General features: G+C 46.6%; 1 long non-coding RNA gene across 1 annotated transcript; it reads right to left on the bottom strand.

Annotated features, from left to right (window-relative positions):
- Positions 1–135937: 135937 nt before the first annotated feature.
- Positions 135938–138400, bottom strand: LOC109771970 (uncharacterized). Its single transcript, XR_002234998.4, has 4 exons — positions 137812–138400; positions 136858–136929; positions 136684–136775; positions 135938–136204 (listed from the first exon to the last, which is right to left on the bottom strand). It is a non-coding gene; the product is annotated as an uncharacterized lncRNA (long non-coding RNA).
- Positions 138401–144179: the final 5779 nt, after the last annotated feature.

The following is a 144179-nucleotide window of genomic DNA, read 5'->3' as shown; positions in this document are numbered from 1 at the left end:
GCTTGAAGTTGCTTGTAGTAGGAGGACGACTTGAGCTTGTCGAAGTTTTCTTATAACTTGACTTGTCGCTGTTGCTTGTAGATGGCTTCGTTGAAGTAGAAGTTGTTGGAGTCGGTGAAGCTTGGGTATTGGAGAGGCCATAGGACTTGGATGAAAACTTGGCATACTTGAAGTCATCTTGCACTTGACGTTCCGCTTTGGTAGCTTGATGCACGAGCTCGATGAGGTTTGAGTATGGTTGGAAGTCGGCGATCTTCTTGATAGGATGATTGAGTCCATTCAAGAAACGTGCCATAGTTTGCTCATCATCTTCCGTGACATTGGCTCGTATAATGGCAATCTCCATTTCCTTGTAGTACTATTCAACGCTCATGGTTCCTTGCTTGAGGAGTTGGAGTTTCTTGAAGAGGTTGCGGTTGTAGTAGGTTGGCACAAACCATGCTCTCATGACATCTTTCATTTGTGCCCAAGTGGTGATGGGTGGTTCACCTTTGGCTTCTCGCCTCTCAACAATTTGTTCCCACCAAATGAGGACGTAATCTTGGAACTCAAGGGATGCCATTGCGATCTTCTTGTCTTCTTCATAGTTGCGCAAGCGAAAGATTGTGTCAACCTTCAATGCCCATGAGAGATACTCCTCGGGATCATTGCTTCTGGTGAACTTGGGCATGGTGAACTTTAGCTTGCCGTATCGTTGCTCTTCGTTGTGTTGGGGACGGGGATGATGACGCCCATGTCGTTGAGGATTGACAAACTCATGTTGCTCTTGGCGAGCAGGGTTGTCGACCTCATGTAGCTCTTGTCGTGGGGGGTTTCCATTGTCATCATGCACCTGTTGAACTTGAGGTGCTTGTCGAGCTTGTGGAGGAGCTTGCCGAGCTTGACGAGGAACTTGCGGAACTTGACGATGCACACGGGCTTCATAGAGTCGTTCTTGAACTTCATCGCGAAGTGCTTCTTCATGATCATGAGCTTGTCGGCCTCGGTTCGCTACGGCTCGACTTGAATCTCGAAGGGAATGTTGGGCCTCAAGTGCTTGAGCTTCACGTAGTTGTTGTTCTTGATGTTGCGCCTCGGCATCTTGTGCATCTTGATGTTGTCACGCTCGCTCCTCTTGTTATTGTTGTCGTTGGCGTTGTCATTCTTGTGCTTGCGCGAATGCCGCTTGGGTTTGATGTTGTCGGTGCTCTTGAGAGTCGGTGTCGTGTAGAGGATTGCGGTTGGCATGACGATCTTGACGCGCGGCACGACGAAGAGTGTTCGATGTCGGGGTACTTGAGCCGGAGATAGTGTCGTCGGAGTGTCGACTCGAGTGGCTCCTTCTTGAGTAGGACGAAGTGGTAGAAGAGCGGTTGACCAACAAGGTGCGAATCTCATCCATTCTTACGTCATTCTCGTGCTTGTGTTCGTCGAGCTTGTTGTCGAAGTAGTCTCTTGTACGTTGCTTGGAGAGTCACAAGTCGGTGGCGAGGTTGTCGATGCGGTCGCTCATTGCTTGTTGCTCTTGATGCAAAGCTCCTTGTGCACCAAAGAGGTGGCTCTTGGTGACATAGGATGACATGTTGTCGTCTTGCTCCAAGAAGAGTGGGTTGGTAGAAGTACTTGGACTATCCATCATTCCAAACAAAGATATGTGAGTGGGAGAAAGAGAAGAACCAATACCAAATGTACCTTGACTGATGTTGAAGATGGATCAATGATCAGTCAATGTGTAACAAGGAAATAGCACAATTGGTACCAATTCTTGTCGGTTTCTCACACCTACACAAGTAAAAGCTTATGGTGGAGCTTGGTTAGGATGGTGGCACAAAATTTGATGCAATTGTAAGTGAGCTTCAATAATGTTGGAAAAGATTCACAAATTTGCAAATGCAACAAGTAGACCAATAGCAAGATATGGTACACGGAAACACACACACAAATAGATAATGTGGGGTTGTGCAACCAAGGGTGAGCCAAAATGTGAAATCCACCAAGATGCTCGTGTTGCACAACACTAGAGAGACGCTAGCACGATTGCACAATAGGCGGATACAAACTTGTGCACAACCTACTAAGCAAAAATGCAACGACTTCTATCCCAAGTATGCTATATGTATGATGTTCTGATGATATGATCCAAGATGATTGAGTATGACAATCTTAATGTTGTATGATGCTATGGTTCTTGCTTATAAGCTCTTTGCTTATCTTTCCCTTTTTGCTTAAAAGCTTGTTTGGCTCTTTGTGGTTTGAGCTCTTTTCTAATGCAATGCTTCACGAACCAAGATAGCAATTGAGTATATGCGATGGCCACTTTGTGACACAAGAGATGATACCAAGATATGCACCACGATGATATGGTATGTATGCTATGGGAAGTATGATCACTAATGTGCACAAGTCACGTTTTCGGCAATACTCAAAGGCTAGTCTCGATGGGTAAGCTACGCAAAAGTAAGGCTATGGGGTTATCAAATGCAATTGCAAGAAAGTATGAGGATATCACGATACCAAGATGATACCAAGGTGAGGTTGATACCACAATGGTGTAGCCGCTCGTAGTAGTCCGTGGCAAATATGAGCGGTCGTGATGTCGATGTCGAACTGTACCTAGATAGCCGAAACACAAAAGGATACAGTTACCACAACTCAAATTCTCCAAGACCAAAATGTCAAAATCATTGAAGGTGGGTAGCGGACAACTATGGAGGTGGTATGCGGAAGTGGTGGTGGTATAGGAATGTGTATGCAGAAGTGGATGTGGTGGTTGAAAACTTTTGGGGAGAAATTCAGTTTCGTCAGGCTTTGACGGACGTCCGGAAGTTGCGGTCGTCCGGTCGTTCCAGGGGCTCCGGACGTCCGGTAAACGGACGGTCGTCCGGTGGGTCGGGGTCAACGCGATGTGCGAGATGCGGGGTGCAAATTTGGGCGGAACGTTGGGATTTTGGGGGCAAAATTCGAGCGATTTCGTGGACGGAAAGTGGAGAAAATTGGGGAAAAGCTAGATCCACTCAAGGCAAAGTAAATCCATGGATCAAATCCAACAAAACATCATCACACCAACAAATCACAAAAAAATTTGGGGCTATTTTTGGTGAGGATTTTCGGATTAGGGGCAAAATCAACAAAACTAGGCTAGAAAACACAACGGGGAGGCTCCGAAATCATGATCAACCTGGCTCTTGATACTAAGATGATGTAGGGTGGAACCCTATATGGCCGATCTTTCACGAAAGGAGCGGATCCCAACTAAGAACATGAAGAACACGAGGAAAAACACGAGGGAAAACACAAGAGGAACTCTCAAACCAACAAGATATAGTCACACATGTGCTAGATCCATGAACACAAAGGGAGATACACGATCCAAAGTCAACAAGGGACGATACATAGGTAACCGGTTCTTCTCCGTGAGGAGGTCTTGATGGGGCCACCCAAGAGGGGGTCTTGAATCCGCTTGGAAGGATCTTCTCCGAGGAGGCGCGATCTCCGAGGAGAAGGTAACCAAGTGGACGAGCAAAGCTCTCACACAAACATGAGCTAATCCTTTGCTAACCCTAACTAGGAGGAGGGAGAGGTCTATTTATAGTCTTAGTGCAAAAGAGGGGCGAAGTGAAAGGGTACATGGGCTTCGGCCCGAAACTGTGCGCAGACAGGTGCCGGACGTCCGCTGGGGACCGGTCGTCCGGTGGCTCATGGGGGACCGGACGTCCGGAGTCGTCGGACTTCCGCTAAATCTGTTGTGTGAAGGATGCGCCGAACGTCCGGTGGTTTCGGACTTCCGTTAATTTTGGTTCGAATGCGGAGACGCCGGACGTACGGCCCTTGTCGGTCGTCCACTCGCTGGAGAGTGTGGTCAGTCATCCGGAACTGGCCGGACATCCGCTCACTGTAGCCTGGGACTTGGGCAGATGTGGCTTCAGGCGCCGGACGTCCGGTCCAGACCGATCGTCCGGTGGCTGGAGCTTCTTCGGCAGCTCTTCTTCTTCTCCTTCTTCGCGTCCATCTTGTCCTTCCGATCCGCCTTGCTCCTTAGCTTCTCCAAGGTACCTGAGTATGCAAAGTGTCTCCGTTTGAGGTAGCAACCATGTCTCGTGTATAGAAAGTGGAAGTTCAAAAAGGAGAGATGTCACCTCGGTTTCGAGAGCTCTTGCACGTGCTCGAGTCATGGGTCCACTAGGCACTTGGTGAGACAATGATAGGTCCATGGGGATGACCTTGGGATGCTCCGCATCACCCCTTAATCTATAAAAGGAGGCCCATGGCAACCGTAGAAGGGGTTAGAAGATTGGACACCCACACACCCATATGCGCGTAGCCACTGTCGTCCCTGCCAGGCAAGTGTACTAGGCTCCACCACCATTCTTCCACCATCAATCGACCAAAGCACGAGTATGGTTTTACGCCTCGCGGCGGCCTGAACCTAGGTAAAATTGCCTGCGTGATCTCTGTCGTGCCGCCCCACGTTCTTCTGCTCTTTATGCAACATGACATCCCCCCTGCCGAACCAGCAAGGGGCCCTTGGTCCCATAGGTGGCCATGGTTTCCCACGACACAATCCAATTGTAGAAACACAATTATCTTATTATAATAATTTCTATTTCATTCTGAAAACCTTTTGGAACACTTCAAGAGATCCAGATTTATTCCTCAGTTAGTAAATATAAATATCTACTTGAGTCATCTTGAAGATAGATAAATCCACTGCTTGCAACAACACTTATTGGATTACATACATCAATATGCACATCTCCAATTATTTTTGTTGCTTGTTCTTTATGGCCCATGAACAGTGTTTTATTTTACTTCACTAATTGGAGGAAACTTGAATTTTCAAATGATTCTCAATCAGATGACTTCAAAATTCATCACTATGTAATTTCTCCATGTTGGTTTCTCCAATGTGACTAAATGCAGTGCCACACAGATGTGGTATTATTTTAGTCTTGTGATATTTAGCGTCAGTATTATGGATGTTCAATTTTATTACCAATATTCATAATATACATCTTATTCACAATAAGAGTACGCCCTTTTGTTCATAACATCGAACAACTATTGTTCTGTCATGAACAACCTCCTTCATAACATCGAACAACTATTGTTCTGTCGTGAAGAACCTCCTTGCAACTTCTATGCAATGGGCTAGAGTGTACAAAACCTCTAAACTGAATTATGATCACAAATACATAGGAAATATACTGATAGAAATACTGTAACCTTTTACAATACATCAAAATATTTTAACCTCATTATTTGTTGGTCATTTAGGCCGTTCGAAGTTTCTTGCAATGATTTGGAATAATATGCAATCAAGTCGATATATTTTTCAGGGTTTTGGAGTATTCTGGAAGGTCTCTTTTATGTATTCCTCCAGTGTCATGGTTTGGATAATGTTAGTTTCAACATTAATATGCGTACCTGAAATATAGTGTTTAATTCTTTGTCCATTGACCACCTTCAGACTGGTACCTTCAGCATTATTAATCTTGATAGCTCCAGAGCGATAAACTTCTTTGGTGATGTATGGTCCTTCCCATTTAGAAAGAAGTTTTCCTGCAAAAAATCTAAAACGAGAATTCTACAATAGAACATATTCACCAACTTTGAATTCCTGCTTTTGGATTCTTTTGTCATGCCATCTTTTAACTTTTTCTTTGAATAGTCTAGCATTTTCATAAGCTTGGGTTCTCCATTCATCTAGTGAGCTAATACCAAATAACCTCTTTTCATCGGTAAGTTTGAAGTGATAATTGAGTTCTTTAATTGCCCAATATGCTTTATGTTCTAACTCAAGAGGCAAATGACAATCTTTTCCATAAGCCATTTTATATGGAGACATACCCATAGGATTTTTGTAAGCTGTTCTATAGACCCAAAATACATCATCAAGTTTCTTAGACCAATTATTTCCGGACCTATCGACAGCTTTTGTAATATTAATTTTATTTCTCTACTGCCAAGTTCAACTTGACCACTAGATTGAGGATGATAGGGTGATGCTATTCTATGGTTAACATCATATTTTGCAAGCATTTTATGGAAAGCACCATGAATAAAGTGTGAACCACCATCAGTCATTAAGTATCTAGGGACTCCAAACCTTAGGAAAATAAATTCTTTAAGCATTTTAATGGAGGTGTTATGATCAGCACTACTAGTTGGAATAGCTTCTACCCACTTAGTGACGTAATCAATAGCAACCAAAATATGTGTATACCCATCAGAGGAAGGAAAAGGTCCCATATAATCAAATACCCAAACATCAAATGGTTCAAGAACAAGTGAATAATTCATAGGCATTTCCTGACACTTACCAATATTACCAATTCTTTGGCATTCATCACAAGATATAAGGCAAACTTATGGGCGTCTTTGAAAAGAGTAGGCCAATAAAAACCAGATTGTAATACCTTGTGTGCAGTTCTATCTCCTGCATGATGTCCTCCATAAGCTTCAGAGTGACATTTCTAAAGGATTTGTTCCTGTTTATGCTCAGGTACACAACATCTAATAATATCATCTACTACTTATTTATAAAGATGTGGGTCATCCCAAAAGTAATGTTTTAAGTCATAGAAGAATTTTTCTTTTGTTGGTATGTGAAACTAGGTGGTATAAATTTAGCAACAATGTAATTAGCATAGTTAGCATACCAAGGAGTATTATGAGAAGCATTTATGACAGCTATTTGTTCATCAGGAAAGCTATCATCAATAGGTAGTGGGTCATCAACAATATTTTCTAACCTAGACAAGTTATCAGCTACGGGGTTCTCAGCTCCTTTCCTATCAGTAATATGCAAACCAAATTCTTGTAGCAAGAGAACCCACCTAATGACTCTAGGTTTAGCATCTTTCTTTTCCGAAAGATATTTAATAGCAGCATGGTCGGTGTGAACAATTACTTCGGAATCAACAATGTAAGATCTGAATTTATCACAAGCAAACACAACTGCTAAAAATTCTTTCTGAGTAGTAGCATAATTTCTTTGGGCACTGTCTAGAGTTTTACTAGCATAATGGATAACATTTAATTTCTTATCAACTCTTTGTCCTAGAACATCACTAACAACATAATCACTAGCATCACACATAATTTCAAAAGGCAAGTTCCAGTCAGGTGGTTGAACAATAGGTGGAGAAGTTAAGGCTTTCTTAAGTGATTCAAAGGCTTCTACACAATCATCATGAAAAACAAATGAAACATCCTTTTGTAAAAGATTAGTCAGAGGCCTAGAAATCTTAGAGAAATCTTTAATAAACCTCCTATAGAAACCATCATGACCAAGGAAACTACGAATACCTTTAATGTCTTTAGGACATGGCATTTTCTCAATTGCATCAACTTTAGCTTTATCCACCTCAATACCTTGCTCAGAAATTTTATGCCCCAGGACAATACCTTAATTCACCATAATGTGGCACTTCTCCCAATTCAAGAGAAGATTAGTTTGTTCACATCTCTGCAAAACTCGATCAAGGTTGCTTAAGCAATCATCAAAAGAAGTTCCGCAAACGGAGAAATCATCCATGAAAACCTCAACAATCTTTTCAGAGAAGTCAGAGAATATAGTAGTCATACATCTTTGAAAGGTAGTAGGTGCATTTCAAAACCAAAAGGCATACATCTATAAGCGTAAGTTCCAAAAGGGCAAGTAAAGGTGGTTTTCTTTTGATCAGGTTGTGAAACAGGTATTTGAGAGAAACCAGAATATCCATCAACAAAACAAAAGTGTGTGTGCCTTGACAATCTTTCTAGCATTTGATCAATGAAAGGCAGAGGGTAATGATCTTTTCTAGTAGCTTTGTTTAATTTTCTAAAATCAATTACCATTCTATACCGAGTCACCATTCTTTGTGGGATAAGTTCATTTTTATCATTAGGAACAACACTAATACCTCCTTTCTTAGGGACACAATGAATAGGACTTACCCATCTACGATTAGCTATGGGATAGATTATACCTGCTTCCAGAAGTTTTAGTATTCCAGTTCTTACTACTTCTTTCCTTTTAGGATTTAAACGTCGTTGGTGATCGACAATGGGTTTAATCTTGTGTTCACAAAGAGTGGGACTAATGCCCTTAAGATCATTGATGAGGACATCAATACCGTTGTTACACCCACGTCCCCTGCTTCTATACACACTGGACCTATTACTAGAGCTCGCGCACGCCCATTAAATTACCAGGTACTTACTTTTCTTGGTAATGATTCTAATGTTCATCAGAATATGATGATGCCTAAATTGGATACATTTTCTTGCTTAGAAATGAAGGGCCTAGCTTGGACAAGAAGGATGAATACTGGAGCAAGATAAAGCATGGAGATGATGGCATGCACAAGGGGAACAAGAACGGAGTTATAAGTGACAATTTCAGGACTTTGAAGCCACCATAATGAGTGTGTGAAGCATTGGACAAAATATATAAGTTGCCACTTCATAAATTTCGTCCAGAGGCTATTATAGGTGTTGCGTCACCTTATTTTTGGGCCAGGCCCATGTAATTTCTAAATACTAAAGTATAGGCTATTTATAGAGCCCGTATGTGTGGGGAAAACTGAGTTAGGGTTGGTTTCGAACCCCTCCTCCAAGGGACCACGAAATTCCCCCCTCTTCCTCCATATATACAGAGCTTAGGGCATCGTTTAGAGTTTGGAGTTTTGTTTAGATTAAAGTTCGCCATAGCTGCAACTTCGCGTACTTCATTTCTGTTCAACGACCAGACCAAGACATCACAGAACCCCACCTTGATCAATAAAGATTTCCTCTTATATTCGCAATATCCAGATTGTAGTCTCAGTTTCTTGCTTGTTTTTCATTTTCTTGCAGGAAATAGACCCTCGTGGTCAGGTTGATCGTGCTCCGGCGTGGTCAATAACCTCTCGGAGTTGGTTTAGTGATTGCTAAGGCGCGACGTCCTTGCACGTTCGTAGTCAGATCGTCAAAGTCTACTCCACAATAAACGATAGCCATCATCTCATCGAAAGACGGGACACCTTTGCCTCTATCAAGTGGTACCAGATTTCCAGGTTGCTTAGTGAGATTTTCCAGTTTTTCGTAGTTTAAATCGCATATGTTCTTTATACCTATAGTCCATGAAAAATCCACAAAAAAATTAGGGTTAGATCATCATATCTGAACCAATCTGAGCCTTTTGCAATTTTCAATTCGGTGTTTTGCTTTGTTGAATTTGCGGTTGCATCATCGTGTCGAGTTGCTGGTCTTAGCATCTAGTTCCTTAGAGTTTCGAGTTCTGTTCACCGGTTATCACGCCGCCGCTTCACCATCATTATCACCGCTGCCATATACCACCATCGTCACCAGCGCTGCCATATACCACCATCGTCGTCACCGCTGCCACATACCACCATCGTCATCACCACTACCATATACCACATATCTGCCACCATCACGCTAATCCAAGTCCACCTCCATCACAGATTTGCCACCAGTCCGTGTTCCACCGCCCTACATATATCCGCCACCAGTCCTAGTCCGAGTCTAGTATTTGTTTCTTTGTTTTGGATTCCAGATCACGCCTTACTCCTAGTCATGACCAAGTTAGACTTCCCAACTTTCGTACTAGCCACAAAAGAAAAATAGTTCCAAATAAAAAAACTAAGTCTGGAAAAAATTCCGGTTAGGCAGTTTTTAGACCATTTGTAGACTTTTTTGAATATTTTTTGTTGCGGAGCAAAAAAAAGAGAGGAAGAAAGTGCAAAAAAGTGAAAAAAGAGATTCAGAGTGTGCTCCTCCCTTGTTTACGTGCAGCATCGTGATTTTGTTAGTGTTCTAGGCTCGCATCTCTAGAACGGTCTAGCCTAGGACCAGCACAGTATCGTTGTTGAGCATTTATTCAACTTTGCATTTCTGAACTGATTATTGTTGACATTTTTGCTACCATATCATAAGCCTTCCCAGCTCGACATTCATCTACATCGTGCGTTTGACACCACCTGGCAATCGCTCTATCCAAGCTTTGGGAGTTTTGACAACAATGGTTGCCGATCACCACCTGCTGCTAGGTAAGAACTGGTAAGAATTTGAGATTTGCTTGACCAATTTGTGACACCCCACCACCACCACTTTCTAGTAGTTTGTAGGATCGTATTCTTGTGTGTTTCTATTGCTGCTAACCATAGCAGGATCACAAGTCGACGAGATTGACTAGGAGAACATGATGAAGAAGGAGCTTCATGATAAATTTCAGCAAATGTTGGGTCAACAGAAGGAAGACGTGATGGCCAGCTTTGGAAAGGCACTGGAGAGGATTGATGACATTGAGAAGACAATTGACACCAAGTTGGACGCCAAGTTCGATGAAGTACTTGTGCATCTACCACAACCACCAGCCGCCTCTGCTCCACCATTGCAACAACATCAACAATCAACTCCACATCGTGATCCAACAGGACGAGTGCAGTGTGTTCCTCTTAAGCCAGGAGAAACTGCTCGTGCCGCTGCTACTGCCATTGATGCTTCTGTAGCTCCTCCTGCTACTCCAGAGGAGGAGGAAAACTACGAGGATGAGGTTGATCAAAATCGGAACTACGTGCAACCACCAGCACCACCACCACCAGGTCGTCCTCATGCATGTAATCACAACGGTAGGGCTGCACCACCCCCTCAGGTACGAGATCAAGACCACATCCCTAAACTAAAGTTGAATATCTCACCATTCGAGGGTAGATACACTCCTGATACTTATCTTACTTGTAAGTTAGAAACCGAACAACGCTTTACATGCTTACAATATCATGAGGATAGACGTGTTGCTGCTGCTGTTTGTGCTTTCACTAGTTTTGCATGTGTTTGGTGGTCTGAACATTGTAGATTATATCCTATTCCACCTACATAGGCTACTTTGAAAACTGCTATGCATACTCGTTGCGTTCCACCATATTATCAACATGAATTACGTCAAAAATTGCAGCGCTTAAGACAAGGAAAAAATTATGTAGAAGAATATTATCAGGAATTACAAACCGACATGATTAGATGTGGTATTGTTGAGGATAATGAAGCTATGCTTGCACATTTTATGGCTGGATTAAATAGAGAGATTCAGACCATTCTAGAGTATAAGGAGTATAATATCACTTGTTTATTCCATCTTGCTTGCAAAGCTGAACGTGAAGTGCAGGATTGACAGGCATTGGCGTGAACTAATTTTCTGCAGGTCGATCTTCATCATGGACACACGTACATCCTCTACTTCCACATGTCCTACTGCAGCACCGCTGACTTCGGCCACCAATTCCAACCAAGATACAAGAAAACAGGCATCACCACCACCATCTACCAGGAGCACACCTTCTGGTCCCGCACTGAGCTCTTCTTCACCCATGGCATCAACAGGGCAAACACATGAGGTTATATGCCATCGTTGCAAGGGTGGAGGTCACTATGCGAGCAAATGTCCATCTCAGCATGTGATGATTGCTACCGAGGATGGTGTATATGAGTCCGCTAGTGACTATGATGAGGAGACTTTGGCTCTTATTGCAAGTGAAGAACACAGTGAAGATGATTCTGAACATGAGACACAATACATGGCTGCTAAAGATGCCGACAAGTATGAGAGTTTAGTTGCTCAACGTGTTTTGAGTGTGCAGGTAACACAAGCTGTCATGTAGGGTGGAACCCTATACGGCGGATCTTTCACGAAAGGAGCGAATCCCAACTAAGAACACGAAGAACACGAGGGGAAAACGAGGGAAAACACAAGAGGAATCACTCAAATAGACAAGAAACAATCACACATGTGCTAGATCCATGAACACAAAGAGATACATGATCCAAAGTCAACAAGGGATGATACATAGGGTAACCGGTTCTTCTCCATGAGGAGGTCTTGAATCCAACGTGGATCTTCTTCGTAGAGGGGCCGCGGTCTCTCTCATGGAGTAGATCCGTATGGATGAGCAAAGCTCTATCTCACATATGAGCTAAACCAATGCTAACCCTAGAAAGGATGAGGGGGAGGTCTATTTATAGTCTAGAGCCACGAAGGGGTAAGTGAGGGGCGAAGGGGTACATGGGCCTCGGGCCCGATCTTTGTGCGCACACAGGCGTCGGATGTCCGGTGGGTGTCGGACGTCCGGAGGTTCGGGATGGTCCGGACGTCCGGAAGTCTTCGGACTTCTGTAAATAGCGTTCTGTCGCCGTGGCACCGGTCGTCCGGTGGCGCTCAGTCGTTCGGGGCCTGGAGTGTGTCAGACGTCCGGTACTTGCCGGTCATCCGGCCGCTGTAGCTTTCGTCGGCTGGCCCTTCTGGCTGGCTGAGTGTACATGCATCGGACGTCCGGCGTTGTCCGGTTGTCCGGTGGCTGAAGCTTCCGAGCAGCTCCTTCTCTTGGTCCTTGTACTTGGCGTCCTCGCTAGCTCTTTCATCGAATGTGGTGCCTCCGTGGCTTTCCTCTAAGTACCTGATCATGCATAGCACACACGTTGGAGATAGTAGCCATGTCTCACATGTAGAAAGTGAAGGTTCGGAGAGGAGCGAGTTCACCTTGTGTCCAATGGCGTATGTTCGAGGTCTCTTCATATGTATCCTTGGGGCTTGGAGAGTAGTCGGAGTGTACATGGGGATGAACATGGGATGCTCCGCATCATCTCCTCCCCCTTGGGAAAGATCCGACCTCGGATCGTGATCCTCATCACCATGGAAACGGTTGTCGTGGACGAACTTGTAGTTGGACGGAGTTGAAAACATGGTGCAATCCAAGTACTCCAAGGTGTCTCCGGTATGTGGTACGTGCAAAATGAGCAAACCCAAAGTACACTTGAAAATATGATGGTTAGCGCACACAAAGTGTCCATCATAGAAGAATGAGTCCGTGAGGCAAGATTGTTCATGACAAAGCGAATGAAGCTTATCAAGATGATCTAGAATGATATGCAAAGCATTCATGGAAGCAAAATCATTCATTGTGCACACAAATGTATTGTGAATGTGATCAATGCAGCCATGGTGCAAAATGATGTCATAATGGGACGGTTTATCAAAAGCATGAACATGGTAATTGTTGCTCAATGTGACTATGTGATCATGCAATTGATGGTGGGCAATATGATCATTATGTATGAATATGCCATCAAGGAAGATCACAACAAATTTGCTAAGGAAATGTACAAGCTCATATATCATGGATGACATGGAAATAGATGCAACAAGACAAGCATAATGTGAGTCAATCCATGCATAAGATGCAAACTTGTGGTGAGTATGATATGTCCATCGAGCATGACATGTGTGAGCACAATCAACAAATATGGAGGTGTTGGTGTACCAATGCTCGATGTCATGGCATGAGTGGAGGTTCGAAGGTGCATCCAATAAGTCCGAGCGCTCCTCAATTTGAAGGTCCAAAGAGCCAATCTCCAATGTCGCTCCTCCGTTCGCGAGATGTATCATGTAGACAACAAGAAGGAAACAACAATGAAAGAATGACCCATCCAATATGCATATTTGAGGATGGCTCAAATCGAAGGAGTTCACCTTTATAAGAATGTCGAAAATGTTGGTGTCGCGCATCGTGTACGCCTTGACATGACTAAGTTGTCTCGTGATGGTACCACCTTGTGAATCCTTCAAAACGAAAGAACATGACAAACACTCGGAAAAACAAATGAGGTTAGTGCAAATGCAACACCTACCATTCGTGTGGTAAAATACCCAACAAGTTTATGCATCATGCTCATCATAACAAAGGACAAGGGAGCATTTCATAGTATGGAGGCATATGATGCGAGAGCAACCAAATACAATAGACGCAATCAAGCAAGCATGCATCAGAAGTAAAGTGTCAAAGTCTCCAAGATCAATAAGCATAGCATGGTTGCACTCACTATAAGTGGATATGAGAGATGCAACTAATGGAGACAAGAGACAACGATCAAGACAAATCAAGTGAGAGGCATGAATATATATGTCATCAACCCAAGAAAGCGAGTAAGAATGGAACATGGGTGATGCAACCAAGCAAGTAATCAAAGTGATCAAGTCAAGAAAGCTAGTAGTGCGAAGATGCAACATACTAGAAGGAATCATGTCAAGCATGTCATGTATGCAAATAGTGGGCATGAATAATTCACATGTCATAGCACAAGCATGAAAGCAAGATATGAGGAAAATATCATCATTGTATTGGCGAGAGGCCATTTGTAAAGAGCAATGGGACATCATGACTCTCCCAACACAACAAGCAACAATAGCATGAGGCACATGGTAAACATGGTAATAGAAACAAGGATCTTCGCCAAGCATGCAAATACACATAGGAGTAGTAAAATGGTTAATCATGGGCAGATGCAAGCAAGGGTCACAATTTCATGGCAAAGTCATGGAAATAGGCCTAACATGCAAAGTGAACATGATAGTATGGGCATAAGGTAACAAGTGATATATAGCCATAGCCATGTGAGAGCCAAGTAAAAGAGATGCGCGTAGTCCTTGCGCGAAGGGAATGGTGGTAAGGATAGTCAACGGGATCCCAAATCATCGTTGCTCTCAAGAGCTCGTTTCGTCAACTCTTGGGATTGAGAGGTCGACGAGTATACATGAGTACCTACACAAAACAAAGACAACGGGAAAATTGTGTGTGCATCATATATGTACACATCATCCATCATGATGTGCACGTGCTTGTGTTGGTTAGCACAAAATATCCAATGCTCAAATAAATGAGATGCGTGATATAGAAACATGTCATCCATCATGAGAGGTTTGTTGTTATGTATAGCATAATGGAGACTGAAATTGTGTAATGCATCATGAGAAATATGTAGAGCATTGTTATTCATGGAATGCATATGGTGCAAGCAATTATGGGGATCATGCAAAGTATGGAATGCATCAAAATCTCCTAATATGTATGAGGAAACTATGGGGGTCTCCTCATGAGCATTAATGGAAACATCACACGGAGAATATTGACAACATCCAAAACAAAGCATATTTGTTTCGATGTGATCATGGCATGGCATAGTAGATGAATTGCTCAAATCATGTAAAGGAAGTATGGCAATATCATCACATGAAAAACAAAAGCCAATGACCATCATCTCGTCATCTATGCCATAAGTGCAAATGGGATTTATTTTAATGGGGCATGCATAGTTACTATGTTGAGATTGAAATGATGCAATATGGGAGATCTCACTCATAGCATATGACAAGTTCAACGGATTGTCAAACATAATGTGACCAATAGAATTTTCACAAGATATCCTATGGAGCATAGCATCACAACTAGGCAATTCAACATGCTCATCATCATATTCATCATAAATTGGTAAGTCATGACATGAGGAAGTCACACTAACATGAAGCATGGTAATAGGTGGGTCGACATCATGCGAGCAATCATTGTTGGGATAGTCCGCTAGTGGGACAAGAGAAGCACCATCACCTATGTTACCTTTAGAGCACCGCTTATGTGTTGGAGGTGAGGTGTCGAAGACCAAGTCGTGGTCATCTTCATCTTGATGCCATGTGGGGGTGCGTCATCGTCCACCATGGCCATCGTCGTCATTGGAGGTATGGACTCGTCGAGGATAGGCATTTCGTCATGTAGGAGACCTAGCACCATAAGGGAAAACACACTCGGAGTATAGGGTAAGTCGTTAGAAAACATAGTGGCCTCACGTGCCGTGTCAACTACCTCACTCACTAAGTGTTGTGGCTCACTCACTCCCTCTTGGATGCTCTCACCCGTATGGTTGGTGGAGTCACTCAAATGGCTCTCAACCTCACATAGGATGTGTGGCATGCTCTCATGTGTGGGGCTAGTGGTGGTCACACTCTTCCTCTCATAGGAAATGCACTCAATGTCATATATGGTGGAGGCACTCATGTCACTCATGTGGTAGTGGCTCTCCTCACATGGCAACTGGGACATCTCGTCAAATGTGTGTGTCGGAGAGGTGTAGGTGCAAACGTCTACATGCTCAATCATGTCGTAGTCGTAGACGTGGATGAAGGCCGAAGATGGCACATCATCACTCTCCTCTAAGACCAAAGATAAGGTCTCATGTGCGCTCGCGTAGCTTGCCTTGGAGTATGAGTCCAATATGGGCGCCGTCTTCGTGTTGTTGAAGAGGTTCGTGCTTGTCGTCGTGGTCGAAGGGGATGGCCCATGCTCAACCTTCTTGTCAGTGTCTTGTTGTTGGAGGCCCATATGATGTGGCACCTCGTAGCTCGTCTCCATGACCGAAGGGAAATTCCCATGCTCGGCCATCTTCCTTGAGGGGCTTCCGAAGATGGAAGTGTCTCCCTCACTCGTAGGTGGTCGCCTTGTTGTTGAAGATGTCGATGTAGGCGAACTCACGGGAAGTAGGCGAAGATGCCGTACGTCCAAAGGTGAAGATGCCTTGAGAACACTTGGCGAAGATGCCGAAGTGGTTGGTGTAGCAGTAGCTCCGTCTTGGTGGTGCTCGTCTTGCGGTCTTCTCTTTTGCTCTTGAAGCTTGGCTTTGGCGTGAAGTAGGGCTTGTTGGGACTTGTAGGTAGGCGCTTGTGGAGCATCTTCATGATGATGGTGTCGTTGTCGCACTTGAGCTCATAGTAGATGTCGTTCGTCGTCGTCGTGCACATGATGCTTGGAGGTGGCTTGCTCTTCATGACGATGTTGACGATGGTCGCCATGGAGATGTGGACGTGGACGACTTGCGCTTCCATCATTTTTGCGCTCCGAAGACTTGTGACTTGAACATCGCCGCCTTGAGGACGATGAAGGGGAAGAACGGTTGAGCAACAAGGTCCGAATCTCCTCCATCCTTGCATCTTGCTCCTCTTTTTGTGCGGAAAGCTTATTGTCGATGTAGTCCCTTTTCCGTGCTTCGGAGTGACGAATGTCGATGGAGAGGTTCTCGATGCGCTCTCGCAAGGTAGAATGTGCGCCTTGCGTTTGTCGTTGTAGATCGAAGATGGACGCTTTGGTGATGTAGTTGTTCGCGCCATCGTTGTTGTGGAAGACCGGAGATGAAATGCCTTGCCTATCCATCACAAGACTCGAGCAAATATGTGTGGGAGAAAGAGAAGAACTATGCCAAATGTACCTTGACCGATGTTGAAGATGGATCAATGGTCACTCAATGATGTAATAGCACAATTGGTACCGATCTCGTCAATTTCTCACACCTACACAAATAAGGCTTATGGTGGAGCTTGGTGAGGATAGTGGCACAAAAATTTGATGCAAAATGTTAGCAAGAGTCAATAATGTTGAAAGAGATTCACAAATTCGCAAGTGTAACAAGTAGACCAATAGCTACGAATGGCACACGGAAACACACACACACGGATAGATAAATGGGGTCATGCAACCAAGGAATGAGCACAAAATGTGGAATCCACGGAAAACACTCGTGTTGCACAACTCAAGAGAGACGCTAGCACGATTGCTCAATAGGCGGACACGACACTTGTGCACAACCTATAAGATGCAAAATGTATCAACTTTCAATCCCAAGTATGCTATATATGTATGGTTCCCGGTGTTTCTCACACGATGATCAAGTATGATACCATATGATATATTGTAATGCACTATGATGTGATGCAATGGCTCTTGCTTACAAGCTCTTTTCTCACTCTTTTTCTTTGCTTAAAAGATTATTCTTCTTCTTTTTTGTATGGCCACTTTTGCACAATGCACAAACCAAGATAGCAATTGTATATATGCGGGAACAATCTTGTGACACAAGCGATGATATGATGATACCAAGATGATATGGTATGTATGCAATGGAAGGTGTAGATCACTAATGTGCACAAGTAACATTGCCGGCAATACTCAAATGGCTAGTCTCGATAGGCAAGTGACGCAAAATGGGCTAGGGGTTAACAGTGCAATGGCAAGGGAATATACAATGGAGGGATACCACGATACCAAGATGATATGGAGGTTACTATTGAAGGTTTCTCGTTAGTAAGCCACGGACGGATGATGGTGAAGTGGTCAAAGTCGATGATGACCTCGTGGCGATGATGAGTGGAGGTGCTCTTGATGTAGATACTAAGATGATGGAGACTCGTCCCTAAGTAGCCGAAACACCTTAGGAAACGGAAAAAAACCACGAACTCAAAATCTCAAATGACAAATGTCAAATGGTGGTAGCGGAATGCGGCGGTGGTGTTGCACTAGGCAATGCGGAAGTGGAATGATGGGTTATGGATCAAAGTTGAAGGTCACCGTCCCTAAGTAGCCGAAACACCTTAGGAGACACAACTCACAACTCCAACAAAATTGGGTTAAGTTGGGGTGGCGGAAGTCTATGGTGGGCAAGCCTATGCGGAAGTGGTGGTGGTGGTTGATGAAGAAGCAACCGTCCCTAAGTAGCCGAAACACCTTAGGAGACTCGAATCACTACTCAAGCAACCACATATGCAATGGGGATCAATATGGGTTATGTTGCGGAAGTCGGTGATGGTGTAGCGGATGATGTGGTGGAAGCCCTGGGCAAAGATGCCAAAGTTGTCAAAATTTGATGGATTCAAATGATGTTGCTGGTATTTTTGTGGGATGGGGGATGTCAATAGCTTCAAAACAAGCTAAAGAACGTCAAAATCGGAGTTCGGATGAATTAGTTATGGGCGAAACAAGAATCAGCCGAAGTCAATATCTACAGGTTACGGACGTCCGTAAAAGGACGGATGTCCGGTCGTCGGACATCCGGTCGGGCTCGGAAATCCGCTAATTTGGTTCTGTTGGGTGGTTCCGGTCGTCCGGTGGATGACGGACGTCCGGTGCTTTGTGGGGGTCCGGATGTCCGTAAAAACGCCGGTCGTCCGATGGGTCGGGGTCAACGCGAGATGCGAGTTTCGGGACGCGATTTTGGGCGGAAACTGGGGATTTTGGGGGCAAAATTGATGAGATTTCGTGGATGAAAGATGGGGAAACTTGGGGAAATGCTAGATCCACTTGAAACCAAGCAAATCCATGGATCAAAATCAACAAAACTTCATCAAACCAACAAATCACAAAAAAATTTGGGGCTATATTTGGTGGGGGATTTTTGAATTTGGGGAAGAACACAACAAAATCAAGCTAGAAAACACAACGGGGAGGCTCCGAAATCGTGATAAACGTGGCTCATGATACCAAGATGATGTAGGGTGGACCCTATACGGCCGATCTTTCACGAAAGGAGCGAATCCCAACTAAGAACACGAAGAACACGAGGGGAAAATGAGGGGAAACACAAGAGGAATCACTCAAATAGACAAGAAACAATCACACATGTGCTAGATCCATGAACACAAAAAGATACATGATCCAAAGTCAACAAGGGACGATACATAGGGTAACCAGTTCTTCTCCATGAGGAGGTCTTGATGGGGCCACCCAAGAGGGGGTCTTTAATCCAACGGTCTCCGTAGAGGGACGGTGATCTCTCTCGTGGAGTAGATCCATATGGATGAGCAAAGCTCTATCTCACATATGAGCTAAACCAATGCTAACCCTAGAAAGGATGAGGGCGAGGTCTATTTATAGTCTAGAGCCACGAAGGGGTAAGTGAGGGGCGAAGGGGTACATGGGCCTCGGGCCCGATCTCTGTGCGGACACAGGCGTCGGACGTCCGGTGGGTGTCGGACGTCCGGAGGCTCGGGACGGTCCGGACGTCCGGAAGTCTTCGGACTTCCATAAATAGCGTTCTGTCGCCGTGGCATATGTCATCCGGTGGCGCTCGCCCGTCCGGGGCCTGGAGTGTGTCGGACGTCCGGTACATGTCGGTCGTCCGGCCGCTGTAGCTTTCGTCGGCTGGCCCTTCTGGCTGGCTGAGTGTACATGCGTCGGACGTCCGGCGTTGTCCGGTCGTCCGGTGGCTGAAGCTTCCGAGCAGCTCCTTCTCTTGGTCCTTGTACTTGGCGTCCTCGCTAGCTCGTCCATTGGATATGGTGGCTCCGTGGTTTTCCTCTAAGTACCTGATCATGCGTAGCACACAGGTTGGAGGTAGTAGCCATGTCTCACATGTAGAAAGTGAAGGTTCGGAGAGGAGCGAGTTCACCTTGTGTCCAATGGCGTATGTTCGAGGTCTCGTCATATGTATCCTTGGGGCTGGGAGAGTAGTCGCAGTGTACATGGGGATGAACGTTGGATGCTCCGCATCAAGCTGAGCAAAATCAGAGGCATAATTTGTTCCATACAAAGGGAGTTGTAAAGGAACGTTCTATCTGCGTCATCATTGATGGAGGGAGTTGCAACAACTTGGCTAGCATGGAGATGATGGAGAAGCTGTCTCTCACCAGAAAACCCCATCTGCATCCTTACTACATCCAATGGTTCAACAACAACGACAAGGTTAAGTTAACACATACTGTTCGTGTGCATTTTAGTATCGCTACATATGCTGACTATGTTGATTGTGATCGGGTACCCATGCAAGCATGTTCCTTATTACTTGGTAGACCATTGCAATTCAACAAAAATTATGTACACCATGGTAGAAGCAATCAATATACTCTTGTTCATAAGGATGAACATATTACTTTGGTTCCTATGTCTCCTGATTCCATTTTGAAAGATGGTATTAATAGATCTAGTAAAGCAAAACTTGAGCTAATGCCACGTGCTGATGGTCCTTTTAAGGTGTTAGAGAAATGATGACATCAATAATGGGTCGAACTCTTCGAGAAGATCAACCAACACCGAGAAGACCCGTTAGAATTTCGTAACCCGAACCTTCCACCTTTACTCCCCTCTTAAATCTCGGGATGAGATTTCTTGTAGTGGAGGAGAATTGTGACGCCCGGATGATTAAGCTACAGTAATCCCCTGCTAATGATGCCACGCCACCTCGGTTACTCTTGCTAATCTCGCGTTAGTTCAAAACCGATCCAACTTTAAATTTGAGTTAATGGCAAACATCAAAAGTTTTCAGGACATTAAAACTAAAATGTTCGGTTTGCGACAAATAATCCATACATTATTTTGGTGAAGAAACCACATTTTTATAAAGTAACTAAATGTTCTAAGATAAGTAAAACAGTAGCTGAAACAATTATTTAAACATCTCTTAAATGATTAAATTATTGAAAAACCTATTTTTATAACTACAAAAAATAATTGTGGCAGTGGTATAACTACTATTACTAATTTGGGTGCTAACTATATGATTTACAAAACTAAAACAATTTGAAAGATTAAATAAACAGAAAAGAAATTGAAAAATAAAAAGAAAAGAACACCAAAAAATAAAATAAGGAGAAAGACCCCCTGGCCAACTGGGCCAAACAGCCCAGCCGGCCAGCCCACTAACCTAGCCGGCCCACCGCACTCCCTTAACCCCCCTGGGCGACCAAACCCTAACCTAACCGCACACTTCCCCCCACTCCCCACGTCTCCCTCTCCCCCCCGATCTAGATCGGATCGGGGCTCGCCCTGTGGCCGTCGCCTGGAGCCGCCTCGCCGGCCCCCGCCCTCATCCTCCCGCCCCGTCCACTCTTCCTCGACGGCGCCCCTCGCCTCGCCGACCGTGACCGCGCCAGGACGCCCCCACGACGCCGCCCCACGCTCGGCTTCATCCTCGGGCCTCCGCACGCCGCCGCCGCCGCCGCCGTCCTCCCCACAGGTCGCCTTCGAGCACGCTGCCATGCCCCTCCCGCTCCCCTGTGAGCCGACACCTCCCTTCTTCTCCCCCTACTCCTCTATGTGCGCGCGCCGTCGTCACCGCGCTCGGCCGCACCCCGCTCCGCCCTGCATGGCCACCATGCCCTACTCGCGTCGCGCGCCCTGCACCGCACACACACACCACCTCGCCCCGGAGCCCATGCCTCCAGCGCCTCTGCTCGCACTCTGTCCCGCAGCCTGCCTCACGCACCGGCCTGTGCGCCCCCACCCAGCTCACCTGCGGCGCTGCTCGCCCGCGCCAAACGCCGCTGCCGGCCGCGCCCTCCGCACGGCGTTGCTCCGGCCGCCGCACCTGCTACTGCGGCCTTGTGCGCCTCCAGTCGCCGCGCCCATGGTCCCCTCGCGCACCCCGCGCCCGCGTCGCCTTCTCCGCCCTCTTCCAGGCCACCTCCGCCTGGCCGCGTCGGACCGCGCCCGTCGCGCCCCGACCTCCCGCCGCGGCTCCCGCCGCTGCACTACCTCCCCTGCTGCTGCCGCTATCCCTGCGCCGCCCCTGCCGTTGCCTCGCCGACGCCACCGCCCCCCCCCCCCCGTTCCGCTGCTGACCCTGGCTGCCATGCCCGCGGCCACCTCCGGCGCTCGGCCCCGGTGCCCAGCCATGCCCGTGCGGCTTCTGGACGGGTCGGGCGCCCGTGAGCCCCTGCGGCCGTAACCGCCCAGCGCCCGTTTGGCCCTTGGGGCCTATGACAAGGGGCCCCACCCCAGAATGTTAAAAAACACATATAAAAATATATTAATTTATTAATTAATTAACCTAATTAGTTAATTAACACACTAATCTATCACTGACTAATGGGGCCCACACTTAACTAATCCTAATTAGTTTAAAACAAACCCTATTTCACCTCTGACTCAATGACAGGTGGGTCCCACTGGACCCACAGGCCAGGTTTGATTCTGGTCAGCTGGGTTTGACCTGCTGACGTCATGGTGATGTCATGCTGACATCACCATGAACTGTTCTGGATAATGTTCGTTTTAAATAATTAAATAAATTACAAAAAATGCTTAAAGCTTTAGAAAATCATAGAAAATAAACCGTAGCTCAGATGAAAATGTTTTCTACATGAAAGTTGCTCAGAACGACAAGACGAATCCGGATACTTAGCACGTTCGTCCGCCACACATACCTAGCATGGTAAACATGCAACTTTCCCCCTCCGGTTCATCTGTCCGAAAACGAGAAACACCGGGAATACTTTCTCGGATGTTTCCCCCTATGTCGGTATCACCTCCTACCGCATTAGGGCACACCTAACACCGCTCATTGTCATGTCATGCATCGTCATGCAAATATTTGCATTATATTTATTGTTTCTTCCCCCACTTCTCTCGCTAGACACCGAGACCGACGCCGCTGCTACCCAGTACGACTACGGTGTTGACGACCCCTCCTTCTCGGCTGAGCTTCCAGGCAAGGCCCCCCCTTGATCACCAGATATCGCCTATTCCTTCTCTCTACTACTTGCATTAGAGTAGTGTAGCATGTTACTGCATTCGGTTAGTCCTATTCTGCTGCATAGCCTATCATTGTTGCTACAATTGTTGATACCTATACCAGCTATCCTAATGCTTAGTATAGGATGCTAGTGTTCCATCAACGGCCCTACACTCTTGTCCATCTGCCATGCTATACTACTAGGCCGTGATCACTTCGGGAGGTGATCACGGGCATATGCTATATGCTTTATATTGTTACATTACTTATGATACTGTTCGGAGATGGGGCCTGAAGGGGCAGGTGGCTCCATCCCGGTAGAGGTGGGCCTGGGTTCCCAACGGCCCCCGACTGTTACTTTGTGGCGGAGTGACAGGGCAGGTTGAGACCACCTAGGAGAGAGGTGGGCCTGGCCATGGTCGGCGTTCGCGGATACTTCAATTAACACGCTTAACGAGATCTTGGTATTTGATATGAGTCTGGCCACTGGCCTATACGCACTAACCAACTACGTGGGAACAGTTATGGGCACTCGACGTCGTGGTATCAGCCGAAGCCTTCTTGACGTCAGCGACTGAGCGGCGCGCGCCGGATTGGACCGTAAGCCTGTGCTTGTATGAAGGGGGCTAGGTCTGCTTCTGGCCGCGTTCGCAACATGCAGGTGAGCACCGGGCGATGGGCCCAGACCCCTGCGCGCATAGGATTTAGACCGGCGTGCTGACCTCTCTGTTGTGCCTAGGTAGGGCTGCGACATGTTGATCTTCCAAGGCCGGGCATGACCCAGGAAAGTGTGTCAGGCCAAAGGGGATCGAGCATGTTGGGTAATGTGGTGCACCCCTGCAGGGAAGTTTATCTGTTCGAATAGCCGTGATCCTCGGTAATAGGATGACCCGGAGTTGTACCTTGACCTTATGACAACTAGAACCAGATACTTGATAAAACACACCCTTCCAAGTGCCAGATATAACCTGGTGATCGCTCTCACACAGGGCGATGAGGGGAGGATCGCCGGGTAGGATTATGCTATGCGATGATACTTGGTGAACTTACCATCTACTCTCTTCTACATGCTGCAAGATGGAGGCTGCCAGAAGCGTAGTCTTCGACAGGACTAGCTATCCCCTCTTATTTTGGCATTCTGCAGTTTAGTCCACCGATATTGCCCCTTTACATAGATACCCATGCATATGTAGTGTAGATCCTTGCTTGCGAGTACTTTGGATGAGTACTCACAGTTGCTTTTCTCCCCCTTTCCCCCGCTTTCCTTTCTTATTGGTTGTCGCAACCAGATGTTGGAGCCCAGGAGCCAGACGACATAGTCGACGATGACTCCTAGTACACCGGAGGTGCCTACTACTATGTGCAGGCCGCTGACGACCAGGAGTAGTTTAGGAGGATCCCAGGCAGGAGGCATGCGCCTCTTTCGATCTGTGTCCCAGTTTGTGCTAGCCTTCTTAAGGCAAACTTGTTTAACTTATGTCTGTACTCAGATATTGTTGCTTCCGCTGACTCGTCTATGATCGAGCACTTGTATTCGAGCCCTCGAGGCCCCTGGCTTGTATTATGATGCTTGTATGACTTATTTTATTTTAGAGTTGTGTTGTGATATCTTCCCGTGAGTCCCTGATCTTGATCGTACACGTTTGCGTGTATGATTAGTTTACGATTGAATCGGGGGCGTCACAAACATATAGGGCTAGTCGAAATCAAATAAAGCACCCATTTGGATGTTCCCGATGTCTATATTACGGCTCAATAGGCAACCCAAGTTTTCTATCTACCGTGGGCCTGCCAAAGTGATCCAAATCTCAGTGGTTGGGACGTTGTTTATGTAGTGCCGCCATGTGTTAGACCACCTCCCCCCAATGAAAAGGATTATGAATCTCACATTAACCAGGACACATATGACGAAGGAGAATTCTTCCAAGAAACACGTCTTTCCAAAAAACGTTTCAAGAACCGCTCTACTCCACCATAGAACATTGAAGTAGACAATGATAGTGAATCCGACTTCACCCCTGAGCCGGAACAACAAGAGCCGGAAGAAGAAGAAGTTACTGCTGTAGATGACCTGTCAATGCTTGAACGATTATGTAAAGGTGGCCTTCCACATGATGATGCATTTATTAATGATGATGATGAGCACGTCATTACCGATAGTGATGATGATGATGCTTTTATTAATGATGATGACGAGCACGTCATTACCGATAATGATTATTAGGTATTAAAATTTTTATGTTGTACTTGATTTATATAGTTATTTGTATGATTGTATGATTTATATAGTTGGTATTTATAAATTTCTTACTTTGTATGATTGTTTCTTATACATAGTGTCATGTTCTTGATTTCCGTCCCGGTCGGCCCTCGCCCGCTTTATGATTCGAATGTGGTAAATTCTCTTTCATAACTTTTTGTTGCATTTCGCATTTATGCAAATTATGGCCATCAAGTTGACATAGAGATATTTTAATCTGGGAGGTATGTGAACCGGAATTTGAAACGGACCCTCTTGTCGAGAAGTTAAATTTAGTTGAAAAAGAAAATGAGTATTTGAAAGAAAAAATTAAAAGCATTGAAGAAGAGAAGATGACAGTGGAGTTGTATGTTGTCGATGCCATCGATGATCACAAGATGAAGATGAATGCAATGCGCTTGAAGATGGATGCAATGCGCCTGAAGCTTAAGAAGTTTAGAAAATATGCCATTGATAATGAGGCTTGGTATCATTATGCAGTTGGATCAATTGTTACCTTAGTTGCGATCTTCATCACATTTGTTGTGATGAGGGTAAGTTTTCTCTAGTGTTTTTCTTTACAAATGGATACTTAGCTTATTTTCCTCCTAAATGGCATAATTACCTAAGTTAGATAAAAAATAAGCTATACTTAGCTTATTCGGTTCATTTATGACATACTTAGCATACTTAGGTAAAAAATAGCATGATAATCTTTGTTAGCTCCAAAATGATATAGACTTAGCTTATTTTCCTCGAAAATGACATAATAACCTTACTAAGCTCCAAAATGACCTATTTACCTACCTTAGCTCTAAAATGACCTACACTTAGCATTTTTACCTAGCTTAGCAATAAAATTACATTTTTACCTACTTTATTTAGAAGAAGAAGAAGATAAAGAAGAGGAGAGGAGAAAAAGAAAGAGAAGAAAAAAAATCTTCTTCTTCTTCTAACTACTCTTCTTCTTCTTCTTCTAACTAGTCTGCTTCTTCTTCTTCTTCTTCTAACTTTCATCTTTCCAATTTGCAGATTTGCTTTACATGAGGAGCTTGGATTCATTGAGTGTACTATTCTGATTATGTTCAATATGTATGCATGAATATGTTGTTGGAAACTAGTTTCTGGTTATGCATGTATATATGGATATGTTGGACTTTGTTGAACTATGTTGGATTTGATGAAATATGATGTTGGATATATGTTGTTGGATTTGATGAAATATGATGTTGGACTTGCTGTTATATGTTGTTGGATATGTTCCATATGTATGCATGTATATCTGTGTTTGAAACCCTGTCAAATTAAATGGATTAAAATAAAATCAGGGGATATGTAGCCTCTTTGCCGTCTGCTAGCGGATGGCAAAGAGCTTTACCGTCCGCTAGCAGACGGCAAAGAGGACACGTGGCAGTCACCTGTGCAAACTGGGAACACTGGCTGCCTATTTGGTCATTTTGCCGTCTGCTGGTAGACGGCAAACTGACCAGCTATGCCGTCAGCCAGCAAACGGCAAAGTTTCATACCTCTTTGCCGTCTGCCGGTGGACGGCATAGCTACACACGTGGCAGCTTCCCAGTTCTGCCTAGCTGAGCTCTTTGTCGTCCGTTGGCAGACGGCAAAGAGCGTTGTTAAACCCCTAACGGCTCTCACGCCACCGCACTACCGTCCGTAGTCTTTGTTGTCTGCTGGCCTCGGATGGCGGACGGCGTAATCCTTTGCCGTCCGTTTCTGGGAAGCGGACGACAAAGAAGGCCTTTGCTGGCATGCGTTCATCCGGACAGTTTGCCGTCCGCGAACCATGCCTTTGCCGTCCGCCATGGCGGACGGCAAAGAAGCTGATTCCAGTAGTGGTTGCTCCCGTTACCGGTTTTCACTACTAGGGAAAAGCCTAGCAGTAGCACGGGTATTAGGTATATTAGTAGCACAGGCACCCGCACTACTGATATGACGCTACAGCTAACCTGTAGCAGTAGCGCGTATTGGCCCACGCTACTGCTATACATTTCTAGCCGTAGCGAGCTTTACAGCAGCGCGCTATTGCTAATAGTTGTAGCGCTTTGTATTAAGCCGCACTACTAGTAAGGGCGCACTGTTGCTAACTTTACTCCCCTCACTACTCCTAATTTTATTAGTTTCTGATTTTTTTCTGCATATTTGTTTTGTATTTGAACAGGCTTTATACAATTATCTTTATCACATACGAATGGCATCATCATACACATACAAATGGCTGCGAGACCACAAATGTAATCATAGCATATACATACAAATAGTCTCATCAAATCATGTCATGATCATAATCATCATCCAACACAAAGTGGTCTCTCGTCATCCTCTCGAAAATAGCGATACAAGTCTCGAATACTTGCAACTACATCGTCATCCATCTAAACAATGATATACGCGAGAAGAGCTATCACTATGAGTGAGAGCGGAACTATGCAGTACATGAGGCAGCGGTTATGAGTCCTCTCTCGCGCTAGCGTGAACCTCAAGTAACTAGTTTCTGCTTCTTGTCTGCTTTTGAAGCCTTTATGGCTGGCACCCGAGCCCCCTCCACTTGCGCCTGACACCCAGGCCACTCGTCGTACATTCCTGGAACCTTCCCTTTGTACACGACATAGCACTGCTTCTTCGCCATTAAGAATCTAGGTACCTGTTAGAGATGCATCTTCATTAAGAGAATGTGCAATCATATGCAACAAAATATACTTGAGCAACACGGAAAAGAAAGGGTTAGCAACTAGATGCAACATATAGTAAACATACAAATAATCAACGCAGTTTCATCGTACGCAAACTAATTAACTGGAGGTACACGTGTCATCGTACCCAAACTAACAAAGTAGCATTACGCAAGTTTCACAGGGACCATGGACATCACAAAGTTTCATCGCTACAGAAACTATACAAGTTCAACTGACACATATCATCATCATCGGCATTGTAAATCACTAGAAGTTCCATCCTTCCATATCATCGAGGATGGACCCTAGTTTTTTGAATGGTGTGAGGTCCTGATGTTGCATGCCTATGCGAGTTCGGACGTCAACTCACGATATAGGGTCGTGGTGGAACATCCCCTTCTCTTCGACGACTTCTTCCATGATGATCGTCGCAATGTGTCGCGGGATATCCGCGGCCACCTGTGGGACCGGGTGGTCCCTTGCTGGTTCGGCGGGGGGACATCACGTTGCGCAAAGAGCATATCAGCGCACGGTAGCATGACAGAGAGCACACAAGCAATTTACCCAGGTTCGGGCTGCCGCGAGGCGTAAGACCCTACTCCTTCTTTTGTGGATTGATGGTGGAACGAGTGTGGTGATGCATAGTACACTTGCCCGGCAGCGTTTGCCTCGGGGCTGCAGCGACTACGCGCGTATGGTGGCCTGGGTTTGTCAACTTTTCAACCCTCTAACCCCTCCTACGAGTGCCATGGGCCTCCTTTTATAGATTAAGGGGTCACCACAGTGGCAAAGTGGTCATTATCCATTGATATGATAGCGCACAGTGCTGTCATACCTAACTCTGCGGGCTGACAGGGCGCATTAAATGCGCCGCTTAGTGTCACATCACTGGTTGCCCGAAAAGGCCTGCTGGGCTATCTTTCCAGCTCCGCACCTGTTCTCTTGACACGTCGTATGACGGGTGTCATCTGCGGGTTTCTTCTGTAGGAAATGGCTTCCATGTGGCGAATGGCTGCCACTTAATCATCTCGCGGCTTGACATCACACTGATTGACGACGTGAGTCGTGGTTGAGTGGATGGTGGGGTGGTTCAACCTCCGTGAGCCCCGGCAGGCTCTGCCGGGGAGTCTTGGTTGCTTGCTTCTGGTGGTGGCCTTGCCCCTTGCCGAGCTCGCCTGCCTGGCAAGGGAGGCTCTTCTTTTGCTGATATCTTGCTCCTCTGGCTCGATCTTGGTTCTCTTTGAGCTGCATGTTGGTTCTTCAGATCTCTTGGTTCTTCACCACTCTAGTTTGTCCTTGGCTTGTCCATGCACGAGTTAGGGGAAAATGCCTGCCCCTATATATTTTCCCCGACATAAGCCCCCGGGCCTGAGCCACACGTGTCGCGTGGCACGTTGGGTTAGGCCCCAAACAATGCACGGACACGTGGCAGGAGAGGGCTAGGAACGGGAGCTCTTCCCAGGGCGGTAGCAGGGCGCAAGCCATGGAGGATACTGCCGAGGAAGGGCTTGCCGAGGATAACTTCGCCGGGCTAGATGCTCTAGCCACGGCGGCAAAGGAGCTCCAGGAGGGGGAGGAGGCGGAGAGGGAGGGGAGCGCGACAGCGGCCCCTAAAGAGGAATGGCTCGCGGCAGGACCGCAAGCCCCCGCGCCAGACCCAGATCAGCGTACCCGTAGGCGTGCTGGAGCTCGGGGAGCGGCGACCTCCACCCCAGCGCCACCCACCAAGAAGGTGAAGAAGACCGCCACCAAGACAACCAAGGCCAAGGGGGTGTGTCGCCAATCCCCTTGACTTGCTTGGGCCAGGGCATCTTCTGCCAAGCGGTCGGTGGTCTCAGAGGAGGAGTCCAGCCCTCGCAAAGCACGCCCTCCCCACAGCTCTTGATGTCGCGGCAGGCACCGAAGCTGCTGAGGAGTTTCACCCTTCCGTCTCTGAAGAGAGGATGGGAGTCCCCTCCTCCCACGGAGTTCAATTTGAACTCCATGCTTATTGTGGAAGAGTAAGGAGTATTTCTCTCTGTGGTAGATATCTTCCTAAGTAGATTTTCAATGCTTACGCCGACTAACCTCTTGTTCTTGTTGTTGCCGGCAGGGAAGTGGAGGAGGACGCGCAGACCCTTGTCCACCACTCCCGGAAGAGACTCCGACGCCTCGGGTCGCTGAATGGCGTAGAGGGCTTGGCTTCTACAGGGAAGGATGCAAAAGATCCCGCGCTGAGCCCCCAGCTCAGCCCCCGGTCTGAGAGCGGAGACATGACCCCTCCCGCCGGAGATGATGGCGACAACCTTTCCGCCCCTTCACACCATGGGTCCACTCCCTTCCCCTGGGGGCGCTGCTGATGCCCCGCCGTCTTTGTCGAACACGCTAGCCGTGGTGCCATTGTTGGCTGATATTAGAGCCCCCGGGCTGTCGTTGACCGACGCAGAGCTTGATGAAGAGCTTCAGCGTCTTCTGGCACCGCTGCGTCTGGAAGGTGGGGAGGCCGACCACTCAGCTACCATCACCATGGATTTGTCTTTCATCAGGTCCATGGCGGTGGGCTTGATGGAAATGCAGACCCGACACAACCAGAAGTGGCAGGAGCTCAAGGAGTAGCGTGAATCCACCGACAAAGTGGATCAGAAGCTGAAGGACAAGTGCCTGGAGTTGCGTGGATGGCATGACAAGCAGTTCAAGGCGCTCATGAAGCAGCAAGAGATCCTTCAGATGATGAGGGAAGACGTCGTGGCTCGGGAGGGGCGCTTGGCAGATCACAAAGCATCTTTGGATGCCAGGGAGCAAGAGATCTCCCTTCGGGAGGAGAATCTTGAAGCCACCCTCCATGCCAGGGATGAGAGTTTGGAGACCTTGGTGCAGCAACGCACCAAAGAACTAAAGGACGAGCATGGGGCTGGTCTGGACACCCTTGCTACTGATCACGCTGCCCAGCTGAAGAAGCTTGTTGAAGACCTGGATGCCGCATCCTCTGCTAAGGCTGAGCTCGACCGGCAGGTGGCCAAACTGAATGAAGACTTTGCCGGGAGTGCCAAGGAGGTGGAGGCACTCAAAGAAGAGGCACGACAAGCAGAGCTTCACCTGGCTGATGTGCAGTCGCAGCTCTCCTCCAAGATCCAAAGCCTTGAGGCCGCTAATAGCAATATCATTGATATGAAGGCAAGGATTGGCTCGCTGGAGCAGTCAGCAGAGTCCCTTGAATCCCGGTAGCAGCTGCTATCTAAGGACTTGGAAAACGCCAAGCATCTCTAGCAAGATGCAGAGGATAGGTGATGTCTACTACACAAGCTTCTTCTTTTAGACGTTGTTGGGCCTCCAAGTGCAGAGTTTGTAGGACAGTAGCAAATTTCCCTCAAGTGGATGACCTCAGGTTTATCAATCCGTGGGAGGCGTAGGATGAAGATGGTCTCTCTCAAACAACCCTGCAACCAAATAACAAAGAGTCTCTTGTGTCCCCAACACACCCAATACAATGGTAAATTGTATAGGTACACTAGTTCGGCGAAGAGATGGTGATACAAGTGCAATATGGATGGTAGATATAGGTTTTTGTAATCTGAAAATATAAAAACAACAAGGTAGCAAGAGATAAAAGTGAGCACAAACGGTATTGCAATGCTTTAAAACAAGGCCTAGGGTTCATACTTTCACTAGTGCAAGTTCTCTCAACAATAATAACATAACTGGATCATATAACTATCCCTCAACATGCAACAAAGAGTCACTCCAAAGTCACTAATGGCGGAGAACAAACGAAGAGATTATTGTAGGGTACGAAACCCTCAAAGTTATCCTTTCCGTCGTGGTTTTGTCACGGCAGATGTCCATGAGAAAGGACTTAGTCGTGGAGCCATCGCGACGGGTTAGCTTAAAGGGGTTAAAGCGAACAAGGGACGCAGAGAGTTTATACTGGTTCGGCCCCTTGCGGTGAAGGTAAAGGCCTAATCTAGTTGTTGTGGAATTGCTAGGGTTTCGATGACCAGGGAGCGAATACGCTTTGCCTGGGTCTTGAGTTGTTGTCTGTTGTCTCAAACCGCCACCGGGTCGTTCCCTTATATACATGGGTTGACGCCCATTGGTTTACAGGGTTCCGAGGCCGGCTCATAAACGTGTCCGGCCCGGTCTCTACTTATTTCTTCCTTATAATACAAGCTTACATATCAAGGTCGGTTTATGACTACAGGCTTTAATCCGCCTTTGGGCCCTGGGTCTTCATAAAGCGTCATCATCCTTGTCTTCATGGGCTTCAAACATAATAACTCACTATAGGGATAAAGCGGCCTTTCCTGGCCGGTTTACGCCCAATAGTAATATCCCCAACATTAGGCCCGAGCTTGATTTGAACTGGTTCATGTCAATCTCCAACACTTTGAGAAAATTTCTTCACATAAGTCTTGTAAACCGCCATGACGTCACTTTCCAGGATCATGATAACTCGCCATGACGTCATCTATTATTAAAAATTGCACATAACCCCCTTTAATAATGAGCCTCCGACAATCGAGGCGACGGCTCCGCCTCATATCTAAATTTTGGGCTCCTAGATTTTCGCGCCTATCACTTATCCCTTTGCCTTTATAAATAGGGCCAGGGGGTCCTTTCCATTCCCGCCCCCCGTGCCTCTTCGCATCGTCTTCTTCCTCGCGCCGACCGAACCTTCGAGCTCTGTCGCTGTCGTTGTTCTTCGCATCTGCCTCAACAATGGCCGCTGCATCAACCTGTTGGTAGCAGAAAGCCGCGACGTCTCTCCGTTGTTCCTCTGTCATTGGTAAGCCTTCTCTCCTTCCACCCTAGATCTTTCCATTAGGGTTTGTACTCATCAGAGTTCTTCGAAGTTCTCGGAGCTGTTCTTCCTTGTTCCTCTTCAGTAGTACCAATGGCGAGTTAGATCTGATATTTTTCAGTGCCCTTGTAGTTTAAACTCCTTTTTCCTCATTAGGGCATCTGCTTTATACAAAACTCATCTGAACTTGCTGAACTGTTCGAGCACTTGAAATTAGGTCAAAATATATTTTGATTTTCCAACGCACCACATATCTGAAATTACTATGCCAGGCTGTGAAACTTGTTTTTCCTTCACTTACACATCTTAGATCTGTATTTTCAGTACCAGATTAGGCGGTTCAATCTCATAGAAAAATGATGATCCGGTAGGTACCATTAGTCCCCTGTTGAACCGCCGATGCTTTTATCTTTGCACTTTCTCCATTGCCAGAATCCGGTTTACCAATAATAAACTCCTGTTTAACAACATGCATATATCCTTGCACCGCTTTATAGTTATCCCTTGTGAATCCTAAACCGGCAATAATCATGTTTCAGCTTCCCATTGAAATGGCCAAGCAAGTCTATGAATGCAACTGGGTTCCTTCTCGGGTCACTGAAGATCAGTTAAACAGATGTGTCGCAACTAGCGCTTTAGCCAAGAAAGAGGTCATTCACTAGAGGGCCCCTGGTACGGAAAATCCTCCTGAACCCAAAGAGGGAGAAGTAGTCGTTTTTGTTGACCACCTGGGTCGAGGCTTTAGCCCTCCCGGTTCAAAATTCTTCCGAGATGTGCTTGCCAGTTTCCAACTTCACCCTCAGGACATCGGTCCAAACTCTGTGTCCAACATCTGCCATTTCCAAGTCTTTTGTGAGGCTTATCTTCAAGAGGAACCCACAGTTGAATTGTTTAGGGATTTCTTCCACTTAAACCGTCGCACAGAGTTCACAGATGGACCCAATACTAAACTTGGCAGAATGGCGTTTCAGAAAAGGAAGGAAGTCAGCTTCCCTCACGCCAAGCTTCATAGTCACCCCAAGGAATGGAACCAGACTTGGTTTTATTGCAAAGACACATCTCCAACTGATGAAAACCCTTTGCCGGGTTACCGCCCTCACTGTCTTAGCAATACACATCCCTTTCCTCAGAGGTTAACTGCAAAGGAAAGGGCCAACTATGCCCCACAACTGTCAAAGCTTAGAGCCTTCATGGCGAACAGTTTAACAAGTGTTGACTTTGCTTGTTGTTGGATAAGCTGGAGCATTCTGCCCTTAAGCCGGCGCCTCGGTTTGATGTGTGAATACACAGGGAGCTTGACCGATCCTCAACGACATATCAATATTCAGCTAACAGAGGCTGAAGTTACAGAGGCTGTCAAGAAAATGTTGAATGAACCGGAGGCCGTCTGCGGCCAGACCGGATTAAGTCCTTTCTGCACCTCCAACAAACCGCCAGTTGTAAGAATCATATGACTTCTTTGTTTTCAGCTAAATCCTTTAAAACATTCTCTCAAAATGTTGTTTATCTTTGCCAGGGTGATGATCCGTTCTGGAAGAAAAAGCCACAGGATAAACCGGCAAAACCACAAGACAAACCGGCAAAGCCGCTTCGCCCGAAGACCAAGGTTATCAAAAAACCTGCCAAGAAGAGGACGACTGCGTCTTTTGAACCAAACGCTGATGCTGACTTGGATAATCCGGACTCAGAGGTAGAACTTGACTCCCTTGGTTCATTTTTCATACACCTCATTGACAATGACTATTATCAGGACGACGCTGAAGGCAGCCAAGCTGAGCATGCAGAGGTAATTATTCTTTCCTCCGGTTCAGATCCTCTGCCAACTCAGACAATCCGTCAAGCAAACAGGAAAGTAAAATTTTCTCACCCCCTTGCTCATTTGGACCCAAACTTTCTTTTGAAGAAGCAGCAGCACGAAGCCTGCCGCACAACCCGGCACAGTGGCCAGGTAGTTACCTCGGCCGGTTTACCGAACACTCCGGTTCGGAAACGTCGATCAGAGGTCTCTCATACTCTTGACACTTTTTGCCCCAAGGAGGGTTGTTTCCGACAGCCTCTTAATCCGTCTGATTCAAATTATCAGGGCACTTCCCACTCATCTTCTGGCGATTCATCGGCCACAAAGCTTCCACCCCTCAAGACAGTTCCTGGGTGAGCTACACACTTGATTTTATCCTTGATGTGTTATTTTTGGATATTGTACTAACCTTTATGCTTATTTTTCACAATGCCAAGCCTAGACCCAGCAAGAAGGCTCGGTTGAATAAACCGATTGACGATAATGTGGTTGTTGAACCGGAAAAGACTCCAGATCCGTAAGAAACCGATGCTGATGCCATGCTTAATGATCCGCCGCTTCAAGATCATGACTTGTTTGCTGAACAAGTAGACATTGACACCACAAGCCATGCTGACAAACCAACAAGCCCGGTCCGACCTGATGATAAATCGGCTAGTCCAGCTAAGGCTACTGACAAACCGCCAACTCCCGTAAAGGCTACTGATGATAAAGAGGATGATGTTATGATTACCAGCATCAGCCACACCATTCCTGGTAATCCGGTCACTTTATCTAAACATAGCGCCAAAGACGAGCTTTCTGCTATCGGCAAAGGCAAATGGAATGCCGACTTGTCAAGCTATGCCCATCTCAATGCTCAAGATATTCACCTTCGCTTCTTGAACCGTCTGTACACCAGCCGCGACTATGAAGCCGGGTTGGTAAACTTGATGAGAGAGCGATACGAGGTAACTAATACTCCACTCTACATCTGTTTCACTTTTTAATTCCAAATATCAAAGTAGCCCCCAAGTGACGGTTTATGATATCAATCCAAACCGGGACTTAGTAATAACTTAACTTTTCATGCTTAGCCTCCATGGACCGGGTTATCTCTTTAAGATGAACCGGTATTGTAGAATTGCAATACTGTATCTTTCACTGGTATAGCCCCCAAGGGCCGGTTTAATTTTGTAAAGATGAACCAGGACTTTTTAAAAGACTTCCCCTATCAGTACTTTGAGCAAACATACATTAGCCCCCAAGTGCCAAGAGTAATACTTGTATTGTGCTTGGGACTTGTAGAAATTTCGAGGAACAAACAAATATGCATTAGCCCCCAAGTATCAGGTGCATAACTTGTTATGCGCTTGGTACTTCAAACATGTATTACGAACTCATTATACTTCTGTCTGCTATAGGCTGAGCTGAGCAAAAAGGAAGCTTAAACCGCTGATCTGCAAGAGAACATCAAATCCCAGCAAGCCGAAACCTCCAAGGCCAAGGAAGAGTTGACCAGCGCTTTAGACGCTATGGAGAAACTAAAAGAGAGCTTCAACAAGGAGCGGGCGGATTGGGAAACAGAAAAATCCGCTTTGAGAAAAAGAGCCGAGGACGCAGAAGCAGCTCTTAAACTGGTGGTAGATGAGCTGACTGGCGTAAAGCGGCAGATACATGCCATGACTGCTGCTGTGTTCGGTAAACATCCTTGCTTTACACTTTCAACATATCTTCCCATGCGTTGCCGGTTTACTGATGTTTGTAATGATGCAGGAACTCGCATTAGTCATCTGGGCTCTGATGTACAGAAGAAGCTGAAGGCTGCCTATACTCTGATAGAGCAGTTGTATACCGGCGTGCAACGAATCATCTGCACCGCTTCTCACAATAAACCGCCCCAACGTTAATCAAGGATACTTTAGAAAGGCTATCTATGCTGCCTGCCCGGGTAGAATAATTAAAAAGATCTGCTGCAAGGGCTAGTGCTCTGACCGCACTAACCCGGGCAAAGGCATGGGTGCCTGACCTTGATCCGGAGGATGTCAGCAAAGGCTATCCGAGCTTAAAAGAAGACGGATCAGAATTCGGGAATGATGACCTCCGAGCAATAAACCGGGAAGTACGTCCGCTGGCTTGCCAATTAGCTGAAGAAGCTGATCTTTCTCATTATCAGGCGAGTTATGACGTCCATAACAAAGGGGTTGCCGCCCCGACTCCTGAGGTTCAAAATCTCATCCCGCAAATTCGTAAGCACACTTATGCCCCTGACATTGAACCGTCCACCCTTATAAGCGACGAAGCTGTGTTCCAAGCGCTAACTGGGATCGACTGGACAACTATTGACTTCCAGCCGCTGGGTAGAGACGAAGAGGATGAACTAGTGCAAGATGATCCGCAGCCATCGGGTCAAGCTGGAGACGAATCATGATCCGGAGGCCGGTTTAGTCTTCCACGTGCTGCAATGCTTATTGAGAAACAATTATCCTTTTGGGCACTGAAACGCCTTGTAATAGGCTAGTTAAAGCACTTGGTCTGTTATGCCTTCGTGCATATTTATTTGTGCCTGATACTTGTTAATCCGCCATGGTGAAGACATATTATGTTCATAATCCATAGCGATCTATTCCTGCACACAAGAAGTTGATAGTGTCCCGGCGGTTTACCGCCGGACGGGTCATGATGCCCAGATATATAGCCAGGGTTTATAACCAAGGCTGTAAAAAGATAATCAAATATGAAAATAATTGATACCTGTGACCTTGAATCACAACGTTGGCTGACCAACGTTGGTAGTCAGGGTGATAACCCCAATCTTGAGTAATGATAACTCCTTTCATACCGTGCCAGTTTATGATAAAACCGTGCCAGGTTGTGGTAAACACCAGTTTATTCAATGCTGGCGACTTAGAGTCGAAACCAGACCGGGTTAAGAAACTCCGAGTTATAAGTGATTACGTACTGAAAATTTGTAGTTGACAGCCTAGCCGGGTAGATGAACACCAGTTTATCAAAAACATCATAAGCCTTGTCAAAAGAGAGAAAAACTTGGCAAAAAGCAAATGAAAATTTGTAGTCGAGGCTTTTCACAGGCTGCCAGGCCCCAAATTCGAGGCTTTTCATGGGCTGCCAGGCCACTGAGTTAAATCATTTTACAAAGCCTTTTAAGATTGTCCTCGACCCTTAACCAATCATCGTTTTAACTTGACAAGTTCAGGGTCTTATCAGAGTAACTTATCAAAGTTCGACGGGTCATACCAGGTTTACTTGAGCGGAGTGACTTACTTAATAAGGCAGGCTAACCCGGGGTTTTAGGTGTATACACTAGGCTTCCAAGCCATGGCTTGATAGCCTATTACAAGTGTGGATTCTTTGTTCATTGCGACAGCAAAGAATCCCCAAGTAACATTTTGAGCTGTGCTCAGTGGGTGCCTATGTTTGAGTTGTTGTTTTTGCAACACTCTCTTTGGCCTTGTAGTAATTTGGCTTTGAGGCGATCAAGAGGTGTGACTATGGTTCGAATACGACCAAGCCCCCAAATGATATTGTGGCATTGCGCCGATCAAGAGGTGTAGCTATGGTTCAAATACAACCATGCCCCCAAGTGATTTTTATATAAAGCTTTAATAAGTTGAATCAAGGGGTAAACCAGACGCCGCTTTATGAACAGAAGCCCCCATGTAACCACACATGATATAAGAAAAAAACAACAGATACCCCGCTTTAGGTGAGGCTCCAGTTTATTATATTAATCATAATATATACATTGTCATAACTATGTACATGAGCAGAGCCTGTGGCTCAAGTATAGTAAGGCCGAAGATGAGCAATATTCCACGGCCGGTGGGTCTCCTCCTCCGATTTACGTGAGTCTTTGCGCTCTCGAACATCTATAAGGTAGTATGACCCGTTGTGCAGATTCTTGCTGACCACAAAAGGTCCTTCCCAATGTGGGGATAACTTGTGCATATCCGTCTGATCCTGGATGAGTCGGAGCACGAGATCGCCATCTTGAAAAGTTCTGGTTCTAACCCGGTGGCTGTGATAACGCCGTAGATCTTGCTGATAAATCGCCGAATGGGCTGCTGCAATGTCACGCTCCTCATCTAACAGATCAAGTGCTTCTTGTCGTGCCTTCTCATTGTCAGCTTCAACATAAGCCGCTACACGAGGTGAGTCATGACGGATGTCACTAGGAAGAACCGCCTCCGCTCCATAAACCATGAAAAAAGGCGTGTAACCCGTCGATCTGTTGGGTGTGGTATTGATGCTCCATAACGCAGAAGGTAACTCCTCTACCCAACAACCCGGCGTCCGTTGCAAAGGAACCATAAGTCGAGGTTTGATGCCTCTCAAGATCTCTTGATTGGCCCTCTCCGCTTGACCATTGGACCGGGGGTGAGCCACTGATGATACATCAAGCCGGATGTGCTCACATTGACAGAACTCCTTCATGGCACCTTTTGACAGATTGGTACCATTATCTGTTATAATGCTGTGTCGAATGCCAAACCGGAAAATCACCTTTTTGATGAATTGAACCGCCATGGCCGCATCACACTTACTGACTGGCTCTGCCTCCACCCACTTCGTGAACTTATCAATCGCCACCAAAAGGTGGGTCTTCTTGTCCTTGGATCTCTTAAAGGGCCCAACCATATCCAGCCCCCAAGTTGCAAACGGCCAAGTGATTGGAATCATACTCAATCCCTGAGCGGGTACATGAGCGCGTCGTGAGAATTTTTGACATCCATCACACCTTTTGACCAAGTCCTTGGCATCAGCATGAGTCGTCAACCAATAGAAACCGTGACGAAACGCCTTGGCTACCAGAGATTTTGAACCGGCGTGGTGACCACAATCTCCTTCGTGGATCTCACGCATAATTTCGCGGCCTTCTTCAGGAGACACGCATCGTTGAAACACCCCTGTCACACTGCAATGATGTAACTCTCCATTGATAATAGTCATGGACTTGGACCGCCGGATTATCTGCCTGGCCAAAGTTTCATCTTCTGGTAACTCGCCCCGGTTCATATACGCCAAATATGGAACCGTCCAATCCGGGATAACATGAAGAGCCGCCACCAACTGAGCTTCCGGATCAGGAACAGCCAAACCTCTTCACCAGGGAGCTTGACGGACGGATTATGCAGCACATCCAGGAAAACATTGGGTGGACGCTGGGAACCCAAGCGGCTTAAAGCGTCCGCCGCTTCATTCTTCCGCCGGTCCACATGATCGACCTGATAACCTTTGAAGTGACCTGCAACAATATCCACCTCTCGACGATACGCTGCCATGAGTGGGTCCTTGGAATCCCAAGTACCGGACACTTGTTGAGCCACCAGGTTCGAGTCACCGAAGCACTTAACTTGGCTTAGATTCATCTCTTTAGCCATCCGAAGACCATGGAGTAGAGCCTCATATTCAGCTGCATTGTTAGTGCAAGGGAACATTAAACGGAAAACATAACAAAACTTATCACCTCATGGGGAAGTTAATACGACTCCAGCCCCCGAGCCCTCCAATTGCCTGGACCCATCAAAATGAATAGTCCAATAAGTATGATCCGGCTTCTCTTCTGGCGCCTGTAGTTCTGTCCAATCATTGATGAAATCCACAAGTGCCTGAGATTTGATCGTCGTCCTGGGCATATATTTTAATCCGTGAGGCCCAAGCTCAATAGCCCACTTAGCAATCCGGCCAGTTGCTTCCCTGTTCTGGATTATATCCCCCAAAGGAGCAGAGCTGACCACCGTGATGGGATGACCTTGGAAATATTGCTTAAGCTTCCGGCTTGCCATGAAAACTCCATACACCAGTTTTTGCCAATGCGGGTACCTTTGCTTGGACTCCATAAGTACCTCACTAATATAATAAACTGGCCATTGAACCGGATACTCCTTTCCGGCCTGCTTGCGCTCCACCACAATAGCCACGCTAACAGCCCGGGCGTTAGCTGCCACATATAGCAACAATGGCTCTTTATCAACAGGAGCAGCAAGAACCGGCGGATTAGCCATCTGCTGCTTTAAGTCCTCAAATGCTTCATTGGCGGCATCACTCCAGACGAAGTTAACTGTTTCCTTCAGCATCTGATATAAAGGGATGGCCTTCTCCCCAAGGCGACTGATAAACCGGCTCAACGCGGCAATCCAGCCTGCCAGGCGTTGAACATCATTAATACACTTCGGTTTAGCCAAAGAAGTTATAGCCTTGATTTTCTCCGGATTAGCTTCGATGCCTCTGTTAGACACCAGAAAACCCAAGAGCTTGCCTGCCGGCACATCGAAAACACACTTGGCTGGATTAAGCATCATTTTATAAACCCGCAGGTTATCAAAGGTCTCCTTCAAGTCATCTATCAACGTCTCTTCCTTTCTGGATTTCACCACAATATCATCCACATAAGCATGAACATTGCGGCCGATCTGATCATGAAGACAATTCTGCACACACCGCTGATAAGTCGCCTGGGCACTCTTGAGCCCAAAGGGCATAGACATATAGCAGAAGGCTCCAAAGGGAGTTATGAAGGCTGTCTTCTCCTGGTCCTTAACTGCCATTTTGATCTGATGGTAACCAGAATATGCATCCAAAAAGCTCAAACGCTCACAACCTGCCGTAGCATCAATGATTTGATCAATACGAGGGAGGGCAAAAGGGTCTGCTGGACAAGCCTTGTTGAGATCTGTGTAATCCACACACGTACGCCAAGTGCCGTTCTTCTTAAGTACCAGCACCGGATTAGCCAACCACTCAGGATGAAACACTTCGATGATAAACCCAGCCGCCAAGAGCCTGGCTACCTCTTCACCAATAGCCTTGCATCTTTCTTCATTGAACCGGCGAAGAAACTGCTTTACCGGTTTAAACTTGGGATCGACATTAAGTGTGTGCTCAGCGAGTTCCCTCGATACACCTGGCATGTCAGAAGGTTTCCACGCAAAGATGTCCCGATTCTCACGGATGAACTCGATGAGCGTGCCTTCCTATTTCGGATCCAAGTTAGCGCTGATGGTAAACTGCTTGGATGAATCGCCAGGAACGAAATCAACAAGCTTAGTCTCATCAGCCGATTTAAACTTCAAGGCCGGATCATGCTCTGTAGTTGGTTTCTTCAATGAAGTCATATCTGCCGGATCAACATTGTCCTTGTAAAACTTCAGCTCTTCTGCTGCACAAACCGACTCAGCATAAGCCGCATCACCTTCTTCACATTCCAAAGCGATCTTGCGGCTCCCATGCACTGTTATAGTTCCCTTGCGACTCGGCATCTTGAGCTGCAGATAGACATAACAGGGCCTTGCCATGAACTTTGCATAAGCCGGCCGTCCAAACAGGGCATGATACGGGCTCTTGATTTTCACCACTTCAAAAGTCAATATCTCTGACCTTGAATCATGCTCATCTCCAAAAGCCACCTCCAGGGCTATCTTACCGATAGGATATGCCGATTTACCAGGCACTACACCATGGAAGACTGTGTTGGACGGTTTAAGATTTTTATCTGTCAGCCCCATGCGCCGGAAGGTCTCATAATAAAGGATATTGATACTACTCCCTCCATCCATGAGTACCTTGGTGAACTTATAACCTCCAACCTGAGGCACCACCACCAGTGCCAGATGACCCGGATTATCAACCCGGGGTGGATGATCTTCTCTACTCCACACGATCGGTTGCTCAGACCAGTGCAAGTAACGGGGCACCGCCGGTTCAACGGAATTTACTGCCCTTTTATGAAGTTTCTGATCGCGCTTGTCCAGGCTAGTGGTGAAGACATAATACTGCTCGCTATTCAACTGCTTCGGGTTGCTCTGATTACCCGACTGCTGTTGCTGCTGATTTCCTTGGTGATTATAACCACCTTGGTTGCCCTGATTGCCTTGATTGTTATGTCCGCTCTGATTACCGTGAAAACCTGAACCGGAACAGCCTTCACCATAACCCGGCCCATGAGATCCGGGGCCTGGACCGCCACCCGGTCCATGATCATACCCAAAAAATCGGAATTTTTGAACTCCTGCATGATATAACAATCCTTCCAGAGGTGCGTGGCTAGTTTGTCCTGTGACCCGTGCTTTGGGCAAGGCTGGTTTAACAGATAAGACAGGCGCTCCGGGTTAGGACTTGGTCCTCCGCTACGCCGGGGCAGTTTACCCTTACGCCGCTAGCCCTTGTCTTGCACGTTGATATTAGCCACAAAATCCAAACTGTTATCCGCTTTACACTTACCGTTGTTTCCATGACCCGCCGGGTTATGCTGCTGCCTGTTGGTATTGCCGCACTTATTTCCCTTCCCTGTCTTGTCATCGTCAGATTCGAGATCCTTGGTACTATCAGAGTCGGCATACTTCACCAGAGCAGCCATAAGAGTCCCCATGTCATTGCAGTGACGTTTGAGTCGTCCCAATTTCAACTTCAGAGGGGTAAACCGGCAATTGCCTTCCAACGTCAAAACTGTTGTGTCAGCGTTGATGCGGTCTGATGAATGCAAGATTTGTGACACCCGACGCACCCAATGGGTTGTTGATTCTCCTTCCTCCTGAACACAGGCAGCCAAGTCCACAATCGACATGGGCTGCTTGCACGTGTCTTTGAAATTCTGAATAAACCGGGCCCTCAATTCGGCCCATGACCCAATGGAGTTAGCTGGCAGGTTTTTCAACCAAGTGTGAGCCGTTCCTTCCAGCATCATGGTAAAGTATTTAGCGCACGCTGCATCGTCCACATCCAGCATCTCCATTGCCATCTCATAGCTTTCAACCCATGACTCGGGGGATAAATCGGTGGTATAATTCAGTACTTTACGTGGGCCTTTGAAATCTTTGGGCAGACGCACGTTGCGCAGCGTTGGGACGAGACACGACACTCCCAAAGAGCTAGAAGTAATCCCTGGTTCCACCGACGTGGTTGGACGAACCGGAGTAAGTTGGGGGCCTCATGCTGTGCCGCTAACTCGGCCTCTCGATGTGCTCTAGCGCGATCCACCACCTCCTGAGCATCACCACCGCCACCCGCCGGGTTATGGCCACGGGGCGGATCACGGTTTCGCACACTGCTCGACACGGCCAGTTCATCAATACGCCTGCTGTAGCTCCGGCTTGGGCGGGGTGTAGAATGGATCCTTTCGCGACTATATGAATAAGCTTGCTGCTAAGTTAAAGCTGTCTGAAGGAGCTCCCTAGCCCGTCGCGTCTCGACCGCTACCGAGGACTCGCCTTCAATCGGGAGAGCCGCCAGTCGTGAAGCGGCAGCGACAATGTTATCCATCGGGTTAGAATAGTGACCCGGCGGTGTTGGGACGTGCTGCGACGGAACGTTGCTCTGACGGGGCGGATCTGTTGGACGCGGTTGAATCGGCGCTCCCGTTTCAGGTGCCTCTGCCCGGTTTACCGCTGGCGGATTACTGGTCCCTGCTCCTGGGGTATTAAAGAGGTTCCTGGCCTCATAAACCGGCGGCAGGTGAGACCGGTATCTTCTCCTCATGACATCATTTGACGCACTCTGATCCAACATAAGCCGGTAAGCCTGTGCATCCAATGCGGCTCGTTCCGCAGTCATCCTGGCATCCTCAGCTGCCAGGTCGGCCTTGGCCCGAGTTATCTGATCTTTCACCTTTGCAATTTCCGCATTATGCTCATCCCGGTTGTCGGGGTTAACCTCGGCCATCAATGTTGCCAAAGCGTCGAACAAATCAGATAAAACCTGAGCTGGCGGTCGCTCGGGGCCTCCTGCCCCGGCCGCTGTTGCTGCTACTGATCCAGAAATCATCGCCGTTGCTGTCGAAGAGTGGAGCGCTGGCTGTTTACCGGCCATGAAGATCGCGACCCGGTTTGGCGGATCAAAGGGGTCCGGAATACTGTCGCCAACGGAACAGCCCCCAATCCGGCCATCTTGCAACTGGTACAATGACTCGGTCTCTTCGGTCGATGACTCATCACCGGAATAAACAACGGTTTCACCACCAGATTCCGATCTATCCTCAGATTCCACTCCGTGGATGACTCCCACGAAGGCACGCTTCATCACAGGCTTAACCCGGGCATATCTCACACGCTGAGCTATTTCGACGAGGTCAGTGCAGATGTCCGGCTCAGGGCCCGGTTCGCCGATCTTGCCAATGAAAACGTGTATGCCGCCGAAGGGGACCCGGTACCCATACTCGAATGAGCCGGCCTCGGGGCCCCAGCCCGCGTCGTCGATGTAGAGCTTGCCACGACGACTCTTGGTCATACGGCCCACAGCGTAACCCTTGAGTCCTTCAAAGCTGCCGTCTAAGAACTCGAAACCATCGTGCGATAGCCCCACGGTGGGCGCCAACTGTCGTGGTTTTGTCACGGCAGATGTCCAAGAGAAAGGACTTGGTCGTGGAGCCATCGCGACGGGTTAGCTTAAAGGGGTTAAAGCGGACAAGGGACGCAGAGAGTTTATACTGGTTCGGCCCCTTGCGGTGAAGGTAAAGGCCTAATCCAGTTGTTGTGGAATTGCTAGGGTTTCGATGACCAGGGAGCGAATACGCTTTGCCTGGGTCTCGAGTTGTTGTGTGTTGTTCTCAAGCCGCCGCCGGGTCATCCCCTTATATACATGGGTTGACGCACGTCGGTTTACAGGGTTCCGAGGCCGGCTCATAAACGTGTCCGGCCCGGTCTCTACTTATTTCTGCCTTATAATACAAGCTTACATATCAAGGTCGGTTTATGACTACATGCTTTAATCCGCCTTTGGGACCTGGGTCTTCATAAAGAGTCATCATCTTTGTCTTCATGGGATTCAAACATAATAACTCACTATAGGGATAACCCGGCCTTTCCTGGCCGGTTTACGCCCAGTAGTAATATCGCCAACACTTTCTGATCGATCTATTCAAGAGTCGGTAGTAAAATAACACGAAGCTATTCTTTCCGTTCGATCTATCATAGAGTTCGTACTAGAATAACACCTTAAGACACATATCAACCAAAACCCTAATGTCACATAGATACTCCAATGTCACCTCAAGTATCCGTTGGTATGATTATACGATATGCATCACATAATCTCAGATTCATCTATTCAGCCAACACAAAGAACTTCAAAGAGTGCCCCAAAGTTTCTACCGAAGAGTCAAGACGAAAACATGTGCCAACCCCTATGCATAGATTCCCAAGGTCACGAAAGCCGCAAGTTGATCACCAAAACATACATCAAGTGGATCACGTGAATATCCCATTGTCACCACAGATAAGCACATGCAAGACATACATCAAGTGTTCTCAAATCCTTAAAGACTCAATCCGATAAGATAACTTCAAAGGGAAAACTCTATCCATTACAAGAAAGGAGAGGGAGAGAAACATCATAAGATCCAACTATAATAGCAAAGCTCGCGATACATCAAGATCGTACCACCTCAAGAACACGAGAGAGAGAGAGAGAGAGAGATCAAACACATAGCTACTGGTACATACCCTCAGCCCCGAGGGTGAACTACTCCCTCCTTGTCATGGAGAGCGCCGGGATGATGAAGATGGCCACCGGTGATGGATCCCCCCTCCGACGGGGTGTCGGAACAGGGTCCCGATTGGTTTTTGGTGGCTAATAGAGGCTTGCGGCAGCGAAACTCCCGATCTATTCTGCTCCCCGATGTTTTTAGGGTATATGGATATATATAGGCGAAAGAAGTCGGTCAGGGGAGCCACGAGGGGCCCACGAGGGTGGGGGGCACGCCCAGGGGGGCAGGCGCGCCTCCCTGCCTCGTGGCCACCTTGAAGCTTCCCTGACTTCAACTCCAAGTCTCCTGGATCACGTTCGTTCCAAAAATCACGCTGCCGAAGGTTTCATTCCGTTTGGACTCCGTTTTATATTCCTTTTCTGCGAAACACTGAAACAAGGGAAAAACAGAAACTGGCACTGGGCTCTGGGTTAATAGGTTAGTCCCAAAAATAATATAAAAGTGCATAGTAAAGCCCATTAAACATCCAAGATGGATAATATAATAGCATGAATACTTCATAAATTATAGATACGTTGGAGACGTATCAGCATCCCCAAGCTTAATTCCTGCTCGTCCTCGAGAAGAAATAATTTATGACGTGTGAATGCTAGCAGGTGGATAAGTTTGATCAATGATAATTTCAATCACCTTTTCTGGCATCATTATATGTCATAACAGTAGCTCAACTCATATAACTTTTCATGATCAAGTAACAAGCTATTCACATGTTAAAGTACAGATCATAAACTTTCTTGAAAACTAACAAACCGTGTTATTAGTCATCATACAATTACAATTCATCTTATTTTCAGGAAGAGTCTATGTCAGAGCTTTGATTTAGCAAATCCCACATACTCAACTATCATATAGTCTTCCATGATTGCTACCACTCAAAGCATATTTTTAGAACAAATAGCATCCATCGAACACAGAGAAAGATAGGGGCTTAATGTTTCACCTCCCAACTTATTTACATATAGATAATTGTCAACAATAATAATTCATGATCAAATATATTTGAATGGCCATATATGCTTAGATCTTTCTCCACCACATGATGCTTGCCAACTAAAGAGTAGGTTGGAATGAGAAGGAATACTACTGACTCTTGCATAAAAGTAAAAGATAGGCCCTTCGCAGAGGGAAGCAGGGATTTGCAGAGGTGCGAGAGCTCAAAGCTAAAACAGAGATGAAAATAATTTTGAGAGGTATGCTTTCATTGTCAACATAACGACCAAGAGTTCCCAATATCTTCCATACTTGATGCATCATAGGTGGTTCCCACGCAGAAAGGTAATTTTTTTACTCCCCCTCCACCAACATTCACACTCCACGGCTTGTCCGAAACAACGGGTGCCGTCCAACTATCAACATTCCTGGGGGAGTTTTGTTTAAATTATTTGCGAATTTGTTTTTGATCTTTTGATCATAGGACTGGGCATCCCAGTTACCATCCATTTTCTCGTGAATGATGAGCAGAGTCCACTCATCGTGAGAATAACCCACCTAGCATGGAAGATACTGACAGCCCCTAGTTACTAAATGAGCGATTCGGGCATACAAAACAGATTATTATTTGAAGGTTTAGAGTTTGGCACATGCAAATTTACTTGGAATGGCAGGTAAATACCGCATATAGGTAGATATGGTGGACACTCATGGAAGAAACTTGGTTCAAGGAATTTGGATGCACAAGCAGTATTCCCGCTTAGTACACATATTTTGGCTAGCAAAGGATTCTAAATAGCAAGCACCACATGTTAGAGGATCCATAACAATATAACTTCTATACAAATATACCCAAGCATAACTCATTATGTTGTCTTCCTTGTCCAACTTCAGCTAATTTGCTCAGGTTTGAAAATAATTCATGGGGCTCACAATCATAGAAGATGTCCAAGATAGTATTATATGTGAAATCTATCTTCCTTCAATATTCTTTCATGAATTGTTCAAGTGACCAATACAATGTTTGCTAACCTTCAATAAATTTACCACCTCTACTTCTTATATGTGAAGGCATTACTCCCCATGGGAAAGGCAAATGAAACATATATAATTTCAGATTTATGACATTCAAATCATTCAACTATTTACTCATAGGATATAAGTGAAGCACACGAGTAAATGACAAACTGCTCCAAAAAGATATAAGTGAAGATCAATGAGTAGTTAAATAATTATGTAGTTATGTGAAGACTCTCTCTGATTTAAGAATTTCAGATCTTGGTATTTTATTCATACAGCAAGCAAAACAAAAGAAAATAAATGACGCTCCAAGCAAAACACATATCATGTGGTGAATAAAAATATAGCTCCAAATAAAGTTACCGATGAACCAAAACAAAAGAGGGGATGCCATCCGGGGCATCCCCAAGCTTAGGCTCTTGGCTGTCCTTGAATATTACCTTGGGGTGCCTTGGGCATCCCCAAGCTTAGGCTCTCCATCGAATCTTTACCCAAAACTTGAAAACTTCACAACACGAAACTCAACAGAAAACTCGTAAGCTCCGTTAGTATAAGAAAATAAATCACCACTTAGGTACTGTAATGAACTCATTCCTTATTTGTATTGGTGTAATATCTACTGTATTCCAACTTCTCTATGGTTCATACCCTCCGCTACTACTCATAGATTCATCAAAATAAGAAAATAACACATAGAAAACAGAATCTGTCAAAAACAGAACAGTCTGTAGTAATCTGCATCAAACGCAAACTTCTGGAACTCAGGAAAATCTGCCAAACGAGGACGACCTAGATAATTTGATTATTGATCTACTGCAATTGGAATCAGTATTTTATCACTTTCTGGTGATTTTTAACAATTGTTTTTGTGAGCAGAAAGTTTCTGTCTTTTTCAGCAAGATCAAATAATTATCATCCAAGAAGATCCTATAGGTCTTACTTGTCACAAACACTAATTACAACATAAAACCACATCTAACCAGAGGCTAGATGATTTATTTATTACCAAACATTAACAAAAATCAAGGAACAAAAATAAAATTGGGTTGCCTCCCAACAAGCGCTAACGTTTAACGCCCCTAGCTAGGCATGATGATTTCAATGATGCTCACATAAAAGATAAGAATTGAAACATAAAGAGAGCATCATGAAGAATATGACTAGCACATTTAAGTCTAACCCACTTCCTATGCATAGTGATTTTGTGAGCAAACAACTTATGGGAACAATAATCAACTAGCATAGGAAGGCAAAACAAGCATACACTACAAAAAAAGACACATCCGTGACATTTTGGGCCGAACGAATTTTTTTTCTGTCATACATATGACACTTCTATGACGATAATTGTGACAAAACCCGGTATCATCATAGATGTGGCGGGCTCCTACTTCTATGACAAAAAATCATGACAGAAAATGGGCTTTTCGTCCTGGGCGGGCCGGAGACGTAGCTGCATGATATTCTTTGGGCCGTCCATGATGGAAAAAACCGTGGTAGAAGCGAGGGGAGGAAAATTTCGGGGAGTTCCCGGTTACGGTGGGAGGTCGGGGCTGAGCGATGCGCGTTTCTCTCGTACACGTACGTGCGTGTTGAAGGAAATATGCCCTAGAGGCAATAATAAAGTATTATATATTTCCTTATATCATGATAAATGTTTATTATTCATGCTAGAATTGTATTAACCGGAAACATAATACATGTGTGAATACATAGACAAACAGAGTGTCACTAGTATGCCTCTGCTTGACTAGCTCGTTAATCAAAGATGGTTATGTTTCCTAGCCATAGACATGAGTTGTCATTTGATTAACGGGATCACCTCATTAGGAGAATGACGTGATTGACATGACCCATTACGTTAGCTTAGCACCCGATCGTTTAGTATGTTGCTATTGCTTTCTTCATGACTTATACATGTTCCTATGACTATGAGATTATGCAACTCCCGTTTACCGGAGGAACACTTTGTGTGCTACCAAACGTCACAACGTAACTGGGTGATTATAAAGGTGCTCTACAGGTGTGTCCAAAGGTACTTGTTGGGTTGGCGTATTTCGAGATTAGGATTTGTCACTCCGATTGTCGGAGAGGTATCTCTGGGCCCACTCGGTAATGCACATCACTATAAGCCTTGCAAGCATTGTGACTAATGAGTTAGTTGCGGGATGATGTATTACGGAACGAGTAAAGAGACTTGCCGGTAACGAGATTGAACTAGGTATCGAGATACCGACGATCGAATCTCGGGCAAGTAACATACCGATGACAAAGGGAACAACGTATGTTGTTATGCGGTCTGACCGATAAAGATCTTCGTAGAATATGTGGGAGCCAATATGGGCATCCAGGTCCCGCTATTGGTTATTGACCGAAGAGGTGTCTCGGTCATGTCTACATAGTTCTCGAACCCAAAGGGTCCGCACGCTTAAAGTTACGATGACAGTTTTATTATGAGTTTATATGTTTTGATGTACCGAAGGTTGTTCGGAGTCCCGGATGTGATCACGGACATGACCGATAAAGATTGATATATTGGACGACTATATTCGGACACCGGAAGTGTTCCGGAGAAGTTTCGGATTAAACCGGAGTGCCGGAGGGTTACCGGAACCCCCCGGGGAAGTATTGGGCCTTAGTGGGCCTTGAGGGGAGAGAGAGGGCAGCAGCCAGGAGGTGGTGCGCCCCCTCCCAGGAGGAGTCCTAAATCGGAGAAATGTGTCTTCATAGGATACCCAAAGGAGACCGTTGGGTACACCTTCTATCACAGATCCGAAGGCAAGATATTTGTTGCTAGAAATGGATCCTTTCTAGAGAAGGAGTTTCTCTCGAAAGATGTGAGTGGGAGGAAAGTAGAACTTGATGAGGTAACTGTACCTGTTCCCTTATTGGAAAGTAGATCATCGCAGAAATCAGTTTCTGTGACACCTACACCAAGAAGTGAGGAAGTTAATGATAATGATCATGAAACTTCAGATCAAGTTATTACTGAACTTCGTAGGTCAACTAGATCAAGATCCGCACCAGAGTGGTACGGTAATCCTGTTCTGGAGGTCATTTTACTAGACCATGGCGAACCTACGAACTATGAAGAAGCGATGGTGAGCCCAGATTCCGCAAAATGGCTTGAAGCCATGAAATCCGAGATGGGATCCATGTATGAGAACAAAGTATGGACTTTGGTTGACTTGCCCGATGGTCGGCAAGCCATTGAAAATAAATGGATCTTCAAGAAGAAGACTGACGCTGATGGTAATGTTACTGTCTATAAAGCTCGACTTGTTGCGAAAGGTTTTCGACAAGTTCAAGGAATTGACTACGATGAGACCTTCTCACCCGTAGCGATGCTTAAGTCTGTCCGAATCATGTTAGCAATTGCCGCATTTTATGATTATGAAATTTGGCAAATGGATGTCAAAACTGCGTTCCTGAATGGATTTCTGGAAGAAGAGTTGTATATGATGCAACCGGAAGGTTTTGTCGACCCAAAGGGAGCTAACAAAGTGTGCAAGCTCCAGCGATCCATTTATGGACTGGTGCAAGCCTCTCGGAGTTGGAATAAACGCTTTGATAGTGTGATCAAAGCATTTGGTTTTATACAGACTTTTGGAGAAGCCTGTATTTACAAGAAAGTGAGTGGGAGCTCGATAGCATTTCTGATATTATATGTGGATGACATATTACTGATTGGAAATGATATAGAATTTCTGGATAGCATAAAGGGATACTTGAATAAGAGTTTTTCAATGAAAGACCTCGGTGAAGCTGCATATATATTAGGCATTAAGATCTATAGAGATAGATCAAGACGCTTAATTGGACTTTCACAAAGCACATACCTTGACAAAGTTTTGAAGAAGTTCAAAATGGATCAAGCAAAGAAAGGGTTCTTGCCTGTACTACAAGGTGTGAGATTGAGTAAGACTCAATGCCCGACCACTGCAGAAGATAGAGAGAAAATGAAAGATGTTCCCTATGCTTCAGCCATAGGCTCTATCATGTATGCAATGCTGTGTACCAGACCTGATGTGTCCCTAGCTATAAGTTTAGCAGGGAGGTACCAAAGTAATCCAGGAGTGGATCACTGGACAGCGGTCAAGAACATCCTGAAATACCTGAAAAGGACTAAGGATATGTTTCTCGTATATGGAGGTGACAAAGAGCTCATCGTAAGGGGTTACGTTGATGCAAGCTTTGACACTGATCCGGACGATTCGAAATCGCAAACCGGATACGTATTTACATTGAACGGTGGAGCTGTCAGTTGGTGCAGTTCCAAACAAAGTGTCGTGGCGGGATCTACGTGTGAAGCGGAATACATAGCTGCTTCGGAAGCAGCGAATGAAGGAGTCTGGATGAAGGAGTTCATATCTGATCTAGGTGTCATACCTAGTACATCGGGATCAATGAAAATCTTTTGTGATAATACTGGTGCAATTGCATTAGCAAAGGAATCCAGATTTCACAAGAGAACCAAGCACATCAGAAGACGCTTCAATTCCATCCGGGATTTAGTCCAGGTGGGAGACATAGAAATTTGCAAGATACATACGGATCTGAATGTAGCAGATCCGTTGACTAAGCCTCTTCCAAGAGCAAAACATGATCAGCACCAAGACTCCATGGGTGTAAGAATCATTACTATGTAATCTAGATTATTGACTCTAGTGCAAGTGGGAGACTGAAGGAAATATGCCCTAGAGGCAATAATAAAGTATTATATATTTCCTTATATCATGATAAATGTTTATTATTCATGCTAGAATTGTATTAACCGGAAACATAATACATGTGTGAATACATAGAAAAACAGAGTGTCACTAGTATGCCGCTGCTTGACTAGCTCGTTAATCAAAGATGGTTATGTTTCCTAGCCATAGACATGAGTTGTCATTTGATTAACAGGATCACCTCATTAGGAGAATGACGTGATTGACATGACCCATTACGTTAGCTTAGCACCCGATCGTTTAGTATGTTGCTATTGCTTTCTTCATGACTTATACATGTTCCTATGACTATGAGATTATGCAACTCCCGTTTACCGGAGGAACACTTTGTGTGCTACCAAACGTCACAACGTAACTGGGTGATTATAAAGGTGCTCTACAGGTGTGTCCAAAGGTACTTGTTGGGTTGGCGTATTTCGAGATTAGGATTTGTCACTCCGATTGTCGGAGAGGTATCTCTGGGCCCACTCGGTAATGCACATCACTATAAGCCTTGCAAGCATTGTGACTAATGAGTTAGTTGCGGGATGATGTATTACGGAATGAGTAAAGAGACTTGCAGGTAACGAGATTGAACTAGGTATCGAGATACCGACGATCGAATCTCGGGCAAGTAACATACCGATGACAAAGGGAACAACGTATGTTGTTATGCGGTCTGACCGATAAAGATCTTCGTAGAATATGTGGGAGCCAATATGGGCATCCAGGTCCCGCTATTGGTTATTGACCGAAGAGGTGTCTCGGTCATGTCTACATAGTTCTCGAACCCAAAGGGTCCGCACGCTTAAAGTTACGATGACAGTTTTATTATGAGTTTATATGTTTTGATGTACCAAAGGTTGTTCGGAGTCCTGGATGTGATCACGGACATGACCGATAAAGATTGATATATTGGACGACTATATTTGGACACCGGAAGTGTTCCGGAGAAGTTTTGGATTAAACCGGAGTGCCGGAGGGTTACCGGAACCCCCCGGGGAAGTATTGGGCCTTAGTGGGCCTTGAGGGGAGAGAGAGGGCAGCGGCCAGGAGGTGGTGCGCCCCCTCCCAGGAGGAGTCCTAGTTGGACTAGGAGAGGGGGGCGCAGCCCCCTTTCCCTCTCCCTCTCCCTCTCTTTCCTTCCCCCTTCTTTTCCTAGTAGGACTAGGAAAGGGGAGTCCTACTCCTACTAGGAGGAGGACTCCCCCCCTCTCCTTGGCGCGCCCATAGGCAGCCGGCCTCCCCCTTGCTCCTTTATATACGGGGGCAGGGAGGCACCTCTATACACACTTGATATACGATATTTTAGCCGTGTGCGGTGCCCCCCTCCACCAGATTACACCTCGATAATACCGTCGCGGAGCTTAGGCGAAGCCCTGCGTCGGTGGAACATCATCATCGTCACCACGCCGTCGTGCTGACGAAACTCTCCCTCAACACTCGGCTGGATCGGAGTTCGAGGGACGTCTTCGAGCTGAACGTGTGTAGAACTTGGAGGTGCCGTACGTTCGGTACTTGATCGGTCAGATCGTGAAGACGTACGACTACATCAACCGCGTTGTGATAACGCTTCCGCTGTCGGTCTACGAGGGTACGTGGACAACATCTCCCCTCTCGTTTGCTATGCATCACCATGATCTTGCGTGTGCGTAGGGAAATTTTTGAAATTACTACATTCCCCAACAGTGGCATCCGAGCCAGGTTTTATGCGTTGATGCTATGCACGAGTAGAACACAAGTGAGTTGTGGGCCATATAAGTCATACTGCTTACCAGCATGTCATACTTTGGTTCAGCGGTATTGTGAGATGAAGCGGCCCGGACCGACATTACGCGTACGCTTACGCGAGACTGGTTTCACCGTTCGGAGCACTCGTTGCTTAAAGGTGACTGGCGGGTGTCTGTCTCTCTCACTTTAGTTGAACCGAGTGTGGCTACGCCCGGTCCTTGCGAAGGTTAAAACAGCACCAACTTGACAAACTATCGTTGTGGTTTTGATGCGTAGGTAAGAACGGTTCTTGCTAAGCCCGTAGCAGCCACGTAAAATATGCAACAACAAAGTAGAGGTCGTCTAACTTGTTTTTGCAGGGCATGTTGTGATGTGATATGGTCAAGACATGATGTGATATAATGTGTTGTATGAGATGATCATGTTTTGTAACCGAGTTATCGGCAACTGGCAGGAGCCATATGGTTGTCGCTTTATTGTATGAGATGCAATCGCCATGTAATAGTTTTACTTTATCACTAAGCGGTAGCGATAGTCGTAAAAGCAATAAGTTGGCGAGACGACAACGATACTACGATGGAGATCAAGGTGTCGAGCCGGTGACGATGGTGATCATGACGGTGCTTCGGAGATGGAGATCACAAGCACGGTGCTTCGGAGATGGAAATCACAAGCACAAGATGATGATGGCCATATCATATCACTTATATTGATTGCATGTGATGTTAATCCTTTATGCATCTTATCTTGCTTTGATTGACGGTAGCATTATAAGATGATCTCTCACTAAAATTTCAAGATAAAAGTGTTCTCCCTGAGTATGCACCGTTGCAAAAGTTCTTCGTGCTGAGACACCACGTGTTAATCGGGTGTGATAGGCTCTACGTTCAAATACAACGGGTGCAAAACAGTTGCACACGCGGAATACTCAGGTTAAACTTGACGAGCCTAGCATATGTACAGATATGGCCTCGGAACACAGAGACCGAAAGGTCGAGCGTGAATCATATAGTAGATATGATCAACATAGTGATGTTCACCATTGAAACTACTCCATCTCACGTGTTAATCGGACATGGTTTAGTTGCTTTGGATCACGCAATCACTTAGAGGATTAGAGAGATGTCTATCTAAGTGGGAGTTCTTAAGTAATATGATTGAACTTAAATTTATCATGAACTTAGTACCTGATAGTGCTTGTCTATGTTAATTGTAGATATATGGCCCGTGCTGTTGTGCCGTTGAATTTTAATGCGTTCCTTGAGAAAGCTAAGTTGAAAGATGATGGTAGCAATTACACGGACTGGGTCCGTAACTTGAGGGTTATCCTCATTGCTGCACAGAAGAATTACGTCCTGGAAGCACCGCTAGGTGCCAGGCCTCCTGCAAGAGCTACGCCAGAAGTTATGAACGTCTGGCAAAGCAAAGCTGATGACTACTCAATAGTTCAGTGTGCCATGCTTTACGGCTTAGAACCGGGACTTCAACGACGTTTTGAACGTCATGGAGCATATGAGATGTTCCAGGAGTTGAAGTTAATATTTCAAGCAAATGCCCGGATTGAGAGATATGAAGTCTCCAATAAGTTCTATAGCTGCAAGATGGAAGAGAATAGTTCTGTCAGTGAGCATATACTCAGAATGTCTGGGTATAATAATCACTTGATTCAACTGGGAGTTCAACTTCTGGATGATTGCGTCATTGACAGAATTCTTCAATCACTGCCACCAAGCTACAAGAGCTTCGTGATGAACTATAACATGCAAGGGATGGATAAGACGATTCCCGAGCTCTTCGCAATGCTAAAGGCAGCGGAGGTAGAAATCAAAAAGGAGCATCAAGTGTTGATGGTCAGTAAAACCACTAGTTTCAAGAAAAAGGGCAAAGGGAAGAAGAAAGGGAACTTCAAGAAGAACAGCAAGCAAGTTGTTGTTCAGGAGAAGAAATCCAAGTCTAGACCTAAGCCTGAAACAGAGTGCTTCTACTGTAAGCAGACTGGCCACTGGAAGCGGAACTGCCCCAAGTATTTGGCGGATAAGAAGGATGGCAAGGTTAACAAAGGTATATGTGATATACATGTTATTGATGTGTACCTTACTAATACTCGCAGTAGCACCTGGGTATTTGATACTAGTTCTGTTGCTAATATTTGCAACTCGAAACAGGGGCTACGGATTAAGCGAAGTTTGGCTAAGGCGAGGTGACGATGCGCGTGGGAAATGGTTCCAAAGTCGATGTGATCGCCGTCGGCACGCTACCTCTACATCTACCTTCGGGATTAGTTTTAGACCTAAATAATTGTTATTTGGTGCCAGCGTTGAGCATGAACATTATATCTGGATCTTGTTTAATGCGAGACGGTTATTCATTTAAATCAGAGAATAATGGTTGTTCTATTTATATGAATAATATCTTTTATGGTCATGCACCCTTGAAGAGTGGTCTATTTTTAATGAATCTCGATAGTAGTGATACACATATTCATAATGTTGAAGCCAAAAGATGCAGAGTTAATAATGACAGTGCAACTTATTTGTGGCACTGCCGTTTGGGTCATATCGGTGTAAAGCGCATGAAGAAACTCCATACTGATGGAATTTTGGAATCACTTGATTTTGAATCACTTGGTACTTGCGAACCGTGCCTTATGGGCAAGATGGCCAAAACACCGTTCTCCGGAACTATGGAGAGAGCAACAGATTTGTTGGAAATCATACATACAGATGTATGTGGTCCGATGAATATTGAAGCTCGTGGCGGATATCGTTATTTTCTCACCTTCACAGATGATTTGAGCAGATATGGGTATATCTACTTAATGAAACATAAGTCTGAAACATTTGAAAATTTCAAAGAATTTCAGAGTGAAGTTGAAAATCATCGTAACAAGAAAATAAAATTCCTACGATCTGATCGTGGAGGAGAATATTTGAGTTACGAGTTTGGTCTACATTTGAAACAATGCGGAATAGTTTCGCAACTCACGCCACCCGGAACACCACAGCGTAATGGTGTGTCTGAACGTCGTAATCGTACTTTATTAGATATGGTGCTAACTATGATGTCTCTTACTGATTTACTGCTATCGTTTTGGGGTTATGCTTTAGAGACGGCTGCATTCACTCTAAATAGGACACCATCGAAATCCGTTGAGACGACGCCTTTTGAACTATGGTTTGGCAAGAAACCGAAGTTGTCGTATCTTAAAGTTTGGGGTTGCGATGCTTATGTGAAGAAACTTCAACCTGATAAGCTCGAGCCTAAATCGGAGAAATGTGTCTTCATAGGATACCCAAAGGAGACCGTTGGGTACACCTTCTATCACAGATCCGAAGGCAAGATATTTGTTGCTAGAAATGGATCCTTTCTAGAGAAGGAGTTTCTCTCGAAAGATGTGAGTGGGAGGAAAGTAGAACTTGATGAGGTAACTGTACCTGTTCCCTTATTGGAAAGTAGATCATCGCAGAAATCAGTTTCTGTGACACCTACACCAAGAAGTGAGGAAGTTAATGATAATGATCATGAAACTTCAGATCAAGTTATTACTGAACTTCGTAGGTCAACTAGATCAAGATCCGCACCAGAGTGGTACGGTAATCCTGTTCTGGAGGTCATTTTACTAGACCATGGCGAACCTACGAACTATGAAGAAGCGATGGTGAGCCCAGATTCCGCAAAATGGCTTGAAGCCATGAAATCCGAGATGGGATCCATGTATGAGAACAAAGTATGGACTTTGGTTGACTTGCCCGATGGTCGGCAAGCCATTGAAAATAAATGGATCTTCAAGAAGAAGACTGACGCTGATGGTAATGTTACTGCCTATAAAGCTCGACTTGTTGCGAAAGGTTTTCGACAAGTTCAAGGAATTGACTACGATGAGACCTTCTCACCCGTAGCGATGCTTAAGTCTGTCCGAATCATGTTAGCAATTGCCGCATTTTATGATTATGAAATTTGGCAAATGGATGTCAAAACTGCGTTCCTGAATGGATTTCTGGAAGAAGAGTTGTATATGATGCAACCGGAAGGTTTTGTCGACCCAAAGGGAGCTAACAAAGTGTGCAAGCTCCAGCGATCCATTTATGGACTGGTGCAAGCCTCTCGGAGTTGGAATAAACGCTTTGATAGTGTGATCAAAGCATTTGGTTTTATACAGACTTTTGGAGAAGCCTGTATTTACAAGAAAGTGAGTGGGAGCTCGATAGCATTTCTGATATTATATGTGGATGACATATTACTGATTGGAAATGATATAGAATTTCTGGATAGCATAAAGGGATACTTGAATAAGAGTTTTTCAATGAAAGACCTCGGTGAAGCTGCATATATATTAGGCATTAAGATCTATAGAGATAGATCAAGACGCTTAATTGGACTTTCACAAAGCACATACCTTGACAAAGTTTTGAAGAAGTTCAAAATGGATCAAGCAAAGAAAGGGTTCTTGCCTGTACTACAAGGTGTGAGATTGAGTAAGACTCAATGCCCGACCACTGCAGAAGATAGAGAGAAAATGAAAGATGTTCCCTATGCTTCAGCCATAGGCTCTATCATGTATGCAATGCTGTGTACCAGACCTGATGTGTCCCTAGCTATAAGTTTAGCAGGGAGGTACCAAAGTAATCCAGGAGTGGATCACTGGACAGCGGTCAAGAACATCCTGAAATACCTGAAAAGGACTAAGGATATGTTTCTCGTATATGGAGGTGACAAAGAGCTCATCGTAAGGGGTTACGTTGATGCAAGCTTTGACACTGATCCGGACGATTCGAAATCGCAAACCGGATACGTATTTACATTGAACGGTGGAGCTGTCAGTTGGTGCAGTTCCAAGCAAAGTGTCGTGGCGGGATCTACGTGTGAAGCGGAATACATAGCTGCTTCGGAAGCAGCGAATGAAGGAGTCTGGATGAAGGAGTTCATATCCGATCTAGGTGTCATACCTAGTACATCGGGACCAATGAAAATCTTTTGTGATAATACTGGTGCAATTGCATTAGCAAAGGAATCCAGATTTCACAAGAGAACCAAGAACATCAGAAGACGCTTCAATTCCATCCGGGATTTAGTCCAGGTGGGAGACATAGAAATTTGCAAGATACATACGGATCTGAATGTAGCAGATCCGTTGACTAAGCCTCTTCCAAGAGCAAAACATGATCAGCACCAAGACTCCATGGGTGTAAGAATCATTACTATGTAATCTAGATTATTGACTCTAGTGCAAGTGGGAGACTGAAGGAAATATGCCCTAGAGGCAATAATAAAATATTATATATTTCCTTATATCATGATAAATGTTTATTATTCATGCTAGAATTGTATTAACCGGAAACATAATACATGTGTGAATACATAGACAAACAGAGTGTCACTAGTATGCCTCTGCTTGACTAGCTCGTTAATCAAAGATGGTTATGTTTCCTAGCCATAGACATGAGTTGTCATTTGATTAACGGTATCACCTCATTAGGAGAATGACGTGATTGACATGACCCATTACGTTAGCTTAGCACCCGATCGTTTAGTATGTTGCTATTGCTTTCTTCATGACTTATACATGTTCCTATGACTATGAGATTATGCAACTCCCATTTACCGGAGGAACACTTTGTGTGCTACCAAACGTCACAACGTAACTGGGTGATTATAAAGGTGCTCTACAGGTGTGTCCAAAGGTACTTGTTGGGTTGGCGTATTTCGAGATTAGGATTTGTCACTCCGATTGTCGGAGAGGTATCTCTGGGCCCACTCGGTAATGCACATCACTATAAGCCTTGCAAGCATTGTGACTAATGAGTTAGTTGCGGGATGATGTATTACGGAACGAGTAAAGAGACTTGCCGGTAACGAGATTGAACTAGGTATCGAGATACCGACGATCGAATCTCGGGCAAGTAACATACCGATGACAAAGGGAACAACGTATGTTGTTATGCGGCCTGACCGATAAAGATCTTCGTAGAATATGTGGGAGCCAATATGGGCATCCAGGTCCCGCTATTGGTTATTGACCGAAGAGGTGTCTCGGTCATGTCTACATAGTTCTCGAACCCAAAGGGTCCGCACGCTTAAAGTTACGATGACAGTTTTATTATGAGTTTATATGTTTTGATGTACCGAAGGTTGTTCGGAGTCCCGGATGTGATCACGGACATGATGAGGAGTCTCGAAATGGTCGAGACGTAAAGATTGATATATTGGATGACTATATTCGGACACCGGAAGTGTTCCGGAGAAGTTTCGGATTAAACCGGAGTGCCGGAGGGTTACCGGAACCCCCCGGGGAAGTATTGGGCCTTAGTGGGCCTTGAGGGGAGAGAGAGGGCAGCAGCCAGGAGGTGGTGCGCCCCCTCCCAGGAGGAGTCCTAGTTGGACTAGGAGAGGGGGGCGCAGCCCCCTTTCCCTCTCCCTCTCCCTCTCTTTCCTTCCCCCCTTCTTTTCCTAGTAGGACTAGGAAAGGGGAGTCCTACTCCTACTAGGAGGAGGACTCCCCCCCTCTCCTTGGCGCGCCCATAGGCAGCCGGCCTCCCCCTTGCTCCTTTATATACGGGGGCAGGGGGGCACCTCTATACACACTTGATATACGATATTTTAGCCGTGTGCGGTGCCCCCCTCCACCAGATTACACCTCGATAATACCGTCGCGGAGCTTAGGCGAAGCCCTGCGTCGGTGGAACATCATCATCGTCACCACGCCGTCGTGCTGACGAAACTCTCCCTCAACACTCGGCTGGATCGGAGTTCGAGGGACGTCATCAAGCTGAACGTGTGTAGAACTTGGAGGTGCCGTATGTTCGGTACTTGATCGGTCAGATCGTGAAGACGTACGACTACATCAACCGCGTTGTGATAACGCTTCCGCTGTCGGTCTACGAGGATACGTGGACAACACTCTCCCCTCTCGTTTGCTATGCATCACCATGATCTTGCGTGTGCGTAGGGAAATTTTTGAAATTACTACGTTCCCCAACATGTGTGTGCGAGGCGTTGGCTCTAACTGAACCCAAGCGAGGCGTTGGGCTCTAACTGAACCCGAGCGATTGCACTGCAGGCTACGCGTTACTGAACCCGAGCGATTGATCGATGGCTGTTAACTGAACTCGACCGAGCGATTCCTTCGCTACTGCTGCTAACTGAAGCCGATCGATTGGATGAACAGTGAGCGTTGCGGGGGGGGGGGGGGGGTTGGATGAAAAGTGAGCGGTGGCGTTGCCTCTGGATGAACAGGACCCCGTGGTGTGGAGGGCTGGATGGACAGTAGACGGTGGAGGGGTGCCCGTGGAGGGGTGGTTGAACAGGACCCCGTGGTGTGGAGGGCTGGATGAACAGTAGACGGTGGAGGGGTGCCCGTGGAGGGGTGGTTGAACAGGACCCCGTGGTGTGGAGGGTTGGATGAACAGTAGATGGTGGAGGGGTGGTTGAATAGTAGCCGGTGGAGTAGCGCGCGGTGGAGGCTGGATGAACAGGAGCCCGTGGAGGCTGGAGGAGGTCGACGGTAGCCCGTGGAGGCTGTAGGAGGTCGACGGTAGCCCGTGGAGGCTGTAGGAGGTCGACGGTGGAGATGAACAGTATCTCGTGGAGTCCCGTTTTGCGGTACGCCACACCCCTCCCGATCAACAGGACCCCCGTTTCGACCGTAGCGCTCCAACACAAGTCCGTTTCCTCCGTTTTGCGGTACGCCACACCCCTCCCGATCAACAGGACCCCCGTTTCGACCGTAGGAGGTCCGTTTCCTCCGTTTTGCGGTACGCCAGACCCCTCCCGATGAACAGGATCCCGTTTCGAACATGGCCGGTCGAACACAAGTCCGTTTCCTTCGTTTTCCGGTACGCCAGGCCTCGTTTCCATTGCCTGTTCCGTCCAAGCCCTCCCGATGAACACGACCACGCATTTCGTTCCAACCCAGCCGGTTGGCTCCCACGCATTCCGTTGCCTCTCGATGAACACGACGCATTCCGTTGCCTCCCCATGAACACGACGCATTCCGTTGCCTCCCCATGAACACGACGACGACGTTGTTTCTCCGTTCCGACCCAGCCATGTACACGAGCCCTGGCCGTACGTATGCGCGAGTAGGCGTTCGAGACCCTGCCCGTATGTACGTACGTGGCCGTATTTTCTTTGTTGCACCCTGGCCGATGTACGTACGTGTACATGCTACGTGCGCGCCTCTACTACGACACGTACACGCCTCTACTACGACACGTGCGCGCCTCTACATCGACCAGTATATATGTACGTACACGTTCGCGACCAGAATGACAACGCTACGTACGTTTCGACCAGGTGGGTCCCGACTGTCAGGCACTTCCTTGCCTGCGAAGATGTAGCTGGTGGGTCCCAGCAGTCAGGGGGCGAATCTTTTTTTGCTCGGATGCACTTCCTTGCGTGCGAAGGTGTAGCTGCTGGGTCCCAGCAGTCAGGGGGGAATCGTTTTGTTTTTTTGCCCGGATGCACTTCCTTGCGTGCGAAGATGTAGCTGGTGGGTCCCAACAGTCAGGGGGGTGAATCGGTTTTTTTGGATGCACTTCCTTGCGCGCGAAGATGTAGCTGGTGGGTCCCAGCAGTCAGGGGGAAACGTTTTTTTTGCGAAATACGGTGGCCCGACCCGTGGGTCCCCGCTGTCAGGTGGAGGAATAATTATTTTCCGCGTAATAAGGAGGCTCTTCCATGCTGCGGCCGTGGACCCAGCTGTCAGCCTCTCCACGTATAGTCCATGTCCAATGGAAGCCATTCCTTGACCACGTTGACCACGCCGCGCCGAGAGCACCAGGGCGGTGGACGACGGCGAGGCCTAGGAAGGGGACAACGCGGAGCCGGGGAAGACGCGGTAGTGGATGCCCACGCGTAGAGGAGTATGAGGGTTCACTCGTTCGGCTGCGGTGTGAGGCTGCCGTCGCCGCAGAATAACAGGGGGTGTGGGTGCGTAGACGGATGGCCTGGCCAGCGTGGGAGTAGTAGGGGGCGGTGAGGCCTCCGCGGCATCACAGCCCACCACGGGCGGCAGGAGCAGGCGGCACGACCGGCGCTGCTTTAGGCGGCTGGAGCAAGAAGACCAGAGGTTTTAGAAGCACTACGGCTGTTGGATGGACATCGTACGGTCACTGGAGCTAGAATCGTTCATATATTGACTAAAGTTGACAAAGGCCTCCGTCCCAGTCAACTTAGTAGGCCCACAAGTCAGCCTCCCACCGAGGTGGGTCCCAGCTAGCAGGGGGTATTCATTTTTTTGTGCGTAATAAGGAGGCACTTCGGGTGGGTCCGAGCTGACAGCGGGGGGAACGTTTTTTTCGCGAAATACGGTGGCCCGTCCTGTGGGTCCCAGCAGTCAGGGGGAAACGTTTTTTTTGTGAAATACTGGTGGCCTGTCCGGTGGGTCCCTGCTGTCAGGTGGAGGAATAATTATTTTCCGCGTAATAAGGAGGCACTTCCTTGCGGCTGCCGTGGACCCAGCTGTCAGCCTCTCCACGTACAGTACTCTTCCGGTGGGAGTCGGTCGTTGACCACATTGACCACGCCGCGCGAAGAGCACCACGGCGGTGGACGACGGCGTGGCCTAGGAAGGGGACGACGCGGAGCCGGGGAAGACGCGACAGTGGAAGCCCGCGCGGAGAGGAGTACGAGGGTTCACCGGTTCGGCTGCGGTGTGAGGCTGCAGTCGCCGCAGAATAACAGGGGGTGTGGGTGAGTAGAGGGATGCCCTGGCCAGCGGTGGGAGTAGTAGGGGGTGCTGAGGCCTGCACGGCAGCACAGCCGGCCACGGGAGGCGGGAGTAGGCGGTCCCGTCGGCGCTGCTTTGGCGGCTGGAGCAAGAAGATCGGAGATTGAAGAAACACGACGGCCGTTGGATTGACATCCAACGGTTATGTCTGCTAGAATTGTTTGTTGACGTATATAATAACTAAAAAAATCTTGCATACGCGTCAACTAAACAGGCCCACAAGTCAGACCACTCCCTCTTTTTTTTTAATAATTTATATATAGCTCATGGCAACTTCTTATGCAATTTATTGCAGTCGTTTTTTTGGTTGGCCAGGGCCAATTTCGCATATTTCTGTGGGTTCCAAACTATTTTTAATACCGAAATGTCGAGCCAGATTTAAAGTACTTTGAAGATATATTTAAATTAGGTTAATGCCCAGTGAAATAGGAATCTGAAAATGTGAAAAAATTCAGAAATTATAAAGTAATTGCCAATTTGTCATCTGTTTTTATATTTACAACCCATTTCATATTACTTTCAAGATTTGCAGGCGTCTTGAAAGAGTTGCAGCCCATCAGGGCGTAGAAAAATAAGTAGGCCTGGATTGGGTATTCTTCAGAAAAAATAAACTGGGCTCATTTTCACAAAGAAAAAATAGCTGGGCTGGTCACATGGTGAACATAAAATATAAGCCTGGGCTAGACGGGCCACAGCCCAGTTCAAACCCTGCTCCGTCTCAACAATACCAAACAAAAAAAATACTGCTCCAGTAGCTACGTCCCAGGTGTCAGCCGATCTTGTGATGTTCTCTTGTCTATTGACTATATACGTTCACAATGTCGTGGGTCCCAGATGTCAGGAAAACACTAGGAGGAAGCATTTTATTTTTCCATACGCTGACGTGGTGGGCCTCTACTGTCATCCTCTCCACGTACTTCTGCCGATTCCTGTTGTTTGTTGACCATGTTGACAATGCGAGAGGGCGGCGCCGCGGCGAGCGCACCAAAGCGCGCGGAGGACGTCGGCGTTAACGATTTAGGAGACGGTGGGGCGGCGATGCGTGCGCTAAGGCGTAGCCAGCCGTGGGAGGCGGAAGCAGGCGGCCCCGCCGGCGCTGGTTTGGTTTTGGCGGCTGGAGGAAGACAGGACTGAAGAAACACGACAGACTGTAAAAGCAGCAGGAGTACTTAACAACCTTAACTGAAACCAGCAGGGGCACTTAACAACCAATGCTGAAAGCAACGCGGTCAATAAACAGGATATTCGCTTTAGAGCCATGGAAAAGCATGAAAATAATCTTCTGTCCTATTCTCCAAGATGGACGGGCCTTCATTATTTGAGACCACCCATGAATAAGTATCTTTTCACCTCCAAGGGGAATTGAGTAGGTCGATATAAACATCATGTTGTGACCAAGCGCAAGTCTGACCCGACCATGGTCAGGCATGTGTATAGGAACAATAGAACTCGGCAGTTCCTGTTTCAAGAAGATCACATCTGTAAAACTGTGTATAAGCAATAGTTTATGAACAACATATATAACAGAAAACAGCTCGTACCATAAGTTTCTCGACACAGTTGGACCTGTTCAACGAGTGCAGCAGTGGCACACATATCCCATGTGGCCTTCCACCATTGAAACGCCCCACAAGGACCTCAAGACGATCAATAAAGTGTAGGAACTTGTGGATGTCGATACAGTCAACTTCAGTGCCATTAGTAACAGCCGAGTTATTACAGAGTAACAAACGAGCATACTGCTTAACTCTAAAAAAACCTACACGTGCCACCAATTATAAGAAAATATTAGTTAGAAGTAGCATCTTCGTGAGAGATTCGTTGCTACTTCTAAAGTTAAATTGTGATTAGTTAGACAGAATAGGTGGATTAAGAAGTAATCGAGGCAACAAGCAAGAACCAGATACAAAACTAACATGGATGAACAATTGGAACGACGTCGGGGTGGAAGATCGTAGTGAAGATGAGACCAGGTTCTGCTATTTCCATCAACATTCGTGCGCCAACTTTCAGTCCGTAACACTTGAGAAAGTTTATCCAAGTTCGGCCATAAAAAAAGCAGCGATCTTCTTGGTTCATGAAACCAACTCGGAACTTATATCCATGGCTTGTCTTCACTGTGACCATTAAACTAGTGTATTTAGTTATGGCAAGGCCGAGCATCTTGAGCACATCTGTTCTGGCAGAGCAAATAATACACTGCAGGAAAAATAATATGAGAACACAGCATGTTAAAAAAAACCCCACCCTCCCGGATAGAAAAGAGGATTCTAGAAACATACTGTGCGCGTTTCAAAATGTTGTGTTAGGATGAGAAGGAACAAGTGTGGCGTCTCGCCGAGGGCGCAGAAACCTGTAGAGTCCTCGTACTTTGGGCACTGCAAATGAAACACACTAGATTCAGTAGGAAGAAAAATGCATCAACGGCGGCGGCTGCCATCCTAGGATTACCTGTGACCAAGGGACTTGGATTTATCAGGGATGGATGAAGAATTCGTACCTGGTTCTCCATGAGAAAACCCTATGCAACCGCCGAGAGGGGGTTTTCTCTGAACAAGCAGACGAGGGAGAAGGGGATTCAGGCCCAGTGAAATATTGCCGCTTCGTCCGTCCAGCTTACTGCTAAAGCTGGAAAGGGGGGGTTGTGATTTGACGGCTCATTGGGCATTACTGCGGCGCTACAACCGGGGTGTGTCTTCCGTGAAGTTGTGCACTCTAATTTGTGCATATGGCATGTGGACCCCGTTGCCGGTTGCCCCACATATCAGCGAAAGGAAGTAGAAAGACAGGAGTAACTAGTTACGAATAAATATATATTTTGACAGAGAGATACTACCTCTGTAAAGAAATATACAAATCTTTTATATCACAGGCTCACCTTGCCGAGAAATATACTCCCTCTGCAACGCACGGGCATTATGGGGGTTCAGCTTTTTTTATGGGGGTTCGGCTGAGAATATAATACTCAGATAGGTTCACGGTTCTGGACTTTGGGCCGCAGGCCGACCCTGCATGTTTGGGGGCCCATGTTTTCTACCTCAGCGCTTTTCATATTGCAAGCGATCGGTACGGCGCTGGTTTTAGATGCTGTCGCAAGGCGAATACACAAGATTGAATAAAGCACGGAAGCTGTTGGAATGAAATCGAACGACAGTTCCTAACCAGCAATCAGAGTTGCAATTCTATCAACGATATACCATGTGATAAATAATATTGTCGTACTACTTATACACACAGGACACTTGTTTCACCAAGCCATATTATTACATCAAAATCTCTCGGAGGATAGATCAGCTCGGCAGTTGCGTGCTGCTACTGAAGAATTTCAAAGTTGATTTGGACCAGCTCTCCTTGTCGAGAAAGTTCGATTTTGACATCATCCCCTACCGCAAGATATGATTTAGATTTGAACCTTGACCATCCTTTAGCATCAATCATCATGCGACCATCCTTTGTACTTACGGTATATTGAGCAGGTTCATTCACACCAAGGCTGCGCATGGTAAGAGAAACTTGGCCGCGGTCGCCCGGATTGTTGAACGACTCCCTCGTTGCTCTAGGAATTCTCTATTTGCAAACAAGAAGACATACCCAAACAGTTAGATCAACACAGTGAATCATGTGAAACAACATGGAAAGAAAAAAAGAACGAAGCACTTGGGCGGCCAATGCTTACCAAGAAGGTGGACATGTCGGTTTTTGTAAGGACCTTGGTATATGAAGTGCGAACTGCAGCCCAGTCTGTTGCCAGTGCAACTGCACGGGCCGGAGCAGATGCAAGTGCAAGTGTTGGTGCAGGTGCCGAAGCCGCTGCTGCTGCCGGAGATGGTGCTCCTTGTAGAGCTGGTGCCGGTGTCGGAGCAGGTGCCGGTGTCGATGCCCGATCCTCCGGTAGATCAGACTGAGCTGCTGCTGCTGTCAGTGCTAGAGCAACTGCCGGTGCTCGATCTGTACGAGACAGCGGCGATTGTGTCTGGTCTGCCATGATCAGCTTTCTAACTTGACTAGGATCCGTGACCGTGATCCAATTTTTTTCTTCATTTCTTTTAAACGCGAGAAGGACTAATTGTGGCGTTTTTGTTAAACCAAACTACAGTTCATCATAGGGATTCAGCTTGTACTCAGACAACAGACTGATCCAATTTTTTCCAGTAATATAAGTGATGGACAGTGCCTTCGTTACTGACACGACATAAGAAGTGAAACCAGCAAAAATAGCCATCGTAGAGCAAACCAAACGGTTTATTCTGTGATGAATGTCACAGGGGCAAAACCTGCATCGTAAAATTGCAGGAAAAGAAAGAAAACATGACATTAAATCACTAAGATTTAGACAGTAAATCAATAAGATTTACTTGATGTGACACGAGTGAATCCTTACCAGGAAATCACTATGTTGAAGTACTAAACAGAAGATTGATCGTCCAACTACGCATGGCATGCAGGGGCCCCACCTACTCCCACAAGCAGGACAGTCCAAAGGCCGTGACAAATCGTATGGACCGAACATCCATGGGACTGGAAATCCTGGTGGGTGCGATAAACCCTGCAATGCATACAGATATTGGAGTGTAACCATAATTGATAAACCGTCCTCACAAAAAATATGATCTGGATACTTCAAAATATACAGACTGAATTGAGTGGACAGACATTAACATAGACATTAACATAGACCGTTCACACACCAAAAGCGGCAGTACCAATAAACAATACAGGGTTCACAAACACAAATCAAGTACTGAACAATAGTACTTACTACAGACAAGCAAAGTTGCACTAACTAAACTCTGCAGACTATTTCTTGCCACCGACCTACGGGATGAACCCCGCATAACTGACTAGGCCATGGACTTCGTGTGAGATGTCTACATGCACCATCACCATCTAGTCAACCTTGGAGAACCTAACAGAGTGGTCTTTCCACTCATAAACATGATGATGAAGACCGGCCGCATCAGATTTGTTGGGAAGCTTTACAAGAACCACACCCTTCGTAATCGAAGGCACAGCCAGGAAATTGTTGTGGTCAAGTACAGCCTCGAGAACACGCCTGACAACAATGCTACAGGAAAACACTAGTTTAGGACACGTGGCGACAAGGACACAGCAGCTGGATAGTTCAGCAGTAGAACTCATCATCAGGTCTTCCAGTTCATACGGCATGACTTTGAGAACTTCATCTCCACCGCGGACCTGGTTCTAATTCAAACAGAAACCATATTTTATTGCTACCTCCGTTCAGAAATATAAGATGGTTTTTGATATTATACTCCATATATGACTACATATACGCACAGAAATGAGTGAACAAAGACACTAGAACATGTCTTCAAAGGCATGAGAGCAGAGGGATTACATGCAATACCATAACACAAGTTACTGAGGCAAATATACCCTCTTAAAAGGTAGCATTGATGTTCATAAAGTACTCCCTCCGTCCCAAAATTCTTGTCTTAGATTTGTCTAGATACGGATGTATCAAGTCACATTTTAGTATTAGATACATCCGTATCTAGACAAATCTAAGACAAGAAATTTGGGACAGAGGGAGTAGTTGAAAGTAATCTATAAGAAATCAGTGTCAACCTCTCGCATGTTTTGGTCAAAAGAGGAATTTAGAACCGTCATTTGGCCCACTAAAATCACATGCAAGATCACCCAGAAAGTTGTACTACCAGTACTAGTACTGCGTGTTAGATGAAAAAACACGATCAAGATCGAGAAAAAGATCGTCAACAAGAGACATTACCTGGACTTGCTTAATGAGGGATCCCGGAGAGGGGGGCTTGGACAGGGCGATGGCTTTGAGCTTGTCTGCGGTAGTCTCGGCGGGGTGCTTGCGCTTCTTCGTACCATGAGCCTCGACGGTTTTGGCTAGAGCCATAGACATCACGTCGGCCGGTGCTCCGGCATCCATCCAAGAGAGGAAGCTGAGAGAGAAGAGTGAAAGGAGGAACGAGATGAGGGAGAAGCGAAGCGAGTGGGGGTTTTCTTCAAGAGAGGAAGCTGAGAGAGAAGAGTGAAATGATGGTTGCTTCGTCCGTCCAACTTACTGCTGGAAAGGAGGGGGTTTTGTGATTTGACGGCTCATTGGGCATTACTGCGGCGGTTCGATCGGGGTAGTCTACCGTCACTCTAGTACGGAGTAATTTAGTGCATGGCTGGTGGACCCAGGTGCTGGCTGTCCCACACGTCGGCGAAAGTGAGTAATTTAGTGCATGGCTGGAGGAGGATCCGCACAGTAGAGCGTGTCCACTGTTTTTATAAAGAAAAAAATGATTAGAGCAAGCGTTTCCACTCTTACGACGGAGGAGTGCAAAACACGGCAGCCACTTGAACATACACAGTGCTCCTACTACTAGGCATGTGCAGTGGTTCATACGTCAGTACTACACAATCTTGTTGCTAGTGTAGTAAGATATGAGGATAACAAATGATGTTGTGCGCATGTCAACTACTCCTATATGTAACATAGTACTGCTTTTTCGACTGTCCGGTCGAGAATGAACGGTGAGATCAATGTTAACAGAACTAGGTCCACAATGCACGGAGAGTACGATGCTACAGCACTCGACGAAACATGAACCATATGAAGCATGAATAGTGTTAGGCAGGGTGTATGAAGGGTGCACGGGATGGGAGTAAAAGTTCCCTTCTCGACCCACTTTTGGGTGTTTGGCAGAGTGCATGAAGGGTGCATGAGTCCACACTAGTAGGTTGACAAAAATACACGAAGAGGAAACAACTATATTGAGATGAGAATGCAACCAAACACACCCACATGCTTTGTGCTACAGTGACTGATCTGCACCGTCTGAGTTTGATCCAACGGTCATGTTGCGCCGAGACATGGACATGCCCATACAGAGGGCGCCTAAACACCACCGAAGTCCCTCTGCTTCTCGAGGCGCACGACGTTGGTGATGCAGGGTGCAACCGCCCGTAGAGCCCGCTCCTGGTCGACGGGAGCCAGCTCGTCAAAGACGGCGTCCAATGACACGAACGGATTCCGGTGATGGAGTCCTGAAAGGATTCACGCGGCAACGGCGATGGCAGCCCGCAACCCCTCCTTGTCCAGCCCAGCCCCCACCATCGCACGGAGATGGCTCAGCTCCTCGGAGATATAGGTGAAGAAGGAGACCAGGTCAGGAAGCCGCAGCTTGTTGAAGTCGACCGGGTGGTCGAACGGGTTTAGCCCGACGGCCAGCATCGTCGCGCTAGCACGACGGTAGGCATCGCGCAGCCGCAACACGTGCGTGACAACTTTTTTCACCAAGTGGCTGAGGCGATCCTGGACCTCGTCACGATCGGCCCGCTCATGCTCTAGCCGGCTCCCCTGACGGCCTATCGTATCTCCCGCTTTCTGCAGCAACGCCGCCGACGCCTCGAGCATCTTTGTGGTGGACGCCATGCGCTTTTGAAGCTCCGTGAACTCCCGCACATAACAGAGGAGCATGGCACTCCTCTCCTCCTTGAGCTGACGGAGCTCCACGTCCTTGGCCCTGAGCTCCGCATCCCTGACATGGAGCTCCTGTGTCAAGCGCCTCACCTCGGACTCCGTGATCTGCTGCGCCGCCATGGCACCAGGTAGAAGCAATGGGGAGAGGAAGCAAAGGGGGCGAAACGGCTGAAAGGCAATGCAATCTACGGGAAGGCGGAGGGAGCGGGGAATCTTTTGATTTTCACCACGGTAAAACACCAGTCGACGACTTCTCACATCAGGGAGCAGTGGGTTTTTACAGGCGGAGTCATCGTGACTAATTGCTGCCGCGCCTGCTCCCGTCAATCAAAAAATTAAAAATCCTGCCGCACCCAAACACCAGAGCAACGCCGCGGTGGATATTTAAATTTACCTGCCGGCAAGTAGATAAAAAAGGGGTGAAAAAACAAATGTGGCAGCGGCCTAGCTAATCGGTCGAACTAGCCCAACTAGCTAGCCACCGTGCTTCACTGATGTACTCGGCGGGAAAGGTGGTCTTTCGTGATTTGACGACTCATTTACTTGCTTTGGTGCTACGACCGAGGAGGACGCAAAAAACGTGCGGTAGGGCGTCCCACGTCAGGAAGAATATATGCATGCACCACCCGGGAGGACCCCGAAACCGCGCGGTAGGGTGTGCCACGTCTCGGCACGGAGGAAAAATGTGCGTGTAAAAATACTATATCAGACGTAGTACCTATGGTTCGACCTCGGGACCCAGCCAGTCGGTCGAAAACACCCCACTAGCCACACAGCTTCATCATGCAAACGTAGCATGAAGGATAGATGCGGTTAGCTCCGTCTCAACCAGCCACAACGTCTCTTGTTCTAGGCGATTCTTCTATTTTCCAAGCTTTTTTTAGTTGTAATAACACCACGGCAAGCTAGCGCCGCTCTTCGTGTGTGCCCGTGCAAAGGTTAGACGATGGAGAGAAGAGAGATTGAGATCGCAGACCTGGGACCCACCAGCAAGTGAGACAACGGTCATGCAAGTGTTGACGAGGCACTCCCTCTACTCTACTCAACGCAAGTACCGTATAAAATCAAGTTATGGGACGAAGCCAACAACCGTTCGTTTTTTTAGGCTATCGACTTACGCTTTGTAGTCCAGGTTGCCAGTTCGAATCTCGTCTTTCAGATTTGTTAGTTTTAGGTCCAAATTTGATTAATGACAAGTGGGACCCCCGTGTGTTGTTCCGATATTTCAGTGTAGGATGGTTTTTTTGAACAAACACTTTGCGTGGTTAGACAAGTAACGGCACGAGTTACACGTATTTTGCAAGTTTACGAACAAAAATGACAGCGGCATAGAATATCACATCCACCCCGCAGCTTAGATACTATTGTGATACGAGTTTTTACACCGTTGGAAGTGAGATCCAATGGCTTGGGAGTAGTCTTTGTAATTATGCGCAATTTCCAAACTCTCCAAAGGTTTTTTTGCAAATAAAACATTCAGGCCTCGTGTGTGCCGCTGCATCTTCGATCCAACGGCTCCCTGGTGCTCATATTAGGTGCTCCCCGTAGCTTAATTACCCGCTACGGTGATATGAGCATCTAGGTCGTATGATCAGTGATCAGATGTCACATGCGTAGTACTTGTACTTTCTGCGCATTTCCCAAACTCTATCAGTCGTATATTGCAAAAACATTCAAACCTCCTACTGTGGGCCGTTAGATCTCAATGAATTCGTATCACCATAGAATCTACAGTGCGGGAGCACCTCATACTCTCCCGTGCGAGAAAACATAAGGTGCTATCGCAGCTTGGATGCTACGGTGATACGAGCTTGGAGGTCGTTTGATCTGAGATCCAATGGCATCTGAGTAGTCTTTGTGCTTGTAAGCAGTGGCCGAACTCTTTTGGGGCTTTTCTGCAAAAAACCATTCGAACCACCGAGGAGGTGTTGGGTCACAAATCCAACGCCTCCGAAGAGCTTGTATCACCAAAGCATCTAAGGTGTGGTAGCACATGATATTCTTACATACTGGAGAATATGATGTCCTCCTTCATCTTAGATGCTACGGTGATACGAGCTTCGAGGTCGTTGGATATGGGATCAAAGGGCATCTAAGTAGTTTTTGTACAAATTGTGTGCAATTCTCAAACTCATCAAGGTTTCCTGCAAAAATATTAAGACACATCATGTGAGCTGCTATATCTCAGATCTACAAGCTCCAAGCAACTCGTATCGGCATATAGCATCTAAGGTATGGGGGCACATGATATTCTCCCGGGGAGGAGGGGTGGGGGGTGCACAACCAATCGGTGGTTGGGAGGGTGGGGACAAATATAATCTAAACAACCCTAAACAGAGCTCCACAATTTTATCTAAGGTCGAGGGGTTGACCCCCGACAATCATAGTTCCACCTAAACACAACATTTGCATGTACTGTAGTACGAGACTTAATATTCATGTTTCAGTTTCATGTTCATTTTAAATATTGAACTGAGGACCATGGATGTCTTACATTTTACTCCCTTCGTTCCTAAATATTAGTCTTTTTAGAGGCTTCAAATGGACTGGCACATACGGATGTATATAGACATATTTTAGAGTCTAGATTCACTCATTTTGCTCCGTATGTAGTCACTTGTTGAACTCTCTAAAAGTCTAATATTTAGGAATAGAAGGAGTATTTTTGAATTCGTGTCATACATGCATGGTTTGGAAAAATAGATGCACTATACTTATTGGATTGTTGTTGTGTTCGTGCGTGTGTGTCTCTGTGTGTGTGTGTGTGGTCATATGCTTGATACATACAAAGTTTTCTCACCTCCATATTGTTCATCTTTTAAATTTGAATTTGCATTGGAAAACTTACTAGGGATACCATGAAATGTGAAATCCACGTTGAGATCACTATATCACAAACTCACTCTAATTCAACAACTCATCATAAATCAATTACCACGTTGAGATTAGTATTTGCAAGGAAAATACGGGTATTGTAATACACATAGATTCGTTCGGCAATTTAAAAGGTTCCTTTCATATTCTCGAATGGTAGGACCCAACGGCATACCAGCCAGACCTTGGCTCGTGTTGATCCTAAAAAAAACCGGGCTCGTGTCCTTCGGTGGCGTGCGTGGTACGCACATTAGGCAACCCCAACCAGTCGAGCCTCAGCGTTTCAAGTCGAAATATCTGGCGGCCAGAATTCCAGCCCTAGGAAATTCCCCTCATGTCCCCGGTCCATAATGACTACCAATGAACAAGGGAGGGATGCTTTAGTAACTAGACAACGTTACCTACCGTGCCGAGCACGGTTCAATTCCCTCGGTCGCCACTCGTCAAGGTCACCCGTCAACTGCATTGCCTAGTATTACTACTACTACACCAGGATGAGCACAGAATTGAGCCCGTTTGTTCGTGCCTAGTACTTGAGTTAATATATCAGGCAATGCACTGGTACGGAGGAATTATCCTTTTACTCTGCATATATAACTTGTCTGAAGTCTAACTAAGCAAAATGTTTGACCAAATCCTCTCTTAAGAAATACAACAGGACAGATGTACAGCTTGAAAATTTATTGCATGATGCAGGTTATGATATTGTTTCGAATCCTGGATCTTAAATTTCAGAAAATCCAAAAGTGAGCATAAATTCTTGAAACTAAGCATGGTCACGTGATATGGCACAAATATTACCTCGTAAGTTTTTTCTTCAATTTGAGACAAGCTGCTTATGACAAGTTGCACAAATGAAGAGCCAAGGTATTTTGGAACAAAGACCTGTCACGTTAAGGCGAACGCTTTCACTATTCAAACCGTGGGCGTTTACGTGCCGCCACGAGTCCCCGCTTCTCATCGGCAGGTGCCGTCCGAGCAAGCGTGTGAGTCGACGGGAGGCGTGCGAGCAGACCGCTGGGCCGGCTATCAGGGAGGCGTGCAAGCAGACCGCTGTGCAGGCTCACCGCGAGGTGAGCCCTTTGACCAGGCTCCGCCGCCCACCGTCGTCCCAACTGCTCCCACTTTTAATGTCGCTGGCGCCGCAGTTTAAAATCAACCCCGCACTACCCGGTATCGCTACAATCCTCTCTCTTCCTCTCTGATTCTCCTGTCGTCTACCTCCAACTAGCCTGACCTAAACGTACGCCATGCCGCATCACGATGGTCTGCCCTTAGTGTTCCAGTTTCCTGAGGAAGACACCCAGCCGGAGTATCAAGAACATAAGGCGCTTTGGGACGGGCTTGAACTGGCCTTGCAGGAAGACGCCGCGCCTGTCCCCGCTCCCGTTCCGGCTCCCGTCGCCCCGACTGCGTCAATGCCCATCCCCGTGGCATTGATGGGCTGGGAGCCGCACATTGTCGCCGAGCTTGATCCCACGGGGGTTCCACGAGGTCCCCGCCGACTTTCACGCGCCCGTGCACCTGCCAGCGCATGCGCCTGCGCGTGCATTGACGCGCACGCCCGTGCCGGTGCCCGTGCACCTGCCAGCGCATGCGCCTGCGCGTGCACTGATGTGCGCGCCCGTGCCGGTGCCCATGCACACGAATGTCTCCGCCCCGCCGTTGACAGCGCCTGTCCCCGCGCGGGTGCCAGTGCCCCCCTCAGCGGCATGGATGGCCGCCGTCAACCGCTTCCTTGTACCAACGCCAGTCGCCTCCTCCCACCAGTTGACTCACTTCGAAGTCCAGAACATTTTGGCCTTCCTTGAAGCTAGGCCAACGTCCAGGAGTACGCCAACAACGGCGCAAGACGCCGCTGTCGCCGTCGGTCAGTGGCCCGATGACACACAGAGCACGGCAGAGGAGCCGCTTCCCACCGCGAGACGCCCCCGCCGCCGCCGCGTAATCTAAATTTGCCATGAAAAACGTTCGGATTGCCATGCTTAAAATCCGAACGTTTATCATTTCCGTTTATTTTATATCGATCGTCGTATAATTTAAAGTCAGAGTCAGACTGAACGAAATGTATGGTTTGATCGATTGAATGTTCTGCTAGAGCCGTATCAAATTAAATATAAAACGTCATCAAGCCACATGTATTCCTTGTCATCCAACGACCTAGACTGCTTCAATGTCGAGTGCTCAACACGTTTAGCGTGCAATTAATTTCATGCCAAAAATAGTGCTAATCACATGACAACACGCAAATAATATCCTAGTAGTTAATATCCGCATGCACTTAATATACTTCCAAATTAACGTGCATTGCACGTACACACTGACTAGTGCTGCTAGTACGTGAAACTGGTGCCGTGACTTGTGAACGCGTCCAGATATGGTCAACGGCAACATCGCCGGCGAGTTCTTCCTATTTGCCCGTGCGTCTAAACGCAGAAGGGGAGGAGAGAGAGCACACATGGAACCCACCAGTAAGTGAAGGCGAATAGTACTAAAAATAATATTACATGTTATCCATTAATTAGGCTGTGGTAATATAAAAACATTATGTGAACAAAGGGGGTACAACAAACATTGCTATTCTACGTATGTTGCCTATTGACATGTGGCTTGAAGGCCCGGCCACATGTTCGATCCTCGTCCTTTATTTTTTAATTTGTATATGGGTCCAAATTTGTTTCATGACATGTGGGCCCCTCGGTGTGTAGTTTGTAGAACTTTAATTTGTGGGTCGAAATTTGTTCCATTCCAAGTGGACTATCGGTGTGTAGTTTTGTAGCTTATTTATAATAATTAAAGAGAACAACATAGTTTTTTCAATAATACCATGGTGCGATGTTGAAGGCGAGAAAGGACGTGCGAGAGAGCGATGACCGAGCCAGAGGGAAATCAACTAGGGGAGTTGCGTGGGTTGCAACGGTGTTTGGAGTAGTTGTGGGCCGAATGCTACGAAAATATAATCTAAACTGACCGGAATAAATGCCTACACAAATTAATCCAAGGTTGGAGTGCCCCTCGCAATGTAAATAGCTCCGGCTTTGCGAGGGATGGAGAGGTAGTAGCTTCAACGCGTGTAAGATACGGTGTGAGAAAGCGAGGTCAATCGAGAGACATATAGATAGAGAGACAAAGTGAGTGTGGTCCGACATTCATTGAACAAATATATATGCTCTGGAGAGATATTGTCCGGTTGAGCTTTTTGGCAAGGGTGAGGGTTGTAAGATAGAGCTTGAGAGATGATCCAGTCACAGACGTGTAGATATATTTTGTGCGTGGGAGGAAACAAGGTCAACCGATCACATAGGGTCGCCGTGTGATTGAAAGAGTGAGACGGGTTGGAGAGAGTGACCTAGATAGACGATGTGCGTGAGAGAGTATACAATGTGAATAGGTCGAATTGGGCTCAAACATGGTGATATATCGTTTTTGTCCGACAAAGAGCGAGGTCAATCGAGACATACAGAGAGAGAGAGAGATTGAGTGAGCGTGGCCCACCACGAGGTCGAAAGAGTGGCGGCGGCTTGGATGGACTGACCTAGATAGACAATCTGCGTGAGAGAGTATAGAGTGTGTCGATCGAGGCCCGAACAGGGAGATATATCATTTGTGTGTGAAAGAAAACAAGGTTAAACGAGACTCAGATAAAGAGAGCGAGATTGAGCGAGTGTGGCCCGCCGTGCGGAAGAAAGAGTGAGACAGTCTCGAGGGAGTGACCTAGATATACAACGTGCATGCGTGCGCACGAGAGGTTGGGGGGCTAGATAGGCAATGCATGTATTTAGCGCGAGAGGGTGAGAGGGAGAAGGGGGAGAGAGAGAGAGCTCGGCATGGGGTGCAATGGTGGGTGTGTGAGGTAAATACATTTGGTAACAGAGTGGAACAAGGGGTTGTGTAGTTGAGAGACTTAGAGATCGAAACATGGAGAGAAAGAATGAACATGTGTTGGAAACCGATACCTTCCTAAGGTGGTTAGGAGAGGAAGATTGACCGATACAGGAAGTATGTAGCGTTTGTGCGGGGGGGGGGGGGCTAAAAACAACATTTGAATGTACATAGTATGAGACTTAATATCGATGTTTCAATTCGGTGTACATTGTAAGATTTGAACCGAGGACCAGGCATACGGGTAATTCTTTCGAATTCGGGCCATACTAAGTTTCGAAAAGTTGACATTGACTCAGTTTGTTGTGCTATTTTGTAGGTCATATGTTTGAATCCATCCAAAAGTTTTCCCACTACCATGGTGTTCATCATATATATATGAATTTGTATTAAAAAAGTAGCGTGGATACAGTGAAATGCGAAATCCACGTTAGAATTGGAGATCGCTACATGACACACACTCTAATTCAAATAACTAACTACGTGACACACACTCTAATTCAAATAACTAATTATGTGACACACACTCTAATCCACGTTAGCGTGGGTACCGTTTTGATTTTTTTTCAAATAACTGCTCATTAATTAATTTATAGTACTCCCTCTGTTCACTTTTATAAGACCTTGAAGACATTTCAGACAATGTGCAAAACAGTTCATTTTAAGTTGTCTGAAACGACTTACAAAAGTGAACGGATGGAGTATCTCGTTTTGAATAACTAATTATTGCAAGGAAAACACGGGCATGGTAATACATACAGATTCGTTTGCAAATGAAAGAAGATTCGTTTGCATTCTCAAATGTAGGCGCACCACGCAGAACAGGGTCGTGTCGGGGTGGACGTTGCTTCGGTGCCTTAAACGCAACTGCCTTTGGGTCACTGACATGTGGGCCAGCCACCTGTTGGGCCCACATGTCATGGACACAAAGGCAGGTGCCTTAAGGCACCGAAGCATAGTCCTGTCGGGGTGGTCGCGTGTGTCGGACGGACACGTAGCACCCAGCCACCCACCCCCCTCCCCCCAAAAAAAGGACGACGACAATATAAGTTCGCGCTTCCACGTTTCGGATTGAAATATCTGGCGGCCCCAATTCCAGCCCTGCAAAATCTCTCTTCTCCACCATCCCCTTCCGCGCCCAGATTGCTCAAATCCCTAATTCGCCGCCAACCCTCGAATCGCCCCTCGTCTCGTCTCTTTCCCCACCGTTCTCCACCTCTGTGCCGGACGACGACGACGAAGACGACGGTCGCGCTTCACCACCGCACAGGAGCTACCTCATCTACGCCCTCGTCCACCGCACCGGGTGGTCCACCGACAACGTCGGCCGCCGCAACCGACGTGCCTCACAAACACCGAGTTCCACCGCATCAGGTGCGCTCACCGACGCCGTCTCCCAGCTCACCAGGGCTACTTCACCGAGCACATCGTCGCACCTCCACCCCCCGAGGCCGTTGGGGCTTCACCAACGGTCTCGTCCACCGCATCGTAGCGCTCCGCTGCCACTCAAGATCTGCATCCGTGCGCGGCCAGCCAACGCCAGCGCATCACCCTCAACGGCTCTGAAGTGACCCGCACTCTAGCTAGGCGCTCTTATTTCTTCTGGAGATATCATCTGAAACAAGCAAATCCATTTTTTAGCGAAGCATGATGGCGCTACGGGATCTGGTACACATCCTGCACACCCGTATAACCTTGTAAGTATCTGTCCTCCGGTACAACATCAAGGTCGATTCCTCTTATTTGATCAACCATTCGCCGTGTCAAAAATGCAAAGGGGGATGCAAGGAGCACAAGGCCTGCACATCCAAGCAAGTGGTAACATGGACTTGTACATGGAACATCCCAAGTGCAAGCAGAGCTGCAGTGAGCCTGTACAACGAGCTAGCGTAAGTCCCTGCATTTCATTTAATTCGTACTGGCATTCGTGTATGATTTGTGTGCGGTGGCTGATCCACGAATTCATGTTACCAGGGGCGAACATTTAACTTAAAAAATACGAAGGCACTTGCACTCCGGAAATCAACATAACTTGAGAAATGTGAAGCTACATGCACTTTGAAAACTAGCTAATGATCCAAAGTAGTTCAGATTATAAACACTAAATGATGCAAGCACCAAAAAACACAAAATGCAACATGGTGTACAAGGACTACAAACATGGTCTGTACCTACTTGAATTATTCGTTCTCTGGCTGAAAATATCGAAGTGTAATTGCACGTATAACCTGTGCGCAAACTGCATATCAATATATCTATCCTGCACAACTATGGCAATAGTTTCAAACAATAGATTAGAAAAGTGTTTATGCTATGTTGTCATGATACGGGGACTTTCTGGTAGATGGCCTCGACGTTTCCTCAAGCTATGAAAATGCACTATAATTTGCTTGTCATCAATGCCTGCAAATCTTTGTCTCTCTCAACATAGTAGATCATCATTAGACACTAAATCCTTCAATGAGCTTGCAAAATGCTTGCATTAGATCCCTCATTAGACACTATATGTTCATCACCAGGAGCATGTAAAATGTTTGCATCAAATCCTTCATTAGCAGTCTGTTCATTAGACACTTCAGGCTCAAGAACAACATGAGCTTGTATGTTTGCACCGGAAACTTGATTAGATACATCAGATTCAGTTAGTTCAGTATTGATTGGGGGAGTTATAAAATAAGTAAAAATTGGTTTCATTTTCTCATAGATTCCCTACATACAAGCAGTTTTACAACACCGTCAGGTTTAACTATTGGCCAGAAATTGAAGAGTTGAATTAGATATAATCAGGGATGTGATGTACCTACTCGTTGCGCATGCTACTCTTGCAAGCTGCGACTGTCCGTTTGCGCAAGCTCGATGCCATGCCCGTGCTGCCGCCGCTGCCTCCCACGCAGGCTACACCCAGTGTTGGATCTTCATCTTCTTGTCCTTCCGTTCGCTTGAAGCCCGGCGACCGCCCTCCAACGAGGGCGCGAGGAAGTGCTGTGTCGGTCTGTCCAGCGGCGGCTAGGTTAGGAGTGAACCAGACTGGAGGCTGGAGCGAATGAATTGGGATTTTTCCTGCTGTCGGTCGATATGGGAGGCGCTCGTTTAGGCCGCGAGCCTGCTATAGGGCCTGCCTTGCACTTATGTTATTGGCCCATCCAAATTGAAACATTTTTCTTCATTTTTTACATTGCCTGCTCGTGCGTTGGGACGAACGAAACTAGCGTGGGCCAACCTGGACGACTCAAACTAGGTGCACACTTTCCAGCCACCTGAGGCGGCCGCCCATACCAGCCCCTATGGTGGCGTCGCCCCTTTTTGCGTGTATGATTGGATAGTGAAAAATATTCCGGTGGCGCTTTTGATTTACCCACAAAATGGTTGAATTGCTTGTTTCTATGAACTGAGTTCACCAATAATGTGAAGGATGCCAGTCTTTTCATCCTATTGTAGATTGCTTAGATCTCGATATGCCAAAAGTAATCACATGAAATATACAGTAAAAGCCAGTGTGATGTGTTTGGCTACAACTAGTCTGACTACACGTCCTCATATAACATATCAAGGACGCACCATCTTACCAGATTAACCATTCGACTTACCCATGAAGTGTGGGAAGAAAGAAGTATTGGGACTGCGTATCCAAGCAATTGATGCCATGGACTCCTTCATACAACCTTGTCAGAGAAAAAGAAGTTGCAGTGTGCCTATACAGAGAACTAGCGTAAGTTCAGTTACCTGCTTCTCGGAATTTTAGTTAGCCACTTATTGCAAAATTGTTCAATTACGTTGCTTGGCTTAATTTAGTTTGCTACTGATTACATAATGGCACAGCCTGTTAATCATATTGTAGACTGCGCCTATCTATGTGTTTGATACTTACTGTTAAGAATTACCTGTTTGCCTTAACTTAAATATCTACTTGTTTGTTTAACTGCTTTGCTGCTGCAACAGCGGGTTACAATGATGTTAATAACTACTTTTCAGCATCCAATTGAAACTCTTTAATTCCTTGTTTGTTTAACTGGTTTGCTGTTATAACTCCCAGTTGAGATGTTTTGCTAACTTCAACTTTTCTGAATCCAATCAGAACTTTAATGGCAAAACAGGTTAGCCCAAGATCAAAGAGCGAGGTCCCCATGGACGTTGCATCATCCCACAGCAGTGGCACCGGCCCAATCGTGCATTATGAATTGCCAACTGCTGATGCTCTAGAGGCTAAACTAGTGGTAGAAAGAGATTCTGCTTCTGCACTTACAGATGAAGTTGGCATGTTGAGGAAGCAAACAACACAATCACAAGCAGTACTCAAGACAACCATTAAATATTTGGTGGATTTCAAAACGAAGCAAGCTGAGACTGACCAGATTGTTAAGGTCCTGAAGGAAAAAAGGAAATTAAATTCCTACTTGGTAAATCATAGGTGAAATGTTCTTTCCATAGTTGAATAACCTTTGTGTTGTCTGTTCATGTAATCAATCAAACCATTTGTTTTAGAGATCGTGTAATAATTGTTTTTTTTGTTTTTTGGTTTGTAATTTTATTTGAGCACAAGTCTGTATCAATTGATAAGACTCAGAGACATTTCATTTGGATTGTTGTGCCAGACCTACAAATATGCCAATCGGGCTGAATGTGCATTCAGCAATAGTAGTAGTATAGATGGACCATAAGTGGCACGCATTGGAAAGGGCCAAGATGCTGGCTAAAAAAAGGATGCTGTTGTAGCCAAAAAAAAGTACAGCGGCCTCGCTTATGTATGTTAGTTGATATTATTGATCCATATACTCTATAAGTGTTTATATGTCTGTTAGTTCTGTACATTCTTGGTTGATTGACTCGGTATTTGAATCTTGATACATCGCTTGTGTACATATCTAAATGGGAGTACACATTATGCTGCGTGTGACATTTGAGTTGGACATGAAGTGTTCCAAATATTCGAATTCACCTTAAACTGGATTCTAGTTTCTGAATTTGAGTATCGGCATTTGTAAACCATATTCATATATGACAGTGGAATACTTCTTTGTCGTCCTTTTGAAGATATATAAAAACACATAGAATGATTTATAAAGATTCATATAGGAATACAAAATGGATTCGAATTTCGTTGTCAGGGTAAACGTGGATGCTTATTGTCCCAAAATTCGAAAGAAGCAGCAAAATGTCCACTCCCATGTCGGCTGCCTGAAGCCAAGTGTTTGGGAGATGGAAATTACTGTCTACCCATTAAACGGACAATCCATCGGCCTGATTTCCACTGCTCTAAATAGGGGTAGGTTAGTAACTTCAATTAGACGTGACACAACCGCCTCTGGGCCCATTCCGACACGGTGGGCGTCAAACATGGGCGGCAAAACTCATTTGATTCAAGCTTGTCCGAAAGACCTCTGTTTCTCCCTCCATTCCCCATTCATACATGGTGGGCGGCAAAACAAACTCGACTCGGCCGAAATCGATGTAGACAAATATTTTCAATAGGGGCAGGTTTGTAACTTCACTCAGACGTGACACAACCGCCCTACCTGTCAGCCCCGTTCATACACCGTGGGCGCCAACGATGGGCGCCAACCACCCTCTCCTCGCCCGAAATCGCTCTGGGCAAATATTGGCGAGATGCGAGATTACCGTCCTATCCCCAACCGACGAGACGTCCAAATTTTAAATGGGGGCTAAGTTCATAACTTTCCCATCTTTCAGACAGGCGCGTCCCAAAAACATGGTTCCCCGTACCTCTCCCTCCATTTTCCCATTCATACACCGTCCACGCTAGAACACCCCATCCCCACACCAGCCTCCGTCCGCCACCCCATCCATTGCCGCCGTCCTCCACCACATCCATCGCCACCGACCTCCACCATGTCGGAGCGCCTACCGAGACCGCGTCGTCCACTGCTAGAGATGGACGTTTCTCATCCACGGCGACGGACCATTAGCCTTGCATCGCGTCCTCTCGCTTCATCGGCGCTGTCGTCCTCTTTGCCGGGGCCGCTCACACGACCTTCTCTTCCACCGCAACGGGACTTATCCCCCGATGCACCCGTCTACCATCGCAGATCTGCTTCAACGGCACCGATAGCCATCGCACCCCCGATGCCTACACGGCGCTGCAAGAGAGGTGGTACTTCATATCTCCTCAACTTTTTGATCTCAACTAGAAAATAGATCTTAACTTGGTTACTCTACTTTCTTTTCAGCTCTTAGAATTTAGTTCTTAGTTCGAAGCAAACAATGGATGCTAAATACATTTCTCCGGTTTGCAGCTTCAAATCTGCCATGGCACAGCCATAATACGGTTTAATTGATCATGCTTAGGGTTTAATTGATCATGTTGGTTCCGTGGTGGTTTCTTTAATAGAAATCAGAGGGGAAACCCTCTTTTGCTAAAAAAATATGCTTAGAGTTTCCCCCTTTTATGATCACTATACGATCAGAATACGTGCTTCGTGTCATAATAACACTGCTCCACCTATCAAGCTAAACAAGCTTAGTTGTTCAAATATGAATCTGATATTATTAAAACAGAGTTGTTTAATTGGTCAGCTAAATGTTCCTAAATTAGTTTCGAAAATGCATGTTCGCCGCTCGGGTGTGTATCTCTACAGGGTGCCCACGGTGGGCCGGCCCACCCTGGGATTTTGGGTCGTCCCAGGCCCCGATTCCACTCTGTTCTACTGCGCGCTTCCGAGCTCTACTCGCCCCCAGCCGCCTGCCTTGCCGGCGACTTGCCATCCCCGGACGGCATGACTCTAGGAGGAGACGTCGGACTAACAGGAGCCCAGGAGCCGCTCGCCCAACAGCGTCACCGCTGCCCGGGCGCGCCGCCGTGCCTACCTTCCCATTCCATTTAGGGCTCAGGCGTGCAGCACCCACCAAGCCAACCCGATTTATCCTGAGATACGTCCTCAACACTCAGCAGCCACTCCTCATCACCCATTTTCTAATTGATTCATTACCCATTAGGCAGGACTGTCATTAGGGTTTGTTGTGTGCCCAGTGCTACCTACACTTAATGGTTCAGATGTATTTCTGTAATCTTTAGTACCTCTAAAGTTCACAGGGTTTTCAAAATTCCGGCCCTCGGAACAGAAACTAGTCATTTTGGATTGTTAGTCGTAGTGACATTGACCCAGATTACTACTGCAAGCCAGGTTTGTTGACAATTTTACTTGTCTTTCTTACTCATTCGATATAATATCCAATTATTCACGTCGATTAGTTGCAAACAATAAGTGCTAGACAAACTTCTTCATTCAGATTTTGGACGGTCTCTTACTGCAGTTACAATCCTGCATACTTGTCCTAGTAAGCTCACAAGTAAATGATTGATTCACTACATCTATGCTTGCCTTGTCATATTTGTTGTCAATATTCTTTTAGGGTGGACCACCCTGTTTCTAAATATTGGAACCGTAGACATGAGTGAATAGTATTTCTCTATGTGATCTCTTCCATCATGTGTGGGTAACGAACACTGCATTGTATAAAAAGAAAGTGTCATTTCCAGCTTTTACATAGGTTTCGATCTTTTACATGGAATACAATCTGCCTACTTGCTTTGTGTCGCACTACCAACACTCCACCCTTGAAGCTAAACATTACGCCACTCATAATTGCTTAGTTTATTTGTTCAAATACGAATTTCATATGATTCTAATGTTCCTACTTCAGTTTTGAAATGTGTGCCTGCCTGTTATAGAGATATAAGGGGTTTGTATTTCTGTGTGTGGTCTGGTCAGCACGGTTGGGGAGGTGAACTTTGCATATGCAGGGGTTTATAGGGAGACACTCTCCGAGTTGAATCCGCAATGCATTCCATAGATAATATGACTACTTTTTATGTTTTCATGAATCTCAGATTCTGAACATCATCATAATGATTATGAGCTTGCGCGCATGAAAAGAATAAAGCAGAACAATGCCATGGCTGTCAAACTTGGCATTAAGGGACTGAAATCAAGGCTGGATGCAATGCAATGCAAACGCTCTCCACCTACAGATTCATGCCCAGAATATGATCCTAACAGTGATTCTGAGCTAGAGGGAGACCTAAGTCAATGTAGCTCCCTAGTGGAGGAGTCAGAGGAAGATGCCCTATCTTATTCACCCATCAAGGAACTTGCTCTAACTTTCCAAGGTTACATTGCTCGCACATATCTTGCAACTGATGGTTTGCATTGCTTCTACTTTTTTGAACTGCCATTAGCTTAGTTTACACATCGTGTATGTGAATACGCCCTGCCTATCCATTTTCAGTACATATTCCATCTGTCATCATACCATATTTATCCATTCAAATGTTGTTCTTGTGTATCAGACGTTCGAAAGGAAGAGGGCGATTGCTGATCGTGGAGGAGCACAAGCAAAGTATTTGGAAAAGGTAGTGGCACCTGATAAATCAAATAGCCCATTAGGTGTAGTTGCAATATCACCTGACCCACAAAATACCCCAACTCTAGTAGACTCTAGCCCTACTACACTTGTCATTTCTGATGCCCCAACTCAGTAGACCCCAACTGCAGCAAATAGTATGATTATGCCAGTTGACATAGCACCAGCTGTACGACACAAAACCCCCATTCCAGCAAAGAGTACACCAAATCCAGTTGCCAAATCCCTTTTCGAATCAGAGAGAGCCCCAATTGCAGCAAATAGGACCCATGTTCCATTTCTTCCCAGTTTAGAAGACGAAGCTTATGTTGTTGTCAGGAACTTTGTGCGCATCTTTCCTTCATTGAAAGATTATACCGCAGACACAGAACAATTTCCAGTCTTCCTCCGCAACTTACGCGTAAGTAATGTACTAATGTTATTCATGGTCATTACTGCATATGTTTCTGCTGACAGAAGACACAAGATTTCATTCTTTTAAATAGGCGAGGAGCAAACTGGATTGTGATGACGAGCAAGGGTTGGTTGCACTTTTCAAGCACTCGTTGATGAAGTATTGTTCCTACCTGAGGCAAGCGCACTTCGATGGCAAGCCTCTGAACGAAATTTCTGTAAAGTCTCCGGTGCTACATTTATCCGACGGTGACTGGAATATTCTTGTTACACATTGGTCTCGGCTACAGCGTAAGGTACTGTCTATGATATCACATCACAATTTGAACTACATTTCTGCATTTGCCTTAATGTCTCACTTGTACGAAAACTGTTAGCAGAAGAACATTCGTTCTCAAGGGACCACAGAATCTCGCAACTATGCTGCACATTGCTTTGCTCTTGTGAGTACCTCTTGCCCTGTATGACCATACTTACTTTCATAGCTATTTGATTATGTAGCATCACTGCACATGTTAGCCTCGTAATCGTCCATTTGGTGGACATTATAAGATCCGTATGGACTCTTACATAAATTTAGAATCAACCCAATGCTTTTGAAGAGGTTTAGCTCTGCAGTCCTCTTGTAAGGACTGGACGTGGTCTATCACTGTACTTACATTAACAGCTACTCCCTCCATCCCATAATATAAGAACGTTTTGTACAGTACACCAGTGTTCAAAACACTCTCGTATTATGGGAAGAGGGATTGGTTCATTTTGTAGCATTCTGCATCTTATCTCCCTCGCCCACCATTTACTAAAGAAGATCATATCTATATTTAATCTTACCAACAAGTAGAATACACACACAATGCCAGTGCAGAAGTGTAGCCCGTTGCTCTTGGCAGTACATTTTGTCCTGTAACGCTTGTACTTCCAGGGATTGGTAGTTGATTATGTAGCATCAATCTGCATCTTATCTTCATTATCCTCTATCCCTTCCAGTATTATCATATCTATAATTAATCTCTACAAAATGTAGAGTACAGGCAATGCTTATGAAGAAGATTCTGTGCTGAAATTCTTGAGTTATCCTTCCCTTGACACGGAGAAGGGCATTATAAAGCCGGTGTTAACTGTTAATGTAAGTCAGTCCTTCTAAAGCCTTTATCCTCAACTGTTGTTTAATTTGCTCATACTCCTTATCATTTACTGCTGTTTAGTTTGCTGTTTCTACCAAAATGCATGTTCGTAAGAACCGTAAGTTCTAAGTTTTACTTGTAAAACCAAATTCCTTATTCATACCATGCACATTACTTAATACTCCCTATATGTATGCTTGTTTTTGTGGATCTATAATCCAGTGTGTGGTGAAGCAGCCCACGTTTGCACCTTGTCATCTCCTGTTTTATCTTACTGATGTGGCTGATGATATGAACAACATGCCATGCACATTATCCAAAATAGATACAATGATTTTCTTTGCCCTTCATCTATGCTTGTTATGTTGACATGGTAATCCAGTAGTGTGGTGAAGCTCCCCGCATTATGAACAATGCCAAGTTATGCTATTGATATTTTGAACTTACTCTTTATTTTCTAATTTGAAATTGGATAGAATTGACAGAACAGTTATCATCTTTGTTTATACACGTGCAAAACCTGTCATCTCTCTGCTTTGTTTCAGGGTGATATGCCTGATGGCATGCACAAGTCTGCTGAAGGCTGTGAGACAAACCCAACATATATTGCAGCAAAGAAGGCAAAACATCTTGAAGATAGCGAGACAGCCCCAAAGTCTTGTCTTGATGCAGTGTTCAAGTTACTTGAGACTAACAGTCAGACAAGCTCATAGAATTCGTTGTCTGAATCAGTTCGACTTCTTCAGTCCCAAGTTCTAGCAGAAAGGCGTTCTGCAACTCAACTTCGACTTGAAGTCCTATCTCTAAGAAAGATTGCGGAGAACACCAATGAGAACCTCATCGCTAAACAGCTACACTTGGAAGCTATGACCGACATGCTAGGCCGGTCTCACAGCCTTGCTCAGCAGCTTGCGCAGCAGTTCCCCCACAAGGCTAACCTTTCTTGAACTGTCTTGGCAGTGGTCTCGGTTCAGTATTATTTTGTTACGCTGCAATGGTGCCCAGTTTTTGTAATCTGCTTCTTCATTGCGCTTTATGATCACTGGTGGCGAACTTTGATGCCCAGTGGATGTAATATGTGTAATAGCCGTGATAGCCTAGCATAAGTTGCTTGCTTATTTATTTCCTTGTTGTCTTGTTTATTTGTTTGCTTGTAGTCAGTGCAGTTCTTTTTCCGCGGTTTGCTAGTGGCTGCAATAACCTATTTTTTAAAACTAGGCCACAATAACCATGGGCTAATATTTACTGTAGTGACACTGGGCCTCCTACGGGTCGTAGAAACAGTGGGCCTTCTACGGGCCATAGAAACAGTAGGCCTTCTACGGGCCGTAGAAACAATGGGCCTTCTACGGGACGTAGAAACAATGGGCCTTCTACGGGCCGTATCATCAATGGGCCTTATATGGGCCGTATGATCGATTGGCCAAACATGGGCCAATAATAGGCCGCATTATGGCCGTAAACGGGCTAGAGTTGGAATCATCCGTTCATGGGCCGACCATAACGGGCCATCGTTAATAGGCCGTATTTGATGACGCTATGAAAACGGCCCAACGTATTAACGGACCACAAACGGGCCGAGTGTAACCACGGGCTGAATTTGGCCCACAAGCAAAAAATGACAGTAACGGGCCGTAAGTAAACGAATGCTGGAAATGAGCCCAAGAATAAATGGGCTCTAAGAAGGCCGAAAGATAACATGGGCTGGAAACGGCCCAACGGAATAATGGGTCGTTAATGGGTATAAAGTGATACACTGTTCATTACGGGCCAGTTTCACCACGGGCCGTTAATGGGTGTAAAGTGATACACTGTTCATTACGGGCCAGTTTCACCACGGGCCGTTAATAGGCCAAGAGTTACATAGGGCCTCATATGGGCCGAAAGACGTCATGGGCCATACATGGGCCAGAAGTGAAACGGGCTGGAATCATATTGGATGGCCCAGATGACGCTACTGGGCCTAATTCGGATAGGGCGTAACGGGCCTTGGGTTAGCGGGCTGTAAATGGGCTATATGCGAACAGGCCGTTAAGAGGCTTTCCATGGGCCAGCCCGCCACCTTTTGACCAAGTCAAACGGGCCGGCCTTTTCACAGGAACGGGCCTCTGTTGGGCCGTGCCACGTGTTGACGTATCATAGGCGCCTTCTGTCCAATGAGTGGATGACATCTGTCCCAACAATGAGCCGACACGTGTTTCCTCCAGCCAATGATGATTTTACACGTGGAAAATCCCCATTGGTCGGGGCTGTTAACGGGTTATCGGATCCAAAACCCGACCCGATAGCTTAACGACGCTCTGTTACGGTGGATGCCACGTGTCGGTCACCCTTGATGAAAGCACTTCTGTGACGCGTGATTTATCGTCATGGAAGTGGACACTTCCGTGATGATAATTTTGGTAATGTCATGGAACACTTCTACGACAGCACAGGTATGACTATCTTGATTCTGTCATAAATTTGTCATGGATGTACATGCCTGACAAAAAACGTGACCTACTGTGACAAACACGTATCATCACGGAAGTGTATTTTTTTGTAGTGATAACTTCAAAACTTTAAGTACATAGAGAGGAAACTTGATATTATTGCAATTCCTATAAGCATATATTCCTCCATCATAATAATTTTCAGTAGCATCATGGATGAATTCAACAATATAACTATCACATAAAGCATTCTTTTCATGAGCCACAAGCATATAATTTTTACTACTCTCCACATAAGCAAATTTCTTCTCATGAATAGTAGTGGAAGCAAACTCAACAAAATAATTATCATGTGAAGCATAATCCAATTGAAAATTAAAATCATGATGACAAGTTTCATGGTTATCTTTATTCTTTATAGCATACGTGTCATCACAATAATCATCATAAATAGCAACTTTGTTCTCATAATCAATTGGAACCTCTTCCAAAATAGCGGATTCATCACTAAATAATGTCATGACCTCTCCGAAACCACTTTCATCAACATAATCATCATAAATAGGAGGCATGCTTTCATCATAATAAATTTGCTCATCAAAACTTGGGGGACTAAACATATCATGTTCATCAAACATAGCATCCCCAAGCTTGTGGCTTTGCATATCATTAGCATCATGGGTATTCAAAGAATTCATACTAACAACATTGCAATCATGCTCATCATTCAAAGATTTAGTGCCAAACATCCTAATGCACTGTTCCTCTAGCAATTGAGCACAATTATCAGAATCCTTATTTTCACGGAAGACATTAAAAAGATGAAGCATATGAGGTACCCTCAATTCCATTTTTTTGTAGTTTTCTTTTATATACTAAACTAGTGATAAAACAAGAAACTAAAAGATTCGATTGCAAGATCTAAAGATATATCTTCAAGCACTCACCTCCCCGGAAACGGCGCCAGAAAAGAGCTTCATGTCTACTACACAACCTTCTTCTTGTAGACGTTGTTGGGCCTCCAAGTGCAGAGGTTTGTAGGACAGTAGCAAATTTCCCTCAAGTGGATGACCTAAGGTTTATCAATCTGTGGGAGGCGTAGGATGAAGATGGTCTCTCTCAAACAACCTTGCAACCAAATAACAAAGAGTCTCTTGTGTCCCCAACACACCCAATACAATGGTAAATTGTATAGGTGCACTAGTTCGGCGAAGAGATGGTGATACAAGTGCAATATGGATGGTAGATATAGGTTTTTGTAATCTGAAAATATAAAAACAGCAAGGTAGCAAGCGATAAAAGTGAGCACAAACGGTATTGCAATGCTTTGAAACAAGGCCTAGGGTTCATACTTTCACTAGTGCAAGTTCTCTCAACAATAATAACATAATTGGATCATATAACTATCACTCAACATGCAACAAAGAGTCACTCCAAAGTCACTAATAGCGGAGAACAACAAAGAGATTATTGTAGGGTACCTCAAAGTTATCCTTTCTAATCGATCTATTCAAGAGTCCGTAGTAAAATAACATGAAGCTATTCTTTCCGTTCGATCTATCATAGAGTTCGTACTAGAATAACACCTTAAGACACATATCAACCAAAACCCTAATGTCACCTAGATACTCCAATGTCACCTCAAGTATCCGTGGGTATGATTATACGATATGCATCACATAATCTTAGATTCATCTATTCAACCAACACAAAGAACTTCAAAGAGTGCCCCCAAGTTTCTACCGGAGAGTCAAGACGAAAACGTGTGCCAACCCCTATGTATAGATTCCCAAGGTCACGGAACCCGCAAGTTGATCACGAAAACATACATCAAGTGGATCACGTGAATATCCCATTGCCACCACAGATAAGCACATGCAAGACATACATCAAGTGTTCTCAAATCCTTAAAGACTCAATCTGATAAGATAACTTCAAAGGGAAAACTCAATCCATTACAAGAGAGGAGAGGGGGAGAAACATCATAAGATCCAACTATACTATCAAAGCTCACGATACATCAAGATTGTACCACCTCAAGAACACGAGAGAGAGAGAGAGAGAGAGAGATCAAACACTACTGGTACATACCCTCAGCGCCGAGGGTGAACTACTCCCTCCTCGTCATGGAGAGCGCCGGGATGATGAAGATGGCCACCGGTGATGGATCCCCCCTCCGGCAGGGTGCCGGAACAGGGTCCCGATTGGTTTTTGGTGGCTACAGAGGCTTGTGGCGGCGGAACTCCCGATCTATTCTGCTCCCTGATGTTTTTAGGGTATATGGATATATATATAGGCGAAAGAAGTCGGTAAGGGGAGCCACGAGGGTGGGAGCGCGCCCAGGGGCAGGCACGCCTCCCTGTCTCATGGCCACCTCAAAACTTCCCTGACTTCAACTCCAAGTCTCCTGGATCACGTTCGTTCCAAAAATCACGCTCCCGAAGGTTTCATTCTGTTTGGACTCCGTTTGATATTCCTTTTCTGCGAAACACTGAAACAAGGGAAAAAACAGAAATTGGCACTGGGCTCTGGGTTAATAGGTTAGTCCCAAAAATAATATAAAAGTGCATAGTAAAGCCCATTAAACATCCAAGATGGATAATATAATAGCATGAATACTTCGTAAATTATAGATACGGTTGAGATGTATCAATAGGCTGAAGAATCGGGTCGATATGAGCAGCCTTTGGATCAAGAGCTTGATTGTTGTGGCAGAACATCTTGGAGCCCAAGCTGCGGCGATGGGCATGGATGGCCCAGTCTACTCAGCCAGTGAGTATGAGGTCCCGAGTGTCAAGCTGGGGATCTTCTTCGACGGGTTGATCGACAAGTTGAAGGTGCATGAAGAGGGGAGGGCCGAGCGTTTCACGACTAAGTCATGGAGGCTCGCTCGCAATGCCCTCTTCATGGTCTTGAGCAACATCGCCTGTCGCCACCCAGAGCTCGATCTTGACGACGGCTTCAGGAGGCCGCCAGTGGGTGCTGACTTTGCTGCCGCTGAGAAGAAGGCCACTCCCCGCGCTGACAGGGTTCTCCGCATTTAAGTTATTCCTTCTGGTCCTGTAACGAAACATGACACATATTTTGTGTTTTAGTCGCTTTATCTCTAGTGCTTGTGCGAGGCTGATATTCCTTGCTGAATCTTTAAATGTGTGTTTGTCCCGTTGAACTCTATATGTTTGTGTTCGTATGATCAATTCCTATGTATGCTCTGGATGCCTGCCGATATCATATTGCCGCGATTGTCGTAAGGGTCCGGCCCTTGACAGTCATCTTGGCGTGGATGCGTCTCGGCAGGTTTTTCCTAGGCAGCTCTCGATGCAGCCTCTCGTCGTGCGAGTGTGGCTCTGGACATGACGATGGTGCGATCAAAGAAACTAGCCAAGGTTCCAACGCATGAGGGCTTTCACAATACGAACACTCACTGGAGTTAAGGGATAAACGAATGCAGAAATCTAAAACGCATCAACAAAAAGTGACAACGTGGACTTAGCTTTCGTTTTTAGCTTCTTTTTCGTCTGCCGGGCCGCTTGGAGAAGTAGAAGGCAATCGGGTGACTCCCTTGCTCCCGGCAAGGGTCGGCATATATTTCTTGTAGCTGGCGGACAGAGGGGCACGGTGGCGGGCTTCTCCGGTCTCCTTCCTTTTTGCTTCCCCTCCCCTCGAGTCAGTGCAGCGGCTGCCGTCGCATGGGCTGCGCCAGTGCGGGCAACCTCGCTGAAGTGTGCTTGCCGGGGCATCGACCGATGGACTCATACCAGCATTCTGCTCAGGATTACCCACAGCGGGGAAAATGCTGGACTGAGCGTCGCATGGTAATCATCGAAATCGATGATGCCGAGGCTACAGCAACTCGACTGCTGATGAGGTGGAGGGACAGGAAGGAGGGTGCTCTCGCCCGCATGCCTTGTGCCCCTTCCTCCGGACAACTTTGGATGGTGATGACGCCATACGAACCGCCGGGGTAAATCCAGCGTCACCAACCATGGTCTTGGTCGTGACCGTTGCTACGACAAATCTTAGAGAGCGACAACACGACGCGAGAGTGGATCTTCCCCCGCTCCGCTTCTGCGCCTCCACGGGCGCAATGGTCGATGGAGCCGTCGAAGACGAGGATGGCGATGAAGATGACGCGCTGCGCACACTTTCAGGTTCGCACAAGCGCGCCCCCTACCTGGCGCGCCAAAGATGTCGCGGGATATCCGCGGCCACCTATGGGACCGGGTGGTCCCTTGCTGGTTCGGCTGGGGGACGTCGCGTTGCGCAAAGAGCAGATCAGTGCACGACAGCACGACAAAGAGCACAAAAGAAATTTACCCAGGTTCGGGCCACCGCGAGGCGTAAGACACTACTCCTCCTTTAGTGGACCTGTTGGTGGAATGAGTGTGGTGATGCGTAGTACACTTTCCAGGCAGGGTTTGCCTCGGGGCTGTAGCAACTACGCACGTATGGTGGCCTGGGTTTGTCAACTTTCCAACCCTCTAACCCCTCCTACGAGTGCCATGGGCTTCCTTTTATAGATTAAGGGGTCACCACAGTGGCAAAGTGGTCATCTGCGGGCTGATAGGGTGCATTAAATGCGCCGCTTAGTGTCACATCACTGGTCGCCTTGCAAGGCCTGCCGGGCTATCTCTCCAGCTCCACACCTATTCTCTTGACACGTCGCAGGACGGGTGTCATCTGCGGGTTTCTTCTGTAGGAAATGGCTGCCATGTGGCGAATGGCTGCCACTTAATCATCTCGCGGCTTGACACCGCACTGATTGACAACGTGAGTCATGGTTGAGTGGCTGGTGGGGTGGTTCAACCCCCGTGTGCCCCGGCAGGCTCTGCCGGGGAGTCTTGGTTGCTTGCTTCTAGTGGTGGCCTTGCCCCTTGCCGGACTCGCCTGCCCGGCAAGGGAGGCTCTTCTTTTGCCAATATCTTGCTCCTCTGGCTCGATCTTGGTTCTCTCTCAGCTGCATGTTGGCTCTTCAAATCTCTTGGTTTTTTAGCACTCTAGTTTGTCCTTGGCTTGTCCGTGCATGAGTCAGGGGAAAATGTCTGCCCCTATATATTTTCCCTGACACAATGTCCCTCTGGATGCGATAGAAGTCATCTCTAAGTTTATAATCCGCTTCTCCATGAGATTCTACCCACTTGCGGATATGATCATCATTTGTACTTGTCATGCGAATCTTTTGGTAATCCATTCCGAACTCCATCATGAGATGGAGGAGGTACAATCCATCGTTCTTGCTTGGTTTTGGGACATGGATGCAGCAGAAGTTAGTTTTATGCGAGAAACCTGTCTTCTTGTTCCTTTGTTTCCTGATTTGCACGTGGCCACCCCTCAAGCTGAAGCCTTGGAGAGCATCATCTAAAATATTATTTACGTGGGTGTAGTCCTTCTTCTCGTAGTTTCTGGTAGGGTCAAAATACACAGCGTGGGAGACTCGAGGGTAAAGAACGATAAGGATGGCGCACCCGTTGCTTCGGGGAAAAAACAACTCAAATTATTCTCTATATGAGCGAGAAGGAATGATTGAAATGTACGAAAGGGTTGTCCGACACTGACTTACTTTGGATGATAAAGCAGGAGGACAATTTCCTGGTCCTTATTCTATACCATGAAGTTTTCGAGGTACTCCCTAGCAGTTTTACGCTCAAAATCGCCGAGACTCAAGAAGGACTCGTGCATGTAGTATGGATCCACCACACAGATTTGCGAGACTTTCTCTCTCTTCATGACGGAGCTCATATGTAGTGCAAAAGGCGGACGATTGTACAATCGAGACGCCTTGTGAGAAACATCTCAAAGATATGGTCAAACCATAGGAAGAACACCTCCACGGGCCGTGTGTTGACGTAGCACTTCCCCTCAGGCACACGAGCCGCGTATGTCGGATATCCTGGATCATTCGAGGCTAGCAGGCAATTCTTAGTTGAGTAAAATAGCACATGGTCGTGCAGTCTTCTAAGATCCCCTAATATTGCCTCCAGTGGTTTTGGCGGTAGCATCGGCTCGCCCGTGACATGGAACATGGCTGCACCTTTGATCGGTACACGCTCTTCAAAATCCACTGTCTGGCTGCTATGTGCTTTGGCTTGTTTGTAGGCATCAGAGCCTATCTTCCCCGGTCTCTTCCTCTCCTTTTTCTTGGGCTGACCTTCCAGACCCTTCCTTAACCCCTGCCCCAGTGTTGTCGAGCTAAGCACTGATCGACCCTCGGCTAGTTGAGCCTGTGTTGAGGCGGCATCTTCAGGCGTGTCCTGTGAGGATTGCATGAAGAGAGACTTCTTGCAATCCCTGCTAGGACGTTCCTACCCGGGCAGATCATCCATATCCTCATTAGCGTGCTGATAGCCCGAGTCATCATATGGCCGACTCATCATATCTAAGTCACCATCGTAGGCACCTGTATTGAGGAACCGAAGAGGGTCCTCCTCCATTTCATCATCCATTCTATGTTCTACGAGGGTGATTACATCAGCCACTATTGGACCCCCTTCATCACGTCGTCCGCCGCTCTCACCCGGCACTCAAGGCGCTGGTAATTGCGTAGGCGGAATGGTGGTGTCCATACCTGCTTGTTGATGCGTGGTTATTGGTGTGGTCTCGGCCGGCTCCAGACGAAGAAGATTCCTAGGCCATAGCAGCACCCAACCCTTACAGTTTCCAATCCATGGCGGGGTCTCGTCGTCCTGTCCCCCTAGCCGTACTGGAGGAGGCAAATCCTCGTGCTCCAATTTCACACTCGACAAGGTAACCCTAAAGTGCCCACCGGGCATCGACTGGCCATGGAATCTGAGTTCCAAGGGCTTCGTTATCACCCCCTTTCACACGTCCACCATCTGGGCTTTGATCAAGTAGAGTATGGTGCACGGGGTTTCGTTGGCCTGCAAACACATGTCTGCGGCATAAAACATCCGAAAATGGAGGGGTTGTTTGGTTCTAGGCCTAACCATGCCACACTTTGCCATACAATGTTGCCACACTTGCCTAAGGTTAGTTCTTCAAAATGAGAGACACAAGTTGGCAAGCCTAATGGAATCTTGCCACACTTTTTGAGTGCATGTGATGTGGGACCCTATTGTGGCTTGCCTAAGGTGTGTCTTGAACCAAACACCCACCCAAGTTGGTCAAACTTGCCTAACCTTCGGTGTGGCAACCTTAGGAAAACTTAGTCTCAAACCAAGCAGCCCCGAAATATTCTAGATATATGTTGGTGCGACATGTAATTACCGTGAGGGCGTCGAGCTCAGCCAAAGACGAAGGCCCGCCTAGCGGGCCAGAGACTGAGGACGGGCTGCTATGAGCGGAAGCGGGTGCGGGAGCAGGCGCGGTTGCGTGAGCAGGTGATCATGCGGTGGTGTTGTTCACCGAGTTGCTCCCGACGAAACTGGGCATCGGGAAATCATCTACCGTCTTGTCTGGATTTTCCTTCGTCCAGTTGATGATAGCCGGGATCAAGTTAGTAGCAAAATCATTTGTGCAGGCATGTACAGTTGCATCGACTGCCTGCTGTAGCAACTCATTTTTCTCCTCGGCTGCTTTTTTTGCGTCCTTAGCTGCTTTTTTCTCGAATGCAAGCTTCACCTTCTCGTTGATGTATGCCTGACTAAACTTCTTCTTTTTCTTCTTCTTGGCCTCTAGGCCCTCGTTGTAAAAGACCTTCCACGTGGAGCCGTCTCCGGCGCCATGCACACGTCCATATTGCGGCCGCTAGTCCAAAGGGAGTCCCTTAAGTTTGTTCAAGGCCCGGTTGAGAAGGGTGTCCCACTTGGGCCTCATCGACGAAGACTGGCTTTTGGCTGCAAGCTGGTGTTGCTTCTCCTGCAAAAGGAACGTGAACCGTTTACGAATGTGTAGTCGAATTGATGAGAAGCTAAATGTAAGGTGGTCAAATAATAATTACCAGTATTCTAATCAATTTCCTCGTGATCTGGTCCGTATAAAAAACCATCTTTTCCTTGTCCCACTTGCAGCGGGCCCTGATGAAGTCATGCTCCAAAGGTTTGGTGAACTTCGCGAAGGGGTCTGAGAGACCCGCGGCTTCATGTTCCGTGTCCTCCTTATCCCATATGGGCCTTTTGCCAAGGTAGCCACGGCTTCTGAGGCGATGCTTTCCCGTGTTCCTTTGCTGAAGGCTCTTTAATTTCACAGCCTTAGCCTTGGCTACCTCGATAGCACAAGTGTCCTTGAACTTTTGGAACTCCTCTTCCGTAAGTGTCGGATTTTCCTCCAGAATCTTGGACAGTGGTTCCTCAGCCTCAATAGCTCGTTTCACCCTCCCTTTCCAGGAGGCCAAATCATTGCTGAACATGCCTATGGCGTGATTGGTAATATTTTTCATCTTCGGATCATCCCACGATTGTTTATGCTATCATCCCGGTCAGGGAACTTGAATCTCTTGTGCAACTTCGTCAGGAGCAACTGCCTCAAATGTTCTTTACTCCTTAAGTCATCATCGTTGATGCCCGCGCATTCCCGTAGGATGCATCCTACTTGGTTCCCATAGCACTTGCGAGGTTCTCCCGGCTCTAATGGCTCAAACTTGCCAAGGGCCATCTTTGTGATCACCGGTCGTCCGATGCCGAGTTTGTTAGGTTTTCGTATCCTCTGCTTCTTCTGCTTCTTCTTTTCGGTAGTGGCTTCGGTGCCGCTGCCTTCCCCACCGGTACCTTCCCCGCCGGTCTCGGCGCCGCCATCAGTGTCGGCACCGTCGGTGTTGATGTCGGTGTCAGTACCATCGTCGAGGCCGCCCTGCAAACCTTGACTGTGCTTAGCAAACAAAAAGTCGAGGTGCTGTTGTTCACCCTCATAATCCATCTTGTGTGCATCTTCGTCAGAAGGCCCGGTTTGTTCGTTGTTTGACATGTTTCCTATGATTAAGTGTCGCAGGATATCCGCGGCCACCTATGGGACCGGTTGGCCCCTTGCTGGTTCGGCGGGGGGACGTCGCGTTGCACAAAGAGCAGATCAGCGCACGACAGCACGACAGAGAGCACACAAGCAATTTACCCAGGTTCAGGCCGCCGCGAGGCGTAAGACCCTACTCCTGCTTTAGTGGATTGATGGTGGAATGAGTGTGGTGATACGTAGTACACTTGCCCGGCAAGGTTTGCCCCGGGGACGCAGCGACTACGCGCGTATGGTGGCTTGGGTTCATCAACTTTCTAACCTTCTAACCCCTCCTACGAGTACCATGGGCCTCCTTTTATAGATTAAGGGGTCACCACAGTGGCAAAGTGGTCATTATCCACTGATATGATAGCAAACAGTGCTATCATACCTAACTCTGCGGACTGACAGGGTGCATTTAATGCACCGCTTAGTGTCACATCACTGGTTGCCCGGCAAGGCCTGCCGGGCTATCTCGCCAGCTCCGCACCTGTTCTCTTGACACGTCGTAGGACGGGTGTCATTTGTGGGTTTCTTCTGTAGGAAATGGCTGCCATGTGGCGAATGGCAGCCACTTAATCACCTTGCGGCTTGACAACGCACTGATTGACGACGTGAGTCGTGTTTGAGTGGTTCGCGGGATGGTTCTACCCCGCGAGCCCCGGCAGGCTCTGCCGAGGAGTCTTGGTTGCTTGCTTCTGGTGGTGGCCTCGCCCCTTGCCGGGCTCGCGTGCCTGGCAAGGGAGGCCCTTCTCTTGCCGATATCTTGCTCCTCTGGCTTGATCTTGGTCTCTCCGAGCCGCATGTTGGTTCTTCAAATTTCTTGGTCCTCCAGCACTCTGGCTTGAGCTGGTGCTTCAATCGTGATCTTGTGCCTATGCACAGTTTGGCAACAGACCTAGGGTTTGTTGCACCGACATAAGCCCCCAGGCCTGCCCCGAATGTGCTACTGAGTGTCGTCGGGGTAGGGCCTAATAAGTGCATAGGCAGAACCGCTGAAGGGGTTGGCCCCTTGAGGTTTGTTTTGCTGCTTCATTAGTCTTAATTTTGGGGCGGTTTCTGATTTCCCCGCACGTGGTGTAAAGCCAATAGTGGTGGGGTCGCGACAGTGATGGCCGGTGAATGACTTTAACGCATGGGGTAGAAATCGCCAAATTACTCTTCCCACAGCGCGCCCTTATCCTTAGCCACGTATGTTGCATGCATCATGCGGGGTAGGTAGCGGAGGCACGTGGCGCGGGAGAGTATCTTGAGGCGGGTCCACCCGCCTTGAATTGGTGGAAGAGGGCGGTGGTCACCCGTTGATGGAGCAACTGCCCTTCCCCGCCTGGCCTATAAAAGGAAGGGGCGGAGGAGGGGGGAGTCATCCATCGCTGCGTTTCTCATCTTCTTCCCTTGTTCTCTGCTTCCGCTGCTGATGTTGAAGAGGAGAGCCTGGGGGCATCCCCCGGGCTTCTGGTTGGGGTCTCCCATGGATCTAAGAGGAAAGTTCGGGCGGCACGGTGTTCATGCCGGGAGTGGCAACCCCAGCGTGTTCGCCGCCGCGTCGCCCGTAGCCTCGATCTTAGTGGGAGGGGACGCGGCTGACACCATGTCGCAGCTCGACGAGGGCACGACGCATGGTAGTCGACCGCTCCTCATTCTTCTTCTTCCGGCGGTATTGGGGAGGTGCCGTCGGAAGGATTTGCCATTGACGAGGGCGAATCTGGCTCCTCCTGGGCGTGGTCTTCTCGTCGATCAGGGAAGCTCCTTACTTTCTCAGGCGTCTTCAAGACGCACGGTAACTTCCAACGCCAGGGCTCCTGGGGACAACCATGCTCTCTGTGGAGGGGCTTAGAGAGCATGGTCTCCGGCATGGTGGTCGCGCCGAGGTCTTCGGGTGGTAGTGATGCAGATGGCAGCGGCAACCCACGACGCGCCAAGAACGGGGACGACTGTTCTGATGAGTCGTGTTTGTCGGTGACTCCGTGCCTCTCATCTGGTCCTCCGGCAGCGTAACCATCCACGTCTGCCCTCCGGTTTCTTCCTCCTTGCTGGGGAGCGGCGCCGTCCTGATCCTGGGGCGGCGCCGAGTCCCAGCTGTGCCCGCCTCCGGCTCCTTCGACCTCTTCCTGCAGGGGATGGACAGGGGCAAAGGTGTAACGGGGCACTTATCTTTTTTCAATCTTAAATCTGTAGGCAATCACCAAATTTTAATTCAAATAATGCAATCTCTCGAGTCTATCTTGGTGTTCTGTAATGCTTGTACTTGTGTTAGCATATGAATGAAAAAGATGAACCTTGCCGGGAACCCGTGCATGTATATGTCCATGCAGAGGTGGAGTGCCTCTTTAATGTAAATAAACGAGTCTCCCCAGCAAGATATCCTGCCGGCACCCTCTTTTGTCTGCCGGAGAGCTCCGTCTTCCAGGGAATAGACAGAGGGGCCAGCACCCCGCCAACTCCTTTTTACCAAAGGCTACTGCGACCATCCTGACTAAAGCAACGTTCGAGTCATGGATGGGAGCACCTAAGTTTCAAAAGAGAGGCGAGGTTTCCTCATGCAAAGTTATAGCTTTACAGGACACTAATGGACAAGAGGTAAACTTATCAGTTTGGCTTTGCCGGGGATCGCGGTGTCGTGCAATCTTCTCGTCCTTTGTCGAAGTCAAGTTCACGGCAGGAACCTGCAACTCCATGTAGATGAGAATGAATGCAGGGTGCAATCCTATCTATATGCATATGCAAATGCTCATGAAATGCTTATGCAGTGATCTAGGTGTGCTCGTGCATGCATGCAATCTTAGTTTGGCCTCCCTACAACGCTTCTTTATTTTCTCTTGCACGGGGTCATCGCCCCGGCTTTGTACAAGGGGTTACATGCAGCTGAGGCAAGGCCTGTACAAAAGGGTGGCTGCCGGGCAGTGCCCGGCAGCCTCGCGCCTTATGGGTAGTACTTACGGAGATGCTCAATATTCCATGAGTTTTGCAATGGTGTGCCATCTCCGGTCTCCAGACGGACTGCGCCAGGTCTGGTGACTCGTACCACCTGGTAAGGGCCTTCCCACTTTGGTGACAGCTTGTTTGTACCCTTGGCAGACTGAACGCGCCTAAGGACAAGGTCACCTTCCTTAAAACACCGAGCATGAACCCTGCGTGATGAGGACATCAATACCATTGTTACACCCACAACCCCTACTCCTACATATACTGGACCAATTACTAGAGCTGGCACACGCCAATTAGATTTTCAGGTACTTCCGTTTCTTGGTAATGATTCTAATGTTCATTAGAATATGATGCTGCCTAAATTGGATACATTTGTTTTGCTTACAAATGAAGGGCCTGGCATGGAGAGGATGGCATGCGCAAGGGGAACAAGAATGGAGTTACAAGTGATGATTTCAGGACTTTGAAGACACCATAATGAGTGCATGAAGCCTTTGACGAAATATACAAGATGCCACTTCATAAATTTTGTCCAAAGGTTATTCTAGGTGCTGCGTCACCTTATTGTTGGGCCAGGCCCATGTAATTTCGAAATACATAAGTATAGGCTGTTTTTAGAGTTCGTATGTGTGGGGAAACAAGAGATAGGGATGGTTTCGGACCCCTTCCCCAAGGGCCACGAAATTCTCCCCTCTTCCTCCATACATACAGCCCTTAGGGCACCATTTAGACTTTGGGTTTTGTCTAGATTAAAAGTTTGCCATACCTGCAACTTCGCGTACTTCGTTTATGTTCAACGACCAGACAAAGGCGTCACAGAACCCCACCTTGATCAACAAAGCTTTCCTCTTATATTTGCAATATCCAGATTGCAATCTTAGTTTCTTGCTTGTTCTTCGTTTGCCTGCAGGAAATAGACCTTCATGATCAGGTTGATCGTGCTCCGGCGTGGTCAATAACCTCTCGGAGTTGGTTTAGCGATTGCTAAGGCACGACATCCTCGCACGTTCGTAGTCGGATCGTCAAAGTCGACTTCATCCAAAACGATAGCTACCATCTCATCGAAAGACGGGACACCTGTGCCGCTATCAAGTGGTATCAGATTTCCAGGTTGCTCGGTGAGATTTTACAGTTTTTCGTAGTTTAGATCGAGTCTGTTCTTCATACATACAGTCCACGAAAAAGCCACAAAAAAATTAGGGTTAGTTCGTCATATCCGAACCAATCTGAGCCTTTGCATAATCTGTTTAGGGTTTTTTCTTTGTTGAATTTGCGGTTGCATCGTCGTGTCAAGTTGCTGGTCTTAGAGTCTAGTCTTTTAGAGTTTTGAGTTCTGGTCATAAGTTGTCACGCCGCCACCGCACCATCATCATCGCCCCTGCCATCTACCACCACCGCTTATCCGCTATCGCCGCACCATCATCATCGCCCCTGCCATCTACCACCACCGCTTATCCGCCACCGCTCTGAATCCGTATCCATATACCACCACCAATCTGTATCCCTATACCACCACCGCTACCATATACCACCACCGCTGCCATATCCTACCACCATATATCCACCACCAATCCGAGTTCTTTTCATTTTAGGTTTGTTTTCGAGATCCATCAATTTTCCGTTTCGTGTTTCCTTGCCTGAGTAGGTCTCGGAAGAAAAAAGTCTGGAGACCCCCGGGCAGTTTTTAGGCCAAAATTTTGGCGACAATTTTTTTTCCCTATCCTATTTTTAGGCTTTTCTGATTCTTTTGAGCCACGTGCCATCATAGTGATTTTTTGTTGCACTTTTTCGTCATCGCTGCCCTGATTTCTGAAAAAATAGTCAACAAATTTCGTGTCCATCCTGTCATTTTGACCTGGGAAGAGTTTTGAGACACTCGCCATTATACTGATTTTTCGCAAAAAAAAGAGGAGCGCAAAAAAAAGAGAAAATAATTCCAGAGTGTGCTTTTCCCTTGTTTACGTGCAGTGTCGTGATTTTGTTTGTGTTCTAGGCTCACGTCTCTAGTACGGTCTAGCCTAGGACCACCACAGTACCGTCGTTGAGCATTTATTCAACTTTGCATCTCTGAATTGATTATTGCTGACCCTTTTTGCTACCATATTATAAGCCTTCCCAGCTCCACATACATCTACGTCGTGCGTTTGACTCTCCCTGGTAATCGCTCTATCCAAGCTTTGAGAGTTTTGACTACAACGGTTGCCGATCACCACCTGCTGCTTGGTAAGAACTGGTAAGAATTTGAGATTTGCTTGACGGATTTGTGACGCCCCACCACCACCATTTCTCTAGTAGTCTGTAGGATCATATTCTTGTGTGTTTCTATTGCTGCTAACCATGGCAAGATCACAAGTCGATGAGACTGACTGGGAGAACATGACGAATAAGGAGTTGCATGATAAATTTCAGCAAATGATGATTGAACAGGTGCAAGATGTGTTGAACAATTTTGAAGAGGCCATGGATAAGATAATTGGCTTTGAGAAGACATTCGAAACAAAGCGCGATAACAAATTTAATGAAGTGCTTGCGCGTCTTCCACAACCACCACCTGCCGCACCTCTGCCACAACAACAACAACGACTACCTCCACGTCGCGAAACAGCCCTCCGCCAAGCGAACCGTGTCCCTCTTGAGCCTGGCCAAACTGTTGGTGCTGATGTTGATACTTCTGTAGCTCCTACTGCTGATGAGGAGGAGGATGATTATGCGGGGGATTACGAGGATGAAGTTGATCAAAATCAGAACTACGTGCAACCACCAGTACCCGGTCGTCCACATGCAAATAATACTCTGCCTTCTGCTTCTCAACTAGCTGCTCTACTTGGTGGCACTCTTGGAGATCATGGCCCTTGGTACGATGAATCTTGCGGTATGGCCCATCAGACTTGCGTGTCTCCTCCCCCATAGCGGCAACCTGGCAATCAACGCATGAAGCTGCTTCCTTGCTGGTACCCTCTATTTTGGATTTCTTAGAGGGGCTGGAGTTGCCGGACCCTTCCACAGCCATAACTGTCTTGCCTCTATGCTTTCTATTGCATCTCCAATTCTTCTTTCCCGGGGTGGTTGCGTCATCATTGCCAGAGTCGGCCTCAGCAGTGTCTTCCTCCCTGGGAAGCCTTCTCCCTTCTTCAGCACGCGCACATTTGTCCTCCAACGTATAAAGTTCATTGACGGTCTTTGGCAAATGGACATGCATCTTCTCCCGCATCTTGCGGTTGCGCACATTCGTGTGAAATGCGGCAACCATAGCTGCGGGGTGGATGTTTGGTATGCTTCAATGTACACGGCTGAACCTCTAGATGTACTTGCGCAGGCTTTCTCCTTCTTTTTGTGGGATCACTTGCAAGTCGTTGGGCAATCCTGGACCTTTCTGTCCTTCGGTAAATGCACCAACAAACTCATTGCAAAGATTTGACCACGAGGCGATGGAATTTTTCGGCAAATTCATCAGCCAAGGTCTCGTGTTGGGCTTGAGAACCAACGGAAAGTAGTTGGCTAGGATTTTCTCATCTCTTCCCCCAGCAGCTTGCACCCAAGAACTCTGCTGGGTTTTGATTGCCGTCGTACTTTTTCGGGACTTCAGGCTTGAACGCGTGGACAGACGGCCAGCGGACTTGCCACATCTCACGTGTGAAGGCAGGGCACCCGACCTTGTAAGGTAGGTACCCGCCAACAACGGGTACCGTTGCGTTCGTCCGATTGACGGTGCGCCTCCCAGCGCAGCTGGATAGTGGTGCGGGTATCCTCCACACGCCTTTCTAGCAGCACTTGCCTCTGATCCCGCTGCGTCTGCCGATTTGAGGAAGCCATGGATGCGTCGTTAGGCTACACATCTTGCTGGTTTTGCTGCGAAAGTTGAGGTTGCCGCTGAGAATGATGCCGAGGAGGGGATTGCACCGTGGGTGCAGCACCGGCCCCACGGTCCTCAGCTTGTGCCGCAGGTGCAGTTGGCGGGCGCCATGAGGGATCCACCAACTGGGACTCGTTCGCAGCGGCAAACTCTATCAAACTCCAAATAGTGACCCTCCACTCGTCCATCTTGTCAGCCACTAGGGGAGGGCGATCCAGCAGCATCTGCGCCCGTGCCATTGCTTCCGCGCCGTTCGGTGCATGTTGGAGCGTGAGGAATGCGACGTTGCTCGACTCCTGGCGGAGCCAGCAGTAGCAGCGTTGCGGTCCTATTGCAAATTGTGAGGGCGATAGTGGGGTGGCGCGGTGGGAGTGGCACCTGGAGATCCTGAACTTGATCAACTAGTAACTTGCCATGCTGACGTTGTTGCGCACGCACAACAACAGCGCTCGGCGTCTTATCGCGTCCATCTTGCAATGGACATGGTACATGTCTTGATGTCGTCTTCCCCGTGGCCGTCGGGGTTGGTGCAGCGGGAGGATCTCAGATTGCGCCAGACCGGGCGACATCGCTCCGGTGGTTGCACTCGCCTTGGTGCAGGGGGATCGGGAGTTGCACGTCCGCCCGCTCACATCATTGTCGTGGTTGTCGCCAGAGGGTCGTGGGAGTTGACCGGCTCCGGCATGCCTGTTGTCCGCCCCCGCCACGGTGGGCACGGCGACAACACCTCCTGTGCTGGCCGTGCCCCCCGTGGCTTCTGTACCGCCCGTCGGGGTGGTGGCGCCTGCGCCATCCGTAGGTGAATGTGGTGGGAGTTTGGACGAGGATGGTTTCATCGTCATGGAGCCCTTTTTCTTGGGCGCCATGGGTGGCCAAGAAGATGCAGGATTTCACGTAGCCAACGCGCTACGTGTTGCTTTGATCTATGCCAATGCAGATCACCCTACATGGCGCGCCAAAGATGTCAGCGTGGAGCCAGCGATCTATGGGGCAGTGCAGCCCCTTTGCTAGTTCGGCGAGGGGTGACGATCGATGCAGAGAGAAAACACAATGAGGGGCGCGTGATTTTACCCAGGTTAGGGCCGCTCGGAGGCTTAAAACCCTACTCCTGCCTTTGGGTGTATTGGTAGTGTTGTGCACAAGTACACGGAGTGCTCTCCCCCGACAAGAGGTGTGAAGAGAGCAGCTACACGATTACCTATGCTTGAGGGTTGAGAGGATTCGAACCCCCTCTAGTGTTACCCTAGCCCTCCTTTTATAGCTAAAGTGATGCGGAGCATCCCACGTTCATCCCCATGTACACTCCAACTACTCTCCAAGCCCCAAGGATACACATGACGAGACCTCAAATATACGCCATTGGACACAAGGTGAACTCGCTCCTCTCCGAACCTTCACTTTCCACATGTGAGACATGGCTACTACCTCCAACGTGTGTGCTATGCATGATCAGGTACTTACAGGAAAGCTACGGAGCCACCACATCCAACGGACGAGCTAGCGAGAACGCCAAGTACAAGGACCAAGAGAAGAAGTTGCCCGAAGTCTACAGCCTCCGGACGACCGGACTTCGCCAGACGTCCGACGCTTGGAGGCCGCACCAGCCAGAAGGCCCAGCCCCCAACTCTACAACGACCGGACGACCGACCGAGACCGGACGTCCGACACATCCCAGGCCCCGGACGACCGAGCGGCACTGGACGACCGGTGCCACGGCGACAGAACGCTATTTGCGGAAGTCCGCAAACTTCCGGACATCCGGACCGTCCCGAGCCTCCGGACGTCCGACACCCACCAGACGTCCGACGCGTGTCTGCGCACAGAGATCGGGCCCGAGGCCCATGTACCCCTTCGCCCTTCACTTACCCCTTCATGGCTCTAGACTATAAATAGACCTCCCCTCATCCTTTCTAGGGTCGGCATTTGTTTAGCTCATATGTGAGATAGAGCTTTGCTCATCCATACGGATCTACTCCACGAGAGAGACCGCGACCCCTCTACGGAGAAGATCCACGTTGGATTCCAGACCCCCTCTTGGATGGCCCCATTCAAGACCTCCTCACGGAGAAGAACCAGTTACCCTATGTATCGTCCCTTGTTGACTTTGGATCGTGTATCTCTTTGTGTTCATGGATCTAGCACATGTGTGATTGTTTCTTGTCTATTTGAGTGATTCCTCTTGTGTTTTCCCTCATTTTCCCCTCGTGTTCTTAGTTGGGATTCGCTCCTTCCGTGAAAGATCGGCCGTATAGGGTTCCACCCTACATCATCTTGGTATCAGAGCCACGTTGATCACAATTTCGGAGCCTCCCCTCTTTGTTTTCTATCTTGATTTTGTTGTGTTCTTCCCTAATTCGAGAATCCACACCAAAAATAGCCCCAATTTTTTTTGTGATTTGTTGGTATGAAGAAGTTTTGTTGATTTTGATCCATGGATTTGCTTGGTTTCGAGTGGATCTAGCATTTTCCCAAGTTTTCTCACTTTCCATCAATGAAATCTCCTCAATTTTGACCCCAAAATCCCCAATTTCCGCCCAAAATCGCATCCCGGATCTGAAATTTCACGTTGACCCCGACCCACCGGACGACCGGCGTTTTTATGGACGTCCGGGCCCCCACGAAGCACCGGACGTCCGTCATCCACCGGACGAACGGAACCAGCCAACAGAACAGAATTTACGGATTTCCGAGCCCGACGAACGGAACCAGCCAACAGAACAGAATTTACGGATTTCCGAGCCCGACGAACGGAACCAGCCAACAGAACAGAACGGAACCTTTTACGGACGTCCGTAACCTGTAGTTTTAGACTTCGCCTGATTTTTGTTTTGTCCATAACTATTTCATTCGAACTCCGATTTTGACGTTCTTTAGCTCGTTTTGAAGCTATTGATATCCCCCTTCTCAAAAAAAATATCACCAACATCATTTGACTCCATCAAAAGTTTGGAACTTTGGCATCTTTGCCTTGGGCTTCCACCACATCATCCGCATAACCACCACTGACTTCCGCAACCTAACCCTTTTTTATCCCCATAGCATTAGTGTTGCTTGAGTAGTGATTCGAGTCTCCTAAGGTGTTTCGGCTACATAGGGACGGTTGCTTCTTCATCAACCACCACCACCACTTCCGCATAGGCTTGCCCACCATACACTTCCACCACCCCAACTTAACCCAATTTTGTTTGAGTTGTGAGTTGTGTCTCCTAAGGTGTTTCGGCTACTTCGGGACTGTGACATTAAACTTCGACTCACATAACCCAATAATCTCCACTTCACCATCATCCGTCCGTGGCTTACAAACGAGAAACCTTCGACGGTAACCTCCATATCGGTATCATCTTGGTATCGTGGTATCCCTCCATTGTATTTTCCCTTGCCATTGCATTGATAATCTCTAGCCCATTTTGCGTCACTTGCCTATCGAGACTAGCCATTTGAGTATTGCCGGCAACGTTACTTGTGCACATTAGTGATCTACACCTTCCATTGCATACATACCATATCATCTTGGTATCATATCATCCATTGTGTCACAAGATTGTTCCTGCATATACACAATTCCTATCTTGGTTTGTGCATTGTGCAAAAGTGGCCATACAAAAAAATAAGCTTTTAAGAAAAAGAGAAAGAGCAAAGAAGCTTGTAAGCAATAGCCATAGCATCCTACCACATTGCATATCCGATCATCTTGGATCATCTTAAGAAACACCGGGAACCATACATATATAGCATACTTGGGATAGAAAGTTTATCCATTTTCCATATCATAGGTTGTGCACAAGTGTCGTATCCGCCTATAGAGCAATCGTGCTAGCATCTCTCTTGAGTTGTGCAACACGAGCGTTTTCCATGGATTCCACATTTTGTGCTCATTCCTTGGTTGCACGACCCCATTTATCTATCCGTGTGTGCGTTTACGTGTGCCATTCTTTGCTATTGGTCTACTTGTTACATTTGCGAATTTGTGAATCTCTTTCAACTTTATTGACTCTTGCTAACATTTTGCATTAAATTTTTGTGCCACTATCCTCACCGAGCTCCACCATAAGCCTTATTTGTGCAGGTGTGAGAAATCGACGAGATCGGTACCAATTGTGCTATTTCCTTGTTACATCATTGAGTGATCATTGATCCATTTTCAACAACGGTCAAGCTACATTTGGTATAGTTCTCTCCTTTCTTCCACTCATATTTTATCGAGTTTTGTGATGGATAGGCAAGGCATTTCATCTCCGGTCTTCCACAACAACGATGGCACGAACAACTACATCACCAAATCGTCAATCCTCGATCTACAACGACAAATGCAAGGCACACAATCAAGATTGCGAGAGTGCATCAAGAACATCTCCATCGACATTCGTCACTCCGAAGCAAGGAAAAGGGACTACATCGACAACAAGCTTTCCGCACAAAAGGAGGAGCAAGATGCAAGGATGGAGGAGATTCGGACTTTGTTGGCCAAACGTTCCTCCCCTTCATCATCCTCAAGGCGGCGGCGAGCAAGTCAATCATCTTCGGAGCGCCCACGCGATGCAAGCGCAATTCGTCCATGTCCACATCTCCATGGCGACCACCATCATGTTCGTGATCCACATCATCATGAAGGGCAAGTCACCTCCAAGCATCATGTGCACGACGACGACGAACGGCATCTACTACGAGCTCAAGCGCGACAACGACACCCTCATCATGAAGATGCTCCACAAGAGCAAACATACAAGTCCCAACAAGCCCTACTTCACGCCAAGGCCAAGCTTCAAGAGCAAAAGATAAGACCGCGAGACGAGCACCACCAAGACGGAGCTACGGCTACACCAACCACTTCGGCATCTTCGCCAAGTGTTCTCAAGGCATCTTCGCCTTTGGACGTACGTCATCTTCGCCTACTTCCCACGAGTTCGCCTACATCGACATCTTCAACAACGAGGCGACCAACTACGAGCGAGGGCGACACTTCCATCTTCGGAAGCCCCTCAAGAAAGATGACCGAGCATGGGAAATTCCCTTCGGTCATGGAGACGAGCTACGAGGTGCCACATCATATGGACCTCCAACAACAAGACGGTGAAAAGAAGGTTGAGCAAGGGCCATCCCCTTCGACCACGGCGACGACCATGAACCTCTTCAACAACATGAAGACAATGCCCATATTGGACTCATACTCCGAGTCAAGCTACGCGAGCGTGTATGAGACCTTCTCTTTGGTCTCGGAGGAGAGTGATGTTTTGCCACATCCTACGGCGTTCATCTTTGGAGACGTTTGCACCTACACCTCTCCGACACCCACATATGAAGAGATGCCCCAATTACCATGTGAGGAGAGCCACCAACCCATGAGTGAAATGAGTGACTCCACCATATGTGACATTGAGTGCATTACCTATGAGAGGATGAGTGTGACCACCACTAGCCCCACATTTGAGAGCATGCCACACATCCTACATGAGGTTGAGAGCCATTTGAGTGACTCCACCAACCATATGAGTGAGTGCATCCTTGAGGGAGTGAGTGAGCCACAACACTTAGTGAGTGAGGTAGCTGAGACGGCATGTGAGGCCACTATGATTTCTAACGACTTACCCTCTACTCTAGTGTGTTTTCTCCTTTGGTGCTAGGTCTCCTACATGACGACATGCCTATCCTCGACAAGTACATACCTCCAATGGAGACGACGATGGCCATGCTGGAAGAAGATGCACCCCCCACATGGTACCATCAAGTTGCAACCTCGCCTACAACACATGACCGACACTCCAAAGGTAACATAGGTGATGGTGCTTCTCTTGTCCCACTAGTGGACTATCTTCCCAATGATTGCTCGCATGATGTTGACCCACCTATTCCCATGCTTCATGCTAGTGCTACTTCCTCATGTCATGACTTACCTATTTATGATGAATATGATGATGAGCATGTTGAATTGCCTAGTTGTGATGCTATGCTCCATAGGATATCATGTGAAAATTCTATTGGTCACGTCATGTTTGACAACCCTTTAAACTTGTCATATGATATGAGTGAGATCTCCCATATTGCATCATTTCAATCTCAACATAGTAACTATGCATGCCCCATTAAAATAAATCACATTTGCACTTATGGCATAGATGACGAGATGATGGTCATTGGCTTTTGTTTTTCATGTGATGATATTGCCATACTTCCTTTACATGATTTACGCAATTCCTCTACTATAACATGCCATGATCACATAGAACCAAATATGCTTTGTTTTGGATGTTGTCAATATTCTCCGTGTGATGTTTCCATTAATGCTCACGAGGAGACCCCCATAGTTTCCTCATACATATTAGGAGATTTTGATGCATTCCATACTTTGCATGATTCCCATAATTGCGTACACCATATGCATTCCATGAATAACAATGCTCTACATATTTCTCATGATGCATTACACAATTTGAGTCTCCATTATGCTACATAATAACAAACCTATCATGATGGATGACATGTTTCTATATCATGCATCTCATTTATTTGCGCATTGGATATTTGGTGCTAACCAACACAAGCACGTATGCATCATGATGGATGATGTGTACATATACCACGCACACACAATTTTCCCTTTGTCTTTGTTTTGTGTAGGTACTCACGTATACTCGTTAACCTCTCAATCCCAAGAGTTGATGAAACGAGCTATTGAAAGCAACGAAGATTTGGGATCCCGTGGACTATCCTTACCACCATTCCCTTCGCGCAAGAACTACGCGCATCTCTTCTACTTAGCTCTCACACGGCTATGGGCCATATATCACTTCTCACATTATGCCCATTCTACTATCGTGTTCACTTTGCATGTTATGCTTGCTTCTATGCCTTTGCCATGCAATTGTGACCCTTGCTTGCATCTACCCATGATTCACCATTTTACTACTCATATGTGTATTTGCATGCTTGGTGGAGATCCTTGTTGCTATTGACATGTTTATCATGTGCCGCATGCTATTGATGCTTGTTGTGTTGGGAGAGTCATGATGTCCCATTGCTATTTACATATGGCCTCTTGCCAATACATTGATGATATTTTGCTCATATATTGCCTTCATGTTTGTGATATGTCTTGTGAATCATTCGTGCACACTATTTGCACCCATGACATGCTTGACATGATCCCTTCTAGTACGTTGCATCTTTGCACTCCTAGCTTGCTTGACTTGATCACTATGATTGCTTGCTTTGTCGCATCACTCATGTTCCATTCTTACTCGCTTTCTTGGGTTGATGACATATATGCTCTTGCCTCTCACATGATTTATCTTGATCATTGTCTCTTGTCTCCATTAGTGCCATGTCTCATATACCCTTGTATTGAGTGCCAACTTGCTATGCTTATTGATCGTGGAGACTTTGACACTTTACTTGTGATGCATGCTTGTTTGATTGAGCCTATTGTATTTGGTTGTTATCGCATCATATACCTCCACACTATGAAATGCTCCCTTGTACTTTCTTATGATGAGCATGATGCATACACTTGTTGGGTATCTTACCACACGAATGATAGGTTTTGCACTTCCGCTCACCTCATTTGTTTTTCCGAGTGTTTGTCATGTTCTTTCATTTTGAAGGATTCACAAGGCGATACCTTCATGAGACAACTTGGTTATTTGAAGGCGTACATGATGCGCGACACCAACATTTTCGACATCATCATAAAGGTGAACTCCTTCCCTTTGAGCCATCCTCAAATACGCATATTGGATGGGTCACTCTTTCATTGCTGCTTCCTTCTTGTTGTCTACATGATACATCTCGCGAATGGAGGAACGACATTGGAGATTGGCTCTATGGACCTTTACGTTGAGGAGCGCTCGGACTTATCGGATGCACCTTCGAACCTCCACACAAGCCACGACATTGAGATTTGGTACACCAACACCTCCATATTTGTTGATTGTGCTCACACATGTCGTGCTCGCTGGACATATCATACTCACCACAAGTTTGCACCACATGGATTGACTCACATTATGCTTGTCTTGTTGCATCTATTTCCATGTCATCCATTATATTTGAGCTTGTGCATTTCCTTAGCAAATTTGTTGTGATCTTCCTTGATGGCTTATTCATACATAATGATCACATTTCCTACCATCAATTGCATGATAAAATAATCATATTGAGCATCCATTGCCATGCTCATGCTTTTGATAAACCGTCTCACTACGACATCATTTTGTACCGTGGTTGCATTGATCATATTCACAACACATTTGTGTGCACAATGATTGCATTTTCTCACGTGAATGCTTTGCATATCATTCTAGATCATCTTGATAAGCTTCATGCGCTTTGTCACGAACAATCTTGCCGAACGGACTCATACTTACTTGATGGATGCTTTGTGTGTGCTAACCATTGTATTTCCAAGTGTACTTTGTGTTTGCTCATTTTGCATGTACCACATACCGGAGACACCTTGGAGTACTTGGATTGCGCCATGTCTTCAACTTCGTCCAACTACAAGTCCATCCACGACAACCATTTCCATGGTGATCAGAATCACGATCCGAGGTCGGATCTTTCCCAAGGGGGAGGAGATGATGCAGAGCATCCCACGTTCATCCCCATGTACACTCCGACTACTCTCCAAGCCCCAAGGATACACATGACGAGACCTCAAATATACGCCATTGGACACAAGGTGAACTCGCTCCTCTCCGAACCTTCACTTTCCACATGTGAGACATGGCTACTACCTCCAACGTGTGTGCTATGCATGATTAGGTACTTACAGGAAATCCACGGAGCCACCACATCCAACGGATGAGCTAGTGAGGACGCCAAGTACAAGGACCAAGAGAAGAAGCTGCCCAAAGTCTACAGCCTCCGGACGACCGGACTTCGCCGGACGTCCGATGCCTAGAGGCCGCACCAGCCAGAAGGCCCAGCCCCCCAACTCTATAGCGACCGGACGACCGACCGAGACCGGACGCCCGACACCTCCCAGGCCCCGGACGACCGAGCGCCACCGGACGACCGGTGCCACGGCGACAGAACACTATTTACAGAAGTCTGAAGACTTCCGGACGTCCGGACCGTCCCGAGCCTCCGGACGTCCGACGCTTCTCTGCGCACAGAGATAAGGCCCGAGTCCCATGTACCCCTTCGCCCCTCACTTACCCCTTCGTGGATCTAGACTATAAATAGACCTCCCCCTCATCCTTTCTAGGGTCAGCATTGGTTTAGCTCATATGTGAGATAGAGCTTTTCTCATCCATACGGATCTACTCCACGAGAGAGACCACGACCCCTCTGCGGAGAAGATCCACGTTGGATTCAAGACCCCCCTTGGGTGGCCCCATTCAAGACCTCATCACGGAGAAGAACCGGTTACCCTATGTATCGTCCCTTGTTGACTTTGGATCGTGTATCTCTTTGTGTTCATGGATCTAGCACATGTGTGATTGTTTCTTATCTATTTGAGTAATTCCTCTTGTGTTTTCCCTCGTTTTCCCCTCATGTTCTTCGTGTTCTTAGTTAGGATTCGCTCCTTTCGTGAAAGATCGGCCGTATAGGGTTCCACCCTACATCATAAAGGGTTACCACAGTGGTCATTACAGGGGTCATCAGACTGATGTAAAACTATCATACTGTCACAGCCCCAGTTTAATGCTTGTAATTAGTGGCATTGCATCCATGAATATTATTTAAATTTCTGAAACTCGAATTGAGGATTGTTGAAGCCTCAAAACTTTAATCAAAAGAAGGGCAAAGAACCCTGGAAATCTCATTCTTTGTTTCCAAGATGTCCTTTTTGCAATGTTTGAGAATTTTGGCAAGAGCTATATATCAAACCAAAATTTAGGAACATTTTTAAGGAATTACTTTTGGGACTTTGAATTTAAATCAATAAGTATTTGACTTTTGGATTATATTCATTTTATATAGAATATATTTCAAAAGGCTCTGAAATTATATATGTGCCTTTGGAAAAGTCCATAATGGCAACATACAAATATTCGGAAGGTTTTGCCCTGCTTTGGTTTACTTTTGAATTTGAATCAGTGGAAAAATGATTAAATAAAAAGAAAACAACACAGAAAATAAAACAGAGCAGAGGCTTACCGTGCAGCCCACTTACCTGGTCGGCCCACTGGCCCGGTGCCAGTCATCCCTCTCCTCAGGACAGAAGGACGCCACGCGTGCGGCCGGCGCGCGCGAGCACGAGCCCGGACACCTCCTCTCCGCCTGCTTGCCCCCGGCCTCCCCTGGGATGCCACGCGACCCCCTGGAGCCATCTGGACCCCCTCGCTCTCTCCCTCTCCCCCGTTCCCCTCCTCTGTCTCGCTCTCTCACGCCCACCGAGCACGCCCGTCACCACCGTCGCCGTCCACTGTGGCTACGGAGACCCCCTCGTCCAACCACCGTATCCCCGAGCTTCGCCATCCCGCTCTTCCTCTCCTCATCGACGCATGCAACTCCAGGAGCAGCAGAACACCGCCCCCGTTGTCTTCATCACCGCTTCTGTCCGGTGACCCCCGTGGTCGATTCGCCATCACAGACGCCTCCCCGAACCCGTTGAGACAGCCGACGAACTCACTGTGAGCATTGCATCATTTCCCCCCTAGAATGGTCGTCGATTTCTTCCTGTAGCGCTTTCCCCATGAGTACCGAGAGCTCACCATCGTCGGCCGTGTCGCCGACGAGTCCAGAGCTCGAACCAGTAGAGCCCGAGGACGCTACCGTCCTCCTGGCGCTCCCAGATGGCCGTAGAAAGCTTCAGCTTGCTCGCCCGTGCTCTGTAGCCTCCTCCCCGATGAGCCCATGTGTGTGCCGCCGTGCGAGGTCGTCGCCGGCATCGTTTCCGGCCACCCCGCAGCCTCCCGTCCGGTCCTTTGGATGCGGACGAGCGAGAGGCCCTCCTTGGTGCCAGCAGCGCGATGAACTGTCGTCCCTAACGCGAGTTCGGCGAGCTCTCACCGTCGGTTTGGTCATCGTCGGCGTAGATCCGGTGATGATGACGTGGCTGCTTAATTAGGGTTTAATCACCTAGTTAATTAACCAAAGTGACATAGACAGTTGGGCCCCACGCCCTTACTTAACCATAGTTTATTTCCTGTTTAGTTTTAACTAATCACAGTGGCCCCATGCGTCAGCGTTGACCTTGCTGACGTGGCCCTTGACTGACCCCACGTGTCAGCGACCCTAACCAGCCCTGGGTCACTGACCAATGGGTCCCACGGGTCAGGTTTGACCTGGACCGGCCATGTTGACTTACTGATGCAAGGCTGATGTCATGCTGACGCAGTAAAGGATTTTCTGGATTAAAACTAATTCAGGAAATTTCAAAAAATGACTTAAACCTCTAAAAATCATAGAAAATAATTTGTAACTCCAAACGAAATAATTTATATGTGAACAATGATCAGAAAAATCCAATCTATCCATCTGTACCATTTTCATGCATGTTAGAACAACTTATGGCTGCTGTTTAGGACAAATCATATAAAGGGCATTTAAACCTTCACATATGGAGTTTGAATTTGAAACTAGGGTTCAAACCAACTTCATTTAACTTGTTGCTAGTTGCATTAGCTCAATCAATAGCATATTTCCATGTCACATTCATGCATCATATTGTTGCATTGCATTGATTGTGTTCTTTCTTGTTTGCCCGTATTTGTCCCCTGTTAGTAGACATGGTTTCGGCGATGTGATCAATGACACCGTGAAGAGCTTTACTATCTTCAGAAGTGCCAGGCAAGCAAAACCCCCTTGTTCATTCTGATACAATCCCACTCTCTCGCTCCTGCTCTCTTTTACTGCATTAGGACAACAACGATTCAATTGTTAAATGATGCGGTAGTTGAACCCCTTTCCTCTGCATGACCTGTCTTTGCCATAGTAAATAGTTGAAACCCACTAGCATGAGTAGGAGTTGTTTGAGCCATGATGTGCCTACTCATTCATGCTTGTTTTTCATGCTTGCTACTGCTTAGAGTTGAGTCAGGTCTGATTCATCGGGGATGAATTGGAATGTGGTGAACATGTCCTACTGTTGAGAGCTAAGTGCGTGAACACGATTTGGTAAAGGTAGCGGTGAGAGGTCATGTAGGAGTACATGGTGGGTTGTCTCATTGAAGCCATCCTCGGGAACTGAGTTCTTTTTTGTGATCCATGAATAGCTACTACCACACATTGGGCTCCGGGCACTCCAAGATCTCTCGACTTATTAATCAACCTGATCTTTGTCCAGGAGTTGCAACTAGTTTCTGGTGTTTGTAGGTAGTGCTAGTAGTCTACCAAGTGGCACCCGGTACAGGTGGGCTTGGGACAGGCTAGGTCCAGTGGCATGGTGTACCAAGCGTCGCCCGTTTGGTGGGCTTGGGAACCCTGCTTAAATCGTTTGGGGCCGTGAGCGACACTCCGGCCGGATCTCCTTGCGGATGGAATCTGAATAGGTGATAAACCTGGACTAGAGACTTGTGTGGTTAGTCAGGTCGTGGCCGACTCCCTCGCCAGGCTTCCGCTTGAAGGTTGCCGAGATACACGACGTGTACATGGTGGTAAGTGGTGAGAGCGTGTGTGAAGAAGTACACCCCTACAGGGTTAACATCATCTATTCGAATAGCCGCGTCCACGGTAAAGGACTTCTGGGTTGCCTATACAATTCATAGACAAGTGAAAGTGGATACTATAAAATGCGTAAGATAAGCGTGAGTGCTATGGATGGCCTTCTCATAGGGAGACGGGAGCGGATCCATAGTGGTGTATTGATATGGTGAATATGTGGACTCGTGTGCGCCACCTCAAAGAGTTACCAGCAGTCGTAGTACAGGATAGCCACTGAGTCAAAGTTGGCTTGCTGCAATCAAACTCCACCACCCCTTTATTGATACTGATGCATATGTAGCTAGTTTGATGTAAGACTTGTTGGGTACATTTGTACTCACGTTTGCTTAATTTATGTTTTTGTAGAGAGACTTCAGTCTCACTAGTAGTTCCGCGTGGACTTCGACGTTTAGCTTGTTACCTCAGCTACGATCTTGTACCCTTGGGAGGGTCTTGTAGATAGTCAGGCCTCTCAGCCTTTTTCATTTGTAGTTGTGCGTACTCAGACATGTTTATGCTTCCGCTTGTTGCTTGTATGCTCTGTATGTTGGGTCATGAGACCCATGTTTGTAATACTTGGCTCCTCGGAGCCTAATGAATAAATACTTTGAGTTGTAGAGTTTTGTTGTGATGCCATGTTGTATTTGCACATATCGAGCATATTGTGTGTATGATTTGAAATGCTTGGTATGTGTGGGATCCGACAACCTAGTTGTTTATCCTTGGTAGCCTCTCTTACCGGGAAATGTCTCCTAGTGCTTCCACTTAGCCATGGTAGCTTGCTACTGCTCCGGAACACTTAGGCTGGCCGGCATGTGTCCTTCTTTGTTCCTGTGTCTGTCCCTTCGGGGAAATGTCACGCGGTGTCTACTGGAGTCCTATTAGCCTGCTACAGCCTGGATTCTCCAGAGTCCTGTTAGCCCAGCTACTACAGCCCGGATTCACTCGCTGATGACCAACACATTCGTTGCTAGGTCATGTAAGTCTGTCCCTGTAAGTTAGTGCCACTTTGGGTTTACAACTAGTCATGTCGGCCCGTGTTCTTTGTCATATGGATGCTAGCGACACTATCATATACGTGAGCCAAAAGGCGCAGACGGTCCCGGGCTAGGTAAGGTGGCACCCGTGGGAATACCGTGCGTGAGGCCGCAAAGTGATATGATGTGTTACATGCTAGATCGGTGTGACTTAGGATCAGGGCCTGACACATACCCAACTCTGGCAGTTAGGACAAAACACATTAAATGCGCTGCTTGGTGTCAAGTGGAGGTTGAAGCCCGACAAGGCTACCGTGCCGCTTAGCCAGTACCTCCTATTAGCGTGACACGCCATCAGGATAGGTGCCAAAAAAGGTGTTTTACCCCCTCAGCAAGTTGACACGCACGGGTTACGTCCGCCTAATGAAAGAGGTGGAGCACTGGTGTTGGCAGGAAGCCCATGCCTAGGGGGTGCCGGGGCTTGACTTGCCGGCTCGTCCGGAGTTGGCTGCTTCTTTTGAGGTATTTGTAGCTTGTCCCAGTGTTTCGTCTTCTTAATGCTCTCCTCGATCTCACGAAGAGCGGTTTCTCTGGTGTAGCTGCATATGAGACTTGGTAATTGACACAAGAATTCACAGCACGCCTATGCATAAGTCTGGGCGGCAAACACTCTCATTTGTTGCACCGGACAGACCCCATCAAATTTTTGGAACTTTGGCGTCTTTGCCTAGGGCTTCCACCATATCGGCCGCATTACCACCACCGATTTCTGCAACCTAACCCATTTTGTTTCCCATTCCATTTGTGGTTGCTTGAGTTGTGATTTGAGTCTCCTAAAGTGTTTCGGCTACTTAGGGACGGTTACTTCTTCATCAACCACCACCATTAGTTCCACATAACCTTGTCCACCATACACTTCTGCCACCTCAACTTAACCCAATTTTGTTTGAGCTTGTTTGAGTTGTGGTTTGTGTCTCCTAAGGTGTTTCGGCTACTTAAGGACGGTGACTTCAATTCTGACTCACATATTCCATCAACTCCACTTCCGCATTGCCAACTTCAAAACCACCACCGCTTTCCGCTACCACCGTTGACATTTGAGATTTTGAATTCATCGTTTTTCCATTTCCTAAAGTGTTTCAGCTAATTAGGAATGGTTCGACGTCGAGAACACCGCCACTCATCATTGCCACGAGGTCGTCGTCGACATTGACCACTTCATCATTTTGAAACCATCAACCGTATGCAAGGATGGTAACTTCGATGACACCATTGTATTTTCCCATTCCATTGCTTTGTTAACCCCGAGCCCATTTTGCGTCACTTGCATATCGAGACTAGCCATTGAGTATTGTCGGCAACGTTACTTGTGCACTTTAGAGATGCCCCACCCGCACCTTCCATTGCATACATACCATATCATCTTGGTATCATCATATCATCTCTTGTGTCACAAGACTGTTCCCGCATATACACAATTGCTATCTTGGTTTGAGCATTTTGCAAAAGTGGTCATATAAAAAAAATAAAAGAGAATAAGCTTTTAAGCAAAGAGAAACAAAGAGCTTGTAAGCAATAGCTATAGCATCACCACATTGCATATCATACTACCATATTGATCATCTTGGATCATCGTGTGCGAAACACCGAAACATCGTATATACATAGCATACATGGGATAGAAGTAGTTGCATTTTTGTCTCTTATAGGTTGTGCACAAGTTTTAGCCTATTGAGCAATCGTGCTAGCATCTCTCTAGAGTTGTGCAACAAGAGCATTTTCCGTGGATTCCACATTTTGAGCTAATTCCTTGGTTGCACGACCCCTTTTATCTACCCGTGTGTGTGTGTTTATGTGTGCCATTCATTGCTATTGGTCTACTTGTTTCACTTGCGAATTTGTGAATCTCTTTCAACATTATTGACTCTTGCTAACAATTGCATGAAATTTTTGTGCTACTATACTCACCAAGCTACTCCATAAGCCTTACTTATGTAGGTGTGAGAATTGACAAGATCCGGTACCAATTGTGCTATTTCCATAATAAATTGTTGAGTAATCATTGATCCATCTTCAACATTGGATAAGGTACATTGGTCTAGTTCTTTCCTTTCTTCCACTCACATTTGCTCGAGTATTGTGATGGATAGGCGAAGCATTAAGCTCCGATATTCGACGACAACGACGGCGCGAACAACTACATCACCAAGACTCACACCTCGAACTACAACGAGAAATGCAAGGCGCACAATCTACCTTGCGAAAGCGCATTGACAACCTCGCAACCAACATACGACAATCCGAAGCTCGGACAAGGGACTACATCAATGACACATTCGACTACAACAACAAAAGGTTGAACAAATAAATGTACGACGTGTACAACAAAAGGATGGACAAACACATGGAGGAAATCCAACGAATGTTGTCCGACTACAAGTCTTCTTCCCCTTCGTCATCCTCAAGGTGGCGACGAGTGAGTCGCAAATCTTCGGAGCACCCATGCGATGCAAGAGCAATTCGTCCATGTCCACATCTCCATGGCGACCATCATCACATTTGTGATCCACATCGTCATGAAGGGCAAGTCACCTCCAATCATCATGTGAGTGCCGACGACGAACAACATCTACTACGAGCTCAAGCACGACAATGACACCATCAAGATGAAGATGCTCATGATGCGTACACATACAAGTCCCAACAAGCTCTACATCAAGCTATGTCCAACCTTCATGATCTCACAAGAAGACCGCGAGACAAGCACCACCAAGAGGAAGCTACTGCTACCACGACCACTTCGGCATCTTCGCCAAGTGTTCTTAAGGCATATTTGCCTTTAGACGTATGACATCTTTGCCTACTTCCCAGGAGTACGCCTACATCGACATCATCAAGTCCAAGGCGACCACCTACGAGCGAGGGCGACACTTCCATCTTTGGAAGCCCCTCAAGGAAGATGGCCACGCATGGGAACACCCCTTTGGCCATGGAGACGAGCTGCGAGGTGCCACATCATATGGGCCTCCTACAAAAAGACAACGATAAGACGCTCGAGCAAGGGCCACCCCCTTCGAACATGGAGGCAAGCACGAATGTCTTCAACAACATGAAGACGACGCCCTAATGGGATCATACTCCGAGTGAAGCTACGAGACCACACATGAGACTTTCTCTTTGGTCTCGGAGGAGAGTGATGATTTGCCATTTCCTACGACATTCATCTTTGGAGGCGTTATGGATGAGGAGGTTGAGCATGGGACTATCCCTTCAACCAAGGCGAAGATAGAAGTTAAGCATGGAGACATCTGCACCTACATCTCCCCAACATCGACACATGACGGGATGCCCCAATTCCCATGCGAGGAGAGCCACCACCCCATGAGTGATATGAGTGATCCCACCATATGTGACATTGAGTGCATTTCCTATGAGAAGATGAGTGTGACCACTACTAGCCCCACACATGAGAGCATGTCACATATTCTATGTGAGGTTGAGAGCCATTTGAGTGACTCCACCAACAAAATGAGTGGGAGTATCCTGTTGGGAGTGAGTGAGCCACAACACTTAGTGAGTGAGGTAGTTGATAGGGCATGTGAGGCCACTATGATTTCTAACGACTTAACCTCTACTCTGAGTGTGTTTTCTTCTTTGGTGCTAGATCTCCTACAAGACGAAGGCCGATCTTCGCGAGTCCATACCTCCAATGGGAAAACCGATGGCAATGATGGACGGCAATGCACCCCCACATGGTAGCATTAAGTTGATGAAGCTATTGACCAAGTCTCAATTTTTGCAACCTCTCCTACAACATATGAGCGGAGCTCTAAAGGTAACATAGGGGATGGTACTTCACTTGTCCCACTAGTGGACTATCTTGGAAATTATTGCTCGCGTGATGTTGATCACCTTATGGATTCATCGCATACTATGTATTGTTTTGATATGCCATCCATTTATGATGAATATGATGATGAGCATGTTGAATTGCCTAGTTGTGATGCTGTGCTCCATAGGATGCCATGTGAAAATTCTATCGGCCACGTCATGTTTGACAATCCTTAAACTTGTCATATGCTATGAGTGAGATCTCCCATATTGCTTCATTACAATCTCAACATAGTAACTATGCATGGCCCATTAAAATAAATCTCATTTGCACTTATGGCACAGATGACGAGATGATGGTTATTGGATTTTGCTTCTCTTGTTATGATATTGCTATGCTACCTTTACAAAATTTGTGCAATTCATCCCATATACCATGCTATGAAAATGATTGTACATCGCATGATTCCATACATTGTGTGAATTATCCCATGAATAAAATTGCTACACATGAATATGGTGATGCATTCCAAACTCCATGCCATGAGAATTGTTATAGATTGCATGAATGCATCCAATGTGTGCACCATATGCATACCATTCATGACAATGCTCGAGATATCATTCGTGATGCATTACACAATTTGAGTCTCCATTATGCTATACATAACAACAAACCTTTCATGATGGATGACATGTTTCTATATCATGCATCTCATTTATTTGAGCATTGGATATTTTTTGCTAACCAACACATGCATGTGCGCATCATAATGGATGGTGTGTACATATAGCACACACACACACAACTTTTCCTTTGCCTTTGTTTTGTGTAGGTACTTATGCAAACTTGTCAACCACACAATCCCATGAGTTGACGAAACGAGCTCTTGAGAGCAGTGATGATGTGGGATCCCGTGGATTGTCCTTACCACCATTCCCTTCGCGCAAAGACTACGTGCATTACTTTTACTTGGCTCTCGCATGACTTTGGGCTATTTACAACTTGTTACCTTATGCCCATTATACCGTGCTCACTTTGCATGTTAGCCTTTTTCTATGCCTTTGCCATGCAATTGTGACCCTTGCTTGCATTTACCCATGATTCACCATGATACTACTTCTATGTGTACTTGCATGCTTGGTGGAGATACTTGTTGCTATTGCCATGTTCTATACATGCTCCATTCTATTGTTGATTCTTGTGTTGGGAGAGTCATGATGTTCCATTGCTATTTACATCGGACTTCTTGCCAATACAATGAACCTACTTTGCTCATATCTTGTTTTCATGCTTGTGATATGTCATGTGCATTATGTATGCCCACTATTTGCACACATGACATGATTGCCATGAATACTTCTAGTATGTTGCATCTTCGCACTAATAGCTTGCATGACTTGATCGCTATGATTGCTTGCTTTGTTGCATCACCCATGATCCATTCTTGCTTGTTTCATTGGGTTGATGACATATATGTTCATGCCTCTCACTTGATTTATCTTGATCATTGTCACTTGTCTCCATTAGTTGCATGTCTCATATCCCATTGTAGTGAGTGCAACAATGCTATGATTATTGATCTTGGAGACTTGGATAACTTAATTGTGATGCATGCTTGTTTGATTGAGTTTAATTATAGCATCTTATGCCTACAAACCATGCCCTATACCCTTTTCATTTCTTATGCTAATAATGATGGAAACACTTGTTGCGTATCTCACCCCACAGATGATGGGTTTTGCTTTCATGCTGACCTCATTTGTTTTTTGAGTGTTTTCCATGTTCTTTCATTTTGAAGGATTCACAAGGCGGTACCATCATGAGTCATATTGGTTATGCGAAGACATACACGATGTGCAACACCAACATTTGCGAGAAAATCCTAAAGGTGAACTCCTTCCCTTTGAGCTATATTCAAAAAGGCATACTCGACGGGACATACTTTCATTGTTGTCTCCTTCTTGTCTACATGATACGTATATTGGATGGAGGACCGACATTGGAGATGTACCCTTTGGACCTTCAAGTTGAGGAGTGCTCACACTTTGTGGAGGCACCGCCGAACCACCACTTATGCCACGACATCGAGTTATGGTACAACACCACCCATAATAAATTTGCATCTTATGCATGGATTGACTCACATTATGATTGCCTTGTTGCATCTTGTATGTCTATGTCATCCATGATATATGAGCTTGTGCACTTAGCAGATTTGTTGTGATCTTCCTTGATGGCATATTAATACATAATGATCACATTGTCCACCATCAATTGCATGATAATGTAATAACATTGAGCACCCATTGACATGTTCATGCTATTGATAAACCGTCTCATTACGACATCACTTTCCAGAATGGTTGCATTAACCACATTCACAATACCTTTGCGTGCACAATGAATGAATTTGCTCCCATGAATGCTTTGCATATCATTCCATATCATCTTGATAAGCTTCATGCGCCTTGTCACGAACAATGTTATCGGATGACCTCATGCTTACTTGATGGACACCTTGTGTGCACTAACCATTGTCTTTCCAAGTGTCCTTTGTGTTTGCTATTTTTGCATGTATACCATCCCAGAGACACCTTGGAGTACTTGGCTTATGCCATGATTTCCACTCCGTCCAACTACAAGTCCGTCCATGACCACCCCTTCCATAATGATGAGGTTCACGATCCAAGGTCGGATATTTCCCAAGGGGGGGGGAGATGATGCAGAGCATCCCAAGGTCATCCCCATGGACCTACCTTCATCACTCCAAGTGCCAAGTGGACCGATGACACGTGCACATGCAAGAGCTCTCAAGACCGAGGTGACATCTCTCCTCTCGCAAATCTGATGTAGGGTGGGGGGATTCCCAAAGAACACGAAGAACACAAAGAGAGGAAACACTCAAATCAACGAGATTTGATTAAACATGTGCTAGATCCAAGAACACAAAGGGTGATGCACGATCCAAATCCAACAAGAGATGATACAAATGGTAACTAGTTCTTCCTGATCCGTGACAAGATGGGGTCTTGAATCCACGAGGGGATCTTCCCTAGATGGGGTCTTAAATCCACTTGGGGGATCTTCTCCTAGGAGGCCTTGATCTCCAAAAGAGTAGGTAACAACTGGATGAGCAAAGCTCTGTCTCCAAAATGCTAACCCTAGAAGTTTGGGGAAGAAGGAGTATATATAGTCTAGGGGGCGAAGGGGTACATGGGCCTCGGCCCAAAGTCACTGCGTGCAGGCAGGCCGGAAGGTCCGGGATCAGGAAGTTCCGGGTAGGTTTCGGCCGAAGGTCCAGGGTAAGCCGAGAGTTGACGCGGTCGGGGCTGGTCTGGTTTCCCAGGACCAGAGGTTCTGGGGACCGGAAGTTTCGGGAGAGGTTCCGGGCGTGTTCCGGCCTAGACAGAGAGTCGTCCGGGCATCTTCTGGAGTGGCGAGGGCCGGAGGTTCCGGGCTGCCGCCGCAAGGTCCGGGCTTGGCAGAAACTCTACACAAGTCTTGATGTTGGCCATATCTCCTCCTTCAGTCCTTGGTTCCTCGTGATGCTCGTTGTACCTGATCATACACAGTATCTCTGATTGAGGTAGCAACCATGTCTCGTTCACATGTAAGGGAAGCTCAAGTAGGAGAGATGTCAGCTCGGACTGAATAGTACTTGTGCGAGCGCTTGTCATGGGTCCACTAGATACTTGGGGAGACATAGGTAGGTCCATGGGGATGACCTTGGGATGCTCCACCATCATCTCCCTCGCCCCCTTGGAAAATATCCGACACCATGGCAGGGAGAGAGATCCTTGACGTTGAAGATATCGCTTACGTTGTACTTGTCACGTGGTATGTCGATCTTGTATGCATTGTTGTAGTAGTGTGCGATCACCTTGAAGGGTCCATCGACTCGAGGTAGGAGTTTGGACTTGCATTCATTGGGAAGCGATCCTTGCGGAGGTGTAGCCACACAAGAACTCCATTGTTGAATATCATGGTTGCTTGTTGATATTAAGCTTGGTCACGAGGCGGTTGACTTGGCGCTCGATTGCTTGTCGTGTATCTTCATGCACCTTCTTGAGATAGCTCACTCATGCACCCGCGTCCCTGGTGATGTGCTCTTGTAGAGGTAGCGGTAGAATGTCCAATGGGGACAAAGGACTAAAGCCGTAGACGACCTCGAAGGGGGACTTGCCGGTAGTCGAATGTCTTGCGCGATTGTAGGCGTACTCGGTGATGGGCAAGCACTCCTCCCACTCCTTAATGTTCTTCTTGATCAACACGCGTAGGAGAGTAGATAGGGTCCGGTTTCTGACGTCCGTTTGGCCTTCGGTTTGTGGATGGTATGCCGAAGAGAATAAGAGCTTGATTCCGAGCTTGGCGCAAAGCGCCTTCCAAAAGTAGCTAAGGAACTTGACATCGCGGTCCAAGACAATAGTCTTTGGCACTCCATGTAGACGCAGAATTTCCCTACAAAAGAGATTGGCAACATGTGAAGCATCGTCTATCTTGTTGCTTGGGATAAAGTGTGCCATTTTAGAGAAATGGTCCACAAGAAGAAATACAAAATCTTTTCCATTTTTAGTTCTAGGCAAACCAAGCACAAAGTCCATACTAATATCTTCCATGGGTGATATGGAATAGGAAGTGGCATATAGAGACCATGGGATCGGGCTTTAGACTTAGCTTTACGACATGTAGAGCATCGGTTGGTGTAGCAGGAGACGTCACGAAACATCTTAGACCAAAAGTAGTTCTTGGAGAGTGTAGCGAATGTCTTGTCTCGTCCAAAGTGTCCCATGAGTCCTCCTCCATGTCCTCTTGCAAAAGTAAAAAACAAAGAGAAGACTCGGGTATACAAAGTTTGTTATCTCTCATTAGATAAACATCCTTGATATAATAGCGCTCCCAAGATGTATGCGTGAAGCATTTGGTATAAGGAATAGCAAAAGTAGGATCATGCGCATACAAGTCTTTTATGTGCTCAAAGCCAATGACATTCAATTTAAGTTGAGTTACAAGCATGCATTTGCGAGAAAGAGCATCCGCCACAACATTTCCTTACCTTTGATGTACTTTATAACATAAGGAGAAGACTGAACAAACTCACTCTATTTGGCATGTCACTTATTCAATTTCGTTTGACCCTTAAGATATTTAAGCATTTCATGATCCGTATGGATGACAAATTCATGAGGGACAAGATAATGTTCCCACACATGCAAGACTCTTACTAAAGCATATAAATCTTTGTCATAAATGGGATAATTAACTTGCGCTCCGGAAAGTTTCTCACTAAAGTAAGCAATTGGGCGCTTCTCTTGCATTAACACACCTCCTATGCCATTACCGCTAGTGTCGCAATGGACCTCAAAAGTTTTATGAAAGTTTGGTACTGCAAGCAAAGGAGCATGAGTAAGCAAATTCTTAAGCTCATGAAATGCAGTATCTTGGGATGGTCCCCAAGCAAATGGTGCATTCTTCTTACTCAAGGCATGCATAGGTGATGCAATAGTGCTAAACCTTAACGAATCTACGATAGAAACAGGTTAAGACAAGCAAACTATGCACTTGTTGAAAGTTGCTTGGTTGTGGCCAAGTTTTAATAGCACCAATTTTAGCTTCATCTACATGAACACCCTTAGAAGACACAACAAAGCCCAAGAAAACAAGCTTGTCTACACCAAATGTGCATTTCTCCATATTAGCATAAAGGCGCTCATTTCTAAGAGTTTGCAAAATGACTCTAAGATGGGTGACATGATCTTTTAGAGAATCGCTAAATACAAGTATATAATCAAAGTAGACCACAACAAGTATGCCAATATAGGGGTGACGGACAAAATGCATCACACGCGTAAAAGTGCTGGGTGCTTCGGACAAGCCCATAGGCATGACCAACCATTCATACAAGCCAAACTTGGTTTTGAAAGCGGTTTTCCATTCATCACCATCTTGAATGCGGATTTCGTAGTAGCCACTTTTAATATCAATTTCATAGAAAATGGTGGCTCCGCTAAGCTCATCTAGCATATCATCAGCTACTACAATAGTGTATTCCATGGCCCCCTCCTCATGGAAAGAAGTTACTACTTGAGCTATGGAGGATGCTCTTTGACCGATAGCTACATAAACACATATTACACCTTGCCCTTTTTGATTGATAATAAGGCGTGGAATGGGATGCCTATAGCGAACGGTAATATCATTTATGGGACGACAATAGGAACACATGCGAAAACTACCATCTTTCTTAGGCACAAGAATAACCGAAATGGCACAAGTACTGAAACTTTCACGTACATGCCCGTTGTCAATGAGTTGTTGTACTTGCCTCTGTATTTCCTTGGTTTCTTCGGGATTGACACGATAAAGTGCCTTGTTTGGTAACGGTGCGTCGGGGATGAGGTCGATGCGGTGTTCGATGCCTCGTAGTGGAGGTAGACCCGGAGGTAGCTCATCATGAAAAATGTCCATGAATTCCTGCAATAGATTAGACAACACTAAAGGTACGGTAGATGGTGAGGGGTGTTACTTCTTGTCGCTTTGTAACACCCCAAAAATTTAATCATATTTTCATTAAGTAAAATTTGGGGAGTAATAAAAAATTTATTTATACTAGGTCATTTATTAATGTCAGAGCCTTTTCTGTTTTTTGTTTTACAAAATTCTTCCCTCCATAGAGGATTATTTTGTAGGATGTTGTGGTCCTTGGTTGTTTTATAAATCATTTCATCATAAATAACAATAGGAAATATTTTCATGATAAAATGTTCCACAAATAATTCTTTTACTAGCATTTTCAATCCTTGAAATGCTTCTATTGCTCTAAGATCATTTTAAATAATTGTTTTAAAATGCCACAAAAAATATGAGAGGTCATGTCATGCCTATATGTCACTTTTATGCAAAAACCTAACTAGGTCTTTTCAAAATTTTGAGTGAAACATCCTATTTTTATTTATGTCCCATTCTTGAGTTACAACTACAACCCTCTTCTCCCTAGCTCAAATAATTCTGAAACTTAGCCATATTGTAGTCCTTCCAACCAAAACCTTAAGTCTAGGAGATCAACTCCATTTGCATCTTTGGACTACACTAAACATCCCTCTCAAGTTTCTATGCAGAACTAAATTCTGGTAAACTTGCACTAAGTTTCTCTTCTTGCCAAACCAACTCCACCATCATCTCTACCATCTAAAAAACCCCACCCTGCCAAGTTTCAAATTCATCAAAGCCCTCTAGCTTGCTCTAGCATTCTTTCAAACACCTTCAGCTCATGACAGGATTTGGCAAAGCTTTCTGAACTCCATATGACACTTGAGCCCTAAGCCAAACCAACATGTCCATCATTGCTCCCATGTTTAGAAGCACCACCCTGGTAATTTTCAGCTCATTTGGGTCCCCGTAGAAGCCACTAGCAATTTGTCAAGCACCTAGCGTGCGTGCACTGGGCGTGGCCAGAGTGTGCGTTTTGCACGCGTCGGCATCGAGCTACTGCCGTGTCTCTGCTGCCTCCCCCTCTCGTCCTGATTTCCTATGGATCAGCCCGACAGCCCAGGACCTCGCGGACACCCTCGCTTGGCCTCTAGCGCCGGCCACCACCGTCCACGACGACCAGGAGCGCCGCCCGACGAGTCCCACTTCGCCTCGTCTCTGTCCAGGCCCCTCTTGCTTGAATGCCAATGACTTGAGCTCATCTGTAGCTCACCGACCACACAAGAGACACACCGGCCACGCCACGTCCTTGCCACCGCCCCGTCTGCCATCAATGGACGCCGCCGTAGTACGCTCGGGGACGGCACCGTCCGGGCCACCTAGAGCTCCCCCGAGCCCGCCAGCACGCTCCACAATTAACCCAGGCCACCACCATCCTCACCGACCACCCCGCCGACCTCAGTGACTTTACCTGCCGCCGTAATGATCGTCGCCGCCGTGCTTATCCTCTGGAAACCGCGGAACCGACCCCCTCACGTTATAAAAGCTCACACAAGCCTGCTCCTACCCTCAACACCACCTCTCCATCCTCCGCAAGCCACCTCGGGTAGCCAAACAATCGGTTATGGTCGTCTTCTTCCTCTCCGGCAATTACTGCCGCCGCCACTGTTCGGATGGTTCCGACGCCGTCCGGCCCTCCCTCTCCCAAATTTCTTCAACAACAGCCTCCTTGAGTACCTACTGATCCATCCCCGCACTCGATTTTGCCCGGGAGCCACCATAGGCGAAACGCCCAATTCATCTCCGCCGGAGCCATCGGATGAGCTCGCCGCCGGCGACTCCGTCCACCCCCGGGACCACGGCGACCGTCAGAGGGACTGCCTCGACCTCCTGAGCTCGTAGGTGGCCTCGATTTTCTGAACGGTGCCACCGTTCGCTGACGCCGAATGCCGGAGCTCCGCCTTTGTTCGGCCAGAGAAGGAGGCGCGCACATGGACCGGTCAAAGCTGACTAGTGGGCCATGTAGGCCCACTGTCAGTGACCCAGCTCTGTGCCAACTCGTTTTAAATGGAGGCGTATTCCTCAAAGTACATCTCCTCATCTGGAAAGCGTGTTCTGTGAAAGCGTAATCCCTGAAGTACGTTTTCCCTATTCTGAAAGTGTATTCTCGCTCGAACCGTTTTCTTTTTCTGTTTTAATTTACAATCTAGATTTGACCCTAACATTGACTGGCTCTAGTTTTTAAACCACAACACTATATGACTTGATTCTTTTTCTTTTATTTCTCAAATTTCATCTAGTTTATTTTAGTATTTATTTCAAAATTTTCCAAGGAACTTTTATGTACTGTTGTGGAATTATGTGGTAATGTCATTATTTCAAAAATAGGAAAATGGAGGGAAGATTATTTTTACAAACATTTGGGGTGCACCCGACACTTTTGCATGCCCAAGGCAAGCATCTTGAACACATGATATGGTGAATGCATAGTTGTTTGTTTGCATGTCAAATTGAGGTATGAATATGTTGAATTCATATAGAATTTTCATAGTATTGGTCATACATGCATGATCACCCTGATGGTATTTTATCTTCACTTAAACATGAAGTATAAGTGAGTACGGTTATTTTCATGTGCCATATGTGCCTGTGTTGGTCCAGGCTAATTTGCAGGAAGAATCAGTCACGAGAAAAGTGACCGTGAGACTGAAACCTCGTTGTGACGAGAATGATCAGGAGGGTATGCTGGGACATACCAGGTGGTGACCTGGGTACTGCCAAGGAGTTATATTGTGCTAACCACTGGCGGAAAACTTAAACCTCCTGAGTTGATCGTAGATTGAGTCTTGTTCCAGTAAACCCCATACTGGTTTCGTGCTACCACTTGTCCCTGCCACAGGCAGGGTACAGTTCTGTAAGTTGTTATCCCCTTTCCCTGCACACACCGTACAGAGAGGCCACGATGAGGGTTTCCAGGTACCGGCTGCAATGCCAGTCATAGGGTCAGGGGGCATGGGTGTATCCGGATGGACCGAGAGGGGCACAACCCTTGTAATCCGTGCGTGTTAATAGTGATCCCATGCTACTCGAGATGATGGTCTCCCTACCTTAGAGTTTCGCTTGAATGATGCCTTGGGTGATTCCTGGCATCCGTAATGTTAATCTGGTGTGTGCTAGTCAGGTCTGTTTTTAACCCAAAGGCTGTAACGGGAATTAGTCAGCGTCCTAGGTGTTGGCTAAAGAAATCATGTACACGTGGGTAAAGAGTACACCCTCTACAGAGTTATATCTATTCGAATAGCCGTGTCCATGGTTAAGGACTACAGTCTGGGTTGGTCAAGTGTCGGTCTTAGTGTCAGTCTTCGGAGGAAATAATTAAAGTGATCATGGTTCCTTTTGCAGGATAACTAATGTCACTACTGGTGCCATTATGAATATTATTGTTGACATGGATATTGATGTGGACTAACCTTTTCCTCTTATGTGCAATCTTGAGTATCTCTTGGGACGGCTAGACTGCGCGGGATACTCAAGTTTATTTTCGTTTCTGAGTATCACTTGGGATGGCTAGTCGACCTGGATACTCGTGTTATTATTTTTCTTATAAGCCCTTTATGAGGCGTCGCTCAGACACCCGACTATGGCATTTATTTTTTCAAGACCTCTCGAGGTGTCACTTTTAGACACCCATTTGGTATTTCTTTTTAAGACCTCTCTAGTCGTCGCATTTAGACACCCGCTTGGCATTTTTCTTGAAATTCTTCGGGCGGTCCAACGCCCGATGTTCCATTTCATTTCCTTGATTTACTGCTGACATGGTTTACTTATCCTTCCGCACTGTATGAATATTTGTCATGCTATGCTTTAATTTTCAGTCAGCACATGCATATAATTTAATTCATCATGAGCGTATGCATACGGTATATCGTTTGTTCATCATGTTTGCGAGTACATTCAAACGTACTCACTAGCTTGTCCCTGGCTATTGTCTTGGCCAGATCATGATTCAGAGAGGAGTACTGCGAAGACACCCCACGACCTAGGATTCGAAGATAGCAGCCGTGCGAGATAGGAGTTATCCTGGTCAGCTGTTCCCGTGGGAATGGAGTTCCATCAACATTGTGGAGATCCACGAGTCGCTTCCATCATCTGCCACTAGAAATCATTGTTGTACTCAATGGACCTATAAGGTCTTGTACTCAAATCCTTGTAATTGCTAGGAATTCTGTATCAAGGAAATACCAGCAACAGTAATCCTGGGGCTGGTGGTGACATAAGGGTCATTTGCTGGGAATTTATGTCTCGGAAAACCGGCCCCGACAACCTTGGTATCAGAGCCAGGATGACCATTGGCTAATCCTATCTTAGCCTAGTCACTATCCCTAGGTTTCCACGCCGTCCATTTCCTTTCCCTATCCGCAGTCAAGCCCATCCGATCCGATAACCGCATAGTGGCCAGCCGACATCTTTTGGACAGCCGGTGCCCAACCTATCATCCTGACCCATAGGGCGTGCACCCGTGGCCGACAACTGAGTTGTCCTATCCGCAAGCATGCATGGAAGACTGGCTTATAAAGGAAGCCTTGCCACTGCTAAGCACATCACAACCTTCACTCGCACCCTGATTTTCCAAACCACCAAGATGCCTGGTCCCATCGTTCGCAACGAGACCACCGCATCCGAGCTTGGAGATTTTGTAGCCATCCTCACCAATCTCACTTGTCGTGCTTTTGGCATTGACGAACCCCCAGAATATGTTGTGTACCAGGAACACAAGTGATGCCATCCATCACTTCTGGGCCACAGTACACATCTACGGGAGGGGAACCACATCAGAACGTCTGTACCGGTTCACCGGGAGGACGAACTCCGACGAGCCCCAAGCCATCCAACTTGCAGCCCAAGAGGGTATAGTTAATCTCCGGCACTTGTTGCCGAGGGTTAACACTCACCCTTTCTTCTACTCCCATAGCCGTGGAGGCTATGGTAGCCCGACAGAGACCATGAGTCGGATCCTGAGAGCGCAAGAAGCACTATTCGACCAGGTCACCAATGACCTGATTGCAACCCGCAGGACACTTGCTATCCTGACATCGGTGAGAAGTGCAGCTGCAACCGACACCGACACCCTGATAATGCTGCTTGGGAGGCCAGTTGAGCCCCCAAGGTCTGCTCCTATCATCTACCCCGGCAATGCCTTCGCCTTCCCAAGGGAACTTCGTCGTCTCTTGGAGACCTACTCCAACGGGATTGTGACCACGAGACCCCACGAGGGGCATCATCGCTATCCCAGCACTGTAGCTCCCACTACAAGAAATATGTTAATCCATGATAGTAACAATCCGTCACGGACCAATGAAAAATTGTCGTGGATGTTCATCCATGACGGAGTAGAAATCCATCACATATATCGCGTCATAATTTGACACTGTACCATCCATGACGGATCTTGACCGTCACGGGTCTGCACCCAAGCCCACCCAGCCCAAACTAGGCCCGAGCCTTCATGACAGAACAAACCATCATGGACAAGCGCCACGTAGGATTTCGGATTGACCGTCTGCACTGACATGGCTGCCTACGTGGATCCTATATTTCGTCATGGAAACCGTCATGGTTTTGGTATAATTTAAATTTAGTCCATCCAATTATCCCATTTCTTTTGGTCCAATTTTGAGCATGTACATTTTTTATCGTAATGGATTACACGGAACATAATGCCAGCTTGGCCCACCACAAGATATTTGTCATACAATGCATAGACGTGTAGTATTAATGGAGCTATAGCCGCAAGTATATACAACATAGCAGTTTACAGCATCCTCCATGAAATGATAAATTACAACATCAATTGACAAAATACAAAACATGGCAAGGTCAGGAACCAGCACAATCCAATTTGCGTCAACAAAACATACAAGTTCTTATTCAGTTTGTCTCCGTCAACCCTCTTGATTTCAGCTATCATGTCGAAGCGGATGTTATAGGCAGCATCAAATACAAATATGATCTGTCCAAAGTTGGAACAAACATTAGACATTTGGTTGCTCTTGGCAGCATGACTGAACCTGACCAAAGAAACAAATCAACTAGTAACATATACCCTATTGATCATGAGATTCAGGAAATAAAAATTATTAGCATAGCAGATCTAGTGATAACTTGCTGGCACAATTTTTAAATCATATGCTGCAAGTTTATTTGACTTGCAATAAAACATCAAAACTACACGAGGAAAAACAAATGCAGTTCTTATATTCCCTTTGCTACCTTGCCATGCAGTCTGATTGATTGATCAATAAGATGCGATAGAAATCAATAAATCAGCCTATGTTTTAAAAATAATTTGTTACACTAAAAGGAAATCTTATTTGTTCAATAATTGGTGTACTTTAGTCAAACCACTAAATCAATCTAGCTAGTATAAAGTAACTCATAGCAACTGTCCAGTGTATTTACAAAATAACAAAGAAGATAGTACAAACCCACCAGAGCAAGAGCTTCAACAAGAACAACAAGTGAGGCATTATTCTTGCTGGTGTTTTTAACAACATCAGTGAACATCAAAATACTCTGTAAACCTGCAGAATGACAAGAAACATTATAATCCATGAACTATTTGTCTATGTTGACTGTGTAGTACAGTAGTAAAAAGAGTAGTACCTCAAACAAAGCTCGCCTTGCACTAGGATCCTTAATGGTAAAGAAGTATTGAAGAGCTCTACTTGCCTTAACCTGAAATAATAACCAAATTTATTTTTAAAATAAATGAATGTGAAGAAAAATTGCATCCAAGTTGAATAGCAGGTATACATATTTCTTTGAACAACACAGAAAACTCGATGATGGATGTGACATAATTCAGTTTAATAAACAAGATAATGACAATAATGTGTTATGTCAGGGCCACACAAGCGTTGAGTAAAACTACCACCTAGAGTACATGTTTTGTTTCGTCACACAAAATAAAAAGAAAACATAATGTTCCAACCATAGCAACTCAGCTCCACCAGCTTTTAGTTCAGAAAATTATATAATTTTGTTTCTTACTTAGTATTCACATCAAAGATTATGTAATATGCATTTGTGGCTTGTGAAATGCGGCTTAGCATTATAATTTTTCTTGGCAAAACCCCAGGTAGATGCTTCATAATTTACATCACATTTGCATACTGCAATACAGACATTCAGACGTTTATGATAAAAAATCACAGAAAGAAACATGCAGCTAATTACGTTTCTGACTACAGTCCATCAATATTCACAACATCTTGGTACAAGCTACAAAGTTGTAGGAGGCATAGAGCAGCCTTCTTTCTAACTACAGGCTGGCAGCTACTTGAAATATGATGGGATGTTTCATTACTTCAGTCGCTAAAGTCAGAAGATAGGGAAAGATGAGTGAAATACTATCCACTCACGAGAAGTTTCTAGGCACATCAATTAACAATGCATGTTACCATAGAAACGGGGGAACGTTTTGTGTTAAACTAGCAGTAACCATGCTTGAAAAAAATTAGAAGCAACATGATCTAATTCAGATCTAGTGTCCGTATAGAACATCAGCCATAGGAAATTGAGAATGACAAGTAGGGCATGGAAGGGAATGAAACTCACCCTGCGTATCTGCCGTCATGCACATGTAGCGCAGCTGCCCTGGTCCTTGACCTTGTGACCACGCTGCTCTGCCTCTAACACGGTGGTCGTCGCGGTCCAGCCCAATGGCTGCGAGCGCATCGAGCTAGGGGGCACCATCCACGAGGCGAATAGGGCGCGAAGTTGCGCGGTGTGCGACGGAGAGGAGCCGCCGGAGACGCACCGACGATGGATGCGAAGCCGCAGCCGAAACCCTATCCACATGATTGGGTTCGCGGGCGAGCGCCGAAGACCTGGAGTGGCGGATCCAGACGGACCGGAGGTTGGACAGGCCGTAGACCAGCCCGTGAGCGTGGTGCGCGGTGGCGGACGTCACCGGAATCTGCGGGCGCTGGCCACGGCGTGAGTGGTTTCACGAGAGAGAGAAAGGTTGCCAGAGGGATGGATGGGTGCGGGTGCGGCGGATCTGGCAGTTGCCGAAGATGCAAGGTGAGAGGAGGGGAGGGGGAGGGCTGGCGGCGATCTGTGGGAGGAGGTAGGAAAAGAGGTGGTGGGTGGCGGCTAGGAGAATGGGGAGGGGATGTGACGGAGGGGCAGAGAGAAGTGGGCTGAGGAGGAGGGTTCTAGGGTTAGCTTTTTATACCGGGAATAGTTACACGGGCTTGTGCGGGCTTCTAGGGCTGTAGCAGGATGTCCATGACCGTTTCTCAAGACGTCACCGGAAATCCGTCATGGATTAACAGGTTTCTTGTAGTGTCCCCGTCCTACCCCGAACAACTCCGACACTGAAGCTCACGGAGAAGCCTCGACATCTACAAGGCACACCCGACTAGATGTCAACAAGGTGGACTGAGTCCACCAGGAGTGTTATCAAATCCTAGTAGTCTTGTTGTCTTGTATTTTCGAGGTAGCATTCGCATGGTGTAGCGAGCTTGTAAAATTACCCGTGTGCCATTATTTCAATGGTACTATGTGTGATCTAGCGTAAAGGGTTGGCGTGCTGCGACCGAGTAAATGCTAGCCACAACTGCCGACACGCGTAGTAATACGACACACTCCTTTTGGAAAGTGATGTCCAAGAATTTGACTTGGACAACCCTATGTCGGAGCCGATACACAAGTCGTACCAGCGCCGCATCATCTTTCCCAACCTAGGCACCTTATAAGGGGTTGTATCTATACACTACACCAGCCACCACCACACTTGAGCATCACTCTTCTCCATTCATCCTTCCATGTCTCACCTCGGAGCCTACCTACGAACTTCAGATACAAGCCCTGGTAGTTTCATTAAGGTTTTGTGGGATCTGAACCGCAATACCCTTGGTTCCAGCCACCCACCCCAATATGAGTTGTTCAAAATGAGGATCACCCCTGATTACTCGAAATACTAGGCAGTGGTGCACATCCCATGAGAGGATTTAAATCAAGGCCCTCCATATGTTGTCTTCGCTGGGAGATCCATGCCAACCTCAGGCATGGCTATTGAGGCTGCTGCTTATGAAGCAGTTACCCGTCTTTGATTCACAGTACCCGCTGCCAGTGAAAGGAAATACTACTATTTCCCAAGCCGCGCAACTTCTGGAGCAGAAGCCACCTTCCGTTGTGAACGTATAGAGAGAGATCCAGCTTTGGCCAATCCCATTCAGTATCTGATGGCAACTAATGGATTACCTCCATTATCTTGCTGTCCTGAATCCCCACATCGCCATTGGTGGACCACCCTGGCCAACTGCGGGAGGGCGTGTTCTTCATTTACTTCCTTCACTTTCCTCGAAAGAAGAAGATTGTGCTCCGGCACAGGGAACCCTTCCACAATATCTTGTAGATCTCAACTTCGGACTGTAGACGGTCATGAGAATGGTTGTTGCTGTGTCTAACGCTTGGTTACATGATGCAACCATTGTATTGTAATTTAGGGGGTATGTCATAAGTGCATTGCCATGACTGCATTCTACATATGATCATTTGTTGTGATTTGCATTCAGTTCTTCCGCCCTTAACAAATCTCGAGGATGAGATTTCCTTAAGGGGGTAGATTTTGTAACACCCCAAAAATTGAATCATATTTTCATTAAGTAAAATTTGGCCAGTAATAAAATTTTGATTTATACCAGGTCTTTTATTAATTTCAGAGCCTTTTCTGTTTTTCTGTTTTACAAAATTCTTCCCTACATAAAGGATTATTTTGTATAATGTTGTGGTCCTTGGTTGTTTTCTAAATCATTTCATCATAAATAACAATAGGAAATATTTTCATAATAATATTTTCCAAAAATAATTCTTTTACTAGCATTTTCAATCCTTGAAATGCTTCTGTTGCTCTAAGATCATTTTAAATAATTGTTTTAAAATCCCACAAAAATTATGAGAGGTCATGTGATGCCTATATGTAACTTTTATGCAAAAACCTAACTAGGTCTTTTGAAAATTTTGAGTAAAACGTCCTATTTTTATTTCTGTCCCATTCTTGAGTTACAACTGCAACCCTCTTCTCCCTAGCTCCAACAATTCTGAAACTTTTCCATCTTGTAGTCCTTCCAACCAAAACCTTAAGTCTAGGAGATCAACTCCATTTGCATCTTTAGAGTACACTAAACATCCCTCTCAAGTTTCTGTCCAGAACTGAATTCTGGTAAAACTTGCACTAACAAGTTTCTCTTCTTAGCAAACCAACTCCACCATCATCTCTACCATCTAAAGAGACCCCACCCTACCAAGTTACAAATTCATCAAAGCCCTCTAGCTTTCCCTAGCATTCTGTCAAACACCTTCAGCTCATGACAGGATTTGGCAAAGCTTTCTGAACTAAATATGACACTGGAGCCCTAAGTCAAACCAACATGTCCATCATTGCTCCCATGTTTAGAAGCACCACCCTGGTAATTTTCAACTCATTTGGGTCCCCGTCGATGACACTGGCAACTTGTCAAGCACCTAGCGTGCGTGCACTGGGCGCGACCAGAGCGTCCATTTTGCACGCGTCGGCATCGAGCTACTGTCGTGTCTCTATTGCCTCCCCCTCTTGTCCTGATCTTTCTATGGATCAGCCCGACCGCCCAGGACCTCGTTGACACCCTTGCTTGTCCTCTAGCGCCAGCCACCGCCATCCACGACGACCAGGAGCGCCGCCCGACGAGTCCCATTTCGCCACGTCTCTGTCCAGGCCCCTCTCGCTTGAATGCCAACGGTTTGAGCTCATCTATAGCTCACCGACCGCACAAGAGACACACCGGCCACGCCATGTCCTCGCCACCGCCCCATCTGCCAGCAATGGCCGCTGCCGTAGTCTGCTCAGGGACGGCACCGTCCGGGCCACCTGGAGCTCCCCCGAGCCCGCCAGCACGGTCCACAATTAACTCAGGCCGCCACCATCCTCACCGACCACCCCGCCGACCTCAACGACTTCACCTGTCATCGTAATGATCGTCTCCGCCGTGCTTATCCTCTGGACACCGCGGAATCGACCCCCTCGCGCTATAAAAGCTCACCCCGAGCCCGCTCGTACCCTCAACACCACCTCTCCAGCCTCTGCAAGCCACCTCGTGTACCCAAACGACCGGAGATGGTCGTCTTCTTCCTCTCCGGAAATTACTGCCGCCGCCATTGTTTGGATGGTTCCGACGCCGTCCGGCCTTCCCTCTCCCAATTTTTTTCACCAACAGCCTCCTTGAGCACCTACTGATCCATCCCCGCACTCGACTTTGCCCAGGAGCCACCATAGGCGAAATGCCTAATTCGTCTCCGCCAGAGCTCCTCGGGTGAGCTCACCGCCGGCAACTCCGTCTACCCCTGGGACCACGGCGACCACTGGAGGGACCGCCTCGACCTCCTGAGCTCATAGGTAGCGTCGGTTTTCCGAACGGTGCCACCGTTCGCCGGTGCCGATCGCCGGAGCTCTGCCTCTGTTCGGTCGAAAAGGAGGCGCATGCGTGGACCGGTTAAAGCTGACCAGTGGGCCATGCAGGCCCACTGTCAGTGACCCAGCGCTGTGCCAGCTCATTTAAGTGGAGGCATATTCCTCAAAGTACGTCTCCTCCTCCGGAAAGCGTGTTATGTGAAAGCGTAATCCCTGAAGTACGTTTTTCCTATTCTGAAAGCGTATTCTCGCTCGAACCATTTTCTTTTTCTGTTTTAATTTACAATCTAGATTTGACCCTAACTTTGACTGGCTCTAGTTTTTAAACCACAACTCCAAATGACTAGATTATTTTTCTATTATTTCTCAAATTTCATCTAGTTTATTTTAGTATTTAAAAATTTCCAAGCAACTTTTATGTACTATTGTGGAATTATGTGGTAATGTCATTATTTCAAAAATAGGAAAATGGAGGGAAGATTATTTTTACAAACATTTGGGGTGCACCCGACACTTTTGCATGCCCAAGGCAAGCATCTTGAACACATTATATGGTGAATGCATAGTTGTTTGTTTGCATGTCAAATTGAGGTATGAATATGTTGAATTCATATATAATTTTCATAGTATTGGTCATACATGCATGATCACCCTGATGGTATTTTATCTTCACTTAAACATGAAGTATAAGTGAGTACGGTTATTTTCATGTGCCATATGTGCCTGTGTTGGTCCAGGCTAATTTGCAGGAAGAATCAGCACGAGAAAAGTGACCGTGAGTCTGAAACCTCGTTGTGATGAGAATGATTAGTGAGGGTATGTTGGGACATACCAGGTGGTGACCTTGTTGGGTACTGCCAAGGAGTTATATTGTGCTAACCACTAGCGGAAAACTTAAACCTCCTGAGTTGATCGTATATCGAGTCTTGTTCCGGTAACCCCATACTGGTTTCGTGCTACCACTTGTCCCTGCCACAGGCAGGGTACAGTTCTGTAAGTTGTTAACCCCTTTCCCTGCACATACCATACAGAGAGGCCATGATGAGGGTTTCCAGGTACCAGCTGCAATGCCAGTCACAGGGTCAGGGGACATGGGTGTATCCGGCTGGACCGAGAGGGGGGCACCCCTTGTAATCCGCGTGTGTTAATAGTGATCCCATGATACTCGAGACGATGGTCTCCCTACCTTAGAGTTTCTCTTGAACGATGCCTTGGGTGATTCCTGGCATCCGAAAAGTTAATCTGGTGTGTGTTGGTTAGGTGTGTTTTGAACCCAAAGACCGTAACGGGAATTAGTCAGCGTCCCAGGTGTTGGCTAAAGAAATCCTGTACACGTGGGTAAAGAGTACACCCTCCGCAGAGTTATATCTATTCGAATAGCCGTGTCCATGGTTAAGGACTACAGTCTGGGTTGGTCAAGTGTCGGTCTTAGTGTCAGTCTCCAGAGGAAATAATTAAAGTGATCATGGTTCCTTTTGCGGGATAATTACTGTCACTACTAGTGCCATTATGAATATTATTGTTGACATGGATATTGTTGTGGACTAACCTTTTCCTCTTATGTGCAATCTTGAGTATTTCTTGGGATGGCTAGACTACCCAGGATACTCAAGGTTATTTTCGTTTCTAAGTATCACTTGGGATGGCTAGTCCACCTGGATAGTCGTGTTATTATTGTCTGATAAGCCCATTATGAGGCGTCGCTCAGACACCCAACTGTGGCATTTATTTTTTCAAGACCTCTCGAGGCGTCGCTTTTAGACACCTGTTTGACATTTCTTTTGAAGTCCTCTGTGGCCTCGCATTTAGACACCCGCTTGGCATTTTTCTTGGAATTCTTTGGGCGGTCCAATGCCTGATGTTCCATTTCATTTCCTTGATTTACTGCTAACATGGTTTACTTAACCTTCCACACCGTATGAATATTTGTCACGCTATGCTTTATTTTTAAGCCAGCACATGCATATAATTTAGTTCATCATGAGCGTATGCATCTGGTATATCTTTTGTTCATCATGTTTGCGAGTACATTCAAACATACTCACTAGCTTGTCCATGGCTATTGTCTTGGCCAGATCATGATTCAGAGAGGAGTACTGCAAAGACACCCCGCGACCTAGGATTCGAAGATAGCAGCCGTGCGAGATAGGAGTTATCCTAGTCAGTTGTTCCTGTGGGAATGGAGTTCCATCAACGTTGGAGATCCATGAGTCACTTCCATCATCTGCCAATAGAAATCATTGTTGTACTCAATGGACCTATAAAGTCTTGTACTCAAATACTTGTAATTGCTTGGAATTCTGTATCAAGGAAATATCCACCAGCAACAGTAATCCTGGGGCTGGTGGTGACATAAGGGCCATTTGTTGGGAATTTATGTCCCAGAAAACCGGCCCCGACACGCTTCGTCTTTGCACACTAGGACATAGTGCATAACACTAGATGCGTTCTCACACAATTCTCTCATCTCTCCTTTTGTAGCGAATATCACTAAGTTTTTCTTGTTGCTCATCAAGGAGGCATTCATTTT

The sequence above is a fragment of the Aegilops tauschii genome, chromosome 4 (genome assembly GCF_002575655.3).
Source record: "Aegilops tauschii subsp. strangulata cultivar AL8/78 chromosome 4, Aet v6.0, whole genome shotgun sequence".
NCBI classification, from domain to species: Eukaryota; Viridiplantae; Streptophyta; class Magnoliopsida; order Poales; family Poaceae; genus Aegilops; species Aegilops tauschii.
Note: the sequence above shows the minus strand (reverse complement) of the source record. Positions and strands in the feature narration are given on the sequence as shown.